The sequence below is a fragment of the Phalacrocorax carbo genome, chromosome 1 (assembly GCF_963921805.1).
Source record: "Phalacrocorax carbo chromosome 1, bPhaCar2.1, whole genome shotgun sequence".
Classification (NCBI taxonomy): Eukaryota; Metazoa; Chordata; class Aves; order Suliformes; family Phalacrocoracidae; genus Phalacrocorax; species Phalacrocorax carbo.
In genome coordinates this window covers 76,220,371-76,363,851 of record NC_087513.1, presented here as the reverse complement: position 1 = coordinate 76,363,851, position 143,481 = coordinate 76,220,371, and the positions used below count along the sequence as shown (strand labels likewise).

The 143,481-nt window shown below is 38.6% G+C and overlaps 4 protein-coding genes and 1 long non-coding RNA gene across 11 annotated transcripts; 3 read left to right on the top strand and 2 right to left on the bottom strand.

Moving 5' to 3' along the window:
• Positions 1 to 2,983: 2,983 nt before the first annotated feature.
• On the top strand, positions 2,984 to 22,551 carry TTLL1 (TTL family tubulin polyglutamylase complex subunit L1). Of its 3 annotated transcripts, none has more exons than XM_064460799.1 (10): positions 2,984 to 3,107; positions 7,784 to 7,916; positions 9,737 to 9,945; positions 11,761 to 11,941; positions 13,028 to 13,162; positions 13,332 to 13,440; positions 16,457 to 16,600; positions 18,359 to 18,445; positions 19,614 to 19,777; positions 21,312 to 22,551. In XM_064460799.1, exons 2-10 carry the CDS (start codon positions 7,804 to 7,806, stop codon positions 21,439 to 21,441), a joined length of 1,272 nt encoding a protein of 423 aa, XP_064316869.1. In that variant the 5' UTR covers positions 2,984 to 3,107; positions 7,784 to 7,803; the 3' UTR covers positions 21,442 to 22,551. The 3 variants fall into 3 exon arrangements, with proteins under 3 accessions (XP_064316869.1, XP_064316885.1, XP_064316878.1); XM_064460815.1 differs by having other exon boundaries at positions 2,988 to 3,107; positions 7,800 to 7,916; XM_064460808.1 differs by lacking the exon at positions 2,984 to 3,107 and adding an exon at positions 5,254 to 5,274.
• An 8,695-nt stretch (positions 22,552 to 31,246) lies between these two features.
• Positions 31,247 to 95,832, top strand: PACSIN2 (protein kinase C and casein kinase substrate in neurons 2). Of its 3 annotated transcripts, none has more exons than XM_064460780.1 (11): positions 31,247 to 31,413; positions 67,144 to 67,254; positions 79,178 to 79,334; positions 80,070 to 80,305; positions 80,995 to 81,150; positions 82,262 to 82,437; positions 85,229 to 85,349; positions 87,497 to 87,621; positions 88,288 to 88,401; positions 89,402 to 89,598; positions 93,984 to 95,832. In XM_064460780.1, the coding sequence occupies exons 2-11, from the start codon at positions 67,195 to 67,197 to the stop codon at positions 94,094 to 94,096; spliced, it is 1,455 nt and encodes a 484-aa protein (XP_064316850.1). In that variant the 5' UTR covers positions 31,247 to 31,413; positions 67,144 to 67,194; the 3' UTR covers positions 94,097 to 95,832. The 3 variants fall into 3 exon arrangements, with proteins under 3 accessions (XP_064316850.1, XP_064316844.1, XP_064316857.1); XM_064460774.1 differs by having other exon boundaries at positions 88,285 to 88,401; XM_064460787.1 differs by lacking the exon at positions 88,288 to 88,401.
• On the bottom strand, positions 31,344 to 46,805 carry LOC135316930 (basic proline-rich protein-like). Its single transcript, XM_064472568.1, has 2 exons — positions 46,722 to 46,805; positions 31,344 to 31,994 (listed from the first exon to the last, which is right to left on the bottom strand). The coding sequence occupies exons 1-2, from the start codon at positions 46,803 to 46,805 to the stop codon at positions 31,344 to 31,346; spliced, it is 735 nt and encodes a 244-aa protein (XP_064328638.1).
• A 1,115-nt stretch (positions 95,833 to 96,947) lies between the features above and the next one.
• Positions 96,948 to 105,468, bottom strand: LOC135315035 (uncharacterized). Its single transcript, XR_010374477.1, has 2 exons — positions 104,704 to 105,468; positions 96,948 to 99,251 (listed from the first exon to the last, which is right to left on the bottom strand). It is a non-coding gene; the product is annotated as an uncharacterized LOC135315035 (long non-coding RNA).
• A 248-nt stretch (positions 105,469 to 105,716) lies between these two features.
• ARFGAP3 (ADP ribosylation factor GTPase activating protein 3) lies at positions 105,717 to 141,644 on the top strand. Of its 3 annotated transcripts, none has more exons than XM_064460734.1 (17): positions 105,717 to 105,844; positions 111,942 to 112,060; positions 113,238 to 113,310; positions 115,724 to 115,834; positions 116,160 to 116,291; positions 118,306 to 118,389; positions 121,512 to 121,599; positions 122,008 to 122,064; positions 123,814 to 123,860; positions 126,039 to 126,184; positions 130,319 to 130,444; positions 131,039 to 131,158; positions 133,689 to 133,826; positions 134,224 to 134,347; positions 135,386 to 135,476; positions 139,686 to 139,807; positions 140,512 to 141,644. In XM_064460734.1, exons 1-17 carry the CDS (start codon positions 105,776 to 105,778, stop codon positions 140,527 to 140,529), a joined length of 1,665 nt encoding a protein of 554 aa, XP_064316804.1. In that variant the 5' UTR covers positions 105,717 to 105,775; the 3' UTR covers positions 140,530 to 141,644. The 3 variants fall into 3 exon arrangements, with proteins under 3 accessions (XP_064316804.1, XP_064316821.1, XP_064316813.1); XM_064460743.1 differs by lacking the exon at positions 105,717 to 105,844 and adding an exon at positions 108,578 to 108,598; XM_064460751.1 differs by lacking the exon at positions 115,724 to 115,834.
• The last annotated feature ends 1,837 nt before the right edge of the window (positions 141,645 to 143,481 follow it).

Genomic DNA, 143,481 nt, shown 5'->3' with positions numbered 1-143,481 from the left:
GAGAGGGGGGTGTCCCCGCAAGCCCCCCGCCCCGCCCCGGCCCCACCGCGCCGGCCACTCACCACGGCCTCACTCGCAGACTGCCCCTATTGTCCGCCCGCCGGCCCGCCCCGCACCGCCCCACACACCGCCCCACACACCGCCTCGCACCGCGAACCGCCCCACACACCGCCCCGCACCGCCCCGCCCCGCCGGGGAGACCCGCCGCCCCCGCTGGGTCGGGCTCGGTGGCACTGGAGGCCGCTGCCGGCGGGAGGAGAAGCGCGGGGGGAGAAGGGGGTTGAAGAATCCCTTTGGGCTTCGATACGTGTTTTGTAACTTAAAGATAGTCTTTAAAATGTTGGAAATGCCGCGGTATTGTTCGCTTTTGAACAGGGAGGAGCAAGTTTTGCTCTCGGTTTTTTCAGCTTAGCAGAAGCAACTGAGGTCGGCATGCACCCCCAGCCCCTCCGAGGGCACCCTAGGAAGAAAGCATAAAGCAGGAGAAGCCCCGGCAGCAGAGCCGGCGCAGGGTTCCTGAGGGGTTAAAGAGAGAGGGACACCTACTGAGACCCTACCGACCTCTAGCCCAAAAGGTTTAGTGAGGTCATGGGGCTTCCAGGGGTTTTGTTTTGTGCTGTTGATCAACAGCGTGGCGACGGATCCCGCCAGTATCGCCCATCGCTAGAGAGCAGAGTTTACTGAAGCAGCGCTTTAAAGAACCAAAACCCCCTGTTGCTCCACACTTTATGGTCCTGTCAAACAGGAGACGTCACTGGGTGATGCTCGAGAGTGGACTTTGCCCTCTGTTTATAGTATGATTTCATCTCTGTGTGAGCGAAGGTAAACACCAGAAGCAGACCAGCGGCACAGGTACAGCACTCCACCCGAAGCTGGGATGTCCGTGGGCTTCTGCGGCTGAGTTTTTAAACATGTAAGAGTGCTTGTGTGTGTGTATGGAGACACATTTACACAAGCCACTTCTTTTTTGTGCTATGCGTAATGATCCTCCTTGTAACGTGGATGTTTTTTCTCTTGCCTTCCAAGCTCCATAGATGAGGTTTACTCATCTGTAAAATGAACGTGACAATGCTTATCTTCCAACTCACACCAAGGACTGCATTGTGAGGATAGTGTTTACATTTACACATGCAATAGGCTCGATGAAAATTGCCTCGAAAGTACAATATAATAAAAGGGAAATTAACCTCAGTAATATCACTTTTTGCTGAGACTTTGCCCTATTTACCAGTTCTGATATTCCAGTTTTCGTATTTACTTTGCTTGGAATCAATAATTGTTCACCTCCCAAAACCCAGCTTAATTTCACACATACAGGTAACCTTACTTAATTCAGTGAGCTGACTCAAGCTTAAAATAAAATATGCAAATGTTGTTATCATAGGAGTGATTTCTGTCACAAAGCTAGCATGCCAGCGCTGCTACAGTATTTCCTGATACAATAATAGCAAGTGTTATTGAGCTGCTCTCAAATTCTCCCTGACTTCCCTTCTTGGAACAATAAAGTTACAAAGTGGAGATGCATTAATATTAAAAAAAAGCGCATCTATTATTAGCTGTGATGTAATACCATCAATGTAATTTTCAGGGAGACAGCAAAACAACAGCTTTTTATACCACAGAACTATAACTTCAATTACGTGCTGCTGAATTAAGCTAAAAGACTCTTACATAAAAATACCCAAACAACTGTTTCTGTCCTTAATGAATTATTTAATCCATTTAAAAAGTGGCACTTTTTCAGATTTCCCCTGAGGTACAGTGGATGCAGGGACAAAAAAAAGGATTGAAAGCAAGAAGATTCAGGTTCACTTTTCTTGCTGCCAGCTGCCACAGCAGACGTACCTCCTTGGTTGAAAGAAGGCTGTGAAGGCTGCTCCATGCTCTCTTCTGCTGCCAGAAGTATCATGGTGCCAGGAAATTTCCACTGCACGTGACTGTAGGAAGATAAACTGCATTTTGCGGCTGCTTTTAGTTAAACTAGGGAATATTTAATAGCTCCAGCTATATTAATTATTAAATATAACACTTTATTTGTACTTGCATCCTTGAAACTGAGCCTATTACCATAGGATGATATGGTAAATCATAGAGCATATTTATTATATTCAGATGATTTGGGGAATTGAGGCTCTTAGGGAATACAGATTTGTATCGGAGTTATCTGCTGTACACCAACGCACTGCATACGGCTTATTTCAGCTGCTGTCTTGACAGATCTATTTTTTAATAAGTAATTTGTTCTACAGAATGAATATTTTACTTCAGCTTATTTCAGCTGCTGTCCTGATGGCTCTATGTTTTAATCAGTAATTTGTCTTACAGAATGAATATCTTACCTTTTAGTTTTTCCTCAGAGACTCTTCAAATCTCTGGAGTTCATTATGTAATACCTTATTGTTTTGTACTGAGCCCATCACAAAATGTCAGTAACCTTAATATGTGTCAGATGTCTTTACATAATCTCTCGTTTTGGAAAGAATTTTGTAAGCAGAAATCAGGCTTCTCTACACAGGCACTAATGACATAACTTCTCAAGTACTGTTTTTCTCATCCAGTTTTCACTGTGAATTATGGTTGTTAATAATTTTGAGAAAAATTTGCACGCTTCCTCAAAACAGTATCAATACAAAAAAAGATATTCCCTCAGCCATATGGCAATACATCTCTTGGCACCTTCTGTGCTCAAACGGGGACTTGAGCTTTGGCACGTGAGCAACCTGGGGTTTTTTAGGTATTATGAGAACATCTAGGCATGTTTTGTCACGCCATGACCTTCCACAAACCTCCGTTTACTCATTATCAGATGTTTGCCAGGGACTTTTTTTGTAACGGTGGGGCGGGCCCAGGACACACTTGCGACAAGAGACAAGATGGCGGCCGGCGGCGCCAGTGCGCGCAGCTCCTCGCGCTGGCGGGGCGGGGCCGCTCTGCGTCTCCCTGGCAACCGACCCGCCGCCGCCGCTCCGGAAGTCCCGCCCCCGGCGCGTCGCCGTTGCTAGGGAGCGGAGCCGGAAGGGCTGTGCCGCGCCGCGCAACGGAGCCGCCGGCAGGGCGGTGGGAGCGGCCGGCGGGGACGGCTGGGCCTGGGGGGGCGCCGCCGCCAGGTGAGCGCGGGGGCGCTGGTTGGGTCGTCCCACGCAAACACACGATGCGGGCTGTAAGCGCCTGCTGTCGGGGGCGGCGCTCGGCTTCCCACCCTTCCACCCCCCACCCGGCGTTGTCGCGACAGCTGATCCCTGTTGGATCGCGACCCTTCCTGGGAGATGGAGGGGGGAAGTAATCGTCTCGCCCAGGTTCCCCTTGCGGGCCCGCTTTCGGAGGGCGCCTGGGAGGGGCGGGGCCGAAGCCAGCCAGGGTCAGCCTCTTCGTGCGTGTGTCGCGACATAGGCGTTGGCGGAGGCCCGAGCCGCGGTTCCCTGTGGGAGCGCGTGGCTTGTCGGCGTCTGCTTCTGGGGCGTTCGGTGGTCCGCGCCCCCGGCTCCCCCTTCCCGACGCCCAGCCAGGCGCTGGCTCCCCTTTATCCCTAACGTTCTGGGACTCGCTCTGGCAGGCCCTCCCCGTCTCCTCTGACGGCACAACCCCATCAGCCGAACTGGATTTTCCAGTGATAAACTTAATGAACCATCACAATTATGTTTTCAAGTGTTGGAAGCGGATGGAGCTTGGTAGATCAGGTGCCGCAGGCGCCGGCACCGTTTGCTTACGCTTATTTTGCAGCATGAAAGGATGGTCTGCAGTTGGCGTGAGTGGCTTCTCTAGTGGCAGTAAATCCGAGGAAGAATGACGGCTGGGGCTCTTTTGGGTCTTACCATCACCCCAGGAACCTGTGCCAGGGCAAGAAGCCCTTGTCTTGGATTAGGCTGCTGCCAGGCTTCCTTATGTTTACTTGCTATTGGGGTAGTATCAGGCCTGCTGTAATTGCCTCCTGAGTAGGAGGTCTGGTGCTCTGAGCAGGATTTGACTTACTGTACCATTACCTCTGTATGTCTTCTTTTGACATTTACCAAAGCTAAGGAAGGATCTCAGCTGACCAGAATTTTGAATGTGTCGTTATCTCATCAGGTTATCTAGAATACCTAATTGTGGATTAGCGGATTCCTGTAGAAAATTATATTCTAATAAAATTATATGATTGAAAATAAGAAAGTTTTTGGTACAATTTACCCTAAGTTATTTTTTATGACTCCTTGTTTGGGGGTTTCAGTAATCAGATTACACAAAATCAGATTATTTTATTTACAGGACAGTTAAACATCATCTGAGATGATCAAACTGTCCACATAAACTAAGGACTGATTTTCAGTCTGCTGTTGTATTGCTGTTCTTTCAGTCCTCCTGTAGCAGGATGGATCTATAAGGCCTAAAGTTACAAGAGTGTCATTCTGTTCCTTTTTTTGGGAATTTTTCTTTTTATTTGTGTTAGAAGTTATGTTCAGTTTTAAGCTTTGGTTTAGCTTTAACTCACCCTCCTGTGGGTGAGTCTTCTGTTGAACTATCTCTGGATTCTGAAGTCAAACTGTGCAGCCTCTGGGAGTAGGACAGCACGAGTCATGGAGCAGTCCCACTTGCTACCACAAAATCTACTTGCTGGATCAGCATATGCAGTCTTTGAGGGTTCCTTGCCGTAGGATGTGTAGCATGCATTGAAATACCTTAATAAAGAATCCTGTAGAAAGGATGCTGTGACAGCTGTTGCATCCCAGGGTAGAAATGAAGCTGCAGCATTAGAAGCGTTAGCAGAGTAGCCCTGCTTGTGGCAGCACAGCCGGTCTCTTAATCTTTGCCAGGCAGCAGCTATGTGCTTCTACAAAGACAGAGGCGCAGGCAGCTACATTTGTCTGATGCGGCGTTTCTGAAAGAACAAGCCCCGAGGGTAGCTGTAGCTGTTGTACTAAGGATGCTGAAGTGAGACACACTTGGGAAGCAGGGAACAGGATCGGGGAGTCAGGTGACAGAGAAAGATCAGTAAACCTAATGGGGTAGCTTGGAGATGTGGAGGACACGTTTTATGGCCTTTTGAAAATTTTATATTGTGTTTGGTTAATGCTATCTTAGCATTTAATGCATTTCCTTTTGAAGGGACAATCCTACTCCAGGCTGACTAATCCCTGAACTTTTAAAACGACAACAAGATGGTGTGCGGTAGTAGTGAGTCACTGATGGTGAATCATACATACTTGAGTACAAACAAATTAATCCCTTTGTTTCATTTGTTTTTGTTTTGGTAGTACCTGGAAGGCCCAGAGAAAGATCATGACCTTGTAGAACCAGGTGTTGTATAAGCACACACAAAAAAATCCTGAGACTGCATATAGTTTGTTCTATCTGTCTATTTAAACTTGATTTCAATTTCTTTTACTGATGTGAATAAAAATAAGGGTGTCTAAAGCTCTTTAAAATTGAAGTCTAACAGTAAACACTTCTGCCTCGTGGAGTTTGGCAGTTTAAATAGTCTAGGAAGGAAAAAGCGGGAGCACTGTATTATGGGCTATGCCTCCCAGGAAGAGAAAAACCATAGGGTCATTAGCTTGCTGGCAGATGTACATTTCCATATCTGGTCCTGGAAACTGAAGACCCCTTGAATTCCAGTCCAATATCTCAGCTGCAAAAATTATATTCACTACATTCATTACTTACTTGCATTAATTACAGTACTATATTGGAAAGGCAATTTTAAGTTTTAATTGACTTTTCAATGGAAGAGTATATGTAGAGGGAGCAGTAGATGGTGTTACATGCATGTGTAACTCTGCTCTCCCACTCACTTGCCTGGTGGTTTTTGTGCTTGCAAGAGGGGTGTGCCAAACAATCTGCTTTTCGCTGAAAGAGATTTTCTTCTGAATCAGCACTTCTCTGTGGTTGATTTCTGTAAAACACAACTATGAAAATTCACGAGACTGCAATTGTAAAACTAATTTGTGGAATGAACTGCAGACAGACTAAAGAGCAACATTGAAACTGCTTATGAGAGCTGTCTACCCTTGACTCTATCAGTTGTTATTGTTTGTTCATTAATATATGTTAGCTTGCTTAATAGTTGTATGTCAGTCAGGCCTAGATGCTGGAGGCTGGGCTTCACCACTTAGAAATGGGGTAAATATGTTATTTGTTAGCATAATGTTCTGTCCCTATCAATGGGATAGTAGGCTTTTGGCTCTAGACTATGTATGCACAAAGGATGACATGCTTCAATTCATGTTTCTTTGCCCCCATCTTCATTGTTATTACATTAATACATGATGTGAGACACCCGCATGAAGGGGTGCAGCCCTTGCAAAGGGGCCAAGCAGCCCTTGCAAAGGGGAGTGCAAGTAGGTGAGTGCCTGCTGCTGTCAGAAAGCTTCAGCCCGCCCTTCGTGAGGTAGCAATTCTGGGTGCTGGGCTTGTCTTCACTCCTCCCTCAGCACATTTATTGTGCATTCCCACTTTGCTAGAGTTAGCTGTCTTTCTCAAACAAAAAGGGCAAGGATGTAACGCAATATATTAGAGGTTGGGCAAAAGTAACTTGAGCCCTCAAGAGCAAGACAGTCATCAGTAAACTGGAGTGAGTTGAGCAGAGTGTTACCAAGATGGTCAGGGGGCTGAAGCACTTGTCTGGTGAGGAGAAGCTGGGGCAACTGTGTTTCTTCAGCTTGGAGAATAGGTGGCTCTGGGGTCACCAAAGAGCAGCCTGCCCGTACCTATGAGAAGTTATCAAGAAGATGCACCCAGGCTCTTTAGGGTTGTGAAGTGAGCGGGGGGGCAGGTGAGAGGCAACTGGCATAAGCTGGAAGAAGAGAGGTTCAGAATATATGGAAAGCATATATGGGGGAAAAAAACCCACCAACTTCTCCTTATGAGGCCAGTCAAGCAGTGAGACATGATGGCCAGAGAAGCTTTGCATCTCTGGAGGTTTTCAAAATGTTGCTGGATAAAGCTCTGAGCAACCTGGTCTTGACCTCATAGCTAACCCTGCGTTGAGCAGGAGTCTGGAAAAGAGAACTCCTGAGGTCCCTTCCAACAGGAATGGTTGTGCGATCCTAACAGAAAAGCCTGATCTGGACAAGTGAGAAATCTAATGTAGAAAGTGACACCTAGGTGTCATGAATTGAAATGCAGCTTATAAGGACCATTTTAACAACCTTATGTTTGGGGAAATCCTGCTGTCAAGGGTTTAATGATAGCAGTTTATTCCACCCGCCAGCTAGCGCAGAAGGCAAAATCATGGCTGCATGAAATACAGAGAAGACAATGCAAAGTTGGTAATGCTACTTTGGTTCCTTTCCTTTCAGGTATAGCAAATTGTGATTCATGATAAGGCATGTAAGGGATTTCTCTTGGAATCATTTTCTTTTTGTCTGCAGTCTCTAAGCGATCCATATGAACTCTCCAACTTCAAAAATGTTACATGCATATAAGTCTTGGTTAGAAATAATAAAATGTCTGTGCTCTATGCTTGATTCTATAAACATTACCCAGTAAGTATGATAGAGATTTCTGTCATTAGTGTATTTAAGAGAAGACATGAGCTGTGTGCTCATTCATAAAAGGTGGGTTGGCTGGGGAGCGTGAAAGGTCCTTGTAACTACTGTCTTTGTTTGTAGTTGTCCAGCTGACAAATGTAGGGTTTCAGACTGAACCTAAGACATTATTTTCCTCAATTTTTAAAATTAATTCACTACTTCTAGCTTACTGAAGTTAAAGTGCTTTCTGGATGCCACTTTTCTTCCCCTTTGACTTTCCTGTTTCATATTCTCCCCTGTTTTCACCTTCACATCTACAAACTTTTCTTTACTAACAGGTTGATTCTGCTTTAGGATAATGGCGGGAAAAGTGAAGTGGGTAACTGACATAGAAAAATCTGTTCTAATAAACAACTTTGAAAAAAGAGGCTGGATTCAGGTGGCAGAAAATGAAGACTGGAATTTTTATTGGTAAGTACATTAAAAATACCAATTCCTAAATTTGTGAAGTATTTTAATATCTTCTGTTAATACCATTAGTAATACAACAAAACACATACTTAAAACAAAAGATGCAGAAATTGGCGTTAATTTTCTGCTGTGCTTCTAGAAGTGTAATGTTGTTTCGTTGCTCCTGTAATGTCTTATGCTGTTGCTGGTCTTCTGTTCAGGTTTGTATTAGTAGATTCCTTATCTGTGCAGGCCTGCTGAAGTCATTGGTATTCCTCAGGGCAGAAGGTCCCATCTGCATGGATCCATTCCCATGCTACTGATCTCGTGTATCTTTGCAGTTTGCCAAAGGTTTTGTTAGAGAGTGGAAAGTCACTGACCTAGCAAGATGTCTATCACTTCTGGGAATACCAATTGTGAAAAGCCATGGGGAAAGGCTGTGCTCAGTGTTTTTTGTTTTGAAATGTGATACCTGATTTTATTCAAATGTCTTGTTTGCAGTAAGGAGAATTTTTCCTCTGCTGTTGGAGGGGATTTGTGGCCTGAGGGGAATCTTTGAACATATGTATCTTTCCCCAAAATTTTCTGACAACACAGCCTAAGCAAAATAATCCAAGAGTACGCAGCTCCAATATATAATAAACTATTCTTTTATCAATGTGACAGAGGCTTGCCGTGTTACCAGAGTGCAGACTCCTGTAATAAAGGCCTTGAGAGCTGTACTTTCCTCCTCCGTCATGATAATGATTTAGATGCAGACCAGTTATTCAACATTTCAATACTGAGAGTGAATGTGAAATTAAGCCAAGATAATAGTGAAAGAGCGAGAGTTAATCATCTAGCTTCTTATTTGGCATTTGTCTAATATAAGACTGTGAAATGCTGTCCTAGAATGCAGTAATCTATTAGTTGGCAGAAACAATAATCTTCAAGTAAACCAGGCAATTTATATTTTCCCTTTCAAATACAACAGAATGGTGGTTTATGCTGGCAAATGTACCCTTTGTGAACCACTTATTTAAATGGGTAGGAATCTAGTAATACGCTCATGCTTTTGGAATGTGGCTGGAGGGGAGTAGGGGAACAGGGCACTCATGGAAACTGTTGTGTGACTGGTTGTTTTGTTTTGGGGTTGGGGTTTTGTGTTTTGGTTTTTTTTTTCCTTCCTAAAGTAACAATGTAGCAGATCAATGGCATTCAGGAAATATTCTCAAATTTTCAGTGTGACACATCTAATACGGAAAATTTTTTGTACCTATGGGTCTGCTCTTATCTTCTGTGAAAAATGAAGTAGATAATTGATTTTATAACTTTGTCACTGCAGCCCTCTGATCTGGTGCTTACCAATGTTTTTAACAAGATCTCTGAATTGCTGTTTTCAATTCATATGCTTGAAGTCTTTTACAATCCAAATAGCAAGGTAGTCAGTAGGAAATTGTTTTTGTGGCCTCTTTTAAGAGGAAAGCTGAGTTTCCAGAGGGTGAAGTAATAGATTTAGAAGGATGCTTCTGTAGCATAGATATCAGTCATTTTCAGGTTCTGCTGGGCGTTGACCTGAGTCCAGTTGACAGAGTCCAGTAGGGCCAAATTGTTGTCTTCTTTTCCTCCATGTCTGCCCCAATTTCAATAGTAAGAGAGGGGTTGATAAAACCTCTGGCAGGGTTTCATTGATTTAGCTGATAGAGGTTCAGGATATGTTGGATTGTCACTGCAGCAAAATATTATAAAGAGAAATGAAGGAGAAAGGATTAAGTGAATGTGACAAACAAAAATATGTCAACTTTGTCCTCCGGAGCTTTTTTTCTTGGGAAAAGTTATTTGGTATCTGTCTCTGCTTTCAGGATGAGCGTGCAAACGATCAGAAATGTTTTCAGTGTGGAAACTGGTTATCGCCTCTCTGATGACCAAATTGTCAATCATTTCCCAAACCATTATGAACTGACCAGAAAAGATTTGATGGTAAAGAATATTAAGCGATATAGGAAAGAACTGGAGAAAGAAGGAAGTCCTCTCGCTGAAAAAGATGAAAATGGGAAATATATTTATTTGGGTATGTGATTCTCATTATCAGCATTAATCTCTTTTCCTCTGTGGTCAATAACTTGGGATTGAGCGAGCTTTGCTGTGCATAAAGCACTGAACCTCTGAAGTGTTAGAACATTAAAGTGACTATCTTGAAATGCTCTGTCCCTGTCAATTAAATAAAGTGCACTTTATCCTAAAATCGTTTGCTGCCCTTCTGCAAACCTAATAGCCTTCTTTCACTGTCTTCTTCACCTTTTCGCTCCCCTCAGATCTGCCATTAGAGCACAAGGAAACACAAGAATTGGGAAAGTGGTAAATACAGTAGTAGTGAACATTTAATATGAAATACTATATTTTCAAAGCTTTTAAAAAACCTTGCTTTGAAGGATAATGGCTAATATACACATTGAGAGGAATAGAGGGGTTGCCACTTGTTCAGGATCTTTGAAATTAGAGACAAAGCAGGAATAATAGGTTGAACATTTCTGTTTCCCTGTCATATTACCACAGCACTAAGGCCCAGTTCCTCCACTGTGTACTTGCAAGTATTTAGTGAGGAGGACAAATCCAGTTTGTATGCATGGAAATTGTATTTAGACTTAGTTTTGTAAGTAGTAAGGTCCTTAAAGAAGACTGAATTTACCGGTGCAGCATTAGCTGAAGCAGCATGGATGAAGTGATAACAAAATTATTATTTTTAAATGTAAAGGTGCAGAAATAGATTTGTAACTAGGCTCTCTGTGTTTGAGGGGAGGAGCCTGGAAGAGGGGTTGGGTGGGTGGGGTTTTTGTTGTTAGGTTGGATTGGGTTTTCTTTTATTATTTTGAAGAGGGAAAGTTGTGGGATTAAGGTACTTTGCAGTAAGATTAGTGGTGAAACCAAACAGCTCTGAAACTTCACATGGGGCAGCACTGGAGGATCTGGAATTCAAAGGTGAAAAAACATTTTCTGAAAATCTTATACTGGAGCAAAACCGTAAACTTTTGCAGAAAGGCTCTAGACAGAACTGAATGAGCAGATTCTTCAGAGGAGAAATTTGGGGGAAGTTGGAAGTAATGACTGCTATAAAATAATTTTAAAAAGCAACACACAACATCTGCCCCCCCCCCCCCCCCCCCAACAAATAAAACAACCAAAAAAACAAAACAAACCAGCAATAGATCAGGAATGAGGAGAGTAAAGTTGTTTTGGAGGTCAGAAAGCACTGGAGTGAAACAGAGATGGGGATATGTTCAGCTGATTTATATCTTGTGAAAGTGAAATGAAAGCACTGTTCATCCGTGTAAGAGGCAGTTTTTTATGGATGGAAGTGAAGATAATCTGATAGCAAAAGTGAGAAGTGCTTTTCTTTAGAATTCAGTAAGTATGGTGATATTGATTGTGGAAGCAAATAAGAATGACTAATGGGAGTTACACAGAAGTAAAAATTACTGCAACCAAAGGTGAAGCAACATCAACATTCATATTGCATACACAGAGGATGATAAAGTAGTTAGCAGGGTGGTAAAAGCTGACATAGGATATTGAGAAAGTTTGATTAAGTTAAGTTGGAATGGTATATAATCTAATTTCACAGCATATAAACAGAAGAAGAAAATTGATTCATGTGAATTAAAATCTATTAATCTGAAGTTAGCAGCATGCAATATTTTGCAATTGTTTAAGTAAAAACTACAAACTGGAATTTAAATGAGATAAAAAGCAACATGGGTCTTAATGAAGATGGATCATGCCAGACTAGAAAACTGAAAGGACACATTTTTTTAGTCTGTATGTGTCAATTACCTTATCAGCTACAGTGTCCTTAATTGTGCACCTTTTTTTTTTTTCTTTAACTCAGATTTTGTTCCTGTTACTTTTATGCTTCCTGCTGATTATAATCTCTTTGTTGAAGAATTCAGAAAAAATCCATCCAGCACTTGGATTATGAAACCTTGTGGCAAAGCTCAAGGAAAAGGAATATTTCTGATCAATAAACTCTCCCAAATTAAAAAATGGTCTCGAGATAGCAAAACATCTTCGTAAGTTCTTAAAACCCAAATCCTTTATTCTAGTTTCTGTAATCACATGAACCACATCAACATGCTAAGTGTCTGATGCATGGGAAAAGTATTCCATTATTATTACTTTGTCATTATATAGTTAGATTTGCATTTAATCTCAGTTGTTATCTGACTTCCTCCTTCAAACAGGTTTTAATACAGTTTGTTTTGGTATACGGACGTACAAAGAATGGTTAAAATAACTATTCTTTATAAAAATGCTTCCAGTGTTGTTGGGGAAATAAAATTGCACAAAAATAAATTGTTCTCCTTCATAGTATTAAATAACAGGAAGAAAGAGAAAAATATTTCCCTAACCAATTTCAAGAATTATTTAATATATATTCATTCACTTTTTAAATTAGTACAATAAAAGAATGCATTTATATGAAATAGATACATTTTCCATTTGGAGCACAAAAGAATACACCTCATGTTGGTGATGTACATCCAAATGGATGGAACAGGTTAGCAATCTGTTTTCTCTGACTAGTAAAAGTTTTGATCACACAACTAACGTTAATGTTTTTCCTGCTATAAAGCAACCGGCTGAATATCACTTGAGTCTTTTTATTTTTGACTTGGAATCTGAAGAATGTCACAATCTGAAAGTTATCATAGGCTTTCACACTGGTTTGCAATTGTATACCAAGCATAAATAGAAATATTATAGGAGTATAAGGCCTTGACTTATGAAGGTAATGTAGCATATACTCTCAGCTTGTCTGAACCATGCCAAGCTCTTAAGTGCTCTCCAAGGAAAAGACTGGCTTGTAGAGCTTCATTCTGAATGGCTCAGTCAGCTACCCTGTTAACTTCAAAACTGAGTTTAAAAGGCTAATTGATCCTGGTCACCTGTTTAGTATTTTTAACTTTTTTTGGTATATAATGCCTGATGCCAAGTGTCTATTATTAACCACTACAATTTTGTACATTGTCTTGGCAAAAGACACAAGGTTTCAGTCAATCCAAAGTTTATACAGTGCTTCTAAAGAAGGCAATGACGACTTATCAGGTTATATCTTTGCAACTGTCACATTCTGAAACATGATTTGTGTTTTTCAGGTTTGTATCTCAGTCTTCCAAAGAAGCCTATGTGATTTCTCTGTATATCAACAATCCATTACTTATTGGTGGGAAGAAATTTGATCTTCGTCTATATGTTTTAGTATCTACGTATCGTCCACTGAGATGTTACATGTAAGATTGTTTATATTTGGGGTTTTTTTTGCGATAATATTTAACGTAGTAAAAATAATGTTGCGCTTGTTGCGCAGAGAAGTTTAGCATGTACATGATATCCTGGGATGCTCTTCTCCTTATTTCTTATTGTGGTTTAAACACATTTTAATTACTTTTTGCATTTAAGGTATAAACTCGGATTTTGCCGGTTTTGCACAGTAAAATATACGCCAAGTACAAGTGAGTTGGATAACATGTTTGTACACCTTACAAATGTTGCCATTCAGAAACATGGGGTAAGTGTACTGAGTTCTTAGGTGTTTTTTTGTAGCAAGACTGATTTTCTTAAATTGACCCAAAAACTTGGAACAAAAAGGCTTTATTTCTCATATTCTTCATCATCTTGCAATTAAAATGCTTCAACTTCAACTTCAAAATAAATTAATTTCAGAAAACTGCAGATCAAAAGTATGCAAGATAATGAATTGCAGCTCTGTAACAGGCTGTGATATCTTCAGTATTGACTTGCAGTAGTTGAAAGCAGGGGTTTTTTTTTTCCAAGTCTCCTGTCATTTAAATGCTAATATGCTCACTTAGCAATTGATTCTGTGAGCAGTGGAATTAATGAACCCTGGTTCCTGTGGATTTGTATTTTATAATAGCACTTTAATATCTCCTTCCTGATCTCCCTTTCCCTCTCTGTCTCCCCCATGCAGTTAATTCAGCTGTCCTATTTCTAGCACTTATTCATCACAGTACTTTCCAGCTTCTTCCTATGTTTCCCCCTCCTCACGCCCACCTTCCTTCTCTGGGTAAGAAAGGGAATGTGCAGTTGTGAGCTTGGAGATAAATGTTTGTTGCCTGGCCAGCTGGTGGCTTCCTCTTGAATGGACAAAGATGGACTTCTGCCTTCAGAACAGTCCGGTCCTGTAATTTGCCATTGATATTCATAAAACGTGGAAACTTGATAGCTTTGACAGCACTTCCCTGTGTCAAAATAGGCTGAAATTCACCAGTGGGAGGAAAGGCTAGTGGGTCAGGGGTGATATGAACAGATGGGCACACAGTGTCACTGCCCAAGCCTTGTTTCTTCAGGGAATCCATTTGATGATGATGACTGTCTGTTTTGCATTTTTAGCGGATGTCTGTGATTTATAAACCATGCCTCTGTTGAAGTAATTAAAACTCTATTGTTGCACTTCCTCATTTCATAGGTTTTATTTTAAGAGTATGGAAAGTAAATGTGTATGTACATACACATACGCAAACTCATGCTTATATATTCATATGTGTATGCACATACACTTACACACAAGATACATATAATGTATCTTAAATTGCAACCTTGCTAAATGTGCCTTGTCTATTATTATTCTGTAAGGTGTGCAGCACAGCAGAACTGGTTTTTTTCTGGATGTTCCTGTAACAACAATGTGAATTATAAATGTCACTTATGGTGGTAGTTATAAACCAGGGTACTTACCTGTGTCAAAACACAGCATTTGTCAAAATGGCATGTATCAAAACATGGCATTTTTCTGTATTGCAAATATTTTCTTGCTCCAGAGCTAATGTGTGAAGTGCTTCCAACACATCAAGGTTTGACAAGGCACACTGAGAATTAGTTGTGGTGAAAACAGATCACATACAACTTAGAGCGTAAATCATGGTGCTGTTGCCAGTAGCAGTGAAGAGGTGAGGCATGTGATATGTTGCCTACCCCGTAATTATGTACTCTTTCATATTCTCTACCAGTTAAAAGAATGGCCTTCAAGATTTCTCCCAAATAAAAGTAGAAGTAGTGGTGAGGTTGCTTTGAGAGAAAAAAGGACAACAGAAATGGGTATACAAATAGCAGCTTAAAAATGTGGAGTCATTACTAGGGTATTTGAAAAACATTTAGAGGTTCTGAAACATGAATATCTGTTGAGTTCTGCAGAAAGAAGTGAGAAAAGTTTAATGTAAAGCCACTCTAGCCATCCTATCTGTCCTTCCATTTTAAACATGTCTGTGACTTTGGAGGCACTGAGGCTGTACTGTTTTAGAAGAATCATCTAATATAAACTGTCAAGTAATTTATCAAAATTATGAAGAGGTCTGGAAAAACTCTTGAAGTTCTAGCTGTTTAATCTCTACTCTAATCCCTGCGTGAACCGTAGGGTTCCAGTGTGTTTGTACCGTTCAAGTTCATGGGAAAACACCCCAAAGAGGGTTGAAACTTTGATCTCTGTTCCTTTGCTGGAATCTGGTTGCAAGATATTTTTTCCATGCAGCAAGTCCTGAGAACCATGTTTCAGATCTTTATTTGTACAGTCCAGTTTTCCAGATCTACTAAGGGGGGAGCTGTAGAAAAAGCCTAAAAATAGATACAGGCTTCTCTGATCTTGTCTTAGAGGACGACGGATTTCGTTCCTCTGAGATCATTTTTCTGCTCTATGCATTCTGTGTGTTATAGTTTAGCAGGCATATAGTAATTATTTCTTAGAAATGCTCTGAGGAGAACCTTTTTAAAGGGAGAAAGCGTTTGTCATCAGAGTTATTCAAGGACTGAACGTGTGTCTTTCCATCAGTAAGAATACTCTGTTTGCTCTTGTCTTTCCATTTAAAGAGAATATAGTGCAGAGCCTTGATAGCCTCTGAAAAGATAAACATACGGTCATTTTTTTACCCCGTTCTGTTTTGAGTAGCACTTACTGTTTTTTCAGTATCGAAATCCTGAATTTCTTGAAGAATTAGCATTTAAAAATAATTCTGGTGTCATTTCACTGTATCCTTGAATGTAACTGTTGTCAGTAGCACCATTAAGAAGATACCGTGGTTGCCTTTTGGGTTATAGACAAGTCACATTTTAAATTAATAAACACAGACAAGCACTTTCAAGTGCTGCATTTTAAAACAGCTAACTTCAGTGAAATTTAGCTATTGCTCACTTAATCATTTCTCCTTTATCCCAAGAGGAGGAAAGAGTTCCATTCTTTCACATATTAAAACTGATATTTCCAAATCATAAATTATGTTTTACTATACAACTGTCAAAGTACCAGTTGGGTTTTTTGCTTCTAAAAGATCTATTACTTGATTTGCAATGCATGATGTAAACATATACAGCTGTAATAGAAACAGTTGTTTATATAAAGGGCAGTTCAAAGTAGAGCTGAAGTCTTCCTAGAGTTGTAAAATAGAGTAAAAACCATTTGCTGAGTTTGTTTCTAAAGCAATACTTGTATGTATCAGTGGGCTTTTTGTGTCAATGAAACAAAACTGCTGAACAACTTCAAAATCTTAGGCTGAATTAACTCCTTAACTCTTCAGGATGATTACAATCATATCCATGGAGGCAAGTGGACAGTGAGTAACTTACGCCTGTATCTGGAGAGCACCCGTGGAAAGGAAGTCACAAACAAATTATTTGATGAAATTCACTGGATTATTGTACAGTCACTGAAGGCTGTTGCGGTGAGTACTGTTTCTGGAATGCTGCCAGCGATAGCACTATGGCTTCAGGCTTCCCATAACCATGAAAGTGAGTTTTCCATCAAAACTCTTAAAATCTATTTCCTGCTGTTTGCGTGATGGTGTTGCTGCTGATTTCTGCAATTCTGTTATCACTTGATTTCTCTGAGCTAAGTGAACTTGAATCGTGGGTGGGTTTGTGAGCTATCTGTGCATATTGAAGAAGTGAATGAATCTCTTTCCTTGAGAGCTCTGTGAACTATTTAATATGACTTGATACTGCCCTTGTGAATAGTATGAAGCTCTGCCAAGGCGTGTGACGTCATCTCAGCAATAACAAATGTGTCAAAGAAAAAATAGCTCTGGAGGACAATTTATCAAAGAAATGTAAGGCTATTAGTTCAGCAGGGTTACATAACTTACTTTCACCTCTTATACACAAGTCACGTAGTTATTGTTAACTCTTATTTAAAAAAAAAGTAGCAGCCAGTCCTCTGAGTGACTTTCCAGCATTTGGGAAATATCCCGTGATTACATTAGAGAGCGGGTATCACTCTGTAGGTCAGCTGGGGCAACCAGAGAGCTCACTGGTGCCAAGGACTGTCCCGTTGCCAAGTGCATGGTCCTGTCATCTCTTTTGGGTTCGTCCTGGCACCATCGTGAGCTGAATCAGCTCATTCGCCCAACTGACAATTACTGTCTTGCTTTATTGAGGGGTTAGTATTCTGCCAGTGTAAGAAGCTGGATCACCTCAGTGAAGGACCAGATGAACAGCAGAATCAGCACAAGAGAGGGGAACATGGTTGTAAAGCCAGGATCAGTGGGAGGTGGGGAAGCATGGCTCAACTCAGACTCTGCTGTGCAATCATATTTGAAACCAGATGTGAGAAGAAAAGGGATTTAATCCAAACATTAGTAGAACCTTAAAAGAGAAGAGAAAAAGTCTTGAGAATTATTGAGCACGAAATGTTTTGGTCCTCTCTTTCTGACAATGGTAAATGTAACGAGAGACGCTTGTTCCTCCTTCCCCCTTTCACTCCCTGAAGAACTGAAAAGCTTTCATTATTAGTCCAGGGGAAACATCTCACTAACCTGTTACAAAGGTTTCTTTAAGAGATCTGATGAGAAAAAAAGAAAATAAGAAGAAAAGTCTGCAAATGTTTAGCAGATGCTGGAAAACTACTGGTCCTCTAGAGGGTAGTCATCTAAGCACAGCTTGGTCCTTGGTGTCTCTTGGCTTTCTGGACCATAGTTGACTTGAGCTAATTATAATTTTAAAACATATCTGGTAATTGTTTGACCTCAAATTTCTGCATAGTTACAGCAGCATAATAAAAGAAATGTCTTTGGCTCCTTTTTCTGAAGTTTAAAGAATTCATGATTATGTGAAGCTGTGTTATGGAAATTTTAAAACTTCCTGATTTCTTCTGATGTATGCAGGCTTTAAATATTGGTATGACTTCTGCAAACTATGAAAACACTTCTATTTTCACACTGGAAACATAACGGAAAATTAATGTAACTTAGTACTTGGCATTAATGCAATCACTATACTGAAATATTCACTTACAGCTTGGAAAAAAGAGGCAATCCTGAACTTAATAGTTAGCAAACTTATATTAGAGTGACAACCCTGAAAACTGTTGCAGATGATTCATGATGGAATCGGATGTGATTTCTAGCAAACAAAGTGTGTAATCAGGTTACTTACTGAATTGTTGATTTTAATACATATTGTTGTTCTTTGTTTTGTTTTCTTAGCCTGTAATGAATAATGATAAACACTGCTTTGAGTGTTATGGATATGACATTATCATTGATGACAAGCTTAAACCGTGGCTAATTGAGGTAAAGTAACATAAAATACAGGGGAAAGAAACTTCCTTTTCATTTCGTAGAATAAAACTAAGTAGATTTTGATGTAATCTTTCCTCTTTTGAAACAATATCTTTTGTTCCTCAGGTAAGTGGATTAAGAAAAATGTCAGAAAGTAAAATAGGTCATGCAATGACCAAGCTAGCATGTGCTTTTGTTTCCTATTTGCTTGGTGTTTCTATTTGTTTGTGGCTCTCTGTTTTGCTTTTAAATCCAGTGCATCCACACAACTGGACTTCAGAGGCAGTCCCAATGTTAGCAGCCCAATTCACTACTATATCAGTAGCTGGAAAATAGGCATTGGCTCAATGGAGCGTAACATCAAACTTAAGTTTTAAATGCTCTCATGGCCTTAATGTTGCAGGTTGAGAGGAAAGAAAAGGGGCTCAGAAAGGATAATATTTGGAAGGCTTTTTTTTCCACATAAATTTGTCTTTAGTGTATTAACTTTGCATCTGCATGTTCAGCATAAATTTTACCCAGCCCTCTTCCTTCTCAATCTAATTGAAAGATCAAAGGTAGGTGGCCTTTATAGAAAAAAAAAAACAACCACCAAACAACTGTTTATTTTTCTGATACCACTTCTCCATAATAAATGTGGAACACAAGAGATGTGTTAAATGAACCCCAGTTTTAATTAAAACAAGATGCAGTGTAGTGCTTTGAATAGAGAGCACATATGTGTTTATCCAGCTCACAATTTAACAGGGGAGAACTCCGATTAAGAACATAACTAAAAGCTGTCTACCTAGAAACCCACAGATTCCTGTATATAACAGCTGTTGGAGTGAACCAGACAATTTGTAAGCACTGTAAGAAATTGATGGGTTTTGTATCCATGTAAGCTTAGAAAATTAAACAAAAATCTATGTCGTGTCTGATTAACCCTGGTGAATCTAGTCTCCACAAAAATCTTCACACTGACACTGTGGGCACTTAGTGGTGTGGTGCTTTTGTCCTTAAGCAAAAATGAAAAATGCCCCATGGGGGATTCCTTCTAGTATCTGAGGAACTGAAAGATATGCTTTGAGACGCTGAGTCTTAATTTCCCGAGTAGTACATATAGTCACCACACATGCTGTTTGGAGAACTATATACCAGTCAAAAAACAGATGCTGATGGGGTTTTTTTTCTTTCGTAGGTTAATGCTTCCCCTTCTCTTACTTCCAGTACTGCTAATGATCGCATCTTGAAGTATAATCTTATTAATGACACACTTAACATTGCTGTGCCTAATGGGGAAATTCCAGACTGTAAATGGAATAAATCTCCACCAAAAGAGGTTCTTGGCAATTATGAAGTCTTGTAAGTTTTATCAGTGTTCTGTATAAATGTACATGGTTTTCCTCACTTTTTTAATGTGTAATGTAGCCGACAAGAGATAAGGTGAACTTCATTCTGATGTGAAAAATGGACCCAAGGTACCACTTCACTTTTTTGGAGCTGCAATAGCAATGTTGGAGGTGGGCATGCATTAAAGCAGCTTGCCTCGCTTCATCTCCAGAGGGAATGTTACTTTTCTGATAAGCCCCTGCCTGCACCTTCTGAGCTTCCAGCAGCTGGATTTGAGGGATAGAGGCAAAGAGTGTTTGTCTTGTACATGTGTCGGACATTTAATTTTATTGAGTGTAATATATAGATGGTAGTTAAATAGATATAATAGGTATTTAATAGAGATTTTCTCTCAGTTCAAGGAAATGGTGCCTCTTGACTCCTGTAATTCATGGATGTAATAATAATGAGTTGTCAGATATTTTTTAAATTCCCCAGTCTGTATTACAAAGAGAGAAATGAAGATCTTTATGTCGGAGATCTTTATGTCGGAGTGTCTGAAAGATTTATCTAGGATTGATTGGCCTTATGCAGAGGAACACTGATTTAAATACCATATCGAAGATAGTGTCTTGTATTTTTTGAGAAAATGTTCCGACACATTCTCTCACACTAGTGGTACAGTTGTTCAGTATGTCAGGAATGTGGTTATGTACAGTTGATCCACTAGTTCACACTGATCTTAAATACTCTTTCTATATACTAGTAAAGACAGTTAAATACAAGTGTTGGCTGAATTATGATTTAAGTTTTGATTAATGTTATATACACGGTAGCTGCGGGTACCTATACAATAGTGTAACTATAAAAATATATTATGACTGTTCTACAAAATGCTATAGTATTATCTTTTGATAATTATAATTACGCATCTGTAGCCAATTTCTGCTTGGAATTTGCGTAGCAGCTGAGAGGTAAATATATGCTGAGGTTATCTGAGGCCATAATGGGCTTAGATATTTAAAGAACTACTTGTCACTGTGGTTAAGTGTTACAAAATACATGTCAACAAATGCACTTAATTTAAGAATGCTGTTGGTTGTTCACCTCCTTCCCTACTCACTCTCTGGTGCAACAGTGGAGTTTTTTAACACTGTAGCTAACAATTCTTAGTTTGACGCAATAGCTTAAGACTTTATTAAACTGCCAGCAGTCTGATGTTCCTGCTTAACCACAGACCTATGTAGTGAGGAGAAAGACAGTCGTACGTGGGAAATTTCACAAGCATAAAATTTCACAAACTTGGGAGTTTAACCAAAGCTGCCAGATGATTTGTTTCTTTCAAAAAGTAGCTGACAGTATTTCAGTTGATCTGTATTGCAACATCATGTGGTAGTATATTTCCTTGAATAACAGCTGCATATCAAACTATGCATGTGTAAGCCTGTGTGAAGAAGAGCTTGTATTAAATTTCAGTGCTAGATATTAAAATAGAATATAGAGGACCCACTCTTGTTTGTGTAGTGAGTAGCAGGACAAGGCACTGAACGGGTTATCTTATTTTCAGATATGATGAAGAGATGGCACAAAGTGATGGGCCTGATCGTGACTTGCGAAGTCGTTCCGGGCAATCCACTGGAGTGAAAGGAAATCGTGCAAGAGATTCAGGAAAGCCTGTACTAACCACCTGGAAGTGATAACAGAAAAAAACCAGCTGCAGTCTTGGTAGGAAGACATCATGAACAAAAATGCAGTTTTTGAGCAGTTTTTGAACAATTCTGCTACATTGCATGTGGGAAGTATTAAAAGAGGACAATACAGCCTTTGAAAAGAAGGCTAAAACCAGGAACTGTACTAGACATACACTGACTTGATGGTTATTACAACAATATATATAGTAACTATGTATATATAATTATTTTTTTATATATATATACACTTTGTATAAACCAGTATTCTCTCAGTAATGATTAAGAACTTTCTTTATAACATGATAACTGGAAATATGCACTCTGAAAGAAACCCCTTGCTGTTCTGGGTATAATTTATTTCCTATAGCAGCCTATCCCTAGCTCCCTATAATAAATGAGGTGTGGATTCTGTAAAGGGTGGTAGTGGTGAGTGTTAATATTGTCACAATGATGGTTCAGATTCTTGCTAGTAAAAGGAGAGAGCAACTAGAAAAAATAGCAATGCATGGACTTGAGGCTATTGTCAATTAATGCAGCTAATGAGTTATAACTGGTATCAAGAAACTGAAAAGCAGCTCTTAATATATTGAGGGTTTGGGGTTTTTTTATTTTCTTTAAGCGTTTTGAGCCACTAACTCTCTAAAGGTAGAAAGTTTCATGGACTGAGGGAGTGTTTCACATGGTATATTGATGCATTGTTTCACTAGTCATTAATTCTTATTTCAAGATAATGCATGTCTGTGGAAAAACAGACAGAACAACTACATACTGTAATAAATCTCATTGCCTGAAGCTGATGATAAATTCTTATTTACACCAGGATTGCTTGGTGTATTTATGCATGTATATAAGTACAATATCTGTCTATTTTTGTATATTTTGTGTGCACTATAACAAAAATATTGTTGCACGTGGTAAGGTATTTCTGGTAGCTCTGATAACAAAAGTTGTGATGATTAGCTACCAAGATGTATAGAGCAAAAGTTAAAATTAGGTATTTCAGTCTTCTAACAACATAACATATAAATAAACTAGTTGGGTCTGTGATTGCCTGTTGCTTCCACTTGCATTTCCACCAGTTATTGGGCAGTTATTTATAAATGTCAATGTGCAGTTCTGGTTGTCTTTATTTTTCTTCCCCCTCCTCCCCCTTTTTTCTTTTTGATGGTGGAGTATTGTGGAGATAAAGATGAAGGAGGCTGAGAGTTGCAATGTCCATGTAACCGTAATACACTCTAATCTGGATGCCACTAGTGCAGTGCCACTCAATCTGCCTGACACAGCAGGCTACGTGCTTTACCCTCCTATGTGGCAGGCCACTGAAGGGCATGCAAAGTAAGCTTAACCTCTCCCAAAAGTTTTGAGTCTCCTGAACACGTAAACCAGACACCAGACTCCTGCACCACAGAAAATGTCAATTCAGTCCTTTTCCTGCTTTTGAAGGTCTTCCTAGAAGAGGGCAGCCACTCACAAACTGTCATCTTTGGGACAGCTGGTGCTTTAACTCTCAGTCTGAACACAATCCGGCAAGAGCATTTTGGGCTGGAGAGGGAGGGCAGATGTGGGCTGGGATGACCAATATCCTCACACATGATCTGGGATTCATCCTTGCAATAAAGAATGAAATATGTGGACTGAATGAGTCACTCCAAGTGTAATCTTGTATATTCCATTGAAATAAAGACCGAGATCCAACTGATTCTCTGGTCATCAGACTTGAATCTTCTTACTGGCCTCTACAAAAACATATTCAAGTTGGCCCTTGAAATAAGTCTACAAAAAGATGATTACTGCAGAATAGTAAAGCTTATCTAAATTCCAGGTCTCTCCAGTTTTGGGGTTGGGGTTTTGTGTTTGGTTTGGGGTTTGGTTTTTTTTCAGTTCCTAAGTGTGAGTCTTGCTTGCATATTTGAACCTTGACAGGTAAGCTGCTCTTAAGCAGATGTGTGGTCAGATATTAAGTGTTGTTTTAAGGATGTGGTATTTAGGGGGCAGATGTTTCTGGCTTTACCCCCAACTGCCTGTTGGGGGTAAGGTAGGAAGCGGTGACAGCCTTAGGAACTATGACACTGTAGGAAGCAGTATTTTGTAGTATGGTTATATTTCTTACAGACAGGCAACACAACAAGGATACTCTGACAGAAGGAAAATGGAGCTTTCTCTCACCTTCATTTCCACTGCTTGTAACTAATTTCTTTAGTAGCTTGGACAAAGGATATTGTAGTCTTGTTCTATCGTAACACTAGCACTAGCAAGGATGGCTACAAGAGAATGGTTACTCCTGTATCTTCTTTCCTGTTCCTGCAGCCTTAGGCTGGTGGGACTCTATAGGGAAGAGGTATACTGAGAGGTGCAGATTCTGGTAAAAAAGTCAACTTCACACTGTTACTTCTTGAGTATGTAGAAGTCATAATGTACTAACTGAGCTACAGTGACTTTCAGTCTCCGTTTTGGAAAGGCTTAACGTGAAAGAAAAACCAAGTCTGGGTTATTAGGATTTATTTCTGTAGAAGGCTTTGGAGACATAATCCAGGCGATGCTTTTTAGCTGTAATTTCACAGTGAACCCAAACTGATGGTAGCATCTAAATAATCTTGTCCATCCTTCCAACTTGTTTGTAGGTGTTACTCTGTGCTGGCAATGGTGTATTTACAGCTAGGCAGTGAGTCAAACTGGGGCCTCCAGAACACAGATATTGACAAGATGGAACAGGAATGGCACTACCTGTAATATTACTAATATTGAATAGTCTTATTTGATTGGTTGGGGGTTTTCTAATGGCTTGGAAAGAGTCAACTAATTTGAGCTTGCATCTTATTACTCAGTGTAATAGTGCATCTCTTTCAGTCCTGACTTCTGAAAAATTATCATGTTCAATCAGTGGAAGTCTTACTATTGCTTTCAAGGAATAAGGATTTCTGTCCCAGTGTGTAGCAGAGATATTTAATTCACATATAGAATTTGCAGAGCAGTATTTTATATGGAAAATATTTTTGTAGCAGAGCTGTCAATTTGGAACAAGGAAATCCTCCTCTCTGGCCACTGGATGATTGAGAAAACGTATTTCAAACATTTGAGAATGAAATATCTTTGTAAAGTATCTAGTAAATTATCATTACTACCTCAAAATCAAAACATTAAAGTCTTACTAACTGCGGTGGAGGGAAGCTCTGATAGGAATCTTTGACTATGTAGTACTTAATCTCAGAACTAGAATTTAGATTCCAAATGTTGATGTCGCATTTTACACAATTATGTCTCCAACCAATGTACTGCCAGTAATTTATCCTGCTGGCCCAAACATGAATTCAGTAATGCAGTGTTCTTCTTTAGAGAGCAAGAAGTCAAAGAGACTGCAGATACAGTGACCCTCTCTTCCTGATCTCATTCCACTTTCTTTTTAAAAACAATAGACTAGTGATGAGATACACCAGACTGCTTTCTCCTCATTTCCTTTTCCAACAGGCCTTTTGCAGAGGTTGAAGCTTGAAGGCTTAACTATAGTTTCACTTAGAACACATGAAAAACCTACAAATGCAAAGGGAGTTTTAGGGAACAAAACTGAAATAACATTAAATTCTAGATAACTAAGATTGGCTTTCTGATTATCAGTCACAAACAAGCAAGCACCCAAAAACTTGTAAGCAAGCAGCAAATCTTCCTTTTCTGTGAAGAAATTAAGGCCTCATGTAGGTAAGTGAAATGTTCTTGAGAAACTCAAAATTAGGAACCTCCATTGCTACATAATACCTTTTTTTTTTTTCTTTGTAAGACCTGTTGAAAAATACAGTGGTTCTCTGAAGGAATTTCAATAAGGAAAGGGTCATGTTCTGTGTTAGCTGGAATGAGGGTTTGCTCTGTGCATGAAGCAGCTTGTCTGCAGAAGGATGACAAGGAAACAAAAGCAATCATGGCTAGTAGTTCTGGTGGGGGGAGGAGGAGGTTAGTATGTGGATATCACCCTGTGAGATGCTTGTTTGTACATGGCCCTGAAAAGTAAAGGTGAAAATCTGGTAAGGAGGAAGAGAAACTGAAAATGAAAACTTTAATTACTGCCTCAGGGATAAAATTTTAAACTTTGCACTCCTGCGTCCTTAACTAAATCTATTGCTGTAGTAGGACAGAACAAATGGTACAAAGTGGTGTGCAAACTGGTAACAGCCTGGGATGTGCTCTGCTATCAGCTGGAACTGAGGTGATTAGAGAGATGTGTATGCCACTTAGGGCATGCCTGTACTATAGGAGTTAAGGGGAACTGACTAAAGGTGTGAGTAAGAAAAGATGTTAAACCTGGTGTGGATGCTCCCATTCAAATATAAGGTAGCTCTTTTTGCCGGAGCCTAATTCTCCAAATGATTGAAGACTGTTTTACCTCTGGCTGAGAGGGCTTAAGTGGGCTTAAATCTGAGTGACTGCAAGCAGACAAGCCCTTAGTTCTGAGTAACTAACCGTGGCCCTAGGCCAATCATCCTTCAAATGTATCTAACTGTAGGACAAAGAAACTGGTTTGGCTTTCAGTGGAGCAAAATAAATCAGGAATAACAGTTCTCAAAAGTTCTGACTTTGGCTAGTGTAGTAACTTGCCAGGCAGAGCTAAAATAAATGTGTGTCTCAGTCCTAAAATACTGTTCTTCATATGCTCAAGTGATCACTGGCATAACGACAGCATTGTATGAGGAATTAAATAGACAAGCTCTAAACAGCTAAGGGAATTGTTATAATGACATCAGTGTAGAAGGAGCTTATTGCTCTAGTTGAATAGTGGGGCTTGCTTCCTGGGCACTAACCTTTCTCCCTATTAATTCTTTGACATGGAAAGAATTAATAAGATTCCCACAGAATAGCTTCTTTATATGGCTTTAGGAACTTAATTAGAATAAAAGAAACAGTATTATCCCTAGAGCTACTTTGTTGCTGTTGGCTTTACAATAGAACTTCTGCCTAAAATGTCCCCGTCTCCTGATTCACTTCCTGCTATAAACTTAGCAAAACAATAGACATTTCACAGAAGATATATAGTCCTGCATCTCAGCAGCAGAATGTGTCAGGCACAGCTCATTTATCTGTAGTAAAGGAAGGACTTTTCTCTGTCACTATAAACTAGTGCTGTTTCTGAAGACTGTTCAGTTTACCTAGGTGAACAAAACAGAAGGCAACGTACATTTTTGTGCCTGCTGTATTTAAAGAGCTCGCTCAAGCCTTCAGGTCAGTGAGAAGGACTCTGTGCCATTTGGTGTGTAGGTATCAAAACATAACACTGCTGTCCATAGCCAGTTATGCTAACCTTTGGGGTTCCTTAACAAAAACAAACAAAAACTTTATTCCTGTGTTCTCTGCAGAAAATAAATGTGTATAGCTGGGAAAAGCTGACTTTAGCCCCAATTTTGTTAAAAATGCAATTATTAAGAGGAAATAGGGACATAAATTAGTATCTTGGAAAAACATTGTTTTTACTGAATAGTAGGAAGTTGTTTGTGCTAGACTGTATTTCTTCCCACTTTTTTAAAGTCGCTGTCAAAGCTCAGGCAAGCTCAGAGAAACTCTCCATACTAGAAGCAGTCCACAGCCAGAACTTTCCCAATTGTTATGACATCTTTGCCATTGACAGAGAGTCTTCTATGCCTTAATTACTCTCACATTTTGAACTTATTAAAAGCGTACCGTTCACATCTGAGATGACAATAATAGGCAGCTGTTGTGAAATAGAAAAGTTTGGACAGTATGAAACACTAATTAAAAACATTAATGTGTAAACCAAGGAGATACTAAAGAATATTTCAAACAAGAACGTGTCTTATATGTGAAAAGTTCTTTCCCAGTGAAAGCTGGGCAGTGAAACATTGAAACGGATTGATTGGAGTGGACTTAAATGTAGTATTCTGAAATTCTGTGTCATTGGTTGGCATATGTAATCATAGCATTACATTTGCAATCAAAATATGGTTCAGGATTTAAATTTAGATTTAAGGTGTAAATAAATAAATATATATATAACACCTGGGCTTTCTTAGCTAGAGAGGAATGTTCTGAAGAGAATGCTGAAATATTATTGCAAGAGTTAAGAAATGCCAATAAAATTTGCACTGAGTGGAGCCAAGAGAGCTTCTTTACAGAGAAAGTAATAGTGCTTAAAAGGACACATGGAATTTCTGAGGACAGCAGAAGACACGAGAAGCATATTTAAAAATAGATTGTGTTAAAAGTAAAAATAACCGTGGGATACTTATCTAAAATGAGAGAGGATTTTTTTTTTGTTAGAAACTTCCTGTCCTGTTCCTAACAGTCTAAATCAAATGCTCACCAGCAAGGCTGCATAGACTGTTAGCCTTTCTTCTAAGAAAAAGATTGAGATGTCACATTCTGAATATAACTGAAAAAGTTTAGAGAACAACTGACTTTTAATATGTAGGAAAAAATATCAAAATACTAAAAATCAAAATGATTAATATGTTGAAGTATGATTCACTATATCAGTAAATTATTCATGGCATCATAACAGTGGCATCATGCTGGGAGGTTGCATGACTGATGATAGATGTAATTAGACCACTAATCTCTCTTAATTCACTACAAGCAAAACTTACTGTTTGAATATGCATAAAGATGATTTACATTTTATAAATTGAAAAAATAGTACTTTATTAAACACCAAGGTATATTTCCCCAAGCAGTTTTTCAAGTGCATATATGTATTTATTCAGTGCATATGGCCTCAAGCCTGTATATATTTATGCATACATTAAACTGTGTTACTATGAGTAATTAAGTCAAATTACTGCACCAGCATGGGTATTAACCCCAACGCAGGCAAATTCTGCTTTCACGTATAGAGGTAATTCAGAGGAAGATCAATAGCATTAATCCAAAAAGTAGACAAAGACAACTCTAATAATGTTGCTTCCAAATTGTTCCAAATGGTACACTTGGAAAGGGGCAAAAACTTTACAATTGAAAATGCATTTAAAATTCTGATAGCTGTTATTATGTTATTGGCTTCCAAAGATGTCTAAGCATTTTTCATCTAGATGTAAAAAAGCATAGGAAACATCTTGCCACCAGAAGAGAATATTCAGCAGCTTAACAATACTATTCCCTAAAGTGGTCCCTTGAACCTCCAAATATTAAATTAAAATGTTTGTATGAATTGTCTTTCGGTGAACTTTCTTTTTTCCAATTAATAGTCCTGCCTTTACCTTTTTATCTTTATAGTTTCGTTGCATTTATAAAGATGTTGATAGATTTATTAAGATGTTTAAGTGGAAAGTTGGAAAACACAACTGTTATTTCTTAAGTTGTGTTAAAATCTGAATCCAGTTCTTAGTATGAAAATGTGTAAATTACTCCTTTCTGATCACCCTCCATTCCCTTTGGAAGGCAGAACCAGTTCAAGCTCCATATGAAAAGGGCTTCCAAAACAACACCACTGCCTTTGCACTGTGACATAAGGGCTAAATTATCATACCTATATGTATATATATTTTTTAAAAAAAGTATTAAATATGTATATGTAAACAGAGTAATATTTATTGTGTATATATACACACACCATAATGTAGTATATATAATGTAATACAGATAATATGTAAATAAAATGTATAAGCAGTACAGAGGCCTAGCAAAGTCTTTGCACAGGTTTTGAAGAAAAAGGCTATTTTCTTTGTTGTTAGAAGAGTGTCTGATAGTTTTTGCAACCAGACTCGAGGGCTGAATATATGCCTCTTGCTCTCTTTACAGCTCTTGCCCCCATACTGCCCTAATATAAGAATGTGAGTCCTGATTTTCACAGGTGGTAGTGTATATGTGATCTGCACAGGTTTTGTGCGCTGTGAAGAGTTTTGGGGCACAAGGTGGTATTCAATCAAGTCTGCATGGAATAGTCAGGGGTTCAGGGTTTTTTTTTCTGTCAGTCCACCACTAGCTGCAGGTTGAACTTGTGTCCTCTGCCAAAATGGAATTCCCTTTCATCACAGTGTGAACTTAGTTCTACCAGGGAGCGCTATGATTTACACTGAATTCCTATTCTGTTTCTTTAATCTTTGAAGAAGTTTGAGCGTTATTTGACCATACAAAGAGATGAATGACTGTTTTGATGTTGAGTTTGAAGAAAGTCTAAGTGTTCTGGCAGGGAGGATTTCCAGCTTTAACAATGCTCTAGGCAAAACGGAAGCTTGATTCGTGTCCATGCAGAAAGGGCTACATTTACAATTATATATATCACTCGTAATCTCCTGTAAAAAGACCTGGTTCATGCAAAGCTTAATCTCATATTTAATGAGAGAGACTGCATGGAAAACTAAAGTGCATCTGTGGTCAGAACTGAGAGGAGAAGCAGCAATAAATTTCAAGATTTCTCCTCTCAGACATGAACTACTAACCTTCAACGCAGGAGAGATGAAAAAGGAGGTTAGGGAAGGGGGAGATTATGTTAAATCTTAGCTTACCAACCTGACCAAATCTTGAGTAATGTTAACTGCAGCTAATTCAAATCTATTTTTAAGGACACTTCTTCAGAAGGTAAAATTTACCCCAGTGCTATGGTCTCACAGTCCTACTGAGCTAATCTAAATTCCCAGTGAACTTAAAACTCCTTAAGTTAATGAGTCATGCACTTAGTGAAAGAGTACAGGAAGACTTGGCGTCTATGCTGATTATATGCAGACTTGCATAAGAAACATGGCCAAGAGGAAAGTACACTTAGGACTCTTTTGCAGCCCTGCCCGATGATCCAGAGCTCTCGCTGTCCTCAAACCAGGCCCTCCTCTGGGACAGCGCTGGAGGCACATCAGCGGTGAGGAGGGCAGATGGGAGGGAAATGCTGAAATTGGTGGAGAAGGCAAAGGCTGAAGGGGCGAAAAAAGGTTACCGTGATGGCCGCTGCTTGGAACTTGAAATAAACCTCTGTCTAAAGCAAATAAAGTCTGAAAGATAGGCAAGGGCTGGAATAACAGTTCCGCCCGTGTTGAAGTAGCTACTGTTGAAGTAGCGCGTCCCCCCTCGCACAGAGGTTTAACCAAATCATCAACGTTAGTGTAAAGGTGGCTCTGTCCTTGAGCCGCCTCTGTCTCAAACGCAGCCGGCAGACAAGCCCGCGGAGCTCCGCGCCGTCTCCCCCAGCAAGACGCGGCTCCAGCTGACGGGCGGGGGCCAGGGGAGAAGCGTCACGAATGCAGCACCGTCACTGCCGCATTGTGCTGTTAGAGGGCACTGCGTTACGCCGCGGACCGGAGGGGAAATTAAAACCTCCACCACTTTCGGCCGCCAAAAAGTCCCTCTCGCTTTTCGGCACGTATCGGCTCCGTCAAATTCCGCCTCGGGAAACAAAATCTGCTCCTTCACCGTCCCCCGCGGCGGAAACGGGGCTCAAGCACGGTGATTTTATCCGCGTCGCGCCTCGCCACGTCCCGCAGCGTTACCGCCAGCGGTTTCCCACCACGTATATATATACACCCCTATCTACAGGCGAGCGGCTGCCTCTCGGCCAGCCGGTGGGGGTGGGCAGGCCGCCCAGCACGCGCACGAGGCGCTGAACAGCCTCCGGCAGCCGTTCTGGGGGTGAGCTCGCGCCGGCAGGCGGCCGCGCACACCAACCCCCACCCCGCTCCCGCCGCTGCCCGCCAGCTACCTTTGCCCCCACCTCCCCTTCCAGCCTTCCACTAGGAAGCGGGGTTAATTGGCAGTCGGAGAAAGCCAATGGGCGGCGGAGAGGAGGCAGCCTGCCTTTCGCCTTCGCCCAATGGGGAAGGCGGATGGGCGTCCGCCAATGGGAGGGGCGGGGGAGGCGGGCGGGCGGGCAGGCAGGCAGGCAGGCGGGCGCGGGGGGCGGCGGTCAGTCAGTCAGTCAGTCGGTGTGGCGGGGAGCGGAGTCGTGGGGCTTCTCTCGCTTTTCTCCGTGGTCTTTCGCCGTCTCCTTAGTCCCCTTCCTCCCTCCCTCCTTCGTTGCCGGCGGGCACAGGAGACAGGCATTTCCCGGTGTTCCAGGTGAGGGCGATGCCGTAGTCTTGGGCCCCGGCTTCAGGGAGAGAGGCTTGAGGCGGAGGCCGGGGTTTAGGCCCCCCGTCGGAGCCTTTGCCGCGGGAGGGGGTCGCCTCACCGGCGGGCGCGGGGGTGGGGGGTGGTTGGTTCAGCCGCCGGTGCCCCGTGGCGGGGTCAGGCCGCGGCGGGGCGGGGCGCGGCGGGTGGCAAGCCCTGTGAAGGTCCCTTTGGGTGGCGGGGCTCGGCTCCCCGGCGGTGGGGCGGTGGGGCGGTGGGGGCGGAGAGGGAAAGGTGAAGCTCTCCTTGCGGGCGCCTGGCTGGGAAGGGTAGGGCCGGGGCTTGCGGGGGATGACGACACTGGCCGTGGGGAGGCTCGGTTCCTGTAGGAGGGAAGAACTCGCTGCTCGGGGAAGTTTAGTGACCCGCTCAGTGGTGGTGACGGCTTTGGTTTTGGGAGGGGACGGGAGGAAAAGAGGGCGAGGAGGGAGACCTGAAATCGAGCCATTGGGTTTTTCCTCCTGGTTTTGAAATCCCGGCCTCCTGGATGATGGCAGGTAACGATGCTGATTTGCTGGGAGGAGGTGTTTCTGTGGGGGGGGGAGAGTGAGATTTTAAACGGCTCACAGAGTCCTGAGTACTAGTAATGACACAGCTAAGTCAGGCTTCTTGGTCTTGCCATTGCCGCCTTCTCTCTCTGACTTTCCCTTTTCTGGCTTGCGGGAAAAATCTCCTCGTCTCCCAGAATGAAACGTCTGTGTGGGACAGAAGACTCTTTATATGTGTCGAGGCTACCTGGTTAAAGAAACACCGGGTATCTAAGGTGTCTGCTTGGCTTGTTTATCCATCTTTCCCAGCTGCTTGGCTGTCTTTGGTTGGAGTGACTCAGAAGCTGATCGACTCAGTCTTCTGAGACTTCATCCGTTTGCCCGAGCAGTAGCCAGAAAGGTGCGAGGGATGTTTGAAAATTGAATGTCTGAAAAGTAAATGGAATCTGGCAGTTTTAAGTCTTCAGTTTTGTTGGCCATTCGAGATTAAAACTGTAGATTAGTTAGGGTAATTTAGAACAAGTACACCATCGTTCATGTTTCCTGTACCTATTTCAGTAAGTTTGATCAGTTGTATGTGACCCAGACTGGGGTAAAAAATGAGCCTTCAGATGCACTCGATGTTTTTGTTTTCTTCTGTTACACTCCATGACCTCACAACCTTTCAACAGCTTGAAAGGTTGCCATAAGACTGTTTTCTCTTGCTATAGGGGGGATTTTTTCCCTTCTGCTAATGTGGATTTAATTCCAGAGTTTGTTCAGCCCTTCTCTAAAGACAGAACCTTTCCTCTTTGAAAAGGTAAAAGTGTTAACAGTGTATTATTATAATAGTCATAGTGAAGACTGTGTTATGTAAGCACCTGTGTTTTCCTTTTTTAGCGCTACAAAAAGATCATTCTTTTCTGTCTCTGAGTCCAATATAAAAACATTGCTTCATTGCTTTCTTGGGTGGGGGGAAGACCTGTATTTCTGCTTAAAAGTGAGAGTTAACTAAAACAGTTTGTATTTCAGATGGGCAAAACTTCTTAACTGTGTTTTTTAACTATTAAGGTTATTAACACTGAGGGCTGATGTGCTTGTTCTTTCATACCTGTACCTGCCTGAAATTATATTTTGTCAAACTTGCGATTTGCCTTCAGAGATGGTAGAGTTATATTCTGCCAATTACAACTGAATCAGCTTAAGCAATAGCATGTATTAGCGCACAGGGCATGTCTCATTAGCACAATGCAGCATCATTTTAGAGATCTCTGATCATACTATACCACAGTGTAGGTGTGGTAAACAGGAAAGGAGTGAAGGTGCTACCTTGTCCTCTGTAGTGTTAGCCTTGGCATGGCTTTTCAGTGTTCAAGTGTTCCAAACTCCCCTTGGTGCGTAGTTCACAGTTCTAGAGTCAGTTTCTTTGGCTCAAGGTCTGAGTGTTGCGCAGTGCCATACTAGAGTAAACATTAAAAACTGCTTTGGGGTGTTAAACTGCATACCACACATCAAGCAACGATATCAGTGTTAAAAGGAAGATACATAGCACAATTGTAGTTAGCAATGAAATAGTTTATTAATGGTTGAGGGGCAAAACTGTTTTGGAATTATTTTTCCACTGATTTTTTTTGTTTTGTTTTGAAGATGGTGTGCTGCAAGTGGATGCAGTAAATATCGAGCTGACAAATTAGATGGCATGTATGATTGCTGGGCTTGATATTAGGTATATGCATCTTTGTGGATGGTCTTAAGTGTTCTTTAACTTTTTTTAACTGTCATAGGTTTATGAGAGAGTTTCTGTATTCTCCAGGTCACCTCTGTAACAAAAACTTCATTCTATTCTGTAGTGTATATTTAATTGTATTTTTCTAATTTTACTTTTTTATTCCTTTAATGTTTGAAATACCATTATAGTAACATTGCTTTCTGACTTTGCAGTGATATTCTGGGCAACATTTTGATCTATGCTTGTAAGTAATACTTTATGAAAATACCTAGGCTGGTGTATACCTAATGGGTTGATGTCTCCTTTCTTTTGTTGTATTGGGGCACACACTTGAATGTTGGTCTGAAAAATCAGTATTGTGAGCCTGTTATTTTTACTGCATGATATGTTTGGATAATTTAGTGTTAGGCATGAGAAGTTTTGTTTTTATGGTCTGTTTATACAGCATATAGGTACCTTTTCCTTCTCTAGAGCTGAGTGAGTTACTCGCTTAAAGATGTCCTTGTGACAAGCACAGGAGTCTCTTGTCCTGCATTTACAAGCTACGAATTCAGGTCACAGTAACCTTTAGGCCACAATCAGGGAAACGCAGAACTGACACAGGAATGGCAAAGGATAAAATGCTTAGCGGTGCTGCTAGTCAAGAATTGCCTGTGCATATATGAATCTGTGGGAGTAATACAAGTTAGCTAAAAGGTACCTTTCTGCTTCTGAGATGGTGCATGGTTTTTTCAATGTGGGAGTAGCAGGTCCTGGAAAAAAGTTGCATCTTCTTATACAATAAGCCAGGAGAATGGTAGATGCAGATTGAAGGGGTTTTAAATAGATTTGTTTAAACATGCATGTAAACTATTAAATTAGAGTAGTGCTTTGCTGGTTCTTGGCATCTCTGCTTTTTAAAAGAAATTCTAAGATTTAATGACTTACTCATTGCCTGAGACCTGGAATGAAGTCTCTAAAGCTTGAATTGAAGGCTAGTCTGTAAGATGAACATTTTTTTGTAACATAGGATTTAATTCAAATTCTGTGTTAATCCGTAAAACTTCATGAAGTGATGTTGTTCCTTTCAACTAACCTAGTCACTGATTTTTGGCTTGACTTACTGTAGTGATGAATTGTTCTTGGGACACGAAAAGGAGGAAAGCAGGAAATAAGTGATATAACTGTACTGAGATAAAGTGAGGAAGTGTTGTGAGTCTGTGGTTGACTAGAATGGTGTACTTAATATGAATGTTACCTGGCTAGTTGTCTCACTGGCATTAGGAAGAATAACCTGAAGCTGATAGTAAAAAGGCTGTTGTATCCTGGGATTGGTTCCCAGTCTATAGTCATAGTCAATTTGTCATGTCATGAGACTTGGATGTCGTTCCTTTACATGCTATCCTGCAAGGTACCTTCCCTGGGGGAAGGGAACAGTCAAAATTTCTCTAATGGTGTTGGTCTAGAGTCTGCCCTGATATGTGCTTCTTGGAGTGTGAGTGATTCTGCTTGATCCGCTGTGAACTGGTGTGCATTAGTAGAGTCCTCTGAATAGTGGTAGACAGGATGTGTCAATATTTGAGAAGGGACACAGCCCTAATTAGTAAATAGGGATAGAGCTAGCATGGATATTGTAACACCGCACAGTAACAAGCTCTGAAGCAAAAAGAAAAAGTCTGTAAGGCTTTAAGTGATGTGGTCTGATTCAACTTTTTAGAATACGCAAATATTTAAAAACTGTTCTGGTTTACACAACACGTTGTAAATATTTTGACAGTGTTGGAAACCTGTATCTTGCATTGTTTGGGTTTGGGCCAGTGCATGTTATTAACCCTTTTTGCTTGTGTAGGACTCTCCTTTAAGTTAAGAATTAACTCCAAGGCATCTACAGACCAAAATTTTTAAACAAGCATCTTTGCCTTTTAGCATGTACTCTAGTCCAGTGAATAACAAACCAGACTACAATATAACAGCAAAAATGGCAAGGATAAGAGCAGTCTGCCAAATCATATTATGAAATGTTTGTTTCTAACAATTTTACTGAAACCAAAAAGGCTGGATTTTATGTAATCTTTTGACATAAAGTTATAGATGCAACATAGTAGATGCCCTGAGAATAGGTGCCATGCCGGTTTTAAGTGACACTGAACTCAGAGGAGTTCACAAGTATGTGTTTTAAATATATTCTTGTGCCTGTTGTGATTTATGCATCACAGAATGGTGATGTACTTGCAAACTCTTAGCTTTTGATTATAAAGCAGTAGGTTGTTTACTAATATTAAAACTGGATGACTGTGGTGTTCCTGTAATCTTCACCGTGAAGTGTCTTTTTGCAGAAGTGTGATGTTCTTTCTGTCTTATTATTATTGTGTCCTTGTACATGAGTAGCACAAATAGGACTCAAAAATCTGATTTTTATGTAGGCTAATAAGTTAATCCACACCCCCACTGCCCATATCAGGCTGACACATGGCCAGCTGGTGATTGTAACCACTAAAGGTGTGTATTGACTGAGCTCTGAAAGAACTAGCAGCATTCTCATACCTGGCATCTCAGACTCTGCTTTCTGAGAATAGCCAAGGATTCTGGGTTCCAAAAACAATTTGCACAGAACTTCTTAGCATTATAATGGTAGGTGAATATCGAAATAAGAATTTTTTTTTCTCAGTAGCAAGTGCACAGCCATACTTCACTATTTTAAGTTTATGTGGTTTGGGGGGTATGTGGTGTTTTTTTTGTTTTGTTTTGGGTTTTTTCTTTATTTGGTTTGTTTTTTTTTTTTGTTTTGGGGGCTTGGTTTTTTAGGGGTGTGTTTGGTGTGTTCTTTAAATTTCTGGCTGGGTAAAATAAAGAGTGTGGGGTGAATATGCTTAATGAGCCCTTCTTAAAATGGCTAACGTGAAGTACAGATTTCAATAAATGATCTTCCATGAGTCATAGGACAAACAGGACATCTTTTTTGTTTGACTTATGCATCTGATCTTCTCACTGAAGAGAGCCTTTCTTGGCAAATTGACATACCTGGATCACTGCTGAGTGGAACAATGCTGCTTTCTTGTGAGGAGAAATGATAAATCTATAACAAACAGGCCTAGGTATGTTAAAACAACTCTTTGTATTTAGTGGAACCACATGTATACAACATCAACTTGTTGGCATGCTTACTTCCACAGTCCATGAATAACATTTTTAAAAGCATTTTTTTCTCCAAAGTCTTCAGGTTCTCTCTGTCCCTGAATAGTTACAGATAAAAGCTTCAAGGCTCTTTTTTTTTTCATCATCTACCTGAAATAATCTAACCCAAATAATCTACTATCTGGTCAACATACAATTGTGCTTAACTTGAAGGAGCCAGTGAATGGCTTGTTTAAGCTCTAGCATGAACTTAACTGAAGGGAATTATTTGCATGTTCTTGCTGGGTTGAGGTGATGGTTCCACTGTAAAATGTGAGCACTCTGTTTTACCTGTGAGAACTGGAACTAGATCACGATTTCCTTTAAACAACTTTTCTTTCATTTTTGTGTGTTAGGAGAGAACTTCATATAAAGAACACTGTCTTGTGTAATTCAAATACAGTGAGAAACAAATTGAGTGGCTAGTTATTCCTCTTTTGGGCAATTAAATAAATTAAATTCTTATGCCCACAGCTGGGACTGTTGCCATCTCATTGATTATTTGTATCGGTCCACTATCATGGTAGGCCAGTAGTGTTTCCATTGGTTTACACAAGCTGGGTATATTTTACTGCTGTTCTGTTTTCTACTAGCAGGTTTTTTTGGCCCAGGGGACTACTAGGGATGCAACATGTTCTTGCTTTCAGTTGAGGTTTTTTTGATTTTTTTGAAAGCTGGTTCAATTGAAAGCAGGAACAACCAGCACATATGGATAAAGCATGATCAACCAATAACCCGTGATTCATAGTGCTACTTCTCGAAGCAAACTTTCATGCTGTCTTAAGGGAACAGAGTCCTAAATGGAAAAGGAAGTGAAATAAGTTGTATACTATTACTGTATCATTGATGCCCTGTGGTGTGTTGACCCTGGCTGGATGCCAGATGCCCACCAACCCTCCCTATCACTCTCCTCTTCAGCTGGAGAGGGGAGAGAAAACGTAATGAAAGGCTCATGGGTCAAGATGAGGACGGGGAGAGATCACCCACCAGTTACCATCACGGGCAAAACAGTCTTGACTTGGGGAAATTTGTTAACAATCAAATCAGAGTAGGGTAATGAGAAATAAAACCAGTTTTTAAAACACCTTCCCACCACACCTCCCTTCTTCCTGGGCTCAACTTCACTCCTGATTTCTCTACCTCCTCTCCCCCAGCAGCACATCGGGATGGGGAATGGGGGTTGCACTCAGTTTATCACACATTTTCTCTGCCACCCCTTTCTCCTCAGGGGAGGACTCCTCATACTCTTCCCCTGCTCCAGCATGGGGTCCTTCCAATGGGAAGACACTCTTCCACAAACTTCTCCAATGTGAGTCCTTCCCACAGGCTGCAGTTCTTCACAAACTGCTCCAGTGTGGGTCCCTTTCACAGGGTGCAATCCTTCAGCAACAGACTGCTCCAGTGTGGGTCCCCCACAGGGTCACAAGTCCTGCCAGCAAACCTGCCCCAGTGTGGGCTTCTCTTTCCATGGGCCCACAGGTCCTGCCGGGAGCCTGTTCCAGCACAGGCTTCCCAGGGTGTCATAGTCATCTTTGAGCATCGACATGCTCTGCCATGGGGTCCTCCACGGGCTGCAGGTGGATGGATCTATGCTCCACTGTTACCCTCCATGGGCTCCAGGGGGACAGCCTGCCTCACCATGGTCTTCACGGGCTGCAGGGGAATCTCTGCTCCAGCACCTGGAGCACCTCCTCCCCCTCCTTCTTCACTGACCTTCGTGTCTGCAGGGCTGTTCCTCTCACATATTCTCACTCCTCTTTACTGCTGCAATTGCACAGTTCCATTTTTCTTGCCCCTTAAATCTGTTACCCCAGAGACGTTACTACCATTGCTGATGGGCTCGACCTTGGTCAGTGGTGGGTCTGTCTTGGGGCCAGCTGGCATTGGCTCTGTCAGACACAGGGGAAGCTTCTAGCGGCTTCTCACAGAAGCTATCCCTGTAGCCCTCCTGCTACCAAACCCTTGAATTTGATGGCAGTTGTATTATACCAGAAGTTTATATACCTTTTAGTTTAATACTTGTGATGATTTGATGCAGATTTTTGAAAAGATGTTGTAATGAGATGTACATCTCATAATATCTGCAGGATAGGTAAACTTATTTGTAAATTTGGAATGAACTTCCTATTCTTCTGTTTCTTCCTTATCTTTTCTCACAGTTCTGGATATATCCTCAGGAGCATGTTTTGGAGATGGCTTTAACATATAGGCAGTTTTTAATCTGTGGATCGTGCACTGATGTTCTATAGACATCTGAGAGATGATCTTTCATATAAATATTCTAATTGCTGTTGCTCTTAAAATGTTAAAGTAGTTTGATTATCCAGTTGCTAATAGCACACAGTACAAATACAAAAGAATGATTAATAGATTTTGATCCAGGAAGGAACTATTTATAATCATCTGGTCTCATCTGAAGAAGACAAGCTATAGGACTTCTGTGAATTAATCCCTCTTGGGATTTGATATAACCACAAAGAAAACTTCCCATTTAGAAAGAATGGACGTAGAGTCCATCACAACCCTGTTACTTGCCCTGTTGGCTAATTAGTCCTGCTGTCTGAAACAGAGTACTCTCTCTGATGTAGAGTCAGATAATGCATCATTCTAGCTGCCTACCTCACAGCACTTTGTTTATATCCTGCGATTCATTGAGCACATTCAACTTTCAACTGAGTATTCCTCTCATTTTCAGAATTCTTCAGACTTGATGCTTAAAATATTAGGCTGTTTTTATGAGATAGGAAAATTAAACTTTGTCTTGGTACAGTCCAATGTGAATTTCAAATTAGCCTATTTAGCTTGTGCTCATTTTGGCAAACAGTTCAGTTTGGTTTATCAGCACTTGGATTCTCTGTTATTTACTATTTCCTCAGGCTTAAATGATCTGCGCAGTAGATCGGTCGTGATTCCTGATCTTTTTGAGGTCACAATAGTAATGGTAAACAGCTTAGCAGTAGCTCGGTGGACACATCCTGCTTTATTCTTGACTCTTTATTTTGAGGGCTTAAAATAAATATAATATCATACTGAGTTTATATCATCATTCTGAATCTTAATCTGAATACTTTGTGATAGCAAGTTGAATGCTGTGCTGAAATTTCTGTCCTCAGCATGGTAACCTCATAAAAAGAGGATGCTGTTAAGAAGTTGGTTGTATTGATTTATCTTTTTACCTATGTAATTATTATTACCAACTTGTTTTGCTCAATAGAACAAGGAAGATTCCACTTTTAATTGACTTGTTTTTAGTAAACTAACCATGTCCCTTATGTGACATCAGTTTTTCTCTAACCTTCTAGAACTGTCCCATTCTCAGAATTTCTTAAAAGTTCATGACTTAGAGCCTCCCAAATGAAATTTTGAGATTCTTGAACAAAAGCTAATTTGGATGTGCTTGTTTGGACTGCTAAGCCCTTTTGATTTCTAATTGGCGGGCTAATAATCCTATCAGTCTGGTATGATTATTTGTTGGCATTCATAGGTCTTCTGCCTCTGTTACTACATTAATGTTGATACCTTAGGAATGATGCATTGTTGCTCAGGTTGTTATAATAAGGACACTAAAGGAGCCTTAAATATATTTGAGGTCTACCACTACATCTACTTGCGCTTTTTTTTTTCCCTGTTATCTTTCATCATTCCTACCTTTTTGGAACATTTACTGCCATGAACTTCCCTCTTTTCCACTTCACGTACAGCTATTTCTGAAGCTACTGTGTATTTTTCTTCTAACGTAGCTTTAGGGACAGCTGTTAGTCTTATGTGATTCCCTGTGATTCTTGCATGATAAAGTAATATTATTTTATCAGATTGCCCAATCTGAGTCTTCTCAATTGAAGCTGGAAATGGTCTGCATCGACTCAGGACTGATATGCAGGTAGTTGCTTCTTTTTAGTTCTATCATCCATTCTCTTTTGAGGTACGTGGAGTTCCTTCATGTTGAACGCAACGTGCTCTTTGAGTTAGGACATTGTCACCTATCATGTATGTTAAATTCCATGCTAATGTTAGACTTGGGGAAGTGAAACGTGGAACATATGTTAGTGGGACCAAAGTACCCTGCAGTAATGCAGCGTTCTGCTTCCCACAGCAGCTCACTGCAGGAGGAGCTGACTGGTCTATGTTGTTTAGTATGGGTTAGTGGTCTCTGATAGATACCAGTTAGTGCCCGCATATTGCATGAGCTATTGGAAGATGTTCCAGAATGTGGAGTGTTACTGTTCTTTAAAGTTGTTGTTAATTCAAATGAGTAGTGAGTATTACTGCAGGAGCGTCACCACCCCTTTCTTGATCACTTAATCCTCTCTACATACAGTATAACCACTTACAAACTGTTCAGTCATGTTACTTGTACAGTGAGATTTCAGTGATGTTAAACGGGCTTGATTTTTGTTCCCAAATGCAAAAACCTCACCTCTTATTTGTGTGCCTACTATTTACACACAAACAATCAAAATGTCTTTTTGCCTGTCCTGCAGGGTCTCATACTGGGACTGAAGAGTATCTTTTGTGGTGAACATGTATTTGTTTATTCCTTTTGTTAGCGTAATATCTTGTAACTTGTTAAATTAGCTCAGAAGCTTGTTGCCACTTCTGCTCACAGTGATAAGGCAAGTAACTTCAAAAACAGTGGTAGCCTGTGCTGCTACTAAAGTACGAAATCATGTTCTTTCCCTGGTGCCCAGCTGTTTGTTCTTGCTATGTGCTCTGTGCTAGCACTATTTATGTGTCTGTGCTGTGACCAGAGTTGGGTCCCTGGTCCAGCAAGAAACTCTCTACTTTTGGTGGAGTGATTTTCAGCTGGATAAAGCTTAGCACCTGGCTTCCTGAGTAGAATCGATGGCATACAGATGGGTCAGGAGGAGTGACTGGGGATGTGGGATAACACCAGATCAATTTTTTTTGTCAGTGGAACAAATTTATGCCATAATAAAGTGATCAGGCTTGGTATTGAGAAGAGCAGTACAGTGAATAATTTCTATAAAGTTAAGCTGTAAAGTGAATGTTGGGTGTCAACAAGTTTTTGTATAAGTGTATTTATAATGCCGTGTATGCCAAAGATGGTCAGGAAGTAATAAAATAAGAAAAATAGTGTATATAAATGCAACAGTGTTGCTCATCCTAGCAGCTGAAGCTGTGCTACATGAGCTGCTGAAATACAACCGGGTAAGATCTAACACTTGCTGCCTAGAGACTGTACGCTTAAACTATTTATAGTTAAGGGAATTGAAAATTCACTTAAACTTATGTTATTTTTTTTACCCATTTTGAATGCATGCCTGAATAGGTAATAAGTTTCAAATGATCTTGAATTCATAAATTTAAAGGTAAACTTACTGGGTTTTTTTCTTGAATTTTTGCTTAATATATTTTAGTGTGTCTAGAAGACAGAATTGAAATACTTTTCAAAGCTGAATAAGTTCTAAGTAGAAAGGAGCTAAAAGGCTCTGCCTTTTGACTTCTCAAGTACTCAGTTGTAACTTAAATATTTCTAATGTGTAATGCTGATATATGTTCTTATGTAATGAAATGCTGTATTTATTAAAAGTGAATGCTAAATAAATTTTTGAAACTCCTAGCAGAAGACTTAACCTGTTTGACACTTTATTGTTAAACCAGGTTTTGAAGAACTAGCTTTGAATTCCAACTCAATATTTAATATCCAAAATTGAGTTAATCTTGTGGAAAGAATCAAGTGGTTTTTTTAGAATGTTGGTGTCTGTGTCCTCCCTGCCCTAGGAAAACCCTAGGTATACACAAAAACCATGCCAGCTCTTTTGTTTCCTAGATTAGAAAAACTGCTCCCTTACCTTATTGTAACCTGTGCTGTTTGGGGTCGCTTTGGGGTTCCTTTTCCCCCCTTCAAAAATAATTTAAATAGAATTAGTTGGATCTTCCTGTTACTTTTCTGTGATACTGCCCAGTCTGTTTTCTTAGCTATTCTTAGCAAAGCACTCTTCCACTGGTGTTTTGTTTGAAGCAGGTGGACAGATTGGCTAGCAGAGAATATCATTCCAAGAAAGCAGACTGAGCAGTATTGTAGAACACGTTGTGCTTTTCTTTTAGTTGTTCACTGTGCTGGGAGAGTGAATGTTCATTCACTGGATATCATGAATGTCTTGTCTGTTCACTGAGGTAGGACCAAATCTGTTATTTACATTCCTCAACACAAATTTGAGGAAAATAAAGGACAATATATATAGTTTTAAATGATCTGTAGATGAACCTTGAAATTGGTTTGTAACTGGCTAAGAAATCCTTTGTCCAAAGTAGCATATAAGCAGCTGCTTCTGCTTTGGCTTGTAGTATCCCCATATCAGAGAACAATATGTGGGTCTAGTCTGTATCTAATTACTGTATCTTTAGCACTTGCTTTAGATCAGGCTATTACATAGTTTCTGGTAGAATGTAAATCCTATGAGTCATATGGGTATCATGAGTAAAATCTCTGGTGTGCGATTTCAATTATTGCCAAGTCAGTAGCAGTTCAGTGATCAATACATGCAAATATATAAAACACGTATACATCAACTCTGGATTTATTTTAGGGTTATGCAAGACAACCTGTAGCTTTTTGCTTTAGATTTTGATCACTCTAATAAAATAAGAAGTAGTCTAACTTTCTCTAAGGATCCAGTTAGCTGGGTTTTTTAACTAGCCCTGTAGAGAAACTGAAAGGGCAATTGGAGATCTTTGATATTTCTGCCCCTTTTGCCCCCCTCCCCTTTCTTGCAAAACAGGCTAGATAGGAAGCACCTTTGCGTCTACATGTTATTAAGTATTGCTGAAACACTTTCCTTTGTGTAGCACAAACGGTGCTAAATTTAGCATGTAATGCCTACCCGTTTATTGCTGAACACTACTAGTTTTACAGTAATAACTTTAGCAGTTTTTATGTTGTGTCCAAGAGATCTTACTGCATAGCGAGGAAATATGGAAAGAGTTGAACAGGTTTTGATGTTTTCATGTACATTTAAAGGCGTTTTCATTGTGCACGTTTTACGTAATTTTTTGCATTTGCAGTGTTTATTTCACATTTCATACACATGGATAAGACCTTCATTTTTCAAATGAATAATGCTGTACTAGTATAATCTTTTTGAGATTATTCGCCTGAGTTGTGAATTATGTTAGTAGTTCAACTGTGGAGTTTATAATTTCTGTGAGATTATTACTAGCCAGGGGGCTAATAATCAAATCAAATGTATCACATGAATCTTTGAATGAAATTTGAGCTACTTTCTCTAGTTATGCAGCTGTGCTGGCCCATGAGAATTACTGAATGTGCAAAGAATAGCCTGTTGCACGTAGGCATTTACATCAGAGTTGGTGTGCATGTTTAAATTTGGAGTACTGTGAAAAATCTCAATCTGGCTATAGTATTTGCCCTAAAAGAGGAAGGAATGCAAGTCATGTCTTCTCTGTATTTTGCCATTGCCCGATTTCAAGTACTTAACTGCTTTATGTAGCTATGAATACTAAAAGGGATGCTGGAAATCTAACTACATAAGCTTAAAAATACATTTTAAAATCTTGCTTCCAAGTTGCTAACTTAGTGAATGGTTTTTTTTCTGTTTTAAGGAAAAAAAAAAATCTTCATCTTGGGTGAAAGATAGTTACAAGTAGGGATTTGGCATACATATGCATAAAATGAAAATTGAACAACTTTAAAGTTTTGTTTGAAGCCAGCCTACTGAAACTGAAATATTGAAGCAAGCGATAACTACCTACTTGAAAATCCACTTAACAGCTTCTTATTGGATTTCTTCTGATCTTGTTTGGAATTTAAAACTTGATTATAGAATTACTGGTTGTCTGTGCTAAGGTGAATGAATTCAGATGGTAACTTCCATCCAGATCCTGAAACTGTAAATTCTTGGAATATTACTACTGAAATACCCTGACTGGAGGACTGTAAAAGATGAGTTTAGAGACTTCTCAGAATTTGGATAAGCTTTCAGTGCCTTTACCTTACAGGCGAAAGTGCTGGATTTGCCCTTGCATATCTTGAACCTTGAGCCAGAAGTTTTTCGCATAGCTAAATGAACCCTTTCTATAGCATTGTATCCTGATTATTTTGTGTCAGCGATATTAGTATGACTTTTCCTCCTTTCTATCTATCCTGCTTATATTACTTTGCGCTAGCTTCTATTGACTTACCTTTCCCAGACACTAGAAGATGGACAGTAGTATTGCATTTTGATTTATGCCTGTCAACTGGAATCATGTGGAGTTAGTAAAACTGATTTTAATGTTAATCATGATAGAACTTAGCCAAAGCTCTGAGTCAGCACTAAACCTGTTCAAATAGCCGCCTTTGCTGCTGCACTATTTTTAGGTTGAAAAGGCTATCTTTAGAAGTTTCTTTTGTTTGATGAATATTGTAGGGATATCATTTATATATTCTCGTACAAGCAACCAGGGACAACCTAAAAAAACCCCCTTAGGACTCTTTTGGTATCACATAACACTTATGTTGTGATTTTAACTTGTTCCAATTAGTACCAGGCATTGTTATTCAAAGCCTCAGAATGAAGACCAACAGAAGATCTGTGTGTCAACTACTGTAGCTTCTTTTACAGAAAGCTCTTTAAGCTGAACTACAGGTGGATACTATATTCTAACAAAATGTTGGTTAGACTTAGGCTAGTTTGGTGTCATTAGAATTCTTCCATTTGTGTAAAAATAAGAATAAACATATAAACATTTCTTAAAGAAAAGTTGCCTGCCTTTGAAAGGAGTTTTAGGTGCCAGTGGTAGAAAAGGAAGACTGAAATATTTTGGGTGTAGAGCTTTATGGTGTTTTGGGAATGTATTTGGGCATTGATGACTACTGTCTCTCTGCACATCCTTGTGATTTGTGTTGAGAATTGTAATATTGGATTGCCTGTGCTCTAAGAGCAGCATTAAGCACAAGATCAGATAATTGAATATTTAATAATTGTGTGAAGGTAGTATGAGATAAGGCAAATACTGAGGAGGGGTTAATAGAACAAACCTCATGCCGATGGATGTTGCAATAAAAGTATATTTGTATGATAAGAAACAGTTATACCAGGACATAACATCCAGGACAAAAACTACTTTGCGTACATGTGTACCAAATGAGTGTTCTTTCAAGCTAATAGTTACTTATGTATTTGTAATTCATGTTCTACAAAATGGACTACAATAGAAGACCTATACCAATTTATGAATTAGGTGTAGCTTACATTTTCTGTGTTGTACCAGAAAAATGTTATGTAACCATGACATTTTTCTTCAGGTATTAGAATTTGTTGTTAAAGGATTAGTTAATGGCTTTGGCTGCAAGATTCAATTGTGCAGACTTCTACTTTAGCATAAGAAAAAAAGAAAAATGGACTACAATTGTGTGTTTGTGTGCAGGAGGTAAACAAGCAAATTAAATGTAACTGGCTGTGAGAATGGTGCTGTTGTGACTATGATCTAGTTCTTGTCTTCTGCAAGTTGAATGATTGAAAATGTCTTGTGAATTGGAAGATACTGATTGTAGAGTCCCTATCACTGGAGGTTTTCAAGATGCGACCAGACAGGGTGTTAGATAATCTCATCTAGGCTCCTTTTCCCACGGAAAGTTGGACTAGATGATCCTTTGAGGTCCCTTTCAACCTGGGCTGTTCATGATTCTGTGATCATTATAAATTAACAAATAGTCAGCTGAAGTATTTCTTATGGGATCTGATTACTGTAGCAAAGTGTGGCTATTGAACACTCTGAAGACCTACTTGACACACTGACTAGTCCAGCCTTATCAACTCCAAGGACTTGACCTTGTTTTCAGGATCTCTGTGACCCTCACTGTAATCCTCATCATTTGCCAATCTAATCTGTTATTGCATTGACTTCCCATAAAATCTGGTGGTAAAGATGTGAATAGATCTTACCTGTATTTTCTTGGAAACTGAAAGGAACAGGATTTCTTTCCTGTTGAAAACAGTCTGGTAGACTGTCACAATTAAATGGCTCATTGCTTGTCTGAGTCAAATGAAGCAAGCTGTTTCCAATGCTAAAGTGTTACCAGTCTGTGAAGGAGTCAAACATTAGCCTTCCTTGTTTTAAAATTGACGTTTTGGGTTGGAATTATGGCTACAGGCTTTCTAAGATAGTGTGCAAATGTAAACTAGGTAATGAAATTTTCTCTTCCTATGAAACATACTGAATATTCAACTTCTTGTAGGAGTTGAGAGGGGAAAAGGTAGGCAATTTGTCTGAAGGTGTTAGAGTTGGACGTAATTTCATTTTCAGTCTCATAAATTGCAGCACACAGAATAAATGCACATTGAGGAATCAACTTAAGGTTATTAAGCTCTTGAATATATAACATTCTTTACTAATGCTGGTTTTTTTAGATGTGGTAAAATGCAATTTTGTGTTATGTATAGTACCTGGTGGGTTTTTTTTTTTTGATGGCTCTGCATCAGCTATACAGGTTTTGCCTCTGTGAAGCAGCTATTATTTTACCTTTCAGATATGGACAGTTACACAAGGTCTTTTGGTATAAACTGATTTTCAAGTTAAACAGAAATATTAGTATTCCTGTTTCTGCTGTGAGGATAGCCTCCTTGTTACAAAAGGAAAGAAAGAATCTTTGCTACAGGAGTGTGTGTGTGTAGCCTTCAGGTAGTTGTACCAGAGGTTAATAATACTCAATGGCAAGAAGAACCTTACAGCTAGACTCACCATCTCTTTCATGCTTTTAATGTTATTTTTTTTAATTATACGCATGTCTGAAACACTTCTTTGCATGTTGTGAAATAACCTTAGTAAATTAAAATACACATCCCCCAAAGTATATTTTAAAATATATATTTGAAAATACTTTGTTCTTTTGAGTGCTTTGTACCCTTAAGCTTTAGGAGTAAGGACAGTTGATGGCTTTTTAGAACAACAGTGGTGTGAGATCTAGCTTGATTGTGTAAAGGTTACTTGTGATGATGACTCTTCAGCTGTTGAGCTGCCTCTATTAAAAACAAATGTTGCCAGGAACATAGTTGTAGTTACTGGAGGGGTTCTCTTAGGGGTTTAGAGAAACTTCTGGCCTTCCCAAGGAAGCTTACAATGGATGACTGTGGAATTACCGTGTGTACTGTTCTATTACTAGAGCTGATGCTAGCTTTGTGGGTATAGTTGAGCTTTTGTCAATGTAAAGCCTCCTGGATTTGGTATGCTTTGCTGTTTGGGCAGATCACACTTTGCTTGTGATTCATGCTAGGAACTAAAGTGAGAATGCCTGCCCCTTCAGTAAAGCCATTGCATTTTGAAGTAATGAAATTGAAAAATGGTGTGCAGAAACAAGGAGTGAAGAGGTTTGAGACTTTCTAGATGCAGGCTTACTTCTTCTGATGCAGTTTGTATCAGGTGATTATGTTAAGGCTTAAGCCTTCAGAACTGGAAGTGGAAAATGCCTGTACTTAAGTTTCACAGGTGTTCTCAGTTGAAATGTTTTTGACTTGACCTGTGACATTAAAGAGTGTGATTATGAAAAAGATAATCATGTTACTTGTAAATATTAAAAATAATGTGTATCAATTTTTATCACACTTTCTTCATTGTCTTTGTCTAGGCTTTTTTTCTGCAGTATTTTAAAATTTTATATACTTCTTATTTTTCTTACTACCATATGGTAAAGATAGCTAAATGTGAAGTTTATTATTGAGTAAGCACATGGCTTGGTTTTCTTATTCTTGCGGAATATTTGGTCAAATAGAAGTCCTATTTTCTGTGACACCTTTAAGACATTTCTGCATAATTGGAGTTTCCAGCTTGCAGCTCCTTTAGCTGTTGAACTATTCAATCTTTTTTCTTTTTTTAATCCTTTGCTGCTCAACCTCTTAACTGTTGAGCCATATAGAGATATAGCTTTGTAACCATAGTTGTATGCGGGCAGGAGACTCATTTCAGTAACCACAAACTATTCTAGGACATTGGCTGAGATATTAGCGTGACCAGTGACACAGAGCCCTGCATTTATAGTGTCATGGTGCAGTTCTGTCTATACGTCATTGTCCCCCTGCCCCATTCCCCTGCTTGGAAATGAGCATGGTTATACCATCCTAGCTGTCAGCTCAGAGTGCATTCATATTTTGGAGGACAAATTCAGCACTTCACAGGGAAATATGGTGTGTAATCTGTTCAGACATTCAAGCTGAATTCATAAGCACAAGGTCACTAACTAGTTAGTAAAATCTTGAGTTGGAGGTGGACCCTGGTAGCACCTTTTCTAAGATTGTTGAAAATTCCCAATGGCTAAGGCACAAAAACTTTGTAGTACTGAGGAGGATTATTTTCCATTGGCTGCTTTTGTGCATGCGTGCATATAAGCCATGTATGTATGGCTTACGCACAAAGTACATTTTAGAAATCTGACTTCAGCTGTTCCTTCTGTGTGCAAGCTTGGTATTTCAAATCCAGAATAATTTTATACCATGATACTAACCTTTCATATTCTGATTACTTCATGTTACTATGCATCATGCAAAAATGCCAATTGAATTCTATTTTAATTTAGAATAGGATGTTGTATTTGAATGCAATGACTCCAGACTTTCTGGAGTCTAATGTTATGCCGTTATTTCAGTTTGATTACAATGTGTAGAATGATTTGCAGTAAACTAAATAGCTTGTGAAATGTGATCATTTTATTCTGAAGCTACTTGTGCCTGCTTTCTCATCTGTTATGGCTATCATACCACTAGTTTGAGTGTAGAGGTTACCGACATGAATTTAGACTGTTCATAAAGCAAAAAAGGTGTATAATTCTGCCTTTAGTAGCAATTGATTCTGTTTTTGAGTCATTATGGAATAATTTAAAATGCTGAAGTTACTCAGCAGCATGCCTGATGTTTGTTCAGGAAGCTGTGTATTGTGTGCTTTACTAATACTTTGCTTCAACACTTTGCACTTTGGATCTGGACTGTGTATATTTTAGGAGTAGTCTTGCATACTTTAATTTTCAACACTAAGGTTTCTCAGACTCTAACCTTGAGAGAGCACTAGATTGAACTTTGTATTATTTACCTCTGTCCTTTCTGTCATTTAATTGTTGCTCAGATGCGGGTTAAAGGCTGCTGTTTAAATGCTCCATAGTCGGTTGATGGCACAGCCTTATTAAGATGAAAAAACACAATGGTAATTGCAAGTGCAAGAACTGGTAGCTAATAGGGCCTCTTGTTCCAGTTTCCTTGAACTTCAGTCCAATTTAGATTGTAGGGTAGATGACTGACCTACTTGTACTTCAGTCAAGCATTAACTGAAAACGGCATAAAAAGCTTTCCTTTTCCTGAAAAGCTGGAGAAGGGTAGAAAAGACTAGTCTTTCTGAGATTAGTTGACCAAATTAAGCATTCGTTTCACATTATTGCATTTGGGGATTCTGCATTTGAGTGATTTGTGTGTTTGAGAGCTATAGCAGGACAAGATGTATCGAGATCTCTGACGATAATACAGAAGACTGGCTACTCTGGTTTTTTTTCTTTTTTCTAAACCCTTAATAAGATTAGTGAAACCTTGAGAACAAAAAAAAAACTTCTACCACCTTGTTTGCCGAACCTTTATCTCATATGCCTGTGTTAAAGTAGCACCTTGTTTTGTACACTGAAAACTTTAGATTTTTAATTTGCCTTAAAGTTAAAATAGATTTAAGTGTACTATATATGATTTAAAAAACAAAACAAACACCACACAAAAATCTTGAACTTACTTCTAGCTTAGCTTGTCTAATTATGTGTACAAGGAAGGCCATAACATAAGATATGTGACCTTCATTCTTGGGAGTGATACTTCCAGGTGGCTTAGACCAATGAATACATGATAAGGAGCCAGTTCGATATATTTATTTATTTAAAAAAAAAAAAAAAAAAAGGTGTGTGTTTGTGATATTTAATTCTCCTAAGTTAGCAGCCATGTTCTGTAGATTACAGGTCTTCTGTCCTTGTTACAGTTATTACCATTTCAGGACCAGAAAATTAAATACCTAGAAGCAGAAGGAGTCCTGACTAAAGTTTACTTCAGATTCACTGGGCTGAAAATCTGTTTAAGCAGAATTCAAGAGTTTCTTTTTTCAGTGGCCATGTTAATGAAACAAAGTATTAAGCAACCTTCTCCCCTGCCTTAACTCAAGCAAACAATTTAAATGCTCCTTACTGTTCTTTAGAAGCTGGGTTCAGTTTGCTTTAAAATCTGAGTTAATCTTATTTAATCTGAAATATGAAACACCGTCACATGTTCATTTGTAGTGTTACAGTATAGCATTGATTTTTTTTGAAACACTTGAACAGTTCTTTTATTGTTCCTAAAAGAATAATTTGTTAACTTACTGGAGAGAGGGGTAGACGAAGCTATCTATACCTGTTGCTGTTTTCTTTCTATGTTTATGAATTGCATTCTGCAGAGGCTGAAATTCTGTATCAATTCCAGAAATGACACTGCTGAAGTGATGTTTAAAGTTTATCTGACAGTGATCACAGCTGAGAATGTTGCTTTTGAGCTGTAAGGCTATCTTCAGTAGCAATTTTTACATTTATAATGTTTTCTCCAAATACTAAACTACCCTTGAATGCATTTTGAGAATTGAGGAATGGCGCATAATGATTTGACCTGCTTTTTGTCAGCAGGGCTATGACAATGAGGAGGTAATGGCTGCAGAAAGGATTGATAATTGAAACTACTGTTTAGAGCTGTTTCACAGCTCTGAACTAAGTCAACAGTTGTGGGGTGGTGATTTCATTTCTGCTTTAGCAAGGGTCCTAGGGTACAGTTGTGTACTAGCTTAGACTAGTCCCTTGAACAAAAGCTATACTAGCAAAACATTTCTGGTGGTTCTTTCTCTTACTTCCTCCATGGTAAGGAAACCATCACTTTCCATTTTCCTTTTTTAATTGATATTCTCTACATCTCAAACAAAGTGACAGAGGAATTAACTAATACTTGATGAGTACACAGGTTCATCTGGGTCCACCTGTGCAGCTAGCTTCCCCTGTCCTGGTCAGTCTTACTAGTTTCTCCCAAGCATAATCATCTCTATCTCTCTAAGAATAGTAGAAGGTAGAATATGCTGACATGTTGTTAATGCACATATTTACAGTGTCTAACACTGCTTTAGTCTTTGGAAACAAATATCTGTTAGAGGTGGTCTCAGGGCTAGATTTGGCTCAAATGAGGTCTCTGAATTGCTTCTCTCCTGATGTAAAGAACAGCAGCTCCTTAATGGAACCTTCAGATTCAGGAAGGCTAGCTTGTTTCACCTTAATTTAAGGGTTTAGGCATGCTTCTATTCAATGCACATCAGTATTTCATTAATTAATATTACAGCCGCCTATTTCCTGAGATGGAAAAGTACAGCTTTTGACTGTGAAACACTGAAACAACACAGCTGCTTCCTAAGAGGTACATCTGCAAAAAGTGCCTACATGTTTCACTTGATATATTTAAAAACACTGTTCTCCACTGAAGCCAGCTGTGTGAATAAAAGCAACCTCCCTTTAAGGTGGACTACCTGTGGTCTTGCCTAAAGATTATAGTAAACCTGAATATTCAACTTCTACAGCTATACAGAACCATTAGAAATGTGTGTGACTGAAAACCCTGTGTTTAAGTGGGTTTAAGTGCTGCAATGTGCAGGAAAGAAAAAATGATCTTAGCTTGAGCTACAAGGTTTTTTCAGCCCACAGGAAATGATGAAGTATGCTCTGAGAGAATTCAGTTTGTGGAAACAGAGGTCAGGCAAAGCTGTGCAGGTACTGCAGCTATCTGTGCCGTTCTGTTGCTGAACTTTATATTTGGAAAAAATGCAAGTAAATTAAGGCATGTCTCTTAAGGTAGCAATTTTGCAAACAGTGTACCAAATGACTTGCCAAACAACTCTAATAATTGCTTTTCTCCTACCAAAAATGTACGATACTGTGTCATAGCTGATATGAATATTTTTGGCCAAGTGAATGTGATATTTTGCAATGTTTGTTTTTTAATGTAAGAGCATGTTTTATCATGTTTGAAATGATGGTTCTGGGCTCAGATAGTCTGCTCTCTAAAACACATCTCTTTCTAGAATGATGATTGCATTTTTATTTATGTACTTCTGTGGGGTTTTCTAATCTCAAGTACATCAGTGTTCATGTTTTGTGGTACTTGTGTGGTCAGGTAAGTACCATGGCACCTTTTATCTTCAGAAAGTTTTGGTGTCTGAGGCAGTGCTTCTTGTAATGTTCCGGTTTGCTTCTTAATTATATGCCATTTCAGAACAGTTGTATACATGTCACTTTCTTCTGCAGCTACTTTGTCAGTGCAGCTGTAAATACTGTTTCATGTTTTCTGTGCTGGAGAATGCATCAGTACTATTCCTCTGCAGTACCCTTTTTACACCATTATAAAACTTTACTTAAACTAATTAAGTGCGTATGCTTTAGGTATTTCCCTTAAGAATTTGCTAAAATAAGTTTGCATTGTGAGTGTATATAACTAGCCATCTGATTCCACTCACTAAAGGGTTGTTTTTTAAGTATCTGGGCACTTTAAACATTTCTTGCCAACTAAATGCTTACCAAGTGTAACTTGCAAGTTGAAGGCATGTGGTCTTGTGCCCCCTTCTTGCTACTTTGAAACAAACCTAAAGGCATATTTATCTCAATTTTATTTATTTGGGGAGGATGCCAAAATATTAAGGTTTATTTCATTTTAGGAGACTGATAGGGCATGTGAATTAGTGGGTGATGTCACAGAAACTACAAAGCCAAACATTAGAAAAAGGTGAACAATTCTAATGAAATGGAAGTTTTTCTTGCACTTCAGCATTTTAATCACTCAAACCTAAATAATGGAAACCTCAGATTTAAAAAAAATACTTTTTGATCTTTCAAGTTATTTTAATTGCCAAATAGTCCTGAGTTATTCGGGTGGTTTTTGGAAAAAAAATATTCAAAGCCAATTTTGATGTGCTTTTTTTTACACAGTGAACAAAATGTTATTGTGGATTTCTCCTTGATCAGAAAGACCCGAAGCTCTTAAAGAAACAAGTCTTAAAGATTCTTTGTTTAGAGGACAACCACTTTTATAATATTAAAGATCGCATAATACTGAGGTCTTATGGCTCTAGGTACCTTACAGTCCTTTCCTGCATCTAAAATTCAGGAAGTATGTCTTTAGAATGGGAAACTTTTTATATAATAAAAAACACTATTGCAGGGTTTAAAATCTAACACACAAATGTTTTGTGACCAAAAACTCTACTATGAAATTATTCTCTTACGTTGCTTCCCTTTTGTGCATTGTGACAGAAACGGGAGGATGTTTTACTTGTTTTAATGTTTTATAGTTTGATTCTGTACCTAATTTCAGTGAAGGATACTATTTAAGTGTACTTTTTCCTGTATTTTCCCTTGTTACCCAAAGAATCAGCAGGTAGCACTCAACAGGACAGAACCCCTCCATAGTTTATTTCAAAAATTTAATATTGATTAAAGCAGGATCAGTTTGCAAAATAACTTAAAACCTTCATCTTATTCATTACAAAATGATCTTGAGATGCTTTTTCAAAAAAATCTTTTTTTGCCTAACTACAGTACTTCTAAATTAAAATTCCATTATCTTACAATGTCTCCCTATTTTTAAGAACAGCCAGTTTACAAATTAGTCTGAAAATTTGGAGAATTTGGGGAACAGTTGTCTCCCTTCAATGGTTACTGATTAATATACAATGAGTTTGTAATAAGATACATATTCTACAACTTACAGGAGTAAAGACATAACGCTTATGGTTTGAGGCTTTTCATGTGATTTAGCAACTACTTTTTTTCCCTTGTATCAAGGTCACTTTGATTTCAGCTTCAGATGTGTTACTAATTTTGCCTTTTTCTTCTACAGAAGAATCCTGAAGGAAATGTTGCTAATAATGAATTCAGTAGGGAGAGTTAATTTGCCAAGAAGTGCTGTTGATCCAGGAAACAAGATACAACTCTGTATAGTGTATCAAAACTACTTTAAACTGAAGGTACTAAGCCTATGGCTCCAGCTAATTCCTGTAGTGAGTTCCAATTTCTCCTAATGCTAAGAATTTAAAAAGATTAATGGCAATGCAAGAGTTTAGAAGCCCATGTTGAATACTTTAGCCTAAAAACAAATGCTAAATAACGGTTAAGTAAGATCCTGTATAAGACAAGTTGTAATGTCTGTTTAATACATACTAATTGCACAGTTCCTTTTATGCTGTGTATGTATCACATACACTATTGAGGGAAATCATAGAAGAAAGTTAAGCTTTTTTGGCTGCTAGCTGTTCTAGATAAATTTGCTCAGAACTCCTAATGGCTGTCTTGCAGGTTAATTTAAATGCATGTATTAGCTTGGCACTGGTGTGTGGTTTTTTTAAGCACAAAATTAAAGCTGACCTCTACAACAGAAAAATACTTTTAAAATGGCATCTCTATCCCTTGGTAACTTGAGGGTGTGTTTTTAAAAGGTACATTTCAATAGCTTTGTAGTGGACATGTTTTTGAATTCTTAACTATGGTGGTCTTTCAATCTCTTTCTGGATGTAATTACTAGTACTGTCAATTGTTGAAACCCAAGTTGCTTTGTGTGAGAAGAAACACTTAAGCATTATAGTTTCAAAATTCAAATATTAGGTAAGATCATCACAGCTTATCTTAAATGAATGAAGTTTTTGAAAGCACTGGGAATATACATTTCATAGAACCTTCATTTTGTATTACATAGTCTCATACTTTTGACAGAATTTGTGGCAGCTGTATGCATGCAGTCATAATTATTTTGTGGTGTTTGTCGCACTTTTCTAACACTGTGTACACATTCAAGTTTGCACCATGATTTTCAAGTCTGTAAAAGCTAGAATGCTCTCTGACACTGCTAGTTTTAAAGGAGCTCTAAAAATGTGAATTAGATTTTACAGTAGATTCTGAAGGGACAGGAATCCCTAGTGATACCACATTTGGAGTACTGTGACCAGTTTTGGGCCCCCCAGTTTAAGAAGGATGTGGAACTGCTTGAGCAAGTCCAGCGGAGAGCTACCAAGATGATCAGGGGGCTGGAGCACCTCCCTTATGAGGAAAGGCTGGGAGACTTGTGTTTGTTCAGCCTGGAGAAGGGAAGACTGAGGGGGGATTTCATCAATACCTATAAATATCTAAAGGGTGGGTGTCAGGAGCATGCGACTAGGCTCTTGTCAGTAGTGCCCAATGACAGGACAAGGGGCCATGGGCACAAGTTGGAACACAGGAAGTTCCCCCTCAATGTGAGAAAGTAAGTCTTTCCTGTGAGGGTGACAGAGCAGTGGCACAGGCTGCCCAGAGAGGTTGTGCAGTCTCCTTCCCTGGAGACACTCAAAACCCTCCTGGATGCGGTGATGTGCTCCTTGCTCTAGGTGTCCCTGCTCAAGCAGTGGGGTTGGACAAGATGATCTCCAGAGGTCCCTACCAACCCCTATGATTGATTCTGTGTGATTCTGTGTGATTCTGTGTGATTCTGTGTGATTCTGTGTGATTCTGTGTGATTCTGTGTGATTCTGTGTGATTCTGTGTGATTCTGTGTGATTCTGTGTGATTCTGTGTGATTCTGTGTGATTCTGTGTGATTCTGTGTGATTCTGTGTGATTCTGTGTGATTCTGTGTGATTCTGTGTGATTCTGTGTGATTCTGTGTGATTCTGTGTGATTCTGTGTGATTCTGTGTGATTCTGTGTGATTCTGTGTGATTCTGTGTGATTCTGTGTGATTCTGTGTGATTCTGTGTGATTCTGTGTGATTCTGTGTGATTCTGTGTGATTCTGTGTGATTCTGTGTGATTCTGTGTGATTCTGTGTGATTCTGTGTGATTCTGTGTGATTCTGTGTGATTCTGTGTGATTCTGTGTGATTCTGTGTGATTCTGTGTGATTCTGTGTGATTCTGTGTGATTCTGTGTGATTCTGTGTGATTCTGTGTGATTCTGTGTGATTCTGTGTGATTCTGTGTGATTCTGTGTGATTCTGTTGAGAGACCTCCAGACCTTGTAGGCAGTCGATTTAACTTCTAATTATTTCTTCTACTGACAGCTCTCAGTCCCTGAGATCTCTGTATTCAGAAGCGTATTTGAGGAAACTGCATATCCTTGAATGATAAATCCTCATATTATCATGCCTGTTCTCTTGAAATAGTAGGGATTAGCTCCTTGTTTACATTTCCTTTCTTAATACATGATGGTGTTCAAAAATGTTACAGGCTTCATTTTTGAGGAGTATAAAATAGCACGGATGAAACTTGTTTTAAATTATGGAAAGGTTAAATATAATTTGTAACAAAATTTAACAATGTCCTGTATTAGAGAACCACTTAATGCACCCCTCTCCTGCCTTCATCTGTGCTGAAGGTCCTGTTTTGGCCTTCGGCATAGGCCTAACAAAGTGATGCAGGAGGAAGTACCTTGCTGTGTATTAAGTAATTTAAGAGACGTATTCCCCTCTTAAGGACACAGTAATTATGACTTGGTATTCAGACAGTATCTTGTATTTGAAATGAAGAGCTCTGTCTCCCAGAAAGTAAAAGAATGCACAATTTTTAGTGAAGAGTACATACAAAAGTATGTCCTTGTTGAATCACTTCCAATAGTAACATACTTTCCTTTTAATGACACTTAAATTCATGGAGCTATTTTTTAGCAGCAAGCATGACTTCAGTACCAGGTTGGAAAGGCAAAAGATGACTCCCTGCCTCTGCTTAGCACTCCATGTAATCTCTGCAGGCATTTTTCTGTAACTTGTGTGATGCTTAATACTCCATAACCTAAAGTTCAGTGGTTATTACAGAGAGGAAATGCAGGAAGAAAAACAAACCCCTAAACAGCCCTTCAGAAATTCTGGCATGGTAAAATTTTGGCTGAGGGAAATGTAAGTCTTTATTGTTATTAAATGCTGATGCTGTTGAGTCTGTAGTTTGAAATCTCTCCTGCAGTACCTAGCCACTTGTGGAACTACATTTGCAAAGCTGGAGGTTTTGCTCAGTGGTGGGCTGCTGGAGTTAAAAACTGGTTTTAATGAAAAATAGAAGAGTGCACACTTTCTTCTCACTGAAATAATAATTTTAAGAGCTCCTAACTTAAGATTAACAAGTCTGCCTGAATAAACCTGAAGATAGCCATTTGCATTTTTCTTGGTATGAATCATAATTGTCAAACTTCTCTGTAATTGTTTTTTCCTTTGACTTTTAAGCCACAGAAAAAACTGTATCAGTATACTTCCATGGGAATCAACTTCAAATTTAACCACTTAATGTTGTGTATTTGGTCATTTAAAAAAATAAATCAAATGTTCTTGATTAGTACAACAGAAGTGTGTTAAACAATGAAATCTTTTATCAGATTTGGGTATTTTAAAAATACAGCCTAGTGATGAGCTAATTTCCATGCAGATCCCTCTGCAGATTGCAGAGGGGTTCAAAGTAAAAACTTTCAGTGGTGGTATGCCCTAGGTCATATATTTGATTGGTGTACAGCAGGAACATTCTGACAATGCTCTCTGGCTTTGAGCAGTGTGTTGTAAATGCTGATGCAATTTGTATCTGCAGAACTATATAGTTTTTTCCTTGCGTGGTTTATTCTGGTTACCTGCATCATCCTTCATACCTCCAGCTAAGCAAAAAGTATAATCTGAGTATGTTAAGGTTTTTTAAAGTGTATCAAAATATTTTAAAGCTCCCTGCACAGCTGTGCATCAGCTTTGTGTCCTTAGCTGCTATTGCTATGCCATTTAAAGCCTGTAGTTTGCAGTGTTAATAATTTCCTGTGGTCCGTGTCCATTTAACTAAAAATCAGGAAACTCTGCAAAGCCTCAGAAGAACTTCTACTGGTTAAACCAAGCAAAAAAAAATGCACAACTGAAATAATACACCTATGCAGAGTGGCTTCTCAGGTAGAAAATAAAAAATTATTTCCCCCCAAAGTCAGTATTTTGCTATTTAAGGCATCTCCTGGTTACTTGGAAAAATGTAGAGGGAGGTTAAGTTGGCAGCATGTAGGAGCTCGTAAGGACAGCTAGGTCTTGAATCAGCAAAAACCAGCATGTCTAATAGCAAATTAAAGGGAAGAAGGATAGGACAGGAGAGCTAGTTCTCTGACAACTACATCACTCTGCCATTTCTGCTCATGCCTGCAGTAAACGGCATGCATTTCCAAGACAGAATTCCCGAAGAGGCTTGATGGGTTCAGTTATATTGTCTCTCAGTATGAGCCACTGTTTCTGTCTGCTTTTGTAACTTGGGCCTATCTTCTCTGGAGTGTGAGTGTGAGACAACACTTGTACATACATGAAACATAAAGCGGAGGCTGAGAGCCTGTTTGGGTTGTTGCCTCACGCTTCAGAGATGCATTTCTGCACTGTGTGTGTTATTCAAAGATAATCAAGCTTAATCAGTAATTTTAAGTTTTATTTACTTAATAAAATATTCTGCATAATAAAATGTAATGACTAAAATAGCTGTTCTTATGCATTGTGAAATTTATATGTTGTAAAACTTCAGTAATGTAGTGTTGATGTGCGTGGAGAGTTTACTTTGAGATGCTCTCTTCTCACTATAGTCATGTGGGTTGTTTTATATGTGGTAAATATCAAGGAAATTTTAACTGCTTTAGTGATCTTCTGATGTGTGCTAGAACTATGGCTTGAATGTGTGTTTGCTGCTTGCATATGTAGGCAATGAATTAATGCAAATTTCAGTGTCTTTCTATTGCATGTTAAACACATGGCATTTAACAGACATGAGTATAGGTGAATATAATTCAGTAACAAGGATGTTGTTGGGATCCAAGCAGCCTTGACTCAGGGGTTTACTTAATTGGCATTTAACACCAGTGTCTGGTTGCTGACTGGAGCATGGGGAGGGGGGAAGACCCAGAAGCAATCATGCCTGCGGAAGCCCCTTTGCTCTGCTGTCCTCCACCTGGGCTAATGCCATGCAGCTCCTCTCCAAATCCCACTGCCATACCTCTTGCCCTGGCGGCTTGCACAACCTCCCTCCCAGTTCCTACCAGCTTCTGCCGCCTTCTCGCTCCTTTCCCACCGCCTGCAGGCCACAGAACTGCAAGGAATCTCGTTACTCTTACTGTTATGAATGACGAGTATGAACCAGTAGCTTCTGTACTATTTAATGTCATTTTGTGTTACTTGATAACTGAAGAATGTCTAGGTGGCAAAATACTCAAGTATTCAAACTAAAAAATATAAGAATATTGTTCCCATGCTCAGAGGAATGTGTATAATAAGAAATACACTTACACAGTTTGTAATGGTGTACATTTCCTAGATTCCTTCCTTCAGTGCTCAGGGTATGGGGTTCACCGAGTGGGTTGCTGTCAACTTTCAAAAAAATCATTTGGTGTGTGGCTCTGCTAACTTTTAACATACAGGCTGAATTCCCCAGGAAGTAGTGATTATATTTGTTGTTGTAATTGGTTTTTTTGGCAGAGATGAAGGGATTTTCTTAAATCCGTGTGAAAAAGGGTGCTATTCTCCCTATAAAAATAGATTGAAGAATAAGAATTAGGCCAAAGCCATTGATTTGAGACTCTACCTTTGAAAGTCTAAGGCTTGACTTCTATTAGTAACATGCACTTGTATCTACTGTTTGCAATTAGAAGAGTTCACAGCACTGAGTAGTGGTGAATAATTGTGGTCTGATGCATTTGTTCCCTGCACCCGGGGGCTAGAATTCCTTGGTGTCACTTGAATGTGTACACCAAAACAACCTTTTTTCTTATAGTTACATGTCCTGTTAATTTATGTACTCTTCAGTGTCAATAGCTGTGATTCTTAACAGGTTTTGGTACATGATTTCACAATATTGCTAAAGTAGTTAGTCACTTTTTTCTCTCTAAAAACAGTAAACAAATTGCAACCCTGAAGAAACTGGGAACTCTTATAGATCAAGTTCTTTGGACAAGATAGAAAAGGAGGCAATGTCTAAATTGCTTTATTTAACCAGGAAATACAAGGTACAGCACATTCATGATAGCTACATTTGGTAACAAACCACAATGGTTTGCACTTAAAGCATAGGACATGTTTGTTTCTGTACAATGAAGTCCCATTTTCTTGCTATTCTGTGTGGAACAAAACCTCAGACTTCAGTGAGTAATAAGGAAAAATACTATAGCTGAATGTTTTTATGAGCAGCTAATCCAAGTTGAGCGATGTCCTTATATGTAAGTATTCCACTCCCTAGTCATGAAACTTGAAATCCTGCTGAGTCAGGTCTGGAGTGACAAGTCTTGTTGTTCAAAAAATAAGCTTAAAAGGTAATGCAACCAGGTGCTTTTCTAGAGGCTGGTAGACTGTCTTTGTCTGAGCTTGTTTCCACAGACTCCTTAGAGAAAACACAAGAATAATAGCTGAAGGGACCATTTAGTTTTCTAAATATGAATTAACTTTTTTCTTCTGTCACTCATCTTGAGGACAGTTAAACACTGAAATAAGTTGCACGAAGCTGTGCAGTCTCCGTCCATGGAGGTTTTCAAGACTGTATAAAGCCCTGAGCAACCTGGGCTGACCCTGCTGAGTGATTCTGTTATTCTGTGATTCTAAGATTTTCTGTCATGGACCAGTTTGTCACCTAGAGCTATAGTACTAGCGATTACCTTGCTTTAAAGCAGCCTATTGTATGTGAGAGAATAATTGGAAGAGATAAGTATGATGTCATGTTGGCGCTGAGAACTTCTGTCAGTTCCTTCTGTTCTAGAAACTATGAAGTTCTGGAAGTAAGGCTTGAGGAGTCACATCTCCTGTTTGTCATCTGGATTGTACATTTTGGGAAATGCTAGTCAGGTCTGCAGGATGGAGGCTGTGTGGTATTGTCTTCAGGTTTCAAGTATTTGAAATAGTGTTTTGTTTGCAGACATTCTTTGTGTTGGAATATCAGACTCTGTTTCTCATAGGAGGATTTAGTAAGCAGCACTGATATCTTAATTTGATTTATTTTCTTGTTAATACTATCTTTTTTAATTATAGTATATATATAGTATATATATAATATATATATGATATATAGTGTATATATATAGTGTATATATAGTGTGTGTGTGTATATATATATATAGTGTATATATAGTTATAATTATAACCCCCTTCCAAGGGGGTTCAGAATGTTAAAATCTTACCTTTCAACAAACAACCCCACCTGTTTCATAGTAAGAATTCACCAAACAAATTAATTTCTTACTGGTGGTTGAGGGGGATAAACTCAAGGGTTTCTTTAAATGCTTGGGTTGGTTTTTTTTTCTGTCTTACTGTTGGAAAACACCTTAAGAGAAGCTTTGGAATTGACTGGATTATTTTAGCATCTTAAAAGTCCACATTTGTTGCACAGATTTCTGCAACTGTGTGTTGTGCTATTCTCTATCACCTGACACACAAAGAAAAAGGGACTGGGAAGAAAATCTAGTATTTCAACACAAATGAAGCTTTCAGGGTAACAGCATCAAAAGTAATTTCTTGAGAGCAGAGGGAGAATGTTCAATTCAGATATTTTTGTGTGTGGTATCTGCTTGCTCGTTATTAGTTAATGTTTTCTGAAATCCTCCTGTGTTAAGCCTTCAGGATATTTATAGCCATTCCTTTCATGTTGTAGGGCACTAGCAGTAGAGAAGAAATGCAATGTCTTTAGCATATAGCATTGCTAGAATGTTCCCTAAGAGGAAGCTTTAAAAAAGTAACATTGATTTATTGGTTGGTTTCCTTGTGTCTAAGATCAACGTATCCTGATTTACAAGAATTCTTAAAAATCACTAAGTCAAGAAACCTGAGCCTTGTTTGTTTACACTGTTTCTGTAGCTATTACAGTATGTACTATTTAGAACATAGTTACTTTTTTCAGTTGGACTTTGTGGTTTTTTTCTAGCCTGTATAAATTCTGTTAGGTAATGTGTGCTGGGAGTTTTTATGACGAAAGGCACCAAGGGCTCTGAACTGGTAAGGCTTTCTTTGTGCTGCTTCAGGTTTGGTGGTTTATGTGCCTGTGGTGACACATCTAAAAACTTGTTTCAAGATTGTGGACTTGATTAATAAAATATTGAGATTTTGGTTTTTAGTGGGAATTCTGAAGTTCTTTGATGCAGGGGAAGAAAATATGCTGAGAAGTATGGAAGTTGAGATCTCATTTCTGTTGGCCAAGAGCATGCTGAGGAAAAGGCACAGAGCATGAGCCAGGGGTGGTTTCTAATCAGTGAGGATCTTTAATCTGCCTTCTGAGGAAAATGAGGCTTATACGTTTGCCTTCTCTGACTTCCCGCTTCTGTAATTTTTGAATCAATTGGTCTGTTTCAGACAAGTGTTAAAGAGCAGCACTTCTTATCAGTTTTGTGAAAATTGGCAGCTGGGTGGGAGAAACCTGAACTGATGTACCTGCTCAAGAAAATCTTAATGTGAGCTTGGTAATAATCTGTCCTGTTTGGTGAGCTGGTTTACCAGTCAGCGTGAAGGTGGGTGGAAACTGCTAGACCACTGTGCTACTGCTTGCTCAGCGAGTAGTTGAGGGACAAGAAAAAGGCTGCGTGGGTACACCTGAAGAGTTGGGCCTCTAGTTGTGGGATGAGGAAAATAATGGTGAGAGTGGATGAAGCCAAACTGTTGTGGGAATATAGGAACTGGGTGTATGCACCAGTGTGCTTTCCTATGGAGTTATTGGTTGTGCTGCTATCTAGCTGACCAAAGAACCCCCGACTTTGTGAGATGCAGGTGATCATTTGTGGAGAACATGTGCAGAACTCATCTCTTCTGTTGTCTTGATCTAAATTTCCCAGATTTTATACTGACAGCATTAGTTGTTTGTAGGTTTACTGATAATAGTGAAATGGAAGACCCTGCGAATCAAAGGGCAATGAACTTTCATTGTGAAACCTCTGCAAATGCACTTGAAGGATGGGAGAACCAAACCCTAACAAAAAATGTGCTAAAGGACTGACTGCTGTAATAATTCTATTTCATGAGGGTAGCATGACTCATACTGCTTGATGTTCCTATCTCAATATTCAGTTTATTTTTAAGTAGTGCTGTACAAATAGTGTTTTTCCTCTGCCAGTTGTTGCTATGACTTCATAATATTTCCCTAAATACGCTTGCTCATACTTTCTCACAGCATAGTATTTGGCACATTAAAATATTAAATCCATCAGAATTTCCTCAGTGCTGATCATTTTCATGCTTTTATGGAAATAAAGGATAGCTCTGTGTATGATGTAGCTTTAGTTGAGGAGGAATAAAAGTTTTAAAAAAAAGTCGCTACAACCTGTTCCCTCATTTAAGAAAACGTTCCTCTGTTTCAGCTTTTTCAATTTTTCCATGTAGCTTTTCAGATTAGATTTCCAGCACTGGTATAGTTTAGCCTTCTTTGTTAAAGGTAAGCAGACACTGTATTATTGTTTCAGAACACTTTCACTGTCTTTTCTTTTTGTAATTAGAGGGGAAAAAAAACTTCATGTGTGGTTTGGGAGGGTGGGATGGGTGACCTGCTGAAACTTTCCTTGAGGTTTATACTTTTGCGTAAGGGTTTCTTTTTCCAAGACACTGAACTCTGCAGTTGTCTGCCGGATCTCTTCCAAATGGCAATAAACATTTTGGTTGAGAGACCTTGGTGTACTATAACCCTTCCTGAGAACCTTTGGAATCTTGTTCCTTCCCTTGTTCTGCATGGCATGCCTGGGTCACACTTGCTTCAGCTGCTTACTTGGTTTCAGAGTAATATGAGTGTTAGTGCTGCCTTAATGGGGAAAAGGCAAGAGGACACAAATTCCTCTTCTAGCTGGGTTCTAGCTAGTGATGTTTATTGATCTAACAAGTTGTCTTTAAGCTTTAGGTCTCCTTTTGATCAGATAAAATAACACTAGAAATTATGGATAAAGATACTGCTGCATAACCTTATATTTTTGTGAAAACTTTAAAACAAAAAAGTCTTAGAAGAAGCTGTTTAGTGTCTAACTACTCTTTTGAGTTTGTCCAACTAGTTGCAAGTTCATTGCACTTTTGTTTCCTCCTTGTAGTGCTTATGGCTATCTAAGAAAGGCTGTCAGAAAATTTAAACACTTAAAATGTGATCTTTGCTTACCATGATGTATTGTAAGAATTGCAAGGGCCAAAATTTATCTGGAAAGAATACATTCCATGTAAAGGTATGCTGCTAAGAAACTGACAATTGAGTAGTGTTATAACGCACTTTTCCTTCTGGGTTCGAGAAAAGCACAGGTGGGAAAGTGGGGGTTTTTTTGGTAATTACTAACAATAAGTTCAAGGTTGTTACACTAATATGTAAAGATAGCTTGTCTCAATATATCATCTTCCTCTCTAATTGTTGCCATTTTGCAGAACCCTTCCTACATTTTTAGCTATCTTTTCAACATAAATCTAACAATTGATGTTTCTGTTGTAGCTTTCAGTTCTGTATTCAGTGTTAAGGTTATTTAAGCTTTCTCTAAATTGGATTATGGAAGTGTATTGGATGGAAAACCATTCAGGAGAAACAGCTGGTCTTCCCAGCCAGAGCAGTTCTTTGTTCTGTTTGTGCTGCAACTGTCCAAACAACTGTTTTGTTTCAGTAGCTAGTTTTTGTTAAACAAGTGGTGTATGCCTACCCTCATGGCACAGTTATTTTCAGAGCACCCAAGAAATGTGAATTTGGTGTTGAATTCTCCTTGGCCTTGGAGGCTTTCAATTCCGTTTCTCCCAGCAGCATGTCATAACCACTAAGCTGAAAGGTAGGCCAGGTTTGTAGGCATTTTCTACTCTTCCTTTTGAAGTGGCCTTATTGCATTAAAGGAAGCAAGATTCATAGGGCAAAAGAGAGGGACCTTCACCTTAAAGCCTACTGATTAAGGTATTCATCCCAGAGGGGCAGGGGGCTAAAATCTGTTTACCCATATGTAGCCCTGGCAGAAGTTGTAGGTAAACTTGATAGGAGAAATCTAAACAGGAGAACTTGATGAAGTATCTGTAAAGATTAGGCAGGGATTTGTATGCCTGTGTTGTGGGAGAGAGCTGTTTCCTTCCCCTCCTACCTCTTGGCCTCCACCCTGCAAACCACACTGATGGATGTAAGTACCTGAATTTTTAACTCAGTACTGGTTTTGATACTTATCTTAAATGTTAGCTTAGGGTAACCCTAACTTTTTTTTCTACATGGTGATTTATAAACAGTAGTCTCCTTCAATGAGGATAGGTCATGTTTTTCTTCAGTGCAGCTGTGTCCATCTTAGTGAGAATGCCTGAAATGTTGAAGTAATGACTTCTAATAAAGATCAGAATTTGGAGTTGATTTTTTGGCGTTTGTTTTGCAAAAAGAAAACACTGAAATAGTATGGTAACATGTCACACAAAATGCAGTAAAACTAGCTGTGGGAGTTTCAAATTCTAGGGAAAAGTGATTCTCAGCTTCAAGGAGACCTTCTGTCATGGAACCTATAACCTTTTATTTGATACATGTGGAACAGTAGATATGTGCATCATACCATCATTTAGACTCTATTTCCTTTAAAATGCACAGGAGTGGTGGTAAAGAAAACAAGTAGCTTAGGCAGTTACTAGCCCAGTAAGGGATCTAGTCAGAGGTGGGTGGGTGAGATAACTGGGGCTGTCTGAATATCATAATCTATACTAAGACTTTCAGGAAGGAGGCTGGTCTTGTCTCCTGCATTTGACTTACATAGCTGCAATGCTCTTCACATTGTTTTTGCTTTACATTGTTGTTGGAGCTTTGTTCTGCATTTGCAGATGCCTTTAGCTTTCAAGAGATGATTTGAATCTAAAATTCTTACAGAAATAGAACTTTTTACTTCTGAAAAGATTGATTTATTTTTCTTTAAATCAGTAAGTGGTTTTGGCCTTAAATATTTCCAGTGGGTTTCATATAGTAGAGATTTTCAGTGAAAAAGGAATAAGCAGCAGTGCAGGTTACTGTATCAGGAGCAAAGGTCAGTTGATTGTCTCTTACAGAATGCTTTGAAGTTGGCATACTTACTGAGTAGCATCACGCTGCTCGATCATTTCTTGTGGTTGTAATAGGAAATTTTATGATCAAATAAATTCAAGAGTTTGGTGAAATTTTATATGGGCAGATGGATTGAACGTTTTCTGGACTACAAAGGTCATAATAAGAGCCAAGAACTTTATGTGGTAAGGTAGTGTTCTGTTATGAAACTTTACATGCCCTGCGTGGTTACCTCTGGTGTTTTTTGGCACCCCTAGGTATCGCAGAATTGAAGGATGTTACCTAACTTCATCTCTCTTTTGATAACTATTTTTCATTAATAATGCTTATAAATAATTTCTTCTGTTTTTTTTTTTTACAGATTCTGAAGGTGTTTAAGCTCTGATTACTCACAAGTTCTTCATACATAGAAATGTCTGGCTCATACGATGATTCTGTTGGAGTAGAAGTTTCTAGTGATAGCTTCTGGGAGGTAACCTGAATGTTTTATCACAATATTTTGATTTTATTTTTTACTTTTACTGTAGAAAATGATTTTTGTACATTGTAAACAATGGAGAGAGCTGCAATACAAGACACCTTTGGTTATTGCAATCTGCAGAAATAGCCTTTGGTGTAGAAATGACCTTTTAGATTTTGGCCTAGTTCTGTCAGCAGTTTTTAACTGGCATAAACTTGAGGATCATCCATTTGGGTAGGATATGCAACTCGGAATTGAACCTTTGTCAATTTTTTTTTTGCCAAAGAGGGGTGTGGGTGGGCAGCTTTTAAAAATTCCCAATGGGGTTGAGTGATCAATGTTAAATCTAAAGTAACTAGTTAAAGGCTACTGTAAATGTACATAAATTACAAATGCAAGGTAGTGTGCAAATGTACAGCATGCCTCCTGTTTGTGTCTAGATACAAGTATAAACTTTTTTGAGAGAAGTTATCTTTGTATCAGTGTAAGAGCATATGTGTAGAAAGATAATACAGAGGACATTGTAATATTAGTAAATTGTGCTGCCGAAATCTGAAGAAGGCTTTTGGATGTTATGATAACTTGATGAAGCTTTAAAGAAAGCAATCTTCATAAAGCAGAAAGCATTAAACAAAAAAGGTGTTTGCAAGAAGAAGAAAGCTTTGACGTTGTTTATAGTGACATAATGGGAGATAAGTATGCCGTCCAGACTAACTGTAATCTGTGGGGCAAATTTCTGCTGTGTGACTGGGAGCTCTTTTGAGTTTGAACTATAGCAAACTTGGAAGTGGCTAGGGGGAAAATGTCTGAATATTTCTGTTACCAGAGACTATGTAAGGCAGCTTGGATTTGGTGACCTAACATTGTGCTTCCTTTTCAGTGAAAGCTTTTCTAGACCACTAACCTGCGGTGGTAGTGGTGAGGGCATATTGCATTTTGATGCAGATCTCCCCTTATTTTTCAATACATTATCTAAAAGACCTAATGGCAGTGAGGTTCTTGTTTAGTAGACAGCTATCATTTTTTGAGGAGACATATTCACTATTATGTTAAATATGTCTATTTTCTATGAAGAGGTGGTTTTAAAATTACTGGATTCTGAGTCTTAACCCTTTTTGTTGTAGGGGTACTCTGTAGTATGACTGCAGAGAGGATGTGAGACCTCTGCTCTCAGATGTTTGACTCAGCTGGACATGGTCCTGAGCAATCTGTCAGACCTGCTTGGAGCAGGGGGTTGGACTAGATGATTTCCAGAGGTTCTTTCCAACCTCAGTAACTCTGTGTCTTTTATGCTGAGGCAACTTTCTGGGCAGGCTTCCTTGGTAGAAGTGTTTCAAAATAAAGTAAGGAGGCAGTCAAGAAAAAAGAATCTGGGACCAAAGGGGACATTTTTTGATGTGTTGGACATCCTGTACTTTGCAGGAGAACATGACTTCTGGCTGGCTATTCTGTACCAAGCTGTTGCCTTCTATCAAGTAATTGTCTCTGGAAGCATAAAAGACTTCTGTAAACTAGTGTGATTGTTTGGACAGAGGTGGACTCAAGGATACTTAATATTAAAGGATGATAGATGATCGGAAATAGCAATTAGTCTAAGTCAGGACCTTTATAATAGCTTGAATGTATTTGACACTTATTATAGGTCAGTTAAAGGTGTTCTTTGTGTTTGTGCTGTTGGTGACTTGTTTTATATCATTTTGTAAACACTACTTCTTAATCTGTTTCTTTGGGCTTCTCTATTCCTTCTAAAAGGTCAGAACTGCAGTCTGTTTCATAAGCAATGTCAAGAGGCTAATGTGTAATGCATGAGTATATCTTTATTTATCCTTGGATAAATAAAGTTAGGCTTCAGTATTGAAATCAGTTTCTTTCTTTATAGGATTAATTCTTTTCTCTGCTCTTTCTCTTTTTTGATGTACAATCACAAAGGTTGTTATGTTAGAATGGGCAAGAGGAAAAACTTCAGATTGAATAATTAGTTTGTTTTTCTGAAACTTTGAGTATATCAGGCTGGAAAAGTAATATATTCTGAGAGTAGACAAATGCTGATTAAAACAGGTATGCAAGTTGTTCAAAGGGGAAAACTTTGTTTACATCATATTAACTAATAATATGCTAAAATCAGTTAAAAGTAATCTCCAGAATTGAAGATGCAATTTTATTCTCAGGGAATGGGTTCAGTTCATTAGAAATATACCACCTTCACACTCACTCCTCAGGGAGTGAAACAAAGGTATGGCTGCAGTAAAAAAAGAATCCCAATGATAAGTCAGTTGTTTTGTTATTGAAATTACTTTAAGGATGTTCAAAGTATTAACAGTTTTTCTGAAAGCAAAATTGGAATTCCCATGCAATTGATGATAATATTAGAAAAACAAACCCTATATTCCTTTGTGTTAAGCTTTTGACAGTTTAGCAATATAAAAGGGTATATTTCACTGAATTTTGGAGTTTTGAGTATTACGTAGGAAACACTACTTGTTTTGCTGTTCCTCTGTTTTGTGCTGGCTGATTATTATGACAAACAGACAAGTTTGGGGTGTTTGTGGCTACAAATCCTAATTCTTTGAAAATCATTAATAGAGATGGTTGTGTTCTTAATATGGATGTGAAGTCTTTGTCATTATTTTAGCTAAGTGACTAAAGGCTTGAAATGTCAGTATGTTGAAACTAAGCTGTGTTTGAGTGAAACAAGAGAGGCTGTAAAAGTTACAAGTGGTTAGTGCTTAAAATATCACCACTGACACTTGTTTTGTGGTTAAAAAGAAAAGCAAAAACCAACACAGAACAGGTTAGAGAGTTCAAAAGATACAGCAGGTTATAAAGTGCTGTATGTATAGCTGAAAGACTGTAGCAGGTATGCCTAAAAGTTTATGGAACTGGGGAGTTGAAAAGTGTGTGGTAGTACGTCCCTGGCATTGTGCAGAGAGGGAACTTTTATAGATACACTAAGATACTTTGAACTAAAAATGAAAGAGAACTCTGATATAAGGGATAAATTATTTGAGTAGTCCTGAACTATTAACTGGAAGGATTGACATGGTAGCAAATGTTGACCTTCACGCATGCTGTACTTGGTAAATTTACAGAGTCTGTGTAGTTTGAGAGAATAAACATGTTTACAAAGCTGTCTTAGAAACATATATAAACTTTCAGCTCTTTCCATTGAGAGAAGAGAATATATTAAGCAAAGAAATTGCTGTTTCTTTGTAATCTGATACTTATTGTAGGATGACTCCTTATGTGAGTATTAATCTATTCAGAAGACCAGTAGTCTTGGAAATGCCCTGTTGTAGTGAGAAATGTGAATAATGTGGAACTATGTTTTGATTGACAGCCTTTATAATTGCATGTAGAATCATGTGGCAGGGAAGGTGGGGTTTGGACAAAATGCTTGGACTAAAGCACAACATAAAGGAAAGTGGTAAAATACCTACAGTTGTGCCTTGCTTTCTTCCAGGAATTGTTTTCTTGTGACCTCTGCACTCCTGTGCATTTCTGTGAGGGTAACTGCATTTTGACATGCATGCCTGATACTAGCCTGGAATGTATTTATTGTTATTTTTTATATACTTCTGATTACTTATTTGAGTCAACAATTAAGGTATCCAGCAGTTTGCTTAGGTCAAGTAATGCCTTGGCGAAATGTACCATTTGACTCTAAATCTTGCCTTTCTACAGAGAAGCCTGGCAAAACAATAAGACAGGAATTGTCCTTCAGATCAAGAATTTAGAGGGGGGTAAAGGCTTGCCAGGCTTCTGCTGTTGGTAGAACATGAACCTAAAGTAAAGGAAGTCCTCTGCAAGTCTTGGTAAATTTAACTTAAGATTAAACTTATTAACATACAAATTTAACTTAACACTGAAGTGTTAAGTGGCATGCAGAAACTGACAGCAAGCCTGTCAAACTTAATTACCAAACTCCTGTTTAAGTACGTCTGGTGTTGGAGCCATCTTTCCAAACTAAATTTGACTGAATTTTAGTCTAAAACTTGTCCTTTTTCCATATGTTCTGAATTGGTTATTTTGTTTCTGAAGATTGCGATTTTGAATTCTAGTCTTAATCTTTCTCAAAATGGATAACTGAACTGATTTGATCCATGTGTTTTGTCTGACTTGATTAGAAAAGATGTGGTGTCTCTGGAATGCCAGCCTCAATACTTCATGCCTCAGGTAACAACAAGTAAAGAACTCTTAAAAACTGTGGAAGTTAGGTTGTTACTGCAGATTTAGTCTTTTTGCACCCTTTTATTAGAGGTTTTAAAGATATTTGGCAGGATAGGGTTTTTTCTTTGTTTTTGAAGTCAGACTGCAGTTTGTTAAAAGCCACCTTGCTAATGTTTTACTGGCACAGCTGAAAGCAGTTAATGTATTTAAACCTGGCCGTGGCACAGAAGAGAGTCTGGGAGAGTGAGCTTTTGGGTTTGTTCCCTCACACTCAGAAATAGCTCAAATTTGTTTACCTTTGGAGTGTGCTGCAAAGCCCATCTTTTTATTGAAGGACATTTAGGAAAGAGTGAGGTAGCTGGGTGTGGGAGCTATCTGAAGAACTTACTGTGAAAACTGGTTTTTGCTTACTGCATATCTTTGAAACGAAACCACTTTTATTTCTTAAATGTTGATGTTAAGCTGATAATAAGAACTGTACTTAATAAAATGCTGATAAACCAACTTCTAATTTTTTTGCCATTGCTGTTGACAGAAATTTCATACAATGTTGTCTTTAGGAAATAAAACACTTGATTCTTAACCAGTTTTCTGGCTCTAGTAGTGTTTGCTTTCTTCTGGAGTTGTCACTGCCTTTGCTAGGGTTCCTTATTACAAAGATAATTACTAGCAGTTTGACCACATTTAAAAATGTGAATCTATACTATATGGTTGCACAGTACTAAACTTACTGTTCTAACTGTGCCTGTGTATGCTCGGACTGTCCACGGTGCAATTCAATGCAGGTTACTTCATCTATGAAGCTTGTTTATTAGGTTGCTATTGCAATACTGTTCATGGAAACTTCCAGTTCTGGCACTGAGAGTCAAGCTCAATGCTTGAAATACAATACGAATAATAATTTGTTTCCTTTGAAGACTAGTATTTTCAATTACAACATAGATACTGTTATCAGGTTCAGATTTGTGGTTGGGAAATAGTCTTGTTGAAAGAGAACTGGAGAAGTTGCTTTTGGACTTGTTATTGGTGTTGACTCAGTGTAGATACATCAGTCAAAAAATGTGGGTAGGACAAGGCTTAGGCACAGGTAGTATCTTGTATCATAACAGCTGGTATAACTGAAAAAAAAAAAACAGGCTTTCAGAAATATACATGTTTCTTTAGCCTGAAATAGAAATAGGAAAAGCTTTCGCAGTTAATTTGAGGATTTTTTTTAGTATTTAGTTAACCCAAATTACTACTAAAAGTTTTTTGTCTTCTGGCAGGATGATAAATCCTTTTCGGGAGAACAAATCTTTTATCTTCCTCTAGTATGTCCAGGTGTTTACCAAGTAGAAGTACTTCAGGAGACAGAATTTCATATATGTTTTCATGTAAGCTTGCTTAGAGAGCAAGGAATTGCAAAATAATGAGAAGACATTCTGAAAGATAATTGCCACAATAATAGTGGAGGATTTAATGAAAGTTTTGGTTGCAGTCATGCCTTAATTTACTGAAGAAATGGAAGCTGCTTTTTCATTCTTCATCTTTCTTACAAGCCTCAGTGTACCTTGATGTATCTGGTTAAGCTCATGGCTCTCGGTGCAGCAATTTTTTTAAGACTGAGGAATCTTGTTGATATGTTTCAAGAATGACTCCATCTATCTTACTTAGCTGGCAAGGGTGGCATACTTTGGGTACTCACAGGCTATTGCTGATAGTCTGGAGCAGGACGGCAGTAACTTTTCCAAGGGCAAGTGGAAAATTTGGAACCTGATGTGCAATTTGAAACCCTTTGTATTTCTTTCCCATCCGTCATATGGACTTTCAGCATTTGCATGACTGCTGTAAATAAATCTGTCATAATTATTCATGCCGCTTTCTTGCATCCAAAAATAGACTATGGCAAAACTGGGTGGTTCCAACATTGCACCGCTTTAGTAAAACACAAGAAATGGACAACCCTATTGGCCTTGTTCTACTGAATTAGTTTTGAAATACACATGAAATAATTTGGTATATTAATAATAAATGGAAGGCCAATTTTATGATGCGTTTTGTTAATTAAGCTCCAGCCTTATGCTTGCTAATCACTTATTATGGTCATATTAAAAGAAAAATGCCTTGAGCAAGCTGAGACCAATGCTATTCTTCACTTAGATACCTGTGAAGGTAAGAAAGGCAATGAGTAAGTGTTCCTAGAGATCAAAGTAGAAGTGTATGCATATCTTGCAAGGTAAGACATCAAAAGGACCAGCTACCCTGCCTGTGGAAGCACTTATTTTTAATGAGCCATGGGTCCTTCACAGGCTGTGCCACTTATACCCTAGATGTGAGTCCTTACTCTCCCTTATTTTCTGCAAGCCTCAGCAATATGGAATCCTCTCCATTTATTGCAGGGGTGTTTAACTGCCCTGTGGAAACACCTACTTATAAAAAAAAAATTAGTCATTCTGAACAGCTGCTGAACCAGCAACTGGCATTAGCTCTATGAACTTAGGCCTGTGACTGATTCCCTTAGAGGACAGGACCTGGTGTGTTTTGAGGTGCTCAGCACATGGCTTTCATTGCGTTCTGAAGCATTTGTTGAGATATCCACTAGCAAGATAAGATTTTCAGCTTACTCAGAAAGAGGAATCTGGTCCTCTATCTAGTATGAATGGATGAAAGTTGGCCACCATCTGCATTCTTGTTCTCGGGGTGGGGGGGGAAACAAAACAAAACAAGGCCCCAAACAAAAAGCACCCCCACCTCCAGCAAACAAACAAAACTGAAAACCCAAGGCAAGCTCCAGACCTGACACTCTGGATAGCAGAGGCAGCTGATCTGGGACATGTTCCCACAAACTGCATTATAAGCTGTCTGCTCAAATGGTCTTGGTCCTCTCAATTTGGTACTCCTGATACCTGTGTTTCATGCCCGCTACTGTCAGCCAACACCTATGCGAAGCATCTGTAGGGGGATGGCGTGTTGGATGCAGGGAATGTAAGAGGGAGAAGCTCCCAAAACTTGCTCTTGAATATTAAAAAGGTGTTCCTGTGCTGAGGGATTTGAATTACTTGTCAGTGAATGCTTTTTGCTGATGAAGCAGACTGTTCTGGTTTGCTTTTTCATTTTAAAAACATTTGGACACCGCAATAGTAGATTCCTGTCATATCTCCTACATGCATTTATTTTTCTCCTTCTAACACTGAGCAACATAATGTTCTCCACTTACATTGCCAGGTGTTTGCTTACTGGTATGTTTGGTTTTAGATTTTGTGGGTTTAAAAGCTTCCTCAGGATTTTTCTTGGAACCAACGGTAAATCTATATGGGTAAACACTACTAAATTTAAATACACAGAGCTAGTGCTCATAGGTACTTGGACTGTGTATGTGCTGATTATGCACCAAGAAAAATTATTATTTGGGGGGGGGGGAGGGGGGGGGAGACAAACAAACGAACCAAAACAAAAACAAAGGGGGGAAAACCCCCAAAAGAACCAAACCCACAGAACTATAGATGTTAATACTGGTTGAAATATGTGGAAACTTCCTGTTTGACGAAGCTGGAAAGAAGTTGTACTCTGGTTGAATAGAATGCTGGAAATAGTGTGTCCCTGTATTGGCCTTCAGTGTGTGTGGGTTTGACTACAAGCCTTCAAAACTTATTATTGTGTTTCCTGCCTATGAATATTTGCCCATTAAAAAACCTTTGTTGTATGCTATGGTGACTGACTTTCTTTCAAATGGTTCCAGTTCATAAAGGCTGACTATTTATGAATAAGCTAGGCAAGCCTGGAAAAAGTTGACATTGAATATTACTTCAGGCGTTTGAAACTCCTTAAATATTTGTGGTTATAACAATTATCATGATATACTAGAATTAACTTAATGGAGTTTAGCAATAGCTGAACGTTTGCTACCTTCTGGGCTGCTAACAAATTAAAATACCCTTATTTTTCATCCAACGTACCAGAAAAGCCTGCTAAATAATTTTTACTGTTTATAGGTTTTTATCCTGCTCTATGAATATGCTAAAAAAGAAAGTCTGTTAGTTGAGGTAAGGGAGCCTAGATAATTTAAGATTCTCCTTTTGTGTTTAGTGCTGTGAAATTGTAAAATAATGAGGTTGTAAGCTCTTAAATATTCCCACTAAAGATCATATTGGTGACAGTGCTTGGCTATGGTTAGTACACTGGTGGTCACAAAGGAGAGACTGCTAAATGCCTCATCACAGTGTGCTTGTGTTTTTTCTCTGGTTAATACAGATTCTCTAAATCTTAGATCTGACAAAGGATTTGAGGTTACATTGCTGTCTTCATGCATGAGAGCAAATAGCAAAATGAGAAGGAATGTTTTCACAACTAAGCAAAATGGAGATCTGGAGGTGTCTATAATGCCTGAAAAAGTAAATAGGGCAAAATAGGTTCAACTGAGGCTTACTAGTAGCAAAGCTCGGTATTATTTGCAGTGGAAAAGGGGAAACTGGTGGTTAATTCAACTTAGAAGAGTGGGGGAGGGGGGTGACACAGAACTGTGAATCACAGTTCACAGAATTCACTGGTTGCATCAAGAAAATGACCATTATATTGGCATTTTGAAGAAATAAACTCTTGGGATTATTTGCTTTTGAAGTGTTTCTGGCAACTAAAGGTAAACAGCAACTGAATTTGATACCATGTAATAAAATGTCTCTTTCAGATGGGTGAAGTATTGATGCTAAAATGAAAGCAGGATATAGTTTTTAAATACCTCATTCTTTTTGAAACTAAGAAAGTTTATAATCTTACAAGTTGCCTTTGTGAAACTCATGTTTCATTTGTAGTTCAGGGAAACTACTAACTTCATGTCTTAGTTGTCTGCTCAGACTGATCAGAAAGTTATTCTAACTAGCAAAATAATTGAACAGTGCTAATTGAGAAATATGAAAACTGCAAGGCATTATGTAAACGTGGCTCTGACTGAAACAAAGAAACACAGGAATCTTTTTTCGTGGTCAGTTGCTACAGATAAAGAATTTGTCATTTTTGGCTTAGCTCAAATACTTCTTGTGAAGGGGAAGGGGGAAGTCTTGCAGGATGTTTGCAATCTACCTCAGGAATTGGAGAAAACAGTCTTGAATAAAACAGTGTATTCAGTCGTGGTTTTTTCCTCCAGAATTCACGGTGTCTTTAGTGTGTTTATAGGTTTTTATGTAATTGTTTTAACTTATCTACAGTTAACATAATAGTTCCTTGGCTGCATAAAGACTAGAGTTCTTTTCCCTTTGCTTGGTTCTGTGGTCTAAATACCTTGTGCTCTCATACCTCCAAGTCTGCCTCCTACAGTGGCAGGCTGCACATTCTACTTCTCAAAAAAATTTGTCATTGCAGTGTCTGTAACTTAAAATGCAATTTTTAAAAATAAACCACTAGGTCTTTAAATTGTGAAACGCCAAATATGTAACTTATGTTCTGTGTGCCATGAAACACAGAAAAAATGATGTATTTCCAAAATTCTAGCATTCTTCATAGGACATGAAATTTGAATGTGATGTCTAACATTCTTTAAACTAGTGTTTCATAAATCAAGTGAACTTTTTTTTTGTTTGAAAATATTAGTATAAAAGGCTTTTATTGGAATACAGCGTTGTTATTTTCTACTATTGTAGGCCTGGTTCTTCTTTATACTAGTTCCAAACTATGATACTAGTTCCTTCGGTCCTCCAGTGAAGAAGTAGGTAGCATGGGTAAATTATCTGTGGTCTGTATGTGGTCTTCAAAGGTGGCCTTATGTGATAATAGTGAGTGGGCCATAATAGGTAAGCTAAATTCAGTTCTCCGAATACCTGCCTGAGATTTGGCAACTGCTAGATATATACCATTTGCATAGACAACACAAAATGAAAGCATTGAAAATACCATGCTAGCTCCCATTCAATATTAGCATTTAAAATGCTAATTTAATAGTGAAAACTTATGAAATGTTCAGGCTTGAGACAGAAATCCCTGGGCGCATAACTGGAGACACAAATTGATGCTAATGTAAGGCTTCAGTAGCTGAGCCAAGCTAGCATAACCTGTTCTAACAGTCTGCTTGGCTGTGAATCTACAGCTGGAGTACTTTTTGAGCAGATGAATGATTTGGCCTTCCATTACAAAGGCTTTAGAAAGTATTCTTTGAGGTACTTAATTTTTTTTATGGTTTGATTACATATGTATCTATATTTGTTAGTGCGCAGTGTTAGCTTAAAACTGCCTACTTCTCAATTTTGATTTCTCCTGAAAATGAGAGGTTATTTTTCATACTTCCTGGTTAATAGATGAAATCTGTTTTCACATGGATGCATTGACTATCTTGATTTTTGGTGTCAGCTTCTTTGATGCTGGTACCTTCTTATCTTCAATTATATTGTGACTTATGTTTAAAGGTGTGTGTGTGTGTGTGTGTAGTTTTTTAACATGATTTAGACAAATCAGTGACTGCTAATTAATGGTTTTCTTAGATGCTACCTACATTTCTTTTATCTGTTAAAATGGATCTTGTCCAAAACCAAAAATGTAACCAAATGAATCCTTTGAGGCTACTGTCTAAATGAATTGTTTTCGTCCTGTCATTGATGATTTTGATTTCCTCAAGCTTTGATAAGGAGTCCTAACATATGTCTCTGTTTATCAGCGTAGTCACTTACTTTTCCAGCACTCAGTACAGGTTTTCTCCATTTTGAAGAGTATTTCCCTATATACTTTGAGGAGTTTTTCCTCAAGCAGATGGCTTGCACGTACATCTGCTGACAAAATTCTGAATAAATGCTAACCTGAGAGTTGGATGGTTTCCTGTATTTAAGATGTGAGTTGATATGATTCAAATATAAGAATTACAAACATACTCTAAGTATTTGAATGTTTAATCTACTGCCTTAGTGCTAATCTTTATTTTTCAGTCAGGTGGTTAAGGCAGATAAGAAACTGACTGATATTTAATAGGCTGTGCAAATTCTGTTAACAGAGTTGTTCTGTCTTGTTTAATGTTTACAAAAAACAACCTGGGTGACCTTGAAATCAGTGGAAAAGTTACTCTGGGAGCAGTAGCAGGCTCTCTTTTTTTCCCCTTCAGTAATCTAGATGGGTGATTCCATGTTGGTGTGTACACAAAAATGGAGGGGGAGGGTGTTAACTTTTGAAATAGTTGCTATCTAGTTTGTCAGCAGTGAAGTACAGCTGTAATAAGTGGCACATCCAGTCTTTGCTGTAGATATAGTGGTTGTGCTTTTTCCATACTGCACTCTTTAAAAAACCTTATTATGCTTGATGGAGATGTTACAATATCCCTTTGCATGTCTTTGCAGTTTTACTAATCCTGGAAGATTAAACACAACATAAAATTAAGGCATTAGGTACTTAATAAGCACGGAAGAGGGAAATACTCTGTGTTAAATATCTTGATTATCTAAAACATTACCAAGCAATAATAATGCAGAACAATTTTGATGATTGCCCACAATTTCATTTCAGGAATAATAAAATATTGTAAAGCTTTCACTTTTAAAATTAACTTTTACAGGACAACTTGTGGCCTTTATGGCCACAACCCCAGGGCGGGTTGGACAAGCTGATCTCCTGAGGTCCCTTCCAACCCCTACCATTCTCTGATTCTGTGGTGGTGTTGCAGTTAGGTTTTAAGATTAATTGAAAAATACCTTATGCCGTAATTGATTAATTCCTGCTAGTAGATTATCTTTCTCATAGGTAACAGTATTTGAGTTAGAGATTTATCTTGTTTTCAGAGCTTTCAAGCAGGAGTTGTTAAGTATTTGTCTCTTTATAGGTTGGAAATTACAAGCGGACAGTAAAACGAATTGATGATGGTCACAGACTTTGCAATGATCTGATGAACTGTATTCATGAACGGGCACGAATAGAGAAGGGCTATGCTCAGCAGCTTACAGAATGGGCAAAAAGGTGGAAACAGCTCGTGGAAAAAGGTAATACATCCCGATTTTGAACTCTGAAAACTTTCTCAAATGGAAAAAAGTGTTTCTGTAGATCTTTGTTTTGGTAAGTACAAAGTAGAAATTTTGTACTTTTTAGTAGTTTGCAAAAGGCTCAGTAATGTAACAAATTATCAAGCTTTTCTTGATTAAAAACAAACAAAGCCTGCTCCTTTGCTGGTTTGCTTGCTTCTTACTGAAGCAGGTGAATTTTGCCTCCACTGTTGAGGTATCCAAATAGATTAAGTTCTAGAGAACTGGCTGTTTCTAGATAACTAATGGCATAGAACACAGTTTGAAAAGTGTATCTGAATAATAAGGGGACAGTGTTTGTGGGGGAAAGACTAGAATAAGAGCTAGGCATTGCTCTAATGGAAGGCTAACCTGATACCATTTTAATATATTCTGAAATAGTTTGTCCTTTCCTGGTTATTCATGCTTGAAAAAGTATGTTGAGAAATTGAAAGCAGCTCAAAGAGGAGATAATAGGTAGAATACTGAGAATCATGGTACAGGGAGAAGGAGGCCAGACTAAATGAATATTATTTCTTCTGGTGTAAAAATTTGTAATATTCTAAATTTATCTGAAAAGAAACTTCCCTTTTCTAGGTTTGCATCAATATTGCTGTTCACAAGTGTATGTAAGTCTATAGCTTCAGGTAGTTTCTTGGGAATATAAGTTCCATGTGGGTGATGGTTATTGAGAATGACACTTTCTGTTGTGTTTAGGCCCACAGTATGGAACAGTAGAAAGGGCTTGGTGTGCTTTTATGTCAGAAGCTGAAAAAGTGAGTGAACTACATCTAGAAGTAAAAGGTTCACTGATGAATGAAGACTTTGAAAAAATCAAGAACTGGCAGAAGGAAGCCTTTCATAAGCAAATGATGGGAGGATTTAAGGAAACCAAAGAAGCAGAAGATGGATTTAGGAAAGCTCAGAAACCCTGGGCAAAAAAGCTGAAAGAGGTACAGCAGTAGATTATGTATTAGATATCCTGTGTTACAATATATTAATGTCTCAAATCTCTATAAGGGAGTAAACTCCCTATTCTCTCTGCTGGACCCTCCTTTCTTAAAAAGATCTCTTGCTTTCTATCCTCTTCTGAAAATAAGTATTTTTCTCTTGGTCTCTCCTAATGTTGGTCACTTCAGTGAAAATCTGGAAAAAGTGGAATTTGAGCTATCATTTTAACCGTATCTGGTTTCATGTATTTGAAAATTACGAATTGCTCAAAGAAATGAGCAGGGGGGAAAGATTTTGGTTTTTTTTTTTCCCTGTGATGTAACATTATTCTTTAATAGGTTTGTAGAAGGGGAGCAGGAGAAAGTGGGCATGAGGAAAGAAATGTTCTGTTGGGGACTTTCTGTAAATCTTCTCTTGAGTCTGTTCCACACTTCTCTAAGCTGTATGAGTGACGTTTCTTGTATGGTGAGAGAATGCTCATTCATAGGCACTACAATAATTCCTTTGTTGATTCTTGTGTATTGTTCATTCCTTGGCCTAAATGAAAAAAAATTCCCAAAAAAAGAACGAACATCCTGAAACAAAACCTAACACTTTCTCCGTTGCAACATGATTATAAGGCTATAAAAAATTCAGTTGATGGTCATTGTATAAACTGTCCTAGATGCAAATATAGAAATCTACTTTGTAGGTGGAAGCTGCAAAGAAAGCATACCATGCGGCCTGCAAAGAGGAAAAACTGGCTATATCTAGAGAAACAAACAGCAAAGCTGATCCAGCACTAAATCCTGAACAACTTAAGAAATTACAAGACAAAGTGGAGAGAAGCAAACAAGACGTACTAAAGGTATACTGTACACTAACACACTGTTCATATGCAGTCTTTTTGACCTGCAGCTTGTGTGTATTTAAGCTCTTTTTTCCTTCCTGAATGTGCAGTGGACTGCAGTGCAGCTCACTTTCAGTTATGGTCTGTGACCAAAATTCAGTTTCCTCCAAAGCATAGGTTATTGCCAAATTCTTCTTCTGTGAAGAATGAACAAAGTATTCCCTCTACTTTACATAAGTAATTTCAGCAGGGAACAAAGCAGAATAAGACAGCAGACTTCTAGGACAGAGTTCTACTTCTTTCTTAGAGAGGGTTGAGTTATTTCACTTGAGGCTGTGAGATAGGTGCTTAAAACTTGCTGACATCTAAACTTGTAGTCATTCTTGAATGCAGAGTGTTTTTTTTTTTTAAGAAAGTAAGCTGATATAATCCATTTAAATAAAAATAAATATACTTTTGGAAATGCCATTCTGTTGCCCAGTTTAGTTTATCTCTTTGGTGGGCTGCTTCCAAGAGGCTTTTCTTGTGTGAATTTCTTCAAAGTCACCTCTTCCTTTTGAGAATGCTGTTCTGTGCTCTGGAAGGCTGATGTTACATTGGATGGGATCTTTTAATTCCTGTCTGTGGACTACTTCTGTAAATTAGTACAGAGTCTGAGGTTCTATCTGTTAACTGAGCTCACAGCATATGCAGTTTATGTTCACAGGGATGTATATATACAATGTTTGGTTTTCTGGTCATAACTCACAGTGGACTATGTAAATTACTGAAGGATAAAAGAGAACACTTTGAAATTATTTGGAGATCTTTAAATAAAAGACCTGTAACTTGAAAGACTGCCTTGCTCTGATTTACTCTCTATGGCTCCTTTGGTTTTTATCTTTAGTATCACATTAACATTTGTCATGGTTTCTGTTAAAAAGCCACAGAAGAGGCATAGAGCTTTAATGTAACTGTTCTGCAGTTTTCTTGGATAACTCTCTTTGTGACCTGACATAGGTACAGCGGTCATGAAGAGAATGCAGTTTGGGAGCATCTGGTCTAAATCTTGGCCATTACTACATTGATAAGCCTGTTATGTAGGGTAGTAATAAAATACATTGCTAACGGTTTGTTTTCCCACCCCCAGACAAAAGAAAAGTATGAAAAATCGCTGAAAGAATTAGATAATGCCACTCCTCAATATATGGAAAACATGGAGCAGGTATTTGAACAGTGTCAGCAGTTCGAGGAAAAACGCTTACGTTTCTTCCGAGAAGTGCTACTGGAAGTTCAGAAACACCTTGACTTGTCTAATGTTGCAAGGTAACACTGCGAAACTTCAAAATTAATGCTTAATACTTTCTTTGAGTGAAAAGTAATCCATACTTCAAGTAGATCAGAGTTTGGAATCTGATTTGTTTCTAATGTGTTGCTTCAGTTTGTTTAAAGTGTAAGTGAAACAGCTTAATCCTTTGTTTTGTCGACAATCAGATTAGCATCTGTCCCTAATATTTGCTAGTTTTATTTAACATAGTGTTAAATGAATTAAGAAACTCTAATTTTTGATGTATTTTTATAATCAATTGTGTGCCAATCAGAAAAGATGCAGAGCTTAGAATGAAAAAGTGCTGAATCAAAGACTGGGAAAGGAGGGCTTTGGTGTGTTATGTGTTTTGCATGTTTATTGAGGAATAAACTAGAATTTTAGTGTAAGGCAGCATGAACTTTGTGGCACAAACACATTTATTGTTAAAATATTAGAGCTCAGTCTAAAGGAATTACCTTAACTAAGTGATAAATGTTGAAGATCCATTGGTGGACTGTTGCTGAACTATTGTCCATCTTAAATTCAAAGTCCAATCTTTATATTGCAGTATTTATAAACCATCTCTTGCACTTTGTTCTTTCTGTGTGGACCCTCCTCACTACATTCCAAGAAATCTAAACTTCTGCTAGGGAACGCAAACCAGAGCTCATGCAGCTTGGTTTGTCAGCCTGTGTGGCATGTCATTAGCCACTACAAGCATTTTGATATGAAGCTACTTCGGTATGTCAGCAAGACAGTGGTTATAATGTTTTTGTTTTCTCTTGCATTTGAGAAGACAGATGCTGAAATACTTGCCGCAAAAGCTGTAACATTAGTGGAATTTTAAATCCTGCTTGTTACAGCAGAGTTTCATGTGTGTTCTGGTTGGCACTTCAGTTAAAAGGAGAAAAGTGTGCTGCTGGCTGCTTGCTTCTGTTCCCAGTTCTGCTAGTGACCAAACCCTTACGGTAGTCCGCTCAGTGTAATTAAGGAGCTGACAGGGTAACCTAGGGCAGAAAGAATCTGGCTTGGTTTTAACCCTGATCTACTGGTCAGGGTATGTAGACACATGAATGTCAGTGCTGGCATAAGCGAAGGGGAGTGACACAGGGACAAGAACAAATACAGAGGTAAGTAAGGGCAAGATCACTTATTTAAGCATCATTTTGGATTGCTTCAAAGTTCTTACAAAATTGCTGTGGAAGATAGGTTGTTCTTACTCTGAGTAGATAGATAGTTAGGATTGCTAACTATTTGAATTCAGGTTAATCAGGTTGAAAGAAATTACAGAATAGAAATAAATAAGAAATAGTTGACCTAAAGGGTAGGGTTGGGGGAAGACTACAGAAGACAACCAGGTGAAGAGACAATAATTTCCTTCTAAGATACTTAGAAGTTTCAGGAGTGGTGCCTTATGGTATGTTAGTAAGGTGCAAACAAAGAAGAAAACTGTTAGGATAAAACTAGGGATAAAGCAACTGTAACTGTTCATCTATTTCCTTATCTCTGTCTCTTCGAATGCACAGAGATAAAAAGTGTAGCATAAACCCCGCAAAGGAAGTCTGCTTTTTAACTTTAAGGCTAACAATGCTGAAGAGCACAGTCCAGAAAATAGCCCTGCCTGTTTTCTACAGATGTAGACTTTCAGTTTATTGTTGATTTAACTGATGGCTAGTGAATCGTTCAAAATTGTTTATTCCCTTTCTCAAAATACATGCCTTTACATTTCTTAAGTATATTCAAAGAACCAGTGATGTAGGAAGAAACCATACTGCATACATGTTAAAGCAGTCAAGTAATATATAAAAATTGAGAAACTTGAAAGTGTATTTTGAGGAAAGTCTGACTCCTTGACAATGTAGCACTAATGAATTTTAAGTTTTGTGTGACTTGGTCTGGAAGGATTTTCCCAAATCCTCTCTAGCTTGAATACAGGCCAGTAGTTCTGTGTCTTTTATTTTAAGCCTTGTAACTGTTGTGTTAAGACCTTTATACTGAGTTCCATATTGCACCATATTAGGTTTTTTGATATAAAACAATTGTATTTGTAATCACAGTTGGTAGAACAAATACATGCACATGATGGCCTAGGAGCAGGGAATCAAAGCTGTATCTGCAACGACCTCTATTCTGCAAAATACTTATGAGAACTCAACATTAATGAAAAATAAGTAGACTAAGAGAAATAAAAGGGTAGTATGGTGGTTCTTTATAGTATTTGATATTTTGTATAAATAGTACAGTTAATAAAATCAGAGAGTACCTAAAACAATAAAAGCAGTTAGCAGATAACTATACCTGCACAGGAAAATGTTTAACCCATTTAATGCCACTTCGGGTCTGAGATTTTTGGTTTTATAATGACTTATAATTCTTACTGGATTAAGACAGGAATTTTCACAGAATGCTATGGACTTATCACAAAAACAGTTTCTACTGTCTTGTAGACAAGCCTTCAAAGTCAAGAAACTTCAAGACTGGCGCTCAGTAATTTAAATACATTCCTATGTAAATCCTGCATTTAACAACAGCCCATTAACTTACTTCACACAAGAGTCATAATACTAAAATCTGGCAAATAAGGATTTTATGGTTTTGTGGACTTTCAGCAAGCTTACTTGTTGGACTACTCTTCCTTTTTTACAGGCAGTTAAAAGGTCTGTCATAGAGTTTTAAAAAGTGTGTCTTGCTATAAGTTTTTTCAATGCTAATGTGAATTTTGAAACATTTTTCTTTTTTAAATCTGACTAGAAGCTTTGCCATGTTTCTAAATGTTATACTGAATTTGAAGACAATTTTGTTTTGCAGCTACAAAAATATCTACCGTGAACTGGAACAGAATATCAAAACAGCAGATGCTGTTGAAGATTTGCGGTGGTTTAGAGCTAATCAAGGTCCAGGGATGTCAATGAATTGGCCTCAGTTTGAGGTAAGGTCAGAGTACTTAAAATTCAGACTTGTTTTGTCTATTTTTTGCTCTTCGGTTTTTGTCATATTTTTCTGGTGCAGCTGTTAAAATCAGGCTTCCAGCAGTGAATTTTTTGTTTTTTACAAGTCATAGTAGTGTTCTCTGTTTCCTTTGGGCTCTCCTCATCCCCTGACTTTTGGAAGTCATTATATCAGGCACCGATTTAAAGAGAAAAGGGGTAAACCAGAAAACTGTATAGTGATTTAGTGATTTCTTTTTTTTTTTTTTTTTTAGGCTAAAGTCATTACTTGAAGGCATTAGTAAGCCATGGTTTAGTTGATACACCTCTGACACCTGTATATGCTATCCTATGTTTTACTTCTCCCCTTTGTGTCAGACTACAATTAGAATCTCCTTGCTGTTAGCAGGTAATTGTAGTGTAGGCAGCAAAGACAGTGCAAAAAGTTTAAACTACATATGTCAGTCAGTCCTGAAAACTCAGTTATGAGTCTTAACTAGTTTTTAAAATACTGTTATACTAAAAAAAAATTCCACCTTTAACCAGTTGGTCATTTTATTGCTGAATGCCATCTCCAAAAGAAAGGAGTGTTCTGCTAACATAGCCTACAAGAAGTAAGCACCAAAATGTATCAGAGTGGATCTTACTACCAGAGTATCACATAGCTGGGATTGGGAAGAGTATGTCTGACCAGAATCATGAGTTTAGTTGAAATTATTTCTAGGCATTAAATTAATGGAGTGGAAGCATCAACTCCAGAGTGTTTGGTGTTTCCTGATTAACCACAATGGAAAATATAACTTAAGTTACTCAATGTTCTTAAAATTAGATTAGAAGGTTTGAGGAAGACAACTCATAATAGTACTGCAGAATTTCTTTGCCTGAAACACTGAACTACAGTTACTTCTGTGTGGGGAAATTACCATCCTTTTTCCATATGCATTATGATTCAAATTAACAGATTAAATACTGCTGCTACTATTTCTCTAACCAAGTTTTTTCTCATTTACATGCTACAAGGATGACGTAAGTAAAAAAAAGTCATGATCAAATGAATATGAAATTGTATTATAAACTGCAGATATGCTTAGGTCAGTGGTCTTTAAACTATGGTAACTTAGAAATTCAATATGTATTTCTGCAAAGTTAAAATAATGTGGTATCTCTGAAAAGTTGGCCAGATATCACATATGTGCTACATGTATAAACCAGTAGTAATAGCAACTCACAAAATCTTAATTTCCTGTTAAAAATACTTATCTCAGTTTGCTATACAAAAGATAGCATTTATCTCCTGACTTTTTTTACCTTCAAGGTTTCTGAGATGAAACATGTCTCAGCATAGAATATTCGCTTGTATCCAGTTTGTTTTCTTGGTTCTGCTTTATGTTAGTGTGCAGCTTCGTTTGACTTGATAGGCAGAAGTTGTGTTTAGGTTTCATCATACCGGTCCAGCAGAAAGTCTGCTTTCTTAAACATCTGAATGGTTCAGAATTTCAAGAAGGGGATACTTTACAAATGGCATCATGAGTCTTGTCAACAGTTATGTTGATTTTAGCCTTAACTCTTATGGATGGCTTTTAAGGGCAATAAATTTCACTAAATCTGGAGTGAAGAACCTTAAGGGCTCAAATCATAGGGACAGGAGACATGATATACAATGAGTTTAAAAATTACCTTCTTCATAGGTCATTCTTGGAGCACATCTTGAGAAGTAAACCTCTCTTAAATAAGATCATAATACCTTTTTAAATTAAATGTGAGGTTTACCTTTTAAAGCCAGATGTCTTGGCATAATTTGAAAGAGTGAGCCCTCTCAGTACAAGTTTTAAAGAGCTGCACTGGCCAACTCCTTTGATTTCTCCAATTTTCTGCCAGATGTCTGCTATTTTAAGTCTTTTCAAGGCATTCAGAATACTAAGCAGGCAAGTACAGGTAACCTTGGAATTTTGCGAGTAGCACTGTTTGTATTGCTAGGGTAGGAGTTAGATGGGAACTATAACCAAAACATTTAGAGTAACTTATCTTTTTAATAATTATTTGTACTGTTGTATATATAAAAGTATGTTCCATAACTCAGTCTGAAAATTAAATGTGAAAATTACTTGCTCAATTAAATTTCTCAATCACATTTTGCATTCATTGACAGGAGTGGTCTGCAGATCTGAATCGCACTCTCAGCAGAAGAGAAAAGAAAAAGGCTTCTGATGGAGTGACTCTGACTGGTATTAATCAGACAGGAGATCAAGTTTCACAGCCTAACAAACATAGCAGGTATTTTTTTTATGCCTTAAAAGACTCATTGGAAAGGATTGTAATCTTCAAGTACACTAAGCTCTACGGGATCAGAAAGTCACTGTCCAACCAAATGTTAATTATCTGTGAGCATTTTTAGTGAAATGTTTCTGCAACTAACAAAATGCTTTGGGAATTATTCTCCATTTTACACTTCTGTTCCCACTGGGAATTAAAAGAAACCAAACTTCATGAGAAACTGAACTTTCTGTAGTTAATCTGGTAGTCTGTTGCTATCTTCCCATCTCTAGAAATGACAATTATACTTAGAATTCTTAGCTTGCAAAACATTTAGCCACTTCAGAATTCTGGATGTGATCAATACGAAACTTAACAACAGCTGCTTTAGAAAGGAATGAAACTGGGTAGAAAAAGTCATACTGCCTTTTATTGCAAGCAGTAAGAAAAAGAAATTATGATCCACAAAGGATCATCTAATTCTGGAGGAATGTATCCTATGCAAGACTTTCTGAACTTTCTTGGGTTTTATTCTACACTTGATAGAAGTTTGGGTTTTGTTTGGGCTTTTTTTTTTTTTTGTCTGGAGAAGGGGTATGCTAAGAAACTTAGTGGGACACCAATGACAGTGTTCTACTCTTAAACAGATAGGGTCGCCATAATGCTCTTTCTTTTCCAAATTAGCAGTCTTAGTGTCCAGAGTAACACAGTGCAGTCAGTACAATCAAGTTACAATCCCTTTGAAGATGAAGAAGATACTGGGAGTACTGTCAGTGAAAAGGAGGACAATAAGATCAAAAAGTTGGTGAAACGTTGATTTTTAATTGTTTTCACACTTGCACTTTCTCTATCCAGGGTTTTCTATTTTTGGTTTCTATAACACTGTACCAGTCAGTGCATGAAGTCCTTTCCAGCAGTTATGTAAGCAACGCTGTAACCTGACTTGTCTTTCCTAACAGATGCCATATCTGTTGCCTTGATCTTTGGTTTTAAACTACTTGGGTTATTAGCAGTTGCTAACAACTGCTGTTGCCTTTTTTCCCCTTCCTTTACCAGTCCTATAAAATGTTAAAACTGAAGGGTTTTTCTAGTAGAACTGCTTCTGGAGCTTTACTGCTCTACGTGTTCTTGCTGAATAAATCTGCTTTTATGATTGCTTTCTTTTTGTTTAGGACCTTTTCAAACAGCTGCCTGTTACTTCAGTATACACACTGTGGATGTCATACCACTCTTAAATGGCATGTGCATGCTCAAAAGTGAACTTTTCTTTAAATGATCAAGTTGCAGTATAATGAAGTTTTTTTTATTGGTGGATTGCAACAGACAAAAAGTCTTGAAAGCTATTGTAGAGGTGCATAGAGATTTGGGGGGAAGGTCCTGCAAAGCAGTTTGAATGTCTTATCCAGATAATTCCTCTCATCTATTACCTGCATACCTTTTACCTTTCTAGAGTAAATAATCCCATATGTATATGTATCTATATGTATATAGATTTCTTGATAGAGAAGTTTTTTGAGTTTGTGGGGAGGTTGTCTGATATCTTTTTTTTTTTTTTTTCCTTGCCTTTTTCTAACTGTAAATATATTGCAAGAATGTTTGGGGTTTTTTTTGTTTGTTTGTTTAGTTTTGTTTTTTGAATGAGGCATTGTCAGCTAAAGATAGGCAAGAAGATTCCAGAATAAAGTTTGAAAACTGGACCTTAGAGTGGCGTTTAAGCTTAATTAGGGGAACTCATATCTTAGTGGTATTTCTAGTGTCCTATTTTAAGGGCAGAAAAGAATAATTTTAAAATTCTTTTCAGTGTTAGCAGCTATGAAAAAAACCAAAGCTACCCTACAGATTGGTCTGATGAAGAGTCCAACAATCCCTTCTCTTCCACTGATGCAAATGGAGACACCAATCCATTTGATGAAGATACTTCTCCTGCAATGGAAGTGAGAGTACGTGCCCTCTATGACTATGAGGGCCAAGAGCAAGATGAACTCAGCTTTAAAGCTGGTAAGTTTACAGCATTCACTTGAAATACTTATCAAAACGAGAAAGGGCAGGAGAGGAGTTTCTTTTCAGCTTTTATTTTCTAAGTCACCTGTTTCTCTGAATGTACAACTCCACTTAGAGGATCCTAACACTTATCCCTCCGGATAGTGCTTCTTAGTATCCCCTGTTAGGAAACACTGACTTCTAATCTCTTTGAGATGTGTAGGGATGCATCTATTTGGAATATTCATTTCTTACCATCTTGTGTGAAACAGAATGAGCTGCGGAACTGATAATCCTATCTTTTCCTTTTCTTAGTTGGTGACAATAACAGCTGCTGCTTTTACCTGTCTAGAAATGCCAACCCTACAAAGCTGGGTGCTTTTTTTTTTCTTTAATAAAAAGACTACAGCAGCTAATCTTGAAACAGTATCTAATCAACTGATATTTCTTCTGTTTAAACTGGAATCATCCCTTTTTTGGCCTCCAACTTCCTACAGTGCTAACTTGTTAAGGTTGAAGACTTAGCCATGGACAGATAATTTTCTTCCTCTCTCTTTCCATCCCCATTCAGTGTATGTTAAACACAGTAACTGTCTTTACTTGTTTTGTCTCATCTTGCATTATATTAGGGTATACTTACTATATATCTGCCTTCTTAGGATGTTGTATTTCCCTTGAGCCATAAACCGTGTTCCTTTTTTACGTTGCTGCTATAGGAGTTGAGACAGCAGAATAGAGGCAACTGACAGGAGAGACCCATGTCACAGTATGTTTCCACACATACGAAGTTGGCACGAGAGTACGATGGCTATACACCACAGATACTGCTGCCTCCAGTGTGCGTGGGCTAGTTACCAGTCCTTGTGTGCTGAGCAAGTGCCTGGGCAACTTACTCAGCCCCCAAAGTAGGAGACAGTTTTTCATACTCTGGCCAGCCTGGAGGTAGCACCCTCTAGTGATGAAAGGTGAAATCTGTGCCCTGTCCATGGCTTTCAAGCTCTAATTTCAGCCAATTGTTCTACTGTCTTGCCCAGAATTGCACATGAAAAACTTATCAGCCAGTAATTTCAGACCAAGACTGTATGAGCAGTTTAGCAAAAGCAAATCAAACTTCTGTTTGTGCAAATGAGATAGGCAATCTCATTGATCTTGTCCCTTTTCCAGTTTGCTTGCCATTTACTCCCTTTTCCTGTAATGACTGACTTAGTTGTAGAGGAAAAACAGGATTCAAGTGTTGAAAGAAAGTTTGAGAACTTTTGGTTCTACTTCCCTTTCAGCTGGGGTTAGTAAGAAGTATGCTACTTCTACACCATTCACAGTGGGTCTTAGATGGATGTTATGGCTTAAAGTTAATGTAGTAAACAAGTCAGTGATGTAGCTGATCAGTGAACTGCCAGACTTCCATTCTGCTTATGGAGAAAGGTGGTGCCCAGAACAGTGTATTTCCAGGTGACATTCTAAATGCAGTTTGTGTTTTTAAACCGAAAAGCCCCACAACTTGGTGGTGGTGCTCCCACCATTCACTCGCCTCCCTCCTTTTTTAGTAGTGAAATCTATACATCTGACTAGTTGTCTTTTGTTGACAAGTATAGTAGGCTTCCAGAGAAGAGGAATGGGTTGGTTTGTCTGCTAACTTTGCTTAATTGTGCCCTGACAGAAGGTCAGTAGTAACAAAACATGTGGATCTTTCTTTGGAATGCACAGCAGCTAAAATTATTCTTCATTCTGTAGACTTTAACTGCTCCTTTTTTCTCAGCAGGTGTTGGCAGTGTGGTAATTCTCTTGAAATATATGTATTGTGCCTATCAAGCAACAGGATGGCATTCCAAGGGTTTACAGTAATGAGCCTTTCAGTGACAGAACTATGCAATGTTTATACACACAGATGTAATGGTTAAAACCAAAGTTAAACATTCTGTGCTTTAGTACCAGCTGTGTGACTTGCATGAAACTATTTGAACCAAGTGGTTCTTAGTGTGAGGTCTGTAGAAATAAAATACAAAAAGTATGAACTGTAAGGTATGTATGTAGGCTTAGTAACTTTGAAGGAAGAGCTTTAAAGTAGATTTTAACATCAAATTAAGTTGTTAAGTAACATAACACCAAGGATTGTATCAATCATAGGCAAGGGATCACATGCTAGACTACGAATCCCCTTACAGAAGCTAAATTATAGAATGGCTGCAGTCAAAACTACTTAAGTTTTAGGCAGAATTATTGGTGTGAGTAGGCTTACACTGAACATACAAAAGACTAAGGAAAAAAAATTCACCAGGTCATGCAGGAGCCAATTTAAAATGTACTCGCTCCTGTGCTTCTATGTAGACTATGCCTAGGCGCCTAAGCAGCTGTCAGCAGAGGATTAATGCATTTTAGGGATCTGTTTAAATGTGCATGGATATTCTCAGATGGGATTTCCTTGGATATTCAAAGAATTTGCCTACAAAGCTTTTGTGATCACTTCTAGGCACATGCTGTAGTATATATGCTCTGCATAGGGCCCATTAAATGTACTTTAATACGTGAAACTTTTTTTATTAGTGGAATACTTTATACATCTCTCTTTCTCTTGGCAAACAACTGTGGGAGGCTTGCAGAGAGGAAGAGTAACTTTGTTTATTCCTATCTTACGAGAGAATTTAATTGTGTAAGAGAGGATGGGACATAACCATCTACCATATGCCTAGCTCACCCTACTGCATCTCTGCCATGGCTGAGAATAAATACCTACAGTAAATGTAGACCATGCAATGTTGTCAAAACGTGTTATTGCAGTTGTTAGACTGGTTTAGTTGTAACTGTTGAGCAGATCACACTTAAAAGTGGTAATATTTTCATAGACCTCCAAGATCACTGAGTTCCCAAGTCCTAGCATTTAATACAAGTGCAACTGCCTTGAGGGTTACTGTTAATGCCGTGTGGTTTTGATAGTCATTGTTTTCACTCTTTATTAAAATACACTTCATAGAAGTGGCAGGAAAGCTTGCAGTTGTACACTGTCACTCTGCAGCACGAGAAATGGTGGAAATAATTGTGAAGTGTCTCCATAAGCCAAGTACAGTCCGTAGTGCCAAACGTTTGTTCATAGTGTTCTTTTATTAGTTACCTGGTAAACTAGAAACTAGAGGAGACAAAGCTTTAACCTTTTTTAGCTAACAGAGGAGCTATATAAGATGTGCATCTGAGAAGATTTTCATTTTGCCAAAGAATTGATAGTCCCTAGGCTAGTTTTTGTTCTCCTAAATGATACCAAGACTGTACATTTATAGCCATTTGGGACTCTAAGTGGTTAATATCTTCAGCATTTATTTCCTATTGCTAACTAAGATGAAACACAAATCAGTTTTATCTAGAGAAATAATTTGGCACAATTAAGTTGTGCATGAGAAAATAATTGTTACATAATCTGGCCTTTTTGTCTGGCTGAGGTGAACATTCATTTGCTCATATACAGCATCTTGGCATCTGCAGACTCTAATGCTAAAGTATTTCCTGAGGATTTAGAAGACTAGATGTGAATGATAGTCAAAATGAGGTTATGTTATAGTTCATAAATAAAGGTTATATTATAGTTCATAAAAATCTGAATGGCTAATCAGTGTTAGTGTTTGCTGTGTAAGTTAGCAAGCAAATTCTTAGGGGGTTTTTTTTGCAGCTACAGCATCAGCTTCCAGCAGGATAAAGTTAGAGCAATAAAAGGGAAAGTTAAATCCCAATCCTTTCATTTTTTAAAAAGATGAGGAAAGGAGAGACACAGATGTAATGAAGTGTAAGGTATAAGATTCTTTTAAATCTTCCTGCATCAACAACTTAGTAGTGGTATACTGAAAAGCTTTAAGTATACTTCAAGAGACTTTTACTGCTGTGTCTTAATGTTTGTAGCATTTTCCTCTGTTCCACAACCTCTTAGACAAGTATATATTGACAGTAAGCCTAATGAAACATTTATTTCACTTGCACTGTTGTTTTGCTGAGGGCTGAAAATGTGGGATTATTCTGCTTGTTTAGAGGTAGCTGTACTATCCACAACTATCTTTGTTCACAACCCTAAGATACAAGGGAGTCTTTTTCTTATAGTGAAATAACATGGTATATAACTTCTAAAGTTTGCATTCTTTATTGCACTTTAAAAAAATGCTATGACCTTTTTCATACGCCATTAATGTAAAGTTTTAAAGTAGCTTGCTGCTTCATATTCTCTTGAAACTGGGGGTCTTTCGCCCCATATGTATGTCTCCAAGTGGTATTCTTAGTATCAAAAGCACAAAGAACAAAGAAGGGAGGCTTTCTGCTGGGGCCAGGGGTGGGCAGGGGAAGAAAAGTAGACATGTAGATAATTGTCACAGCTTCCTGTTGTCACTTAAAAGGTTACAGCTCCTTAACAATGTTCCTTCTTCTTTCAGGGGATGAGTTAACTAAAATGGAGAATGAAGATGAGCAGGGTTGGTGCAAAGGACGTCTGGACAATGGACAAGTTGGCTTATACCCAGCAAACTATGTAGAACCAATCCAGTGACAAAAGACAAAGTCAATACAAAAGTGTTACAAAACCTCTGTGGGCCTGTACAGTATATATTTAAAGCGAGAGGAAGCTGAATGATGTATAGAATGTATATATTTTAATGAAAAGGCGAGAGCTTGATACTGAAATCATGGTGATTTAGAGACAAAAGTTTGAACCAATAATTTGGCATTGTTTTCACAATTTGTGCACAATGCAGAGGAAAGGGGTTAGGTTGAAAAAATAGTATGATAGGAAAAATACTTTAAGCCTTTTTTTCCCACATGGTCTGTTATTGTGACTCCTAAACACTTTTGCATTTTCTATGCTTGTGCCTCATCCTACTCTAGGTATGTGGCTTACGCTCACTTCTGTTTAATCAGTTATTTTAAGTGACCTTCAGTAACTTGCAACTTGAATTTTAAAGATTATTATAGTTAATTTTCTATTTGTTCCTAGCAATGTCTGAAAGATGCAGTATTTTTTTATTTAAATGCTATGTAGTTAAGCACCTTTTTGTATGCTTGGATTTAGCAATTAATACTTAAATTATGACATAGATTTAGTCACCAGTTGACTGACTGAAAACTTTCCAGTTTGTAGTAATCTTTGTCAGCATGGCTTGAAGTTGTAAAAAACATACTGTATTTAATATCTGTTACAGAGGGTTATTTGTAGCAGAGATATCTCCAGGTGTCATGGGTTGGGATTCTATTATGAATGCTGTTTACGTGGTTTGACGCTTAAACTAAGAGTTTTCCATCTAGACCTTAAATGGCACTCAAAAGAAAGATAAATTATGCATAAGCCCCAGTATAGTAGCTATTTCCAGCACACGTTTGCGGGGTGGGCTGGGGGAATCTTTAAACTGCTAATGATTTTTTTGGATGAATTGAAATGTTAAATCTGTGAAGACTAATTTTTTTGAACAGAGAAGACTGTAAAATAGACTAAATGCTTTTTATTAAGAGCCTATCTATGTTGTGTATATGTACATATAATTTGATATTCCAAAATATAAAGAGCATGGTTATTAGTTGTCAAGACTTTTGATGTCAATAAGATTTAGACTGGTTTAAGAGTTTAAATTATAGGTATATTTAAATCTGCTTTCCTGCCATATTCGATACTGTACCATAGGCAAGTATTCTGTGATTAGATTTTTCTGAAGTACAGTAAATACACTAACATACTCGAAATCATTATTTGTGGATAAATTTGTGGGTCAAAATATAAACTAGTTGTAGACCTTACATGGATTATCGTAGCAGAACACTGTAAAATCTACATTTGTTTGCAGTTACAACTTGGTAATCTGTAATCACGTCAAATAGTATGCATTTGTGACATTGAAAACTGGGTTGTTAAATTACAGCAGATTTGTGTTTAAAAAAAAAAACAAACCACCAACCAAACCAAACCCCTAAGTATCAGGTAAGTAGATATGCTATGTTAGGAAGCTACTGTCATGAAGCTAACAAATCTGTTTTGAGGTAATTATAAAACACAGTTGGTAGTCTTGGACTTTATCGTTTGCTTTTTGAGCTTAGAGGTATATTTAGTCATCATTTTCAATGAATCAAAATGTGCAAGCTTAGAATGTGGATGTATGTATGTGTCTGTCACAGAAAACTTATCAATATAATTGTTCATCCACAAGATGGTTACTAAAATTGTCAGGAATTACTGTTTTGGGTCTCTGTATTGTAAAATATTTTAGAAAACAATAAAACCTGTTAATCTCTTAAATACACAGAATGCATCTCTTACTATTTCAATGTGTGTGAAAATAGTCTTATGAAGCAAATAATCTGGGCATTTCATTGCAATTCAAGGTGACAAAATCTGCATTGTCTAGAAGAGCCATGAAGAGTAGTACAACATTAGTGACATTGTGCTGTTAATAAAAAAGGGGAGGTGCAGTGCATAGGGGCTCTTGGCAAGGCATTGCAGCAAAATGTTTATGGAAGAGGAGGAGACTGTGTCTCTTACGGGTATGCAAGATCTACTGTGATGCTGCTTTCTGTGGTATAGTCAAGTCTGGTATAGCTTGGATATTGGGGTTTTTTTCGATTTGAATGTTTTCTGCCTTTTGTGATAGTTTTCTTGTCGACTGGCTAACAAGAAAACTTGTTAGTTTTCTTGTTAATGTAGTAGTGTTTGTGATGGCTAGCTGAAAGTTGTTTTTTTCTCTCATCTCCTCCATCAATACTGAATCTTTTAATCTAAATAAAGTGCTAGTTTTTTATGCTAGATGTCCATTTTGGTGAAGGCACTATAGAATCCAAGTGGAAGGGACCAAGGGAGGTCTCCAGTGTCCTACTTAAAGCACAGCCAACTCTGCGTTCAGACCAGGTTGCTCAGGCCTTTGAGCTAGTCTGGAAAACTCACAAAGGCTGATGTCATAAACTCTTGGTTCAAACTGTGACAGTGCTTACTTATAATCTTTTTCCCCATTTTATTTGCGGTTAGAACCTGCCTTATTGTAGTTAATGACCATTATGTGTTTTTCTGCTGTGCTTGGGTAGAGTCTGGCTCTGTCATTTTGATCGCCTCCTTGTAGGTTGTTGGAATGCTGCTGTTGGGACCCCCAGACCAACCTGTTCTCCAGGCTAAACAAGCCCCATTCCCCCAGCCCCTCCTCACAGAGCACGTGCTCCAGCCCCCTGCCATCCCTCCACTGCACTTACTTAAGTTTATTGGGATCTTGTACTTAGTGCAGGGGGGAGGGTGTCCAAAACTGAATGAAGTCATCATCGTACTGAGTAGCAGAAGCTAATGGTAAACTTATCAAACACTTTAAAAATAATAAAGTATTTTTTAGAAGTTATTTGACTGCTAACAAACAAATAGAAACAACAGGCCATTTCAACTACTTTAAACTCTTTAATAAGAACTTTGGGGAACAGACTTGCATTTGGTCAAATGAAAATTACTAGTTTTGTCCTCATTTTGAATGGACAGCTGCTTAACTTGCACAAATTAATTCAGCTGATAATTTTGCTTTAAGAACATGGATCTTCTCTCACTATCAAATATATAGAGTTTGAATATACTTATCATAGCCAAATTTAGAATGAGAACGCAAGGGACTTCTGGAGGCTACCTAGTCCAGCCAGGGAACCTCAAAGCAGGTCTAGTTAGAGTGGGTTGCTCAGGACTTGTCCAGCTGAGTCTTGAACATATCCAAGGATGAAGAGTCCTCCACCTCTCCAAGTGACCTGTTTTAGTGGTTCATCACTGTCACAGTGAGGAAATTTTTTTCCTTATATGGATCAGAATCTCTCATGTTTCCCTTGCACTTGGCTTGTGCACCTTTAAGAGTCCAGCACCATCTTCTCTATGCTTTTCCATTAAGTAGCTGTAGCTTTAGCCACACTCTTCCTAATACAGCCTGGTGTGCTGTGGGCTGCCTTTGCTGCAAGAACATGCTGCTGATTTGTGTTGTTCACTCAGATTCCCAGGTCTTCTGCAGAGCTTTTTTTATCCTGTCAGGATCCAGCCTGTTGAGATGGAGTAACTGTGAAGGTACAAGAGTCTGCATTTGCCTTTGGTGTTCATGAGGTTCCTGTCAACCTGTTTCTCAAGAGTTGAGCTCCCTCTGAGCAACAGCCCTCTATAATCTCTTACTTTGGGATCATCTACAGCCTTGTCGAGAGTGTGTTCTGCCCCATCATCCAGGTTATAAAGGCATTAAGTAATATCGGCCCTAGTATCAACCCCTCAGGATGTCAGTTGGGTTTTGTATGTGCAAGCACAACCCTCTGAGCCTGACAGTCCGGACAATTTTTCTATCCAGTCTATTTAGCCACCAGTTTGGCTGTGTGGATACTACGGGAAACTGTGTCAAAAGCCTTGCTATGGTTAGAGTAAGTAATGAAGCCTGTTGAGCAACAGCAGAGAAATTTTCCTTCTAAGTTTATCCTGGGTTTAAGCAGGTGTATTTCACTCTCACAGGATTAAATTACTGTGTATAAAAGGAGAATATAATGTCCGGAATGTGATTTCTCCCCATCCTGTCCCTTTTGTTTCCTTCAAAATTCTAAAGGGAAATTGTATGTTTCAAAACTTACTAGCGTGTATTTGCTTGTACTGATTGAGCTATCTGAACATTGCTGTAACCCTGAGCATGTTTCAACCTTACAGCATAAAATACTTCCCATTTGCATAGTATTTCTTGAATGCTTTGGAAACACTTAGTGCCTTGTTTCACAAAAGCTGTTGACTTTTTAATCTGGGTATTTGCAGTGATCACTTAACTAATTAGGTGCTTTGTTTTTTAGTGTAATATTGGTATTTATTTCCAGTAATTGATGACACTGAATTCGTTTAGATAAAACGGAATAGCAAAAGTGTCATTTCAGGAAAATAACAGGCTATTTTATTAGAGAAGGTGCAGAGGTTAGCAGTTCCTGATGCACAGTCCAAAGTTATATTAAAATTCCTCTTCATTTATTGCTTCTGAGGCTGAGAGCTTGACAGTAAAATTTTTAACAGTTTCCCCAAAATGCCTCTTAATTTACTTGTAAGCTATAATATGAAAATATGTACAAGATATTTGGTATACACATACAAGATGCCAAAAGCAAAGCTATACCCTTAGTATAATAAACCAAACCATTGCTATTATCTCTTTTTGAGATGTCTGTGAAGTTGGTCTGATGCACCGAAACTGTTCTCACCCTGGCTGAGCTGATTTTTCTTTGTTTTAATGTCTTCTTTCTTCCAATTATGTCTTTATTCATAACACTTGCAAAGCAAGAATTAAGGCAGACTTAATGATTGGAAATAAAATGGAAATACCAAGCCTTTTAGTAGGGATTCAGAGAAAACAATAAATGAGGTGGGTTTGTACTAATCTGATGTGATTCGGATGATTTTTAGAATAACATTTCTGTTAGCTGTGTATTATTTTAAAACCAAGAAGAAAGGGAGAGAATAGAGAATGGTATACTGAAGGTCAGATGTCCAGCAGCAATACCTCCTGTTCTCCTGGAGTTGCATCTGTTTTTTAAAATAACTTTAAGGTTACATAATCATTTTCTTAATCTTTCTCCAGCCTTTCTGGTTTGGCAGAAAATTGTTCATTCACTTCACAACAAGAGGGAGCTTGCTAATTGCGGCTGAAGGCGTACCTAGTGGTCAATTTGAGCAGCTGTAGATTCTGTTCCTGAAATGAGAGAATATGAGATAATACCACTTTTATTGGAATACTTTTACTTCCTCACATTGTTTGAACTAAAACATAAGCCGCAGTTTCAGAACCTAAGAAGGGTTGTGTAGTAATTAATGCAGTAGACAATACCTTCAGTGTGTTTGAGGCCCAGCAGTTCACCTGCTAATGCTCTGTATGTATCATTGTCAGCCGGCTTTACTTGTTTTCTCTTGTTAGAAATTCAGATTCCTGTGTGATACTTCAGGTGCTTCCTGAACCTTCCATTCAGGGGAGAGTACCTACGTGCATCTGAAAGTTCTACTGAGCACCCGTCCAAGCTTCAGAAGGTGCAACCGCTTCTGTAAGAATGGCAGTAGTAGGTTAGATGAGGTCTGTGCCAGTGGTATGTAGTGGGTGCCTTGGGAAGGGTGTGGGCACAGGATAGCATATAGTGATACTTCAGCCGTATTCTTTTTGGCTTTCAACAAGCTGTGTCTTTTGGTCCTATGAAATAAGAAAAACTTACTCCTTTCCTCATAATTTTGAAAATTCAGTTCATTGCTTTGGCAACAACTGAACACACTATTGTTCATACAGATCTAAATGAAGTAGTTTAGAAAAGAGAACCTGTGATCAGTTCCAGAAAGAACCAGTAATGTTCATTCTTAGTAGTAGCTAGTTCTGACCCTATTAGAGAGGTTCGACTGTATTTTTATTTTGCATTGGACTTTGAAATTCCCTTGTTGCTTTATCTGGTCCATCAGTACTGTACAAGATCCTTTTGCAGCCGTTTTCCACTTCTGTGATCATAAGTAATTTAATGTCAAACTGCCACCTTTCTGCTTGCCCTTTTTGTCCAGGCATGAATCCCTCTGGGGGACACACTGGTAACCTCCCACTTTTTATTACTATGGTCAGTAACTGATTTATTAAATGATCATTTCCTTTATTTCATGGCCATTTACTTCAGCTTTTATGAGGGACATTTGCATGAACTTTTTGAAAATCCAAGTCACCTGTTACCTCAGCTAGATCACCTTTCTGCATGACCCATGAAATCTCCAACCCTGTGAGGTAAACAACCATAGCAGTTGTGAAGGGCTATGGTGGTAGGTATTTCTAGAACCCCTATGCAGGAAACACTCACATTTGATTGCCCTGGCATAGATGAAATGGTATTGTGTGGCAAATGTAGGTGGGCTTTGCAAAGGGATGCTACTTCCAGCTGTACTTTTGCAAGTCCCTTGCATTGCTACTACAAGCAGGCTGACCTCAGCACAACTGAGTATTGAGTGTGCAGAGGGGTTGTCTGTAAATTACAGTCTAGTAACTGTTTGGCTTTGTACTGGGCCATGTTGTCGAGACGTAGACTGCTTTCAAGAGTGGGAAGCTCCAAGAAACCTCACCTGTTTGAAGTGGTTATGCTGCTTGATGTTATCAGTACAAACAGTGCATTAGTACTAAATAAAAATGTATTACTGATGTGTTGAACTGGTTTCAACTGGTTTTTAATGTTACTAAACTTCATTACCATATTGCGGGAGTAGGCATTTGGATGCTTGATCTTTCTGTTCTAGAGAAGATATTTTCTTTATGGATTATTTGTACTGGAATGATACGTGTCTGGGACTATGTTGTGTCTTTGAGGATATCCTTTACGGGGGACACGCCTAAAACTTCTTGAGCTACAACTGTCATAAGGCAACATTGTTATTATGCACTTGTAGCTGTGAGCAGTGACAAATTTTGGTCAGCGTGCCCAAGTCTTACAAAGGGCGTCAAGCGCAATTCATACGTGTCCTCTGGTTCTAAGGGAACCTTTGGCCCTGGGAGGGTAATGAAGATCTACCTTGTGTGACCTGTGACTACGCCTATATTCTGCTGTTTCTCAGCAGCAGTGTGAGGAGAAAGCAAAGAATGGGAGGCTTGATAAGTGAAGAACAGCACTAACAGAATTTTACCGAACTAAAAGCTTTGAAGGTTGGAAATGGCAGCACATGTTTTAGAGCTGTGAGATGGTAGGTGGCCACTGAACCTGTAATTCCACACAACAGCACGTAGATGCAAGTACCTACCTCTGGTTACTGAATCAGCCAAAGACCTAGACAACACATAGTTCTAGAGGGATCATCCTGAATGGTTATCCTTCTTTGCATTCATACATCCTGGCAGGACTGTCTGGCAAGATGGGAGCCTGAGGCTTTTGTAGGGTGTTTGGATAGGTGGGAGTAGGAGAAAGCATTGGAGCAGGTTGCTTTGCCTCTGCTGTATCAGCTCACGGAGCAGTTCTGGCACCCAGAAGTTGGGTGTGGTTTAACAGTTGGACTTCATGATCTTAAAGTCTTTTCCAACCTGAATGATTCTGATTCTATAAACAAAGTGTTACAGGGACAACCCATCTGCTTCAGGCCTAGCCTGGGTATGCAGAGAAGGAAGTATTAGCACAGAATCATAGAGGGAGGAGGTATCTCCAATCCAACCTTGTGCTGCAAGTGGAGTCAACATTGAATTAGAAGCAGGTTGAGCACTTTGGTTGGGTCCTGAAAACCTCCAAGGACAGATTTCAGTTGCTCTGGGAAAACTGCTCCAACGTTTGATTCTCCTCATCATGAAATCTTTTCTTTGTATAAAATCAGAACTGCGTTCTGGGTTGTTAGTAAGAAAAAAGCCCTTGGGTTTTGATTTGTGAAACAGCAACACCTGGTGTCATACTCTGGTATGCTGGCAATGAATTGCTCTGCATTTGCACCTGATCAGAGGGCTTGTAATATGGCCTGCCTAGGGAATGCTGTACTTGCCAGGCATTTGTTTGAGGGTACACATACAGCAGTCTTCCTCCATGTATGTTTGTCAGACCAGCTGGCATGGAAGCAATTTCTCAGTGGTTCTGTGTGCACTGAGAATCGAAATACATGTATTTTGGACATTCTTGGACATGACATTACTACACTGAGGCATAACTGGCAAAGCAGCAGTTGTGGTCTGCTTTCCCACCACTGCTATTCTTTCTCTATGCCTTCCCTCTTGCTGCAATCCACTCAAAACCACAAACTTGCTGCAGAACAAGAGGCACACCTCTATGCCCTGGAAACATTTATCACCTCTCAGGGCTCATTCTGATGGTTTCCATTATTTAGAATCTATTTTGCTTCTCCCCTGGGACTGAGCAATGTCACTATTAGGGGTGAATAAGAGATGGAGGCTGTTTCCAAAATATCTTTAACAAATGGGTATTCTTTCTCATGGACAAAGAAAATGACAGCACAATGTGCTGTGGATAACAGGACCAGGAAAGGAATCTGTGCTCCTTGGACAGTTTTTCTGTGAAGATGAAAACGTGGTGAGGATTGAGGACCTAAGCAATGTCAGACCAGGGGAGTCAGTCTTGCTCACGGTGCTGGTCTGCTACTGGGTCTGCATAAGGACCTGCACTGCATGTAACAGCTGCTCGCCAAAGTAGAGCATGCTCCAGTGCCCTGTCTATAGGCACCTTTGAAGGTTAGGTGTGGTGTGTTTTTATTTACTCAATCTGCAGACCAGCCAGTGAATTACAAGCACTGCCTTCCCCCTGATGGCAATGGACCACCTCATGCCTGCCTTTTACTGTTGCCTCCATGTGCTATATTAACCTTTCTCCCAGAAACTAGAGGCTGCTCTAAGATTACCTCCAGGACCTGCTTACCTCCCTCAGGTTCATAAGCATATGCTAAATGCTTTTCTTCCATCTTGTTGAGAACGCATCTCCTAGCAATCAGCTGAGCTTGCACTCTGCAACAGGAATCTGTCTAGCGTGCACATCAGCTGAGCTTGCAGCCAGCAACCGCAATCTGTTTAGTGTGCACATCCACCTATTTGAATTGTATGGCCTTAGGACAGAGGCACTGTGTGAGACCAAGTGGGGACAGCGCAGTGTGTTTCTGAACACTGTCAAGGGCTGATATGCTGCTGACCTCCTGGATGGAAACCTGGGAGCTGCGTGTGCGAGGAGCACCCCGACTCACAAGGAGAGAGGTATGACTTCCTGAAATAGGAGGCCAGCAAAAGACAGAAGAACCAGCTCCTACATGATGTTACTGGCCTGTGCTTCCCAAAGGTATAGTGTGGGTCTCCCAGGTTGCTGCAGTGGCAGGAGCTAGCTGCCTTTGTGCACCATTGCCTGGGGAGGCAGCAGCGCAGCAGGGGAAAGCATGGGGTGATAAGTAAGATCATCCTTTTCTAGGATCACGCCAGGCAGATCAATCTTATGTTAGTTGTTCCAATGAACTGGCAAGATTGTACCCCTCCTGGTTTTTTTAACAGTACTTACAAAGGTGATGTTATGGACTCTTCTTTTTCCTTTGTGGAAATTTCTTGGCAACTCTCTCTTCCTGTGAGGCCAGCAGCTGTAGGCTGGGCTGGCAATCTTCATGCAGTTAGATGGGATTTGGCCAGTATCTCTCAAAGGGAGCGCACGGTAGGGAGCACCTACGACTACACAGGCAATGCCTCCCTGAAATGTAAGCTTGACTTTGTAACGGATGTCTCTTGCTAGGCATTTTTTGATCCCAAGTGATTGTGAAAGGAGGTGATTATATTTGTTGGCATGGAATAGGCAACAACTTAGGCTTCTACAGGCTCAGGTGTTTTAAGTCTAGTGCCAATGTTACTTGGCTATATGCACACAGATGATGGATTTTGGGACAGCTATCCTACACTTTGATCAGGCCCCCTACCCGTGACAGTGCCAGAGTGAACAAAGTTAATCTGGAGTGAAGAGATTGCTGGCCTGCTGCCAGCAAATGTCCACACTCTGAGGAGTAAAATGGTCATGCGTTCAGCTTCTTGTCAGGATAACAGTGACTTGACTCCTAGTGATCAGCAAGGCACCACAGGGCCGGGGTGTGCCTCTGAGCCACAAGTGCTGAGGGCCCAGTGCAGGGATAGCCTGCAGCATACGCTCCAGCAGAAAGCCCTGAACCAGCACTCAAGACTGTTCGCTGTGTCCCGGCCTCATTGAGCATGGCCAGAACTGAGGCAGTAATGGGTCTCATCACCCTGAAGTACCTCCCCATCAACCGGTAAGAACTGGGGTGGTTAGATTATGGGAGACAGCAAACCTTGTGCTTGAGACACTGAAGGTGATGCAGGTTTGAGGCCGAGGGGCTGAAGCTAGATTTTCATGCAAAGCCTTGAACTTGACTACTTAGCTAGCTAGATAACTCAGTCTGTGGCCCTGTTTTTTAACAAAGTTAGAGCAGACATCTCTAAAGGTCCCTTCCAACCTAGGCTGTTCTGAAAGAAAATGATAGAATTACAGGAATTTTGTCTAAATTCTGGGGTTTTTTCCATATATGGATAACTAGGCAGGTAAGAGTGCATATGTCAGAAGAGGAAGGGAGAAGGGGGTACAGCCCTGTAAGCCTTGACAGACTCTGAAGGAGAGTGCTAAGATGCCAAGCTCTGAAGATCCTGCCATGGATCATCTTACCACTGCTGAGCTGAGTTCTGTTGAGCCACAATGTCTTTGTGCTGTTTTGCGAGGGTCACCCTTAAGGACTTAGTATCTTTTAGCTCAGTGCTGACCGTGAGGGACCTGGAGTGGCTCCTGCAGCACCTCTGCCGCATCCTAGCCAGTGTCACTGCAAAAGTGTTGTCTCTGCCTTTGCTGAGCTTCATGCTCCAAGTGATAATCCTCCTGTGCGCTGGAGCGTGAGGGAGCGGTGAGGGAAGCTCTCTGCACATCACCAAATTCAGTCCAGTGTGGTTCAGGCACTCAGGCTTTTCAAAGCAGGGGGATCAGTATGTTGCATGGTTCCTGATTATATTTCTATTATTCTGTTTCCTGTTCTGAGAGACTTTATGATTTCAGATTTATCATCTGAACACGCTTCCGAAAGCAATTAAAACCTGTCTTTCTGCTCTGCTGCTTTTGCGCTGACTCACTTGTTCCCGGCTGTGTTACCTTAAGGCTGGTGAAGAGAGAGAACAACGGTTTTAAGCAAAATATTTATGGGGCGCTTGCAACGTACTTGAGTCCAAGGGCAGAAACGGGTCTGTTCACAGACGTAACAACATCCTCTGTCACCTGGTTCGAGGTGAACATCGCTCCTACAGCTCTTCCACAGGCCGAGAGCGGAGCTCCTGCTGGTGTTCTCCCGCCGGATGTTTTTTTTCCCGGGGCCGGCGTGCCGTGCCGTGCCGTGCCGTGCCGTGCCCTCCTCACGGCGGAACCCCCGCCGCCCCCAGGCCGGCCGCCTCCTGCCCCGCTGCCGCTCCCCTCCGTCCCCCGCGGCGGTTGGAGCGCCCAACGGAAGGCGCTGACGCAGCAGAGCCGCTCGTCTCCGGGGCAACCGGGAGGCGGCGGGGGAGGGCAGCGTCGCCCCCGCTCGCCACGCCGGCGACCGCAGGCCGCGCCCCGCCGGGGCCGCCTCCCGCGTGGGGCGGGGCGAGGCGGAGCGGAGCGTCCCGCGGCGGCGTGGGGCGTCCTGGCGGTGCGAGCGAGCGAACGGGCGGCAGCGGCTCTCCTTTGCAGCCCTCACGCCTCCTCCCCGCCCGGCGCCATGTGCGAGCCCAGCAAGCAGGACATCGCCGCCATCTTCAAGCGGCTCCGCGCCGTCCCCACCAACAAGGTGAGGGCGCCGGGCCGGGGCCCGGGGCCCGGGGCGGGGGGGGGGGAGGCAAGGCAAGGGCTGCGCTCCGCAGTTGTGACACGTCGCACTGCCGGCGGGGCGGGGAGGGGAGTGCCCGCGGTCCGCCACGCCCCGCCAAGCCCCCGGCGACCCGGGCCGGCTGCCCGGGGGCCTCGGGGAGGGGAGGGAAGGCCCCCGGCGGCGGTGGGGGCCCGGGCGAGCAGCGGCACCCGGGGGCGGCCGTCCCGGGAGCGCGGGAAGCCCGCCTCGCCGTCGGCTGGGCAGCTCGGCCGGCCCGCGGGCGGGGTCCGCCGGGCCCTTTGGGTTAAGCCTTTAGTTGGGGAAGCGCAGCTCCCCTCGGGTACCCGCTGCGTAAGGATTGCCGGGAGGAGGGTCAGCTCGGCTCAGCAAAAAATAAAAAGCAAGGTCCAAAAGAGGGGCAACGTAGAGTCTGGAGTGTGTTCTCCTTTTTTCATTATTTTGGTTTTTTTTAATCAAAGACACAAAGCCCGTGGTGGCATAGCTGCTTCTGTGGTGATAAAAGTTTGGTCCCTTGCTTTTCTCATTGCATTGGACTTGTCCAGTGGCGACTTTGGTTTTTCAGTGTTGTAAAGCCCTGTTGGTTTCTGAGTATCCGTCTCGCAGGAAGGTGCGGGGTGGCCAGCTGGGAGCTGGGGAAGGTGCCTCAGGCTTGGGGTGACGTGGGAGAAGCGTTAGGCGGCGGAGCTACCTTCAGCAGCTACGTGCTCCTGTGCTGCCTTTTAGTGCCATCTGCTCCGTGGCATTGCGATCCACGCTGTGAGCGTGTCTGAGAAGTACACTCGGAAACAATTACGAGAAAACACTGTGGTTTTGTTTTCTGGGAATATGAGTCTAGAGGTCTGTCTTCGGTCCAAAACTGACTTCCATGCTTTGAACGCAAATCATTAGGACGGTGCAGGCAATGGACACATGCCTGGTTTCTCGGAAAGCGTAGCTCAAAGGTGAACACTCACCTAGTAGCTTCTAATACAAGTGTTCCTAAAACTTGCCTTTGCAATGGGGTGAAAAGTTCATCATGGAAAGGTGGTAGTCCCAACAGGGAGAGTCAAAGAGAAGATCTTTTACAGGCACCTGAAATTCACTGGCAATGAGTCTAAGAGATTGAGCAGTTCTGTAATGCTGTTGTGATGCTTTTTCTGTGTTGCGTTCACAAGAGAATGAGTAGGTACTGCCCATAGCTGGTTAGGATGGAAAACCCAAGGATGGAGTGCCTCGAACAGTTCTGAACTGATTGTTACTGAGTTAGACTTAGTAAGGTGGCGGTGGTACCTGTGGTTGCTCAGGCATATCTGTCTGTCCTTGCAGTCATGTCAGGTGCCATGGAAAAACTTAGTGCCAATGTTGACAAAGCAATACTGGCACAGTGTGTGCTGCCATTCACACTGGGTCGGTTTGAAAGAAGTAGCTCAGGTGCAGAGAACTCATTAACACTGCAGTGAAGCCCAGTCTTGTTGACCTGTAGAGACAGGAAGGAGAGCAGGAGCGGGAAACAGCAGCAACTTATATCTTACAGCTCCCCCATGCCCTGGTATCTGACCAGTCTTCTTAAGTTGCTGTCATCAGTTTATCCTCTTGTGTTTGATTACATCTTGTTTTGTTTCCTTTCTCTTGAGTTCTTTTTATGCGGTCCGCCTTTTTTTTACTTATAGCGCTTTTCTGCTGACAAACGTGAGATGTGGGAAAGGAATGCAAATATTGGAAAGGTTCTATATTAAAAGCTTAGTAACATGCTTTAACTGTATTGTTTATGTATATAATTTAGAAAGCACTGGTATCTCTTCAGTGCAGGGTCTGGGCTTGCTGACTGCCTACTATAAGCAGGCATGTACATTTACACTGTGCTGGGTGCTCTGCAGTAGTCCTTAGTGCACTGAGTTTAGGAAAATAATTCTCATTTAAATAAATGTGCTGTTTAATTTGGGGATTATAGTGTGTTTAAACTGATATTTGAGTAATTGTCTTGAAATTAACATATCTAATTTGATCTTAGTTTCCTTTGCTTTGTATGGTATGAGAAACAGCTTCTTTTGAGCTCTTGTTGTGTGTTTGGGTACTATGTAATATAGCACTGTCTGACAATGTAAACATGTTACAGTTATTAAATCGGATGTCTTTTGTAAGTACAAAAACGCTCGTAGTCCCTAAGCTACCCAGTATCGTTAACTTAAATGTTTGTAAAGCGCACTTGTTTTGAAGACTTGCACCCTGAGGCTGTGCCATACTATCTCTTTTAATCTGGCGTAAATCTGTTCCTCTGAAAGTGGTAGTTTTTCATTCCTTTCTCTCCAGTTCTTTCTTTTCTTTTGTTGATGGTAGTATACATGTCTCTGGAGACTGTGGTCAAGGATCTGAACTGGCTGAAAACTAAGTATGCGTGTTGTGGTGGTGGTTTATCAGTTTTTCAGTTTTGTTATTACAGCATGTGTTGTGGGTGGTGGAGGGTGGGGGTTTTGCCCTGGAGTAGTGTGTAATGCATCATGTCTCACTTAAGTCATTCTAAGACTGTGACACTTTCAAAATGGGCAGTCCTGGCATCTCCCTGTGGCAAACACTCCTGTTCCCTCCCTTACATTGGCATTACTGGTCATGTGGCTGCGATGTGAGTTGGACCTACCTTTGCTCTGAGTCAAAGCAGTGCAGTCCAGGTTTCCAGTGGGATCAACAAGTGTGATGATTATTGCTGATGCAAGAGAAGAAGGAAAGCGTATCTGGGTATGGTGGCTGGTAACTAAGGGAGTAGCTGCTTGGATTTGGATAACCTTTGACCGAGTGTGAAACTGCCTCCTGAGTTTTAGCTGGTTTAGTGTTGATGCAGCTGTATGGTAGCCTTGCATGCTAGGAATGGCAAGCACAAGGAGCTGCAGAGCTGCCAGCCGGTGGCAGTAGTCCTGCTACATGGGAGGCTGAAAGCGTCTACGTAACCATGACTGCAGGGATAAGCCTGCTGAACCTGCTCACCTGTTCTGAAGTGCCAAAACTAACATTTCCATAGGCTATATATTATTACACTTCCATATCCAATAACAACATATTGTATGTATTTATTAACATAGGTATCTTGTTCAAGGTGGATGTTGTATGATTTAACAACTGCTTGCTGTGGATTATACCCGAGTCTTTGCGTTTGCTCTGGTACAAACATCTCAATCAGGGCTTCTGTGGGTTTTTTTTGTTTTGGTTTTTTTTCAAAGTGCCTGTTGCTGAATCTAGGCTGTCCTGAAATGCTTTAACACAAAATAAGTAAAAGGAATGCAAGTGTATTTTAAAAGCAATAGATTATTTCAGCTTATCTTCAAACTTATTTTTATAATGATTTTAATATCTTAGTTGTGCCTAAATCAATAAAGAAAATCCACTTTATCTGGTTTTGCTACGGAAACGATTTTGTAGGGTGGCTCTGAAATTGGTTTTGATTTTGGTTTTTTTTTTCCAATTCTTGTTAAAATTTATGTGGTGGAACACACTTTAAAAATTGAGAAGACTAAGCAAAGTGAGTCTAAATGTGAATGAAACATGCTTCTATTTCTGTTGCATAACGTGATGGAAATGGCAGTTCTTATTACTTTCACAAGATAAGCAGATGTTCCTACTTGTATCGCAATCCTAAAAGCTATGGTTTTTATGCACGTGAATAATTTTCACAGGTTCTGGTAGACAATAGAGTGTCCTGCATGAATGAAGATACTGCTTTGTGGCAGCTAGCTTCCAAGGTGATGCAATTGACTTTAAGATGTTGAAATTAAGAAGTGTTTACACTTGTACTGGGGAGGTGGATCTTTAGGGATGTTTATAACTGAACTTTTTTAAACATGGGATTTTTTTTAACCACCCACTGATAATCAAGATTCTTGTTTCCCATTTATGCTCCAGGGAATTTCTACAAGACACACAACTCTGATTCGGCTTTGCTCTCCTATATTAGAAGCAAGATCAGGGCTGTTCTGTTTGCTTTGGTTTCAAGCAGAATATTCTGGTTTTTTGTCGTGTCATCCCTTTGGCCTTGTAAGAAAAAGCCTGAAAACAGCCAAGTTAACATGAAGATGAGGCTCATGTTGTTTTTTAAGGAGCTACTCTAAAGAATTGAGAGAATTGGGAAAAAGATAATGCGTTCTGACTGCTAAGGCTGTGTGCTTTCTTAGAATATGGCATACATGAAGAGTTACTCATTCTTCTTTTTCCCTAACTCCCTGTATATCATTCTTCCTTTTGTGCTTGTTTCAGGGTCTCCCTCTAACCCCTCCTTTTGTCGCTCATTCTGTGTAGCTTTTGTCTTATTTCTTCTTTCTGCTGTATGTTAGTGAATGACCCAATTTCCACATACAATAGTGGGATACATAAATATGTAGAAAGATAAAGGGGACTTGCACACACAGAAACTGTGACCTCCATGCTTTCTGTTTGTTACCACTCATTAGCCTAACTGAAGCTCAGATTTAAAATGTTGGTGTGTTGGAAAAGCTAATGTTGGATCTGCTGGTGGACTTTGCTTGTGCCTGATAAACTGTACAGCTTAATAGACCCACACTAGATTGAGTGTAGTCTCAGAGAGCTTCTGGGCACGTACTTGTAATTTGGGTGGAAGATAGGTGAGCGGACTTGAGTGCAAACTCAGGGCTTGTTTGACTGGGTATGTACAAAAAAATAGAGACGGAAATCTCTATTTAGTTGTATGAATGGAGCTTCTAGCAAGGAGACTTCTTAACCTGTTGGGGTTTTTTTTTCAGCCTAACAAGGAGGTGCTGGAAGCATTGTGGCCTGCTTGTAGGGTGTTCCATATGTCCCCAGCTGACTTGGAATAAAGTGGAATAAAGTTGTTCTTTCTTTGTTTTCCTTTCTGCAAATAGCTAAAACTTCCCTTGCTGTCTGAGGATGCAGTAGATTTATAGGAGGATGCTAAAGGATAAAGTTGCGTATCAGAACGCCATTGATTTGTGTGTAAAAGCTTGTCTCTCGGTAGAGTTATTTCTTAGTAGATGCCCACTGACTGTACCTATAGATGGGTGCTTTTACTGTAGAAGTACTACTTTGCAGCCTTTATAAATACCACAAGTGCTTTCATACAGGACTAGGTGTGTGCACATGGCATTAACTAGGAATAGATGTTTCTGTTTAAATTTTTGTTCTTTGTTACATTTGAAAGTGAAATTGTATCAGATAAATTTTTTGTTCTTGCTTTCCTTGGCCAAAGAAATAAAAAATTCAGAATAACTGAAGCAGGACCTGAAAGTTGTGGTCTGCAGACCTGCAAAGTGTATGAGATGTAGACACAGATACCTCTCGTAGTTTTGGATGAATGTTAGAAGTCTAACATGGTGGCAGAGGGTAGGAAATTCTTGGGTTTGTCTATACAATAATTGTAGGCATATTTGCTTTTTTAATGGTCTATGATATGGACAGTTAAAAGGTTGATACAGCAATACACGTGTGCTACATGATACAAATAGTCATGTCTGGCAGAGAGTGCTCAGCTAAGCAATACACAGCATGAACGTTTTCTTTGCACCGCTGGATTTCAGAGACTTGCTCTAAGGTTCAAGGATTCTCTATAGGAGAGGAGATAATGATGTCATTAGTGCTGCTGATAACTGCAGTTGGAGAAAGAGTAGACTCAGTGGTATGTCAGGAAGAGAACCTGCCCTTGGGAAAGTATTTCTTAAACACTTTCATATTTCAGTAGTGCTGGAAGTAGTGTGTTAAATGTGTGTTTGACCTACACTGATGTGGGTTCTCTGACCCACGGTTTCTCAAGCTGTGGCCCATGTGTACACTGGTTATAGTCAGAAACTGGAAAGGCATGTAGTCCTGTCTAGTTAGGAGTCAAAGTCACAAAAGTGATTTCACACACTAGTTGAAGACACACAAGTGTGGGCAGGTTGCATAACTCCTCTTTATATTTATAAAATTAGGATAATATGAAGTTGTCATGTCACCAGATGCTGTAAGGATGAGTTAATTAAGTTTGATCACTTCATCACAAGGTGTTAGCATGACCTATAATACAGCTATAAGACGTGGTTATCCTGAAGTCCTTTTACTGATCTTCATTTTCTTTAAGGTATGTTTTGATTGCGGAGCGAAGAACCCTAGCTGGGCAAGCATAACATATGGAGTTTTTCTCTGTATTGATTGTTCAGGAACTCATCGATCACTTGGTGTTCATTTGAGTTTCATTCGGTAAGTAGTTCGTATATTTTTCTAGTCAAAACTGCATCTTTTGATGTTTTTGTTTGTTTGTTCAAATAGCTGCTTGGAGAGGAAAACCCATTCTTCTCTCAACTATACTGATTCAGACTTTTTTAATGTTTGTATTGGCTTTGATGTATCTGATAGCTGCTTGGGAGTTAGGTAAGTAGGTAGGGTTCAGTAGAATTTATACCATGCACCGTCCCCTTCACCTGCTTGTTGTGTTTAGTAGTGCGCATTTGTTGGCAGATTTGTTTCTACATTGAAGATGATGAAAATGAAGAACCGAGTAAGCGTGTTGAAGTGTTTTATCATTCCTCTAAATCAAGACTGAGGCAAACGTTAGGTTATCATCTTCAGCAGCGTATTGCTCATAAAGATAATCTGACCCCCTAGCACGCCAATGTAGAGAGCTAAATAGCATTTTGCCAGCTTTGCTTCCTGAAGTAGTTCATTGTGGTGTCACCTGACTGCTAGTACTGGGGTAGTGTAAGGAGCTACCCTCTTTGGCGACGGTTTAGCTCAATCAGTTGGTGCAGTAAATCAGCACCCTGAGCTTGTCACATATCAGGCGAGTGTCCTAACTGGGGGCCTTTTTGGCCTAATCAAAAATTACATATTTGAAACAGAAGGTTCTGCTTGAAGTGAGTGAGAGCAATGCATTCAAGAATGGATTGCAGATAAAAGCAGCCATTTTCCATCAACTTAAATCCATAGTCTTCCTCTGCCGCCTTTTCACTGTATACAAGAGGCCTCTCAAAAATCCATTCCTAATGATCACAGTATTAATTCTTCTCATACTCACTGGGCCCCAAATTTTTGTCGTGATACGACATTTGAATTGTCGCTTTGTCCGTTACACGTGATTGTCATCTGCTGTTGACAGAGTTCAAATATGATTCCTGAAAATGTATCTTACTAGTGCATTTTGAAAGGAAAAACCTGTCAGCCAGAGGGTGCAATTTTTTCAAACTTACAGTTTGAAAAACTGTGGCAGTTCTATATGACTTTGTTAATTTATTTTACACATTGTGTATTTTTGCAGATCTTTTTTCTATAGATGCGTGTTTTTCACTTTAGAAAAAAAAAGGGGGGGAGATAAACACTTTACAGAAAAAAATTTTAAATGGCTTTGGAAATAACATTAAAAATGTTTCCTTATGTTTAGATCTACAGAACTGGATTCCAATTGGTCTTGGTTCCAGCTGAGATGCATGCAAGTTGGAGGAAATGCAAATGCTGTATGTACTCTTGAGTATTTGCTTTGCACATTGAAGCTTGTTAGGTTTGGAAGCTATTGTCTGTCCTTAGTAAGAATTCTTCTGAATGCTGATTTCACCCTTCATACTTGCAACGTTTTCCTCTTGGTATAATCTGCAAATGTTGTTTTTTTTTTTCCCTTAGAAGTCATTAGTAAAAATCACTTAAAATGCCAGATCAGATTCCTTGTCCATACATGTCTAATTTAACAGTGACATATTGACAGCTGCTGAATGATGTCTTTCCAACAGCTTGTAAACCTAGCTTATGGTCATTTTCCTGTGACCATATATCCTTACCTGGTTTATGAAAATATCATGCCAAAAATCATGTCACTGTCAAGAGTCACACTGAAGTCAAGATCTGACTTATACCTGACGTACAGCTGAAGTCAGGATAAGACATACTACACTGACAGAGAGGAAATAGTGTTTTTGTTTTGGCCAATTCATGTTGGCTGTTACTTCCAACTTTATTTTTTATGTACTTACAAGGAAGTTTTTTACACAATATTTGTGTAAATTGAGGTTGAGTGTTGTATTTTTCTCAATCTCCTTTTTAAAAGAGGATGTTTTCCTTTGTCAGCTCTTTTGGAATCTTGCCTTTTTTCCCATGTTTTTTCAAAGATTGAAATAACTGAGCTTGCTTCCCTAAGTTGACCCACCCAGTGAGGAAACATGCAACTTCCCTAATCAATTCCTACTTTTATTCTAATTCCATGAATGCTTACCCCTTATCTTTCTTCATTTGTGCATTGTCCTTAATGTTGTTTCTTTAAAAAACTGCATGCAAACTTGCTTTCCGTAGGCTTTTTCCTAAGAATTTTGAGCTTGCTGAATCTGCTTTCCTTAAGTCTAACACTTCCATATTCTGCTGGTGTTTCTAATTTTTTTTCCAATTTTTCCATACAAAGAATTATGAAATCCAGGTCATTATTATTTATCTTCCATTTCTGCATTTTCCAATCAACCTTTTTTTTTTTTAAATTAGGCATTCAGCAGGTCGCTGTCTCTGGCTTACAGATCTGAGCAGTTGCATGCCTTCTTGAGAAATTAAGTGTTATCTTCTCCCTCTTTATCTTCTGCCTTTCTAAGTTACTCCTTTCTTTATTAATACTTCTGTTAAATGATTTTACTTACCAAGTTTCTGTTATCTCACTTAGTACATGAAAATCACAGTATTGACTAATCAGAAGAGGGAGATTTTTTATGAAAAATATTTTCATTTTTAGCAAAAGGTTTTAAGGCAGTCAGAAGGAAGAGGTGGCAAAGTTTGAAAAGTACTTCAGTTAATCTTGGAAAGCATATTGCTAGAAGTTTAATGATAAGCCTTTACTATTTAATTCTATCACTTTTTGTCTTTCTGCTTGGATGTCACTGTTTCCTATCATACATTGTACCAAGAGGTCTAATATACCCACACCCACCTCTCAAATACCTCAAATTCACAATAGCCTGTTTTGGATTACCTAGAAAGATTAATACTTGAAACTTTAAAGACAAGTTTAGTAAAATGTCTGGACATTTAAATAATAAAATTAACATCTTTCCTGTAATTGCATTTTAAAAATAATTCCCTTTTTATTCCATTTAAGTACCAAATTCTGTTTTTACTAACTACAGTTTAGAAGCACTATCAGATTAACATTAGTCATTTGTATTCTCTAATTGCCTGGCGATGCTGAATCTTGAGTAATGGCAGTCCTGAGCTTTGTAGCTACATACCAGATTGCTAGAAAATCTGAAGTGTTCTTAGTTCATTTTGTTTTCAGAACAAATCTCTATGATGATCAGAATTAGGGTTTACAGAAAAAAAAAAAAAGCTTTGAATATCAAGTTGATAGGTGTGTATATTTAAATGCAAAGATGCACAATAATTTTGGCACCTGTGATGTTTACAACTGTTTGTGTTGTAATCACAGAAGTTGACTGTCATTATCGCTCTCTTGCATGGTTGTTGCTTAATTTCTATACAAAGTCTGGTACTTGTACACTAGATTGCTGCAACTGCAAAGCATAGTATGAGGTCATAACCGTAGGTTATCTAGATTTGCTGATCCTATCAGAAACGTGATTATTATCTTTTACTGTAATAACAGCAAGGTAGTAAGAACACTGACGTGTTCTGTGCAAGAATGTATGACGTGATTTGCTAGCCAGTTCTAGGTACTGAAAAAATGCCCAGCTTTTCCATGTCTTCATCTTTCAAACAACTTTTTTTTTCCCCCCTCTTTTTCTCCACATTGTGGAACTTTGATATAAGTGTATTGATTTGCTTTTGGTTTAAGATCCTAAATATGAACAAAATTTTTCATTGATACTTTTATATAAGTATACAAGCATATAAATATATATAGGTACATACATACGTGTATAGATGTACTTTTCTTTGAAGGAAGGCCATTTTCATACAGTCATTTTGATGCTATTGAACATACATTGTTCGTGCAAGAGAGGAAGCCAAGCAATGACTCTTAGACTATCAGGAATGTCCTTTGAAGCACAGGTATTGGCAATCAATTACCTCTTCCTTTCTACAGTTCGCTGCAGACCTAGGAGTCTTTGTGTATGGTGGGGAGCTTGTGTTTGTATATGCTTTTAAAATGTCCCACTAATGTATTTGTTTTTTCTGTTGTTTTATTTAGATGTAGAGAAGTTGCCAGAATGGAGTTTTCTTTTTACTTTGGAGGTCTACATAGACTTAATAACTTAAAAGATTAAATTTAGATAGGGGAGCAGAGTATTTTGCTGCACTGCAATAGATTTTTATGTTAAATGCCATAAGGTTTTAAACCTGTTTCTCATAGCATTTTCTGTTTTCTGCTTCATAGTCTGCTTTTTTCCATCAACATGGGTGCACAACGAATGATACCAATGCAAAGTATAACAGTCGTGGTGCTCAGCTTTACAAGGAGAAGATTAAATCGCTTGCAACTCAAGCAACAAGAAAGTACGGTACTGATGTGAGTAGTGTGTGTCCTATGTTGTTTAGATTTCTAAAAAACGTTCCCTTCTTTCCCTCTACAGTCATTTTACGTTTATAATAAGTAGTGCAAAAGATTATATGTCTTTGAGTGGTACTGGTACATATAGCAGTGAATAGGCAAGCTGGGGTGTAAACTATTTGCAGCTATTTTTTTCTTTTTTTTTTTTTTAAAAAAAAAGAATATTAAGATAGAGCTCAGCCTGATATTTCAGGATCACTTCTGGGTTACTCAAAACATTAGTTGTTACGTTTGCAGTAACTTAGAGGAGTTCCAGACAGAAACTACAGGTATTCTTGAGAACAGAAACAGCTTTGTTTTGCAGGTGTGTTCCAAAATTGTGTTAGTGGCATTGCATAAAAAATGTCAGCACTTCTCCGTGAACTATATAATGGTCTTACTTTTGCTTTTCTGGAACTGAATTATTATTGAGAAGTATAGCATGTAAAAATATAAAAGTGCTAATAGAATTAACTAGAAAATATTTGTGATTTAAGTGGGATTTGATTTGAACAGGTACACGTGTTTTTTGCCTTTTTTCCTACAAAAATAATTTTTTGAAAAATTAGCAGGTTATATATGTCATGAACTTGCTGTTCTCCATTTAAAAATGGTGAAACATTCCATGCATCCTATGAAAACCTTAAGTTGGGCGGCTGTCAGGAAGAGCTTATTAGCAAGTATGCAGAATTAGTTTACTGAGGTGTTAAATAAGTTTGACAGCAGTTCTCTTCTGCCTACACAGAAAGCACGTTTTGATAGTTTAATTCAGCTTGTTAAAGTCCGTGACTTTAACATTTGAAATTGATCAGATGAGTTGGAATTAGAAGAAAAGCATCTATGCATCAAATAGCATGAAATGTAATGGATTATAATAATTCTATATTAGGAATGTTACAGACAATATAGGTCATATCACTAACTTCAGAGAATATTTATGTTAACTACTAAACAGCTTTAGATGTAAAATATGTGCATTTAAGTTGACGGCAAGTTCCCCAAATGGCACTTTGAAAAACTGTGATTATCTTTTTTCAATTACAGATTCCACCCAATTGTTTTATATTAATTATGCATTTATTATTTTAAAATTTTAGTAAATATATTTTCAAATAATATATGCAAGCTTAAGTGGTTATGTGCTATCTAAATTGCTGAAGTAGATAATTAGATTTAGTACCAACCATCTGCCTCCTGTCATATTTTTAAAAATTTCATCTCTAACTTACTGATTCAGTTGATTGTTGAATGATGAGGTAAGTTTTTTGCGTATTCAGGAACCTTTTTGACAGAGGTCATTATTTTTGGTCATGTATCTTTTGTACATAGTAAAAAGAACCATAAGAAATGATTTGCATATAAGTAACCTTGGAGTGCAAATCACGTCCTGTTCTGCACAATGCTAAGAATGACCTGCGGCACTGCGGGCCCTCCAGCCTTCCCTGAGATCAGGCATAGCTCAAAAATGTTAGCTAGCATCCTGAAAAATCTGTTTTAACTGTAGCAGAGGTTTTGGGACTCTGAGACTAGGTGGGAAAATCCATCAGTACCAGGCCACACTGATACAACTCTGAAAATTTTTTCTAATGATTGCTAGTGTTATGTTTTCAGGCTTTTTTTTTTTTGCTTTGGGCAAAATAAAAATATTAGAGAGAAAATACCTTATATGAGAATATGAAAAATCTTCCTTATTATTAAGCTCTAGTGATACTAAATATTGTCAGTATTACTGCAGCAGAGCTTATACTGAGCATTTTCTTAGGAAGGAAATCAGTAATGTGAAGGAACACATCAAAGATGCATGAAATAAATAAAAATGAATGTCACATATTGAAGCTCAAATAAATTTGTAAGGAAAATTATGTCCTGGGGAAAAAAAAGCAATAAATTTTTAACCTGAAAAAAAGAAGAGTAAGCTTAAGACTAGTGCATTTGAAAAAAAAATATTCCTGCAGTTGTCCTGTAAAATTCTCTCTCTCTCTTTTAATTCTAGCTGTGGACAGATGGATGTGGAATGCCACCTGTATCACCTCAAAACAAAGAGGAAGACTTTTTTGCATCCCATGTTTCTCCCAAGGTATCAATTACCTGTATTTAATTCTTGTTAGCTTTGTAAACACTAATGTTAACTAGGTGCTCTATGATGGAGATTAAACCCTGAAAGAAAACCTTATAGAGAAAGGGTAGGTCAGGGAGTTAACATTTATCTGGTTTTACTGCTGTGGGTCTCAGAATTCTTCCTGGATGTGAACCACTTTCTAACGGGATAATTTAGAATGACCCAAATAGTAGCTAAATGTGGAATGAAACTATATATTTTTTTGTAGGCATACAATTCCTCTTGGACTCATAATTCCTTACTTGGGAGTGCCCTGATTTAACTTTTTAACAGTTAACTGTGATAACTTTGGTTTTCAATCAGTAAAGTTTAACAGTTCTTAAAACATTTGCTAAAGCAGAAGCATTTTTTTCTTCCTCCAAAACACTTACATCCTCTTTTGAAAAAGTTAAAGTAACTTTCTGAAGGCTATTGATACTGTTGGTTTTCATTTAATTAATCCTTAAGGTGATACATGCAGTGTTTATTTCACAGATTAATGTTTCAGAGACTCTCTTGAGTTTGGTATTTGAAAAATACTGGTGAAAACAACTCCAATAATTGTGATCTTAAACTTAGAGCAATTATTATTACACCTAGTATATTACAACAATAGTAAGTGTTCTAGTATAATCGCTTTCTAGTACAGTGCAGTCTGTGAACACCTAAAATACAAGTATGATCATGAGTCATATTTTGGTATAGAGAAGAATGCAAAGAGCTTGGGTATTAGATGAAGATCTAATGAAGATGGTGGTGAATGGAGTCAAATCCAGTTGGCGACCGGGCACAAGTGGTGTTCCCCAGGGCTCAGTGTTGGGGCTGGTCCTGTTCAATATCTTCATTGATGATCTGGATGAGGGGATTGAGTGTACCCTCAGTAAGTTTGCAGATGACACCAAGCTGGGTGGAAGTGTTGATCTGCTGGAGGGCAGGAAGGCCCTACAGAGGGACCTAGAGCCAACGGTATGAGATTCAACAAGGCCAAGTGCTGAGTCCTGCACTTGGGTTGCAACAACTCCATGCAATGCTACAGGCTTGGGGAGGAGTGGCTGGAGAGCTGCCTGGAGGAAAAGGACCTGGGGGTGTTGGTTGACAGCCGTCTGAGCATGAGCCAGCAGTGTGCCTAGGCAGCCAAGAAGGCCAATGGCATCCTGGCTTGTATCAGGAATAGTGTGGCCAGCAGGAGCAGGGAGGTGATGGTGCCCCTGTACTCGGCACTGGTGAGGCCGCACCTCGAGTACTGTGTGCAGTTTTGGGCCCCTCACTGCAAGGAGGACATCGAGGTGCTGGAGCGTGTCCAGGGAAGGGCAATGAAGTTGGTGAAGGGTCTAGAGAACAAGTCTTATGAGCAGCTGCTGAGGGAGCTGGGGTGGTTTAGTCTGGAGAAGAGGAGGCTGAGGGGAGACCTTATCGCTCTCTACAGCTACCTGAAAGGAGGTTGTAGCGAGGTGGGGGTCGGTCTCTTCTCCCTAGTAACAAGCGATAGGACGAGAGGAAATGGCCTCAAGCTGCACCAGGGGAAGTTTAGGTTGGATATTAGAAAAAACTTCTTCACTGAAAGGGTTGTCAGGCATTGGAACAGGCTGCCCAGGGAAGTGGTGGAGTCTCCATTCCTGGAGGTATTTAAAAGAAGGGTAGGTGTGGTGCTTGAGGATATGGTTTAGTGGTGGTGGACTTGGCAGTGGTAGGTTAACGGTTGGACTCGATGATCTTAAGGGTCTTTTCCAACCTTAACGATTCTATAAGATTAGCCCTTGTTGTGAAAACTCTTCACTGGTTCATATGCGTGTTAATTCCCCTGTCATGACATGGTTGTGCATGTGCATTAGCAGCAAGTAATAAAAATGTATGCAAGTTGCTCATATCTGCATCTGGGTAAATAACACAGTAAAAATGATGTGACTTTTTAGTGACTTTCTAGTGTATATGGGATGCTTAGGGATGAAAAAAGCTGTAATTTAAATGAAAATTTATTTTTGTTATTTTGGTTATTCAGTTGTGACATTTCAAAATGTAACTTTTTTGTTGTATTTGTGAGGTTTCAAAAATGGTGCATTTTAAAGGGAAATTCAGCTTTTTTGCTATTTATTTGTTTTATTTTAGGAACTTGTACTGCAGCCAGTATTTGAATGTCTTATAAAAATAAATTTCAGCATCTTTGAAACAGCGAAAGAGTATTTACATTTTACAGACTTGGAAGATTGCTGTATTACTCATAAATGTTAATTGCCAAGTCCAAAAAAAACCCAGTTATTGTGCATTCTAGTCTAGTGTCTTCACCAGAAGATCATCTGTCCTGATAGCAGAAAAATATGTGTAGTATTTCCTTTGCAAAAGGCGACTTGGAAGAATGCTTGCAGTTGAATGAGAGAAGCATAAACTGAGGCAATCTAAAGAAAAAGAATTTTAAGCAGAAAAGTATTGTAAATATTTTAGAGGTTGAGGACAAGATGTAGGAACTTGATACAAACCCTCTTAAGAGAATGTATGGGTAGGGTAAAGTAAATTTTCACAGCAAACTTTTTGGGTTGCTGCAAAGGCAGGAGGTTAGAGACAAGCAGTCTGTGTACCTCAGGGCAAGAGATTGTTTGGGTATGGATGTTTTGAGAGGGAGATGTCAGGAAGTTTTGAAATTGAGGTTTTAGGGAAGAATAAGCATGAACTGGCAGTGGCACAGCATTGATGGAAAAGATAATACTAAGCAGATGCTGATGTGAACAGGTCACAGGCCTGCCTGGTGAGGAGGATATATCTAAGGGAAATGGGAGGACTCATCAGGAAAAGTTGTGAGGACTGCTCACAATCAAAAACTAAATGTCAGAAAATTGGAAATGTAAGACCTTAGTGTGGGGAGAAGGTTTGGTGATTATGTGTAAATAAATGATCCAGATTTCCTGTACTTTATTACTGTTATGAGTAAAGAAAACTAATAGCTAGCATACAATAAATAAATCTAAAGCACAGTTAAAACACATATTAACTAATATATATAACATTACCTAATCAGTGGTGCTTAGGCAGTCTTTGAGATCAGTGCTCATATTTATTTGCTGTATTCTATTTTGTATGCACTTTTGATTTTGTAATTTTTTTTCAAGGCAAAGAATACAGAGTGGGTGTTATCAGAGCGAGAGTCAGTTTCTCTACAGCAGAAAACCTCAGAAAATATTCCAGAATGCTATGAAGGTATAACCAATTATTTGTTAACAATACACTGCATTTTTCTGGTAATGTCTTTGTTTAGACTCTTTTTACCCTACTTTAATAGTTAAATAACCTAACCATGCTAATAACACAAGAATTTTAGAGAGGAGAGACTCTTTAGAAGGGTTATGCTAGATGTGTGAGACTGCATGTTCCTAATAATGTTTAATATAAATCCAAATTAAAATTTAATTCAAAAGACTTCAGATGAATATTTGGGTGCCTGCTGCTCTTTTAGTAACTGGTAAAGCTGTAATAGAAATTACACTATAATACACATTACACTGTATGTATCAAACAGTTGTGTGGTACCATGAGTTGTGTTTTGGTATTTTAAGCATTCTAAAGAGTCTTCTGATATTCTTACCCTTGTTATTCATTACGTTTTAGGACCAGAACATGGACCAAGTGTTGATTGCCTTAGTACCTCACCAAAAGCTGCATTAGGTAATGGGTGTAAGGAGAAGATTTTAGCAGCCATTATAGTGTACTTAAATATTCATTTGTACAGAGAATGTATGACTGGGAAGAGATGTGGAATACTTACTTTAACATCACTGTGCATGAATTAGTTGAAATATCTGAATTTGTGTTATAACCTTTTCTATTAAATAGTGTAATCCTTCCTAGAAATTAATTTTAGTCACTGTTATTCTGGTTTTAACTATCTTAGCCAACCTGATGAATTTAAATGCTACAGGTATCACACCTCATAAAGGTGACCATTAATGTTTTACACCTCCTGTAAGACTGCTTTAAGTTCTTCATTTAAAGCACACAGGTGGAATAGACCATTGTGCTGTGATTAATGGCCTGTTATTTATGTTAAGCAAACACATCTTGTTTGGTCATAGGTCAGTCTTTCTATCTAGACGTAGTTTTTGCTCCCTTTCCAGAAAACTGAACATAAAAATTTAAACTGGAAAACTCTTGTATTTGTAATAAAATATCTTCCATGTCCAGAGTCTTAATTTACTTAACACTGAAGAGTGTATCATAGTGTAAGTAAGTAAAAAAAAAAGTTGATTAAAAAAGCCTAGAATAAAGTACATCAGTAATCTATCATTTTGAGGATCATCCTGCAGGAGCAGGTTTCTAAGAATAAAGAGCATTGATTCTCATCAGCACAGGGGTAGTAAAAAAGTGGTGGCCAGGTCTAACTCAGTGCTTCAAGAAGGTATGGTCTTCATCACTGTTTTTATATAGCTGCAGGCTAGGAAAGTAGTTAACTGCATACATTTCCTGTTTTTGTCATTTGTATCTTTAACACATGTTCTAATAAAACAAGCGCTTTTTTTCTTGTTTGTTGAGGACATCACAAGTTCTGTCTTATGTGAAGAATCTCTGTTCTGTGTATGCCCATTTCCAACTAAATTTCAGCTCAAACCGATTTTTCTGTATGTACAAGCATTCAGTATGAGTTGTTGACTGAAAACTTGTGATTGTGGGAGGTTTACCCTGGCTCTTGGTCGCTGTCAAGAAGGCACAATACAGTGCCTTACAGAATGTAGTGAGTCTTATTAGAGTCTCATTAAAAAGATTAAGATGAGGAGTTGTGTCAGACTTCATGTAGAGCAAAATGTATGTTCATTTATTTTCTTTGTTTCAAGATATATTTCAAAGGATTAAGGCTGTAACTTTCAAACTCCCAATACTGTACTTAGGCAGTTGAACAAAGCTGTTCCATCTAGTGATAGAGTATATCTGATAATGTTTGTGATTCTGTTTATGATGATACAGGTATGTTTTATCTGTATCATTGGTGGGTTTAGACATAGCCAAGACCTATCTATCCAGGAAACAATTAATCTTGGAAGTGGTACGGGATCAGATGGACCTCTAGTCTGATTTAGAATAGCAAGTCCCACATTATTGTTCTGCTTACTAGCATGTATCTACAACTGAAACCTGAGCTGTAATTCTATTCCTGTTATGTATTTGTGAGAGATACCATCAGAGGGAATTTCTCACATTTTCTTGGAGATATTCACAGGTCCATTCCCTGTAACTCGGTTTAGTATCTCAGCCTCTTAGTGTAGAAACTGTAATACTTCAAAGCATTAAAATAAATTCCTAAAACTGTTTTGAGCCTGATATTGTGGAAATTATCTTGTTTAGTTCTGGAATTAATAAAATTATTATATTAATTATATTAATATTATAAAAATAAAAGTAACATACATTTAATCCTTGCAGAGAACACCACCTTCATAAAAAAGAAGCCAAATCAAGCTAAGAAGGGGGTAAGTGTGTGTAAATAATACATATTATCTGTATTGTAGACCTGTGGAAATACATAGATTGCAATACGGAAACATATCACGTAAGTTAACACTAAACAGTACTTGTATCAGTAATGGTTTATGAAACTAAAATGGAATTGAAAACCATTTCTGTATCAAAACAGCCAGTGGTCTGTTTGAAGATGGATTATTGTTAAGATGAATTTGTCTTACAGGTTACTGTTGTTATGTAGAGAGTGCTTCAGATCCGTGCGTTGTCTTCCACCTCAGATAAATTCTAAGTCTGTTTATGTGTATATAGCTCACTGAACTGTCTAGACTTCCACATGAATATCTGAGTGTCAGTTTCTTTGTGCTGTCTGGATCTGAACAGCGGGTGATATCTTATGAAAAATGAGTAAAACAAAAAAAGTCAAAGCATATATTGATGTCAAGGTCTATATCCCGCTTCTCTTTAATTCTTTTCACAACCATTGTCCCTGCAACTCCACTGATGCCCTATAACCTTTCTTCTCACTTGCTGATACTGGGTTGCAGGGCTTCTTCAGGCTTTCACCTAAGTTAGTTGACATTGAGATCTCTTTGTAGCAAATCCTGAAAACAGAGGGAGTTCCAGTAGCCCTTCTGAGTGGGTAAAATATGCATGTGTGGCATAATCTGTCAATATAAGCTGAGTTTGAGACATTCAGATATGTATTTCTGGAGCAGTCATCATCTTGTGCCACACAGCAGTATGGTGTTTGATTGCATTTATAGATAACTTGCAGCTGCATTCAATTCAAGATAGTTTCAAAATGGTTTACAGAGTTGTTTCTGCATGGGGTCGTAACACTTAGGCATCTGGTCTCTGTAAAGCAGGCTTAAGGAGAGTTGAGTATCTCAGAATGGTGGTTCAAGGAACCTGAACACTGAGTGAGACAACTCAAGTTAGCTAGGAAAAGCTAGGTTTTGAATGTTTGGCTCTTGAGTCCCAAGAAAATAACCCTAATATTAGGCTATTAGGGTGACAGTGTGTTACAAGGAGTCACTTCTTTTAAGTCTGAGCTATTGTATGGCAAAAGATTTTGAAGATTTATTGGAGCAGAAGAGTCATTTAGATTGAAGCCTGTTATTTCTTGCTCCCACTAGAGGGCCCTAATACGCAAGAGGAATTTCTTATTCTAAAAAGTTTATGCAGGTATGTTCCCTTACAGTAAGAACAACATAACTGGGTTCACAGGTGCATGTACAGTTCGTGAACTGTAGTGTCAGAGCCTAGAACTGTTTGTACATAGGCCAGAGATTTTAGATTAAGACTTTAAAGCATTAAAAAGTTAAGATAAATGAATTGTGAAAATTAATATTGCCACAGTGTTGCAGGTGAGGAATTAAACGCATGGGAGACTAAGAACAGCGTTTTGAGTGCTGTGCCACTGTCTGAATCAGCGTCATTGTATCTATTAATATTGTAGTAATAAGTGTTTTTAGATCTTTGATAATCAGAATCAAAGAATATGTATCCCACAGTTATTTTAAAAGAACAAGTGCAAAACTGGAACCTCTCAGCTGGCATGTTTATCTAAAAAAAGTTTACAATGTTTTGTCATATGTGAAGGGTAATCATGCATACATGTATATACAAAACTTGTATATTGCTTTCCTACCATAAATCAGTAAATACCTATGTACACATGTATTAAAAATATTAATAAATCAACACTTTGTCTTAAGATAACACACTAGCAGTGGCCAGTGAGAACTAATTGAAGAATCCTTGCCACTTCTAAATGTAAATTGTGAATTAAGTGAATGAGCACCAAATGGTTCCATTGCAACAAATTTTATTATGTTATTCCTATGCAACAAAATAATTATTAACTAACTAAAGTTGCGCTATATATTATAACATTTATTTGAACATGCCAACTTCTAAACAATTAAAACTGTAATAGTTTCATTACCCTGTGATGGTTGACCACAGACCTAACTAAATTTGTAAGAGTTAGTAGAGGAAGCATGTAGAGGGTCAAAATATGAAAAAATACTTTCTCTGCTCCAGATCTTCATTGCTGATTTTATATGCTCCAGAACAGAGCATAATGTTTGCTGTTGCTTTCAAAGTTGACTCTGAAGTCAGTTGAGATGATGGTCTCAGTTATAATGTTGGGGTTTTGTTTTTTTGTTTTTCAATAAATCAAGCTTGGTGCCAAAAAAGGTGGTTTGGGAGCACAAAAAGTAAGCAGCCAAAGCTTTAATGAGATCGAAAAACAAGCACAAGCTGTAGATAAAATGAAGGAACAAGAGGATCTTCATAACAGTAAGAAAACAGAGAAGGAAGAGCCACTGTAAGTATGAATTACATATACAATGGTAAAACACGGAGCCTAATTTCATGTTAATGAAGTCATTGTCAACATTTTAAATACTACCAGAAATTAGCTCATCCAAATAAAACTTCAGTTCTTGCTTTAAAAAAAAAAGTCCCCAATGAGATGGGCCAAATAGTAATTCCCCCATTGCCCTTTTTTTGCCACTAAGTATATGTTTTAACAGTTGATGATTTACTGTAGAAATAGCCCAATGCTATCTTTGAAAATAACCTTAATGTTATTCTTATTTGACACAGAAAATAAGGAGACATTCTACTAATACATATGAATAAAATGTAAAATAAATCTAAAATACGTTAAATTTAAGTATTACCACAGAAGACTTTTGTCTCTTGAACTTTCTTTACACTGTGCGAGTTACCTAGTTTATTCTGTTTTGGTGTAGTGAACTGAATACTATTTAAAATAGTCCTTCTAAGAGCATAGGGAACATACAAATATTCAGCTTTATTTGTACTTACTGGGTAAGAGTTTTTATGCTGAAGGTGGAGGATAGTTTAAGTATGGCCAGAATTGCCTCCTTGAGTTTCAGTTGTTTTATACTGGAACTGCCTTCATTTTCACCAAAACCGTTTCAATATTTTTGTCCGAGACCTCAAATCTGTTAGTCCATCTTTATTAATAAATACTCAGCCCTAAAGCTTAGAGGGTGCTGTTCCCGCTTGCTTCCACTACGTTTCTGTTACATGTTGTTTGTTTTTAACATTTTGTTAGTTGTCATCAAAATTAGACTATTAAAGAGTTGGTTAGTGTACACTTTTACTGTTGTAAAGCTTAACATCCTCTCAAGTGCTAGGATGCATCATTTTTATAACCTATTGAGAAATTTTCTGAATTATTACATAATTACAGGATCACACTGGGCTCATGGTACTAAGCTCTTTGGTCTATAATCTCCTCCCTACTCTTTGTGCTCACTTTTACATAGCCCCTGCAGAAATGGATGTTTTGTGTACATCAAAAATATTAATCAGAAGGGGATCATTCATTTTTCCTGAAGTATTTTTACCCACGAAGTCATGCTTCTCAGTGATTGCCAAAAACTACCAGAGAGTGACTTGGAGGAATGGACTACTAAATAACAAGAAAAATGATTGTTCATTATTATTTTTTCTTATTCTGTAAAGATACTATCTTTAATGATATAATTCAGTTTGGAAGAAAGTCTCAAGTAGTGATTTGGTTTTTGTGTCAGGAATGTATAAATATATGCAGATACTTTAGTACAAGTTTTCTGCAACCTTTCTGCAGTGGCCAGAACCCTCTAAAATGTCTGCAGACATGAGGGGTGCATATATACTTCATTTACGGATCTGATCCCAGTAGAGGCAGGATAACTGTACTTCCCTTGAGATTAACTTCTTGGTTTTAACTGTAGATGGCAGTATGTACCAAAATTAAAGAAGGATGAATACTTTTAAAATTTCATTTGCTTTCAACTAATTTGTGTGGCAGTTTTAATTTTAAAAGCTTGAGTAATGAATTTTAGTAAATTAATTCAGTGTGTCTTTGTGGCGTGGTGGGAATGGAAGCAATGCTTTTGTAGTCTAGTACTTAGAAGGAGAAAGAGTCCTGAGACTTAAAACTTAAAATGTGGTTTTATAATTGCTACACAGTTTCTTTATTTTCTACTGTGCACTGTTGTGGTTTAGCCCCAGTCAGCAACCGAGCACCCTGCAGCTGCTTGCTCATGCCCCCCACCCCTGTGGGATGGGGGAGAGAATCGGAAGAGCAAAAGCCAGAAAACTCATGGGTTGAGATAAGAACAGTTTAATATTTAAAATAAAATAGTTGTAGTAGTAATAACAATAATAATAATGAAAATAACGAGAGAGAGAGAGAGAGAGGGGCAAAACCTAGGGCAGCAGGAAACAAGTGATGCAGCTGCTCACCACCCACTGACCAATGCCGCTAGTCCCTGAGCCACGATCATTGCTTCACCCAGCCAACTCCCCCCAGTTTATATACTGAGCATGACCTCATATGGTATGGAATATCCCTTTGGTCAGTTTGAGTCAGCTGTCCTGGCTGTGCCCCCTCCCCTCCCAGCTTCTTGTGGAACTGGCAGAGGATAGGAAGCTGAAGAAGTCCTTGACTAGTGTAAGCACTATTTAGCAACAACTAAAACATAGTGTGTTATCAGCATTATTCTCATCCTAAATCCAAAACACAGCACTATTCCAGCTGCAGTGAAGAAAATTAACTCTGTCCTAGCCAAAACCATGACAACTGACAAAAGAATAGATTACTGGAGTTACTTTAAAAAAATTGGGTCAGTATCCCTGTTTGTTTTAATCAACAACGAGTAAGTCTTTGATGTTCATAAAACAGATTTCATAAGATGGGCTGCTAATTTTTCTACTTAAAGTTCTGGGCAGATTTTATCAGTAGCAGTTTGAAGTTGACTTTTAGAGAACATTTTCAATTTTCTGTGTAAGTTGGTCCTAAACTGTAAGAATTGATTTTAAATGTCCCTGAATGTACTCTGTGCTTTGAAGATATATATTTTTCTGATTTTATTGGTTTCAAAAGTCATTCCACAGATGCATCCTGGTTTGTATCTGACTTCTATTGTTACAAGCATTTGAACATAAGACGTAGTGATTTTTTAGTTCTGGCTTCAAGTCCTCTGAAAGCCCCCACCAACGGATACCTAATCATCACAAGATTGAGATGGCTCTCCTCCTTTTTGGAATGCCTTGTCAGTGGAGGAGTGATGTCCTGTTCCTTATAGCAGGCTGGTATCTACATCCCTTGTCTGTGAAGGAAGAAGACCAGCTGTTGTGCTTCTCTTATTCCAACAGGCTCGGCCCCACAGCTCCTGTCTTGCAGGAGATGCACTAACCAGCAGGGTATGAACTTCGGTGGGGGCATCTTATACTCTTGGTTAAAGTTAAGTCAGTATGCATGGGACCAGAAAAATCAAGCTGGGAAGAGCCTGTTTCAGCAATCAAATTGTTAGGAGACACACTGGAAGAAAATACTCCTTGATGAAAAACTTGTTTTCTTTTCACTCCTGCACAAAATTGATGGAAAGTTACAAGGGTTTTCAGACTCAAGTACTTCCTTTCTCTTTACAGCAGAATGTCTACCAGCAGCATCCTAAATGTCATTTACCTTTATTCTGATAGTATTCATTTGTACTTTATGCCAATCACAGCTTATGAATTAAAATATTGCTGCATTGCTCATTAAAATTACTAATCGTACCCCTTTTAACCTAACAAATTTAAGCAGTGTTTCTACAATTCTGTAATCATAATTTAAAACCTCTGTCTCTGCTACACTGGTATTACTGGAAAATACTTAAGATTGTTTTGAGGTATAGGATGGTTTATGGCGTCTCAGAAAGACAGCTTACTATATCTGAACTGTAAGGATATCTCAGATGACAAGATGTTTTGCCAGCTGTGCAGAAAATGATGGGTTTTGGATGCTTCAGTGTTTCCATGATACAGGATATATTCCATTTTGGGACTACAAAGACTCCTCCCCTCTTCTGAGACACTTTTAAGGGCACAGGGAAGGGCAGCATCAGTAAGGAAGTAGTGTGGTCTACCTCCGAGCACTTGTCTCAAGAGCACATGTATAGCAAATGTTAAAACCACTAGAAGCAGCAAGGGGGTGGAGAGAGGGAGACGTAGCAGGGCCAAGCTGCACTTTTGGAGAAAACATTACTGGTATCATATCATGACTGCGACTGTACTGTAGTATGTCAGAGTTGGATAATTTTGACAATTATTTGGTATCACATAGAATAAGGACTGTGGAAAAAAGACTCTTCCAGGTTGACTTAATGGTGATGCAAAACTGTGTCCTGAGCTTTAGCAGTAGTACGTTTCACATTTGTTTTGGAAAAGACTGCCTGTGCATACACAGACTGGGGTCCCATTTAGATAGTCCTCTCTGCTGGGTTTTTCCCATCCTTATAGTTGGGATTTAATCCAATTATTAATTAATATTTTCATTAAAAGCAGGAAATACAAAATGCAATGCCAATATATATTGTTAGTTTTCTACCAATGTTATTGGGTTGGGCATTCAGTGTGGCATTTTACAGCTATGTGCTAACTGTATGTTTTGTTCTAGCGTATCATCTCTACGGCTGGCCTACAGAGATCTTGATATTAAAGCAAAAGAAGAAAAGTTAAATCTGTCTGGTAAGAAGAAGAATGAATTGGAGAGACTTGGCATGGGGTTTGGCAGCAACAGAAGGTATGTGAAGTTCTACAAACTATTTAAAATACTCTGTGGCTTTATGCAGTTATCCATTTTACTTAGGAAATGAAAAAATGAGTAAAGTGTGTTACGGAAACCTAAACAATATCATTACAGAATCTAGTATCTGTCAGGGGGAAGGGGCAGGATTGCTTCTGATAGACTTAAGTTCTAACCTGCCAGACAGGTGTTAACCTGAATTGTAGGATATCTGTAGTGTGTTTGCCTCCATTAGCTGACTGTGAGGAAGGCAGCCAGGATGTTTTCAGTGAACAGTACCAACCTAAATATAGTCTGTCTTTTACAAGAAAGACAGAATCTGTCTCTGAAAAAAGGTCACACTGCTGTGTTTTCCAGCTGTTGGAATGTTCTGCGTGTTCAGAAGTCCTGTCACTACTTCAGAAAACTACAATTGAGTTTTCCAGGACTTTTTAAAATTCTTTTTTAATTTCTCCTTTCTTCTTAAATATTTGTATAGCTTGTGCTTTATCAGCAAGGTTCAGAAACAAGATTTGGGCTTTCATGTCTTTTTGGTTTTTTAGGGTGTGAGCTTTTTCATCCCTTACATGCTTATTTTCTTCCTGTCCCCAGTGGCATTTCTCACTCAGTCACATCAGATATGCAAACAATAGAGCAGGAAACACCTGCAGCTGCAAAGCCGAAGAAGTACACCGATGATGTAGATGACTCATATTTCTCTTCTAGTTCAAGGTAATATATAAACTTGTTATTTTGAATGGCGCTAGAAGGATATGCAAGTTACATATTCAAATACACACTATATATTTGGAACTTAAGGTCAAAATAGAAGAAAAGTGGACAGGTCTACACACCTAGCATATTTTCAGGGGACATCTAAATCAGAAAAGTGAAATAGTTGACCTTACCTCAATGGCAGATGTATTTATAAAGAAGAGGAGTTACTTCTTCTGAAAAGGTAGTCTGAATTGTGCATTTACAGGCTTTGTCGTGTTTGGGGTCTAGTCTCTGCTTGCACAGACAGTTGCCATGTAAGCTTTTATTTGTTGGATACCGAATCCAGTGGATTTTTTTTGTCAGAATCACTCATGTTTGTTCTTTTGCTGTTGTTGTTGGTTTTGTTTTTTTCCCGTGTGGTACTGTCTTCAACTTAATTTTAAAATTAAACAGATATTGAAGTCTGATACTAGATATACTACAGTTGCATCTGTCTTTTAACTGGATGGATGCCAAATGCAAAAGCTTAAATCTTTTTGAAGTATTGTATGTTGATGTACTGTGTAGATGTCTGCTGTCTTATTTGATGTGGTTTATGTATTTGAACATAAAATGTAAGCAAAAGATAACTGTCAAATTTTTGGTCAGAACAAGAATGCAATGCAAATTATAAACTACTGCTTTTGGGAGGGGGAAGAAAAAGAATTAGTCGTACAGGCGCTAATTGCAATAAAACAGCTGTTTCTGGACTGATAGAAACAGGTGTTCCTTTTATAAACTGCCTTTATTGGATTGGTGCCGCAGAAACATGAAAAATTGTTCCTAATCAGTTGAAGACAGGCAAATAAAAGCACAAAGGCTTTTGTGTCATTACTTTTTAGTGTAATCACTAGTGGCAGAAATGCAAATGTGGTACCAAGTAAACTGGCAGCAGTCTTTTAAAATAACAGGTATCATTTCAGTGCTTCTCTATTTGTTCCTTGATAAGAACTGTCGCTGCTCTCAAATTATTCGTAAGCCTACTAGCAGGCAAAGGATGAATTATGGAAGAGGCTTTTAAATGTGTTTTGGTTCAATAATTAGAAGATAAATTGTAACCTAGCTGTTCCCAGCTCTTGTTCTTCTAGTTATAGCAATAGTAGGATCTAGTTGGAGTTGGTATACAAATTCTTTCTCTTCAAAGAAAGTATAAAGTCAGATTGTTGGACTTGCTAAGGTTTGTAAGGTGGTTATTATCCTTTATTCCAAGCTGTGGAGACTTTGCTGCTGAAGGTGTCACATTACTCATAAGCTGCAGAAACAATGTCCTGACTATTCATAGCACAAACATGGAGAACATTTTTTAAATGTATTTATTTTTCACAAAATACAGATGCAGACTTTGATATGCTGTGCTTGTTCTACTGAATAATTCCATTCTGCTAGCCTCCTGTTGTTTTGATCATCTTACACTCTATCCTGGTCATACCCAAACTTTAAAAAAGCTTATTTAACCATAAAAGGAAATTCTTACTCTTTGGCATTTTAATAGGTTTGGTTTTTTTTTCCCCAAGGATTTTCCATGTAAGTTTAGGTATGTGTAGATAATCAAAGGGGAAAAGGTCAAGATAAGATACCACTGGAATTGACAAACAAGCTTCATTTTTTTCCCTGTTTTCCCTGCCATTTTGAAATGCAAGAGAAGATTGTATTATTACGCTAGAACTCACTTTTAAGAAATATGTTATTTAGCATTGCTTTAATAAAACATGTTACAAAGATCAGTGTTATTTAATACTAATACTTGTATTAAAACTATATATACAGAACCAGAGACAAGGGCTTTCCTTACTGCTCTGAACTATGTTTGTTGATGCTTTGGAAAATGAGAGCAGATTCTCTGCTTGCATAGCTTATAGATTAACTTGTATGGAACTGTGGGATTAGCCACTGGCAGCCCCTTAGTTAGAAAACTTTGCCTCACGTGTAACCAGAGCACAGTGGGATGCCATGGGTTAGGTGCTTTTGGTTCTTTGGAGTGTTCAAAGTGCCTTGAAAGTTGTGGCTTTTTCATAGCTGGTTTCTTAGTATAGATTGTCAAGAGCACCAGGCCTTTATGAGTAGGCTTCGTTACCTTGTAGGATCCTTGGTCACAGGGGCCATCCTGAAGTTTTCTTAGCTACTGAGCTCTTAAACCAGCCAGATATCTTGAAAATGTTCTTCCCAGTGCTTTGTCTAGCACTAAAGAGAAAATAATAATTTGAAGTAATGAGAACTTTGCTCTGCTGTGTTTGATGGGACCAGATCTTTCAGGCCTGCATATTCATGGCATTATCCAGCCTAAAGAAAGGCTGAACTGCTCATTTGGTTAAATACATGTGCAAAACCCAAAAATCAATTGGATTCAACTGCACAAAGCTTGTGACCAACATTATGAAACCCAAAGTATTCACTGACAAGTACCATTGTGCTGAAAACTTACTTGCTAGTGAACATTTATTAAAGCAATATTTATTTAACAATATAAAGTTTCTACTTTTTCAATTTTTTTTGTCTTTTATCTTAGGTACTATGATTCTTCAGATTTGAGGAGCAGCACTTTCTCTAAATGGGATGACAATACAGATTCGTTTTGGAAGAAAGAAAATAACAGTAGAGATGTTGATGTAATGTTATCTTCAAAAAGTACAGGATTTTCAGACAGGTATACAAAGAAAACCTAACTGATTTTTGTACAGCAAGCCCAAGCTTATTAATATGATTTGAGTCCTGGTCGTAGTAGTTTTTTTCAGTAGGGATTTTTTTCAGTCGACAGGGAAAATTTGGCCATAACTTTTCATCTGCAGTCAAGGGACTTACTGGCTGAATTTCTTTTTTAAGCTGAATTTCCTGTTTAGTTATTTACATTTTAAGCACTGTTTTGCTCGGTGTTGTAGACCATATGTACTGGAGGTAATTTCCAAAGCGTTTCAGCAAAAAAAGAAGTAGACACAAGATATGGAGAGAAACTCAAATAATGATAGTGCTTCTTGTTTGATTTATTGCATTCTGCCATGATATAAATAAGTGACACTCACTAATGCAGTTTATTTTTCTTTTAGGCCTATGTCTCGTCGTAAGCCTGAATATGAACCATCTTTAAACACAGATGAAGCACAAAAAAAATTTGGCAATGTAAAAGCAATTTCATCAGACATGTATTTTGGAAGGCAAGATCATGCTGATGTAAGTAGAAAGCAGTGATAAATATTTTTGAATGTTACTATATTCTTTGACTCTAAACATGGTGTTCTTGTATAAAGAGAAGGCAATAAATAGTTAAAATTGGTAAATTAGTAATCTTATAGCATTATGTCCACTTGAATATTTGTTTGATAGAAATATACAAGTCTGATAACTCTGATTAGTTTTTCCTAAGGAGTTGTAGCTGCAGGTAGGACCTGACGTCAAACATCATTCCTCTCTGATAAAAGTGGTAGGCTATGATTCAGCAGCCTTTATTTTTGAAAGAATCAGCCTCATGCTGGGTGAAGGCTTACTTCTTTTGTTCTAAATACCCAAACTGATGCTAACAAACGATTGTTAAAACAGCCATCCCCTCTGTATTTGTTACATGGAAACATTATTACTATTGTAAGGCTCAGCAAGCAGATAAATGGTTCGGCAAATGACACGTAATTGAATCTGCCTAGGAATAAAAACCAGATTAATATTATGTTGCATTTTGGAGGAGAGGCATAATTTTTAAAAATCTATTTCTAATGAAAAATTAACATGTAAACAGTAATGTAAAAGAATGTAATCAGTGTATTACCATTCCCAAGGAACTCAGAAAAAAATGGAATTAAAAGCATTGTGTGATTCGAGGGGTTAACATGATGTTAACTGCAGTGCTTTTTCCTTATCCTACCCAACCACTGCATTTCACGTTTTTCAGTAGTTGTTTTTGATGGTTGTGTAGTTCATTCTCCTCTACCTTTTCAGCAATCCCCTTTCTTAGGGTAGCTAACAGTGAATAGGCCTCTTGGTTTTGCAGTAGTAAATGTCACACTCTGATCAACTCAGAAATTATGCGAGATGATGACAAACTCGCACCATGTAAGTCATGTGGAAACTATGAAGTGGGAACAGCTTTCAGAATGGTCAACTTCTCCTGGATTTGTGTGTTCTAAAACTGTATCTGTAACCTCAGAATTATCTGACATGACCGCAAAAGATGACAGCATACTGTTGCAATACTTTTTCTTCTCAATTCTTTCCTAGTATGAAGCAAGGGCTCGACTAGAAAGACTTTCTGGAAGCTCCTCTATAAGTTCAGCTGACTTGTTTGAAGATCAGAAAAAACAACCACCAGGTACATATTGAACAGAGTGAGAAACTGTAGCATGCAGCATTCCCGCTGCTCTGGTACTCTGCTTCTAGTTCCTCTTTCAGCTAGCTGTCACTGTATTCCGCACACAAGAAGCATGCGAAGTGCAGTTTGCATTAGTATTTCTAGTAGGTCAAAAAGGTATAGCAGGTGTCGTCAAGTTCTGTATTTTCAGATCAGTAAGTTCAGTATTTTATACTGTTTTTTTATGTCACTTGTTGCAAATATTTGACTATATCGTGAATAATTTTTATCAAAGAAAAAAAATGTAATATTTTATTACAAAAACAAATGAGACAGCACCTAAGCTGACTATTGGGTAGATTTTTTTTTTTTATAAGTTACCATAAGTAACTTATGTATGTGAAAATAGCTGTCATAATAATATTGAATCTAAGAGGAATCATTAATAAAATAATAGAATCATAGAATGTCCTGAGTTGGAAGGGACGCACACGGATCATTAAGTCCAACTCCTGTCCCTGAACGGGACAACCCCAAAATTCACACCATGTCTCTGAGGACATTGTCCAAATGCTTCTTGAATATCACCAGGCTTGATGCCGTGACTGCCTCCCTGGGGAGCCTGTTCCAGTGCTCCACCACCCTCTGGGTGAAGAACCTTCTCCTAATACCCAACCTGGACCTCCCCAGGCACGTCTTCCTGCCATTCCCTGAGGTCTTATCATTGGTCACCAGAGAGAAGAGATCAGCGCCTGCCCCTCCTCCTCCTCTTGTGAGGAAGCTGCAGACTGTGATGAGGTCTCCCCTCAGTCTCCTCTTCTCTAGGCTGAGCAAACCAAGTGACTTTAGCTGCTCCTCGTATGGTTTCTCCTCTGTTATCTGTTGTGTGGCATATGCATTCATTGGGATATCTGCTTCTGACACTGGTCTTGCCAAATTATTAAGGAAATTTTGCAATTGGTTTGTCTGTTCAAAGGATTTGTTGGAACACCTTACACTGGAGAGTATAGTTCAAATTAGAAAGGAAGAAGTATTTGATTAGACTGACTAAAAAGTAGCGCCTTAGGCTATTGAAAATTTCTCATGATTCCTTTCCAACAGCCTTTTTGGATAGTGCAATAATGTGAAATAGAAAAGGTTAGAAATACTGGAATATTTTATTGACCTGATCAGTTAGGTTTCATTCTGTAACTTGTAAAGAAATGGAAAAAAAGAATCATTGAAGAACTCGAAGTCTGTTGTGAGTCATTATATAAATAGACTGGAAAAGTAAACAGTATGCAGCATCTGATTTTTCTTTGGAAAAATTTGAGAGAAAAAAAAAAGAGCCATGTGACTTTTCAGTTTTGATCCTCTGAAAGCAAGTTTTGAATACACTGGCTAGTAGAGACATAACTCCTGTTACCAGTTATTTAAGCTGGATTTTAGTCAACAGAAATGTTAAAAAAAATAATAATGAGGGGAGGAGACATAAAGCAGGAATCACACTAAGTTACTTTAGCCACTTGAAAGAATATTTGGAACATGGTGCCAGACTTGTGATTAAAAAAGATGATAGGAACATAAGCAAAGAAGTGGTGTTTCTTTCTGAATTTGTAAATGGTAGTGCTTTCAGTAATATATGGGATTGTGATGACAAATATTATTTTATTATCTAGCTATTGTTGAATAGTACTTTCTTCATCCTTTCAACCTTCTTGTGTATAAATTATTTTATATGGAATTAATTTTTCTTTTAATTTGGGGGGGTTTACACAGAAATGAATGAGAATGAACTAAGAGAAGGTAAATATACGTTAAAGATGGGGCAAACTGTGTGATATATATATTTATCTTGTGTATATATATACATATGAACGTGCTTTTATATGTACACGTATGTATACACATGATAAAATTCTCACCATATTCTGAATGAGGGTACTTACAGGCAATTATGTAATGTTTATTATGTGTATGTGAATTGTGCACAGATGATTATTAATCATTGACCACTTGGAAAGGTTCTTGGGGCTTGTGGGGGAATGCAGAGATTCCTAATAATGGAATGAAAAACACCTGCGTGCAACTTGAGGTTAGTTGGAGTTAGTTGCCAGTCTGACTGGTGTGTAATTCAACAGTAAATTTAAAGTTATATTACAAAGACTTAGATTTGGCTAAATTTTGTGGGTTGTTAATTGCTCTAAAATAACAGTGAGGAAAAAACACATCAGGAATTATTAGGTGATGTATTATAAATTCACATGATATTCCATCTACAGAATCTTCCTTTCTTGCATGTTTTTCTGTTACACCTCCCACCACAAAAAGACTATCTGTTGACAATGGCCCTTCTTGGAGAAATTTTACTGCACTGATAGCTTGTCTGGTGTTGAATTATTGCCAAGGCCATCATTAGTTCCATAAAAGAAAAGTAATCAGGAGACCGGAGGTTGGCAACAAAAACACTGCTGTAATTCTGGGGTCCTTGCCAGAATAAAATGTCCTTTGAATCTAAAGTTGGTTTTATGAGCACTGCTGAGGTATTAGGGTAGAACAGTCCTGGGACACTTGCTTTTGTACAGGATACTCTAGGAACTATTTACCAAAAAGAGGGGGCTGCAAGAAAATATTTTTACTTTGCATTATTTCAGACCTGTTGCTTATGAAAAATGGCATGTCAGATGGCTGACTCATAGATGCTGCTTTTGAAGGAAGTCACAAAAAAAGGAGTTGCTTTCCTTGTCTCATTTACAAGAATTTTTTCAGCCAACCATACATAATCAGAAAAACAGGAGAAAATTTACGTGGCTGAGAACTGGTTAGAGCTTTTCTCAAGTTATTTATATCTGCAAGTTTTATTTCCCTGACTCTGACTTGAATAACAAAAATGCCGAAGCATTTGATAAGTGGAACAGATCTTAAGGAAGTGAAAATTACAGTTCAGAAATAGGGCTGTCTCAGTGACAGTGAATTTTTGAAAATAATCTGTAAACAAGTGTGCCCATGCATTGTAGAAACAGCTACTAGCCAGCTTTGAAGAATGAGCTGGGACGCTCTCTGAATGTGACCATGCATCTTCCACTATGAACCAGCCGCTTAGCTTCAGCAAATCAAATTGTCTACAGTAATGTCTGTCTCAGTCTGCTAATGAGGCAGGTGTCTTTAATTTCCCATGAAAAGAGGAGCTGCAGGTTCTCTCTCTTGACCTCCTGCACCCCTGTTCAAAAAGAAAAAAAGGACGAGAAAGGGCTGCCAGTGTATAGCAATGTTTTGTATGGAGCTGCTGTCAAAATGAGTTACAGTTGTGCAGGCTTGGAGTCTGCGGCTGGATGAGCTTGGCTGAGGTTCAGTAACTGCCCACAAGTTACCAGTTGTGTCCCGACGGGTCATGACTATCAGTTGACTGTGTCTAAATGAAGGATATAGATTGCAGTCTCCATTCTGAAAACGGTCTGTTTTAGGATGCTTCCTCTCAGGAGCCCCTTTTGTTCCCACGGTCATAGTTCTGTGATGCTGGTTTACTGCCATTTGTGCCTTTTAGTATCAGGTATTTAATATTAAGGTGTGCCAGTGATTCTTTTTGCAAATGAGTGGGTGATTGTTAGCATGTTAATACCTATCATGCAGTTAGTTTTGAAACATCTTTGATTTCTGTTATCTTTCGGCCTATACTTTTCATAATAGCAGTAGAGCTAACACTGGCCGAACTATATTGGCTTTAAGGAAGGCTGGATTGCCAGCATTGTTCTGGAGTTTTAAAACTTACTTACTTTTACTATAATTTCTGTAGAATTTTCCAAGCCTCAGAAGTAGGAATGCAAAGTATGTGTGTGCAGCATGCAAAGCACGCCTATGCATGCACACAAATAGGGTTCATCACTTCAGCCACTACTGAAGTGTATTCATCTTTAAATTGCAAAGTAATAACAGCTGTTTAGGATACAAGACAAATAACATTGCAGCAGATTGGAAGTGCAGAATAAATCATATATTATCCAAACATTAATTGCTCAGCTGGGAATACAAAGTGTAGGCGATGACACACTGAGTGGAATTATGAACAATGGAAAAAAGTAAAAGGAAGATGCACGTAAGAAAATTGATATCTGTGCCTAGTGTTTTTTACCGTGTCAATCAGACATTGGTATTTAGTGGTCTTAGTACATATTATACTTCAGGGTGGAAAAAAAAGGCTGCTTTTAAAATAAAGTCCTGTTTTCTTCTTGTGTGTGTGTGTTCTCCTTTTAGGAAGCTACAATATTACAAATGTCTTGCCTTCAGCTCCTGATATAGCTCAGTTTAAACAAGGAGTGAAATCAGTGGCTGGAAAACTTTCTGTACTTGCTAATGGAGTCATGACATCTATACAGGTTAGTAAAAATGTTACAATATATTAACCATCAGTTAAAGTCTTCTTGTAGGACCTTAGTATCATGGATCCTGCCGTTGAATAATCTGTAGGGAGAAAAGAATTAATTTGGTTTTGAGATTTATAGACCTCTTACGGTAGACAGTAGATCTTTATCTTTTTAACAATAAATCTGTAGCTGACAGCTCACTTTCCTTAGAATCTCTTTCTTGCCCTTTCCCTTATACAGTTTATTTCTTTTCTTACAACTGAAACAAAAATTCCATCATGGAAGTTACTTGCTGTCACTCTATTTTTAAAGTAGTAATAGTTCATAACTCAGAATAGAGTAGTTGAGTTGGAAGGGACCCACAGAGATCATCCAGCCCAACTCTTGTATTGGCTCTTTAATTGACTTAACAGTAGTACATTTCTTTGATCCGTGTTTGTGCTCAAAATTAAGTCATCCTGATCTCAATAGTGTGAAGCATGCTTTGTGCTCCAGTTAGTTTGCGTTTCCTATATGAGGTCAGCAGGAGCTCTCAGGTGTTTGAAAATCAGGCTAATTATCCTGGAGTTTAACCATGAACTCCAGTTCTTGGAATTTTGTTGAAGTCTTTAAGAATGAAGCTACTATTTATTTTACAAATGTAAGTAAAACTCATTTTTGTCAATGGAATGTATAGTCATGTCTGTCTGTTGTTTTTTTTTTTTTTACTTTTCTAGGATCGATATGGTTCATAACATCTGTGTGGACATAATCAAGTACGCTAAAGAAGGATTTCTCTTCGGCTGTACAAGTAATCACACTGCTGATTCAAATGAAGGTTGCCTTAAGACTGTTGATGTTTTTACTTGTTCCAGCATATTTGTTTCCTTGTGCAGCTTTCTGGCTCACCATCTTCTTACTGCTATTTCATCTTTACAGAGCAGAAATCTTGTAGCAACTTGCTACATTGCATATGCTTTTTTTTTTCCCCCCACTCCTTTACAGTCTTGTATTTCTTAGCAACCTTAATGTTAGATGTTGGAAGCTTTATTTTATTACTGGTTTTGGCTGTGAGGCAGGAAGGAGAAAGAAGGATGAATGCGGGCATTGGAAATGAGGCTTCCTAATAGAAACCTCAGTGCAGTTCCATCCTTACTCACCAGACATAACTTGTCTTCTGACTGTCATACGAGCTGTGGAGAAGAAAATGTAAATTAAGCATATGCTGAGGTGGTATTTAGTGGACTGTAGGAAAATGTAGAATTAAGTTAAACCTGTGCTTATCAGGAAGTAGAAGCTCTTGCAGTCGTAAATTGATGTGCATTAAAATGATGGGAATTAGTGTTTGAAAAAGGTATTCCTGCTAGACAATTGTATGCTTAGATGTGAGGTAAGGAGAAGACAAGACACGTGGTATATTGAATAGTGGATTTCATCTTGTCGTAGGAGCAATCTATTTATTCCTAGTTTTGAAAGTTACAAAAAACTGCAATATAGAATCCTTAAGTGCTTTTTAAAAATCTGTATTGTGTACAAATTGAAAAAAAAATTAAAATATATAAAGGGCCTAATAGAGTAGTTCATTAAATACTTGTTTAAAATGTTTAGAACAATCTTAGTTTTTTGATAAATTATGAAATACTGAATGAGGAAATAGTGGGGCTGTGTTTTAGACAGTCTAAAATTTATTGTTAATGACATCCTGTATAAAAAATGATTATGACCTTAAAGAAAAAACCTCACAACCAAGAATGAGCTCAAGCTAATTCCGTTCTGTAATTTTATCTCTTAATTCAAATTTGTAAACTGCTGATATCTAATAAAAACAGTTGATATAAACTCATTTTTTAATAAAATTTCTATGTGCAGACACCAGTCTCCAGCTCTCTAAATACAGCCATCTGTATTCTGTCTATACAATGGTCTGGTAAAATTAGCCTTTAATTTCAGTTAGTGAAACTAGCTTTCTTATTAGATTGCTATAGTGATTTAGAAATCAACACGCTAAGGCGTTGGTAGAAAATAAGCTACTGTATTGAAATACTGTGTTGAAATACAGTTAACAGTATAGCTGTATTTGTTTTTTAATTTCTAGCTGCTTCTTATATCTAACCCTCAGTTCTGGTAACTTTCTTTTGTGGCTGTTGCATTTAGATTTATTAATCCAAAAATTATCTTTTTTTTTTTTGAGTACTACAAGATAAGCATTTTTTCTGCTTAACTGTAGAGCTTTACAATAAAAGAGTTGCTTTGTTTTCTCCTTTCCCACCCATTAGAGATAATTTTGCTAATATAACAAGAAAACGTACTGGTCAGGGCTTGCTTTGGTTTTCCCAAATTACAGGTAATGATTTGCAGTTTTCAAACTACTCTTTCAGTTAAGCCTACACACACTAGTAAATTTATTACAAGTAGTAAGTGGTCTGATAGTAAGTGGCATCCTGGCTTGTGGCAGGAATAGTGTGGCCAGCAGGAGCAGGGAGGTGATGGTGCCCCTGTACTCGGCACTGGTGAGGCCGCACCTCGAGTACTGTGTGCAGTTTGGGCCCCTCACTGCAAGGAGGACATCGAGGTGCTGGAGCGTGTCCAGGGAAGGGCAATGAAGTTGGTGAAGGGTCTAGAGAACAAGTCTTATGAGCAGCTGCTGAGGGAGCTGGGGTGGTTTAGTCTGGAGAAGAGGAGGCTGAGGGGAGACCTTATCGCTCTCTACAACTACCTGAAAGGAGGTTGTAGCGAGGTGGGGGTCGGTCTCTTCTCCCTAGTAACAAGCGATAGGACGAGAGGAAATGGCCTCAAGCTGCACCAGGGGAAGTTTAGGTTGGATATTAGAAAAAACTTCTTCACTGAAAGGGTTGTCAGGCATTGGAACAGGCTGCCCAGGGAAGTGGTGGAGTCTCCATTCCTGGAGGTATTTAAAAGAAGGGTAGGTGTGGTGCTTGAGGATATGGTTTAGTGGTGGTGGACTTGGCAGTGGTAGGTTAACGGTTGGACTCGATGATCTTAAGGGTCTTTTCCAACCTTAACGATTCTATGATTTTCAGAGTTGTCATATACCAACAGTATCCAGTGACTTGCAGAAGACCTGCTCCTCTGATAACTGGGCTACCATATTTAGCTGTTTGTGTATGGATGCAGTTGCTTAAATTAAGACAGTGAAGTATAACAAAATTTAGTTCTGTCCCCTCCCATGGCTTCTCATGTATAAAAATGTTTTTGAGATCACCTACGCTGAAATAATTGTGTGCATTGTTGCAATACAGAGAACCACTCCCAGATGGAAAAATATGAAAAAACAGTGTTTTCAGTGCAAAATAAGAAGAAATTCAAGGAGGAAACAGCTATGGGGTTATCTTAAATACCATAAAACATTTGCAACTCTCTAACAGATGTATAAACTTTTTCCTGTTTGCTGCAGTCTGAAGATTACACCACAAAGTTCTCTTACCGATGAAAGTCAATTCAATGTTTTCAGGGATATTGCGCAGTTCAACATAAATTGGATTTGTTATTACAGATTCTCTCTGGCAACCTGTATATTGCTAATATGTTCTGTTGACGTTCTCTTGATATAAGGCTGGAGGAATAGCTCTTGACCCCCAGTACACCCATTTGTGTCTTTAGTAAACCCACGAGCTGTCACTGTGTTTCATCAAATAGAGGTGGGCGGGGGTTGCCACGTACACTGGAAGAGCCAGCTTTAACTCCTC

What these genes read in the sequence shown, in the direction of transcription:
- PACSIN2 (XM_064460774.1), top strand. Translation starts at nt 67,195, where the DNA reads ATGTCTGGCTCATACGATGATTCTGTTGGAGTAGAAGTTTCTAGTGAT. An exon ending in GAAACAGCTCGTGGAAAAAG is followed by an intron (nt 79,335 to 80,069) that starts GTAATACATCCC and finishes TGTTGTGTTTAG; the next exon opens with GCCCACAGTATGGAACAGTA. An exon ending in GAGGACAATAAGATCAAAAA is followed by an intron (nt 88,402 to 89,401) that starts GTTGGTGAAACG and finishes AATTCTTTTCAG; the next exon opens with TGTTAGCAGCTATGAAAAAA.
- LOC135316930 (XM_064472568.1), bottom strand. Translation starts at nt 46,805, where the DNA reads ATGAGCCATTTAATTGTGACAGTCTACCAGACTGTTTTCAACAGGAAA. An exon ending in CAGTTTCCAAGAAAATACAG is followed by an intron (nt 31,995 to 46,721) that starts GTAAGATCTATT and finishes CCCCCCCCACAG; the next exon opens with AAACACCTCCTCCCAGCAAA.
- ARFGAP3 (XM_064460734.1), top strand. Translation starts at nt 105,776, where the DNA reads ATGTGCGAGCCCAGCAAGCAGGACATCGCCGCCATCTTCAAGCGGCTC. An exon ending in GTTCATTTGAGTTTCATTCG is followed by an intron (nt 112,061 to 113,237) that starts GTAAGTAGTTCG and finishes CCTTATGTTTAG; the next exon opens with ATCTACAGAACTGGATTCCA. An exon ending in TATTTCTCTTCTAGTTCAAG is followed by an intron (nt 131,159 to 133,688) that starts GTAATATATAAA and finishes CTTTTATCTTAG; the next exon opens with GTACTATGATTCTTCAGATT.
- TTLL1 (XM_064460799.1), top strand. Translation starts at nt 7,804, where the DNA reads ATGGCGGGAAAAGTGAAGTGGGTAACTGACATAGAAAAATCTGTTCTA. An exon ending in GAAGACTGGAATTTTTATTG is followed by an intron (nt 7,917 to 9,736) that starts GTAAGTACATTA and finishes CTCTGCTTTCAG; the next exon opens with GATGAGCGTGCAAACGATCA. An exon ending in AGTCACTGAAGGCTGTTGCG is followed by an intron (nt 16,601 to 18,358) that starts GTGAGTACTGTT and finishes TTGTTTTCTTAG; the next exon opens with CCTGTAATGAATAATGATAA.